This window comes from Heterodontus francisci, chromosome 25 (assembly GCF_036365525.1).
Source record: "Heterodontus francisci isolate sHetFra1 chromosome 25, sHetFra1.hap1, whole genome shotgun sequence".
Classification (NCBI taxonomy): Eukaryota; Metazoa; Chordata; class Chondrichthyes; order Heterodontiformes; family Heterodontidae; genus Heterodontus; species Heterodontus francisci.
The window spans coordinates 12,668,713-12,812,891 of record NC_090395.1 but is presented as its reverse complement, the minus strand read 5'-3'; the positions used below and the strand labels follow the sequence as shown (position 1 = coordinate 12,812,891).

At 49.2% G+C, this 144,179-nt stretch overlaps 1 protein-coding gene across 1 annotated transcript; it reads right to left on the bottom strand.

Moving 5' to 3' along the window:
* Positions 1 to 51,298: 51,298 nt before the first annotated feature.
* LOC137384050 (probable G-protein coupled receptor 139) lies at positions 51,299 to 110,329 on the bottom strand. Its single transcript, XM_068057613.1, has 3 exons — positions 110,242 to 110,329; positions 109,900 to 110,094; positions 51,299 to 52,197 (listed from the first exon to the last, which is right to left on the bottom strand). Exons 1-3 carry the CDS (start codon positions 110,327 to 110,329, stop codon positions 51,299 to 51,301), a joined length of 1,182 nt encoding a protein of 393 aa, XP_067913714.1.
* Positions 110,330 to 144,179: the final 33,850 nt, after the last annotated feature.

The window sequence follows — 144,179 nt, the reverse complement described above, 5'->3', positions numbered from 1 at the left end:
ACAGGGTTCAGTTCTCCACTCACTGGTTCCTCTCTCGCCTCCTCTAAAGGTGCTGTCACTAACTGCGTTCAGTTCTACACTCACTGGTTCCTCTCTCTCTCTCTCTTCCTCTGAAGCTGCTGACTCTGACTGAGTTCAGTTCTACACTCACTGGTTCCTCTGTCTCCTCCTCTGAAGGTGCTGACTCTAACTGGATTCAGTTCTTCACTCACTGGTTCCTCTCTCTCTCTCTCTTCTTCTGAAGGTGCTGACTCTGACTGAGTTCAGTTCTACACTCACTGGTTCCTCTCTCTCCTCCTCTGAAGGTGCTGACTCTAACTGGGTTCAATTCTACACTCACTGGTTCCTCTCTCTCCTCCTCTGAAGGTGCTGACTCTAACTGGGTTCAATTCTACACTCACTGGTTCCTCTCTCTCCTCCTCTGAAGGTGCTGACTCTAACTGGATTCAGTTCTTCACTCACTGGTTCCTCTCTCTCTCTCTCTTCTTCTGAAGGTGCTGACTCTGACTGAGTTCAGTTCTACACTCACTGTATCCTCTCTCTCTCCGCCTCTCAAGGTGCTGATTCTGACTTGGTTCAGTTCTCCACTCATTGGTTCCTCTCTCTCTCCATTCTGAAGGTGCTGACTCTGACTGGGTTCACTTCTACACTCACTGGTTCCTATCTCCTCCTCTGAACTTGCTAACTCTGACTGGGTTCAGTTCTGCACTCTCTGGATCCTCTCTCTCCTCCTCTGAAGGTGCCGACTCAGACTGGGTTCAGTTCTACACTCACTGGTTCCTCTCTCTCCTCCTCTGAAGATGCTGACTCTGACTGGGTTCAGTTCTACACTCACTGGTTCCTCTCTCTCCTCCTCTGATGGTGCTGACTCTGACTGGGTTCAGTTCTACACTCACTGGTTCCTCTCTCTCCTCCTCTGAACGTGCAGACTCTGACTGGATTCAGTTCTGCAATCAATGGTTCCTCTCTCTCTCTCCTCTGAAGATGCTGACTCTGACTGGGTTCAGTTCTCCTCTCACTGGTTCCTCTCTCTCCTCCTCTGAACGTGCAGACTCTGACTGGATTCCGTTCTGCAATCATTGGTTCCTCTCTCTCTCCTCCTCTGATGGTGCTGACTCTGACTGGGTTCAGTTCTACACTCACTGGTTCCTCTCTCTCCTCCTCTGCAGCTGCTGACTCTGACTGGGTTCAGTTCTACACTCACTGGTTCCTCTCTCTCCTCCTCTGAAGGTGCTGACTCTGACTGGTTTCTGTTCTCCACTCCCTGGAACCCGGGTCAGTGGAGCTGAGGCTGTGGCAGTACCCTGAACTGAACCCGTGTCACTGGAGCTTTGAGACTGTGGCAGTACCCGGAACCGAACCCGGGTCACTGGAGCTGTGAGGCTGTGGCAGCACCCAGAACTGATCCCGGGTCACTGGAGCTGTGAGGCTGTGGCAGTACCCAGAACTGATCCTGGGTAACTGGAGCTGTGAGAGTGTGACAGTGCCCAGAACAGAAGCCGGGTCACTGGATCTGTGAGACTGTGACAGTACCCAGAACAGAACCCGGGTAACTGGAGCTGTGAGACTGTGACAGTACCCAGAACTGAACCCGGGTCACTGGAGCTGTGAGGCTGTGGCAGTACCCAGAACCAAACCCGGGTCAATGGAGCTGTGAGACTGTGACAGTACCCAGAACTGAACCCGTGTCACTGGAGCTGTGAGGCTGTGGCAGTACCCAGAACTGAACCCGTGTCACTGGAGCTGCGAGGCAGTGGCAGTACCCAAAACAGAACCCGGGTCAATGGAGCTGTGAGACTGTGGCTGTACCCAGAACTGAATCCATGTCACTGGAGCTGTGAGGCTGTGGCAGTACCCAGAACAGAACCCGGGTCAATGGAGCTGTGAGACTGTGGCAGTACCCAGAACTGAACCCGTGTCACTGGAGCTGTGAGGCTGTAGCAGTACCCAAAACAGAACCCGGGTCAATGGAGCTGTGAGACTGTGGCAGTACCCAGAACCGAACCCGGGTCACTGGAGCTGTGAGACTGTGGCAGTACCCAGAACAGAACCCGGGTCACTGGAGCTTTGAGGCTGTGTCAGTACCCAGAACCGAACCCGGGTCACTGGAGCTGTGAGACTGTGGCAGTACCCAGAACCAAACCCGTGTCACTGGGGCTGTGAGTCTGTGGCAGTATCCAGAACCGAACCCGGGTCACTGGAGCTTTGAGGCTGTGTCAGTACCCAGACCAGAACATGGGTCACTGGAGCTTTGAGACTGTGACAGTACCCAGACCTGAACCCGGGTCACTGGAGCTGTGAGATTGTGACAGTGCCTAGAACAGAACCCGGGTCACTGGATCTGTGAGACTGTGACAGTACCCTGAACTGAACCCGGGTAACTGGAGCTGTGAGACTGTGACAGTACTCAGAAACGAACCCGGGTAACTGGAGCTGTGAGATTGTGACAGTACTCAGAACTGAACCCGGGTCACTGCAGCTGTGAGACTGTGGCAGTACCCAGAACTGAACCCGGGTAACTGGAGCTGTGAGACTGTGACAGTACTCAGAACTGAACCCGGGTAACTGGAGCTGTGAGACTGTGGCAGTACCCAGAACTGAAACCAGGTGACGGGAGCTGTGAGACTGTGACAGTACCCAGAACAGAACACGGGTCACTGGAGCTGTGAGACTGTGACAGTACCCAGAACAGAACCCGGGTCACTTGAGCTGTGAGACTGTGGCAGTACCCATAACAGAACCCGGGTCAATGGAGCTGTGAGACTGTGGCAGTACCCAGAACAGAACACGGGTCACTGGAGCTGTGAGACTGTGGCAGTACCCATAACAGAATCCGGGTCAATGGAGCTGTGAGACTGTGGCAGCACCCAGAACTGAACCCAGGTTAGTGGAGCTATGAGACTGTAGCAGGACCAGAACTGAACCCGTGTCTCTGGAGCTGTGAGACTGTGGCAGTACCCAGAACTGAACCCATGTCGCAGGAGCTGTGAGGCTGTGGCAGTACCCAGAACTGAACCCGGGTCAATGGAGCTTTGAGACTGTGGCAGTACCCAGAACCGAACCCGTGTCAGTGGAGCTGTGAGGCTGTGGCAGTACCCATAACAGAACCCGGGTCATTGGAGCTGTGAGGCTGTCGCAGTACCCAGAACCGAACCCGGGTCACTGGAGCTGTGAGCCTGTGGCAGTACCCACAACAGAACACGGGTAACTGGAGCCTTGAGGCTGTGTCAGTACCCAGAACCGAACCCGGGTCACTGGAGCTGTGAGAGTGTGGCAGTACCCAGAACCGAACCCGGGTCACTGGAGCTGTGAGACTGTGGCAGTACCCAGAACAGAACCCGGGTCACTGGAGCTGTGACACTGTGACAGTACCCAGAACTGAACCCGGGTAACTGGAGCTGTGAGACTGTGACAGTGCCCAGAACAGTAACCCGGGTCACTGGATCTGTGAGATTGTGATAGTACCCTGAACTGAACCAGGGTAACTGGAGCTGTGAGCCTGTGACTGTACTCAGAACTGAACCCGGGTAACTGGAGCTGTGAGACTGTGACAGTACTCAGAACTTAACCCAGTTAACTGGAGCTGTGAGACTGTGGCAGTACTCAGAACTGAAAGCGTGTCACTGGAGCTGTGAGACTGTGACAGTGCCCAGAACTGAACCCGGGTAACTGGAGCTGTGAGACTGTGACAGCACTCTGAACTGAACCTGGGTAATTGGAGCTGTGAGACTGTGACAGTACTCAGAACTGAAAACGTGTCACTGGAGCTGTGAGACTGTCACAGTACCCTGAACTGAACCCCGGCAACTGGCGCTGTGAGACTGTGACAGTACTCAGAACCTAACCCGGTTAACTGGAGCTGTGAGACTGTGGCAGTACCCAGAACTGAACCCGGGCAACTGGAGCTGTGAGACTATGACAGTACTCAGAACCTAACCCGGTTAACTGGAGCTGTGAGACTGTGGCAGTACCCAGAACTGAACCCGGGCAACTGGAGCTGTGAGACTGTGACAGTACTCAGAACCTAACCTGGTTAACTGGAGCTGTGAGACTGTGGCAGTACCCAGAACAGATCCCTGGTCACTGGAGATGTGAGGCTGCGGCAGTACCCAGAACAGAACCCGGGTCACTGGAGTTGAGGCTGTGGCATTACCCAGAACTGAACCCGTGTCACTGGAGCTGTGAGACTGTGGCAGTACCCAGAACTGAACCCAGGTTAGTGGAGCTGTGAGACTGTGGCAGTACCCAGAACTGAACCCATGTCGCTGGAGCTGTGAGGCTGTGGCAGTACCCATAACCGAACCCGGGTCAATGGAGCTTTGAGACTGTGGCAGTACCCAGTACTGAACCCGTGTCACTGGAGCTGTGAGTCTGTGGCAGGACCCAGAACAGAACCCGGGTAACTAGAGCCTTGAGGCTGTGTCAGTACCCAGAACCGAACCCGGGTCACTGGAGATGTGAGACTGTGGCAGTACCCTGAACCGAACCCGGGTCACTGGAGCTGTGAGACTGTGGCAGTACCCAGAACAGAACCCGGGTCACTGGAGCTGTGAGACTGTGACAGTACCCAGAACAGAACCCGGGTAACTGGAGCTGTGAGACTGTGACAGTGCCCAGAACAGTAACCCGGGTCACTGGATCTGTGAGACTGTGACAGTACCCTGAACTGATCCAGGGTAACTGGAGCTGTGAGACTGTGACAGTACCCAGAACTGAACACCGGTAACTGGAGCTGTGAGATTGTGACAGTACTCAGAACAGAGCCCGTGTCACTGGAGCTGTGAGACTGTGACAGTACCCAGAACAGAACACGGGTCACTGGAGCTGTGAGACTGTGGCAGTACCTAGAACAGAACCCGGGTCAATGGAGCTGTGAGACTGTGGCAGTACCCAGAACAGAACCCGGGTCACTGGAGCTGTGAGGCTGTGGCAGTACCCAGTACTAAACCCGGGTCACTGGAGCTGTGAGACTGTGGCAGTACCCAGAACAGAACCCGGGTGACTGGAGCTGTGAGGCTGTGGCAGCATCCTGAACTGACAACGGGTCGCTGGAGCTGAGAGGCTGTGGCAGTACCCAGAACCGAACCCGGGTCAGTGGAGCTGTGAGACTGTGACAGGACCCAGAACAGAACCCGGGTAACTGGAGCTGTGAGACTGCGGCAGTACCCAGAACAGAACCTGTGTCACTGGAGCTGTGAGACTGTGGCAGTACCCAGAACAGAACCTGTGTCACTGGAGCTGTGAGACTGTGGCAGTACCCAGAACAGATCACGGGTCAATTGAGCTGTGAGACTGTGGCAGTACCCTGAATCGAACCCGGGTCACTGGAGCTGTGAGACTGTGGCAGTACCCAGAACAGAACCCGGGTCACTGGAGCTGTGAGACTGTGACAGTACCCAGAACTGAACCCGGGTAACTGGAGCTGTGAGACTGTGACAGTGCCCAGAACAGTAACCCGGGTCACTGGATCTGTGAGACTGTGACAGTACCCTGAACTGATCCAGGGTAACTGGAGCTGTGAGACTGTGACAGTACTCAGAACTGAACCCGGGTAACTGGAGCTGTGAGACGGTGACAGTACTCAGATCTTAACCCGGTTAACTGGAGCTGTGAGACTGTGGCAGTACTCAGAACTGAAAACGTGTCCCTGGAGCTGTGAGACTGTGACAGTACCCAGAACTGACCCCGGGTAACTGGAGCTGTGAGACTGTGACAGTACTCAGAACCTAACCCGGTTAACTGGAGCTGTGAGACTGTGGCAGTACCCAGAACTGAACCCGGGTCACTGGAGATGTGAGACTGTGGCAGTACCCAGATCAGAACCCGGGTCACTGGAGCTGAGGCTGTGGCAGTACCCAGAACAGATCCCTGGTCACTGGAGATGTGAGGCTGTGGCAGGAGCCAGAACTGAACCCGTGTCACTGGAGCTGTGAGACTGTGGCAGTACCCAGAACAGAACCCATGTCACTGGAGCTGTGAGACTGTGGCAGTACCCAGAACAGAACACGAGTCACTGGAGCTGTGAGACTGTGACAGTACCCAGAACAGAACCCGTGTCACTGGAGCTGTGAGACTGTGGCAGTACCCAGAACAGAACCCATGTCACTGGAGCTTTGAGACTGTGACAGTACCCAGAACTGAACCCGGGTAACTGGAGCTGTCAGAATGTGACAGTACTCAGAACTGAACCCGGGTAACTGGAGCTGTGAGACTGTGACAGTACCCAGAACCGAACCCGGGTAACTGGAGCTCTGAGACTGTGACAGTACCCAGGACTGAACCCGGGTAACTGGAGCTCTGAGACTGTGACAGTACTCAGAACTGAACCCGGATAGCTGGAGCTGTGAGACTGTGACAGTACCCAGAACAGAACCCGGGTCACTGGAGTTGTGAGACCGTGACAGTACTCAGAACAGAACCCGTGTCACTGGAGCTGTGAGACTGTAACAGTACCCAGAACTGAACCCGGGTAACTGGAGCTGTGAGATTGTGGCAGTACCCAGAACAGAACCCGGGTAACTAGAGCTGTGAGACTGTGACAGTACCCAGAACTGAGCAGGGGTAACTGGAGCTGTGAGACTGTGACAGTACCCAGAACTGAACACCGGTAACTGGAGCTGTGAGATTGTGACAGTACTCAGAACAGAACCCGTGTCACTGGAGCTGTGAGACTGTGGCAGTACTCAGAACAGAACCCGTGTCACTGGAGCTGTGAGACTGTGACAGTACCCAGAACAGAACCCGGGTCAATGGAGCTGTGAGACTGTGGCAGTACCCAGAACAGAACCCGGGTCACTGGAGCTGTGAGGCTGTGGCAGTACCCAGTACTAAACCCGGGTCACTGGAGCTCTGAGACTGTGGCAGTACCCAGAACAGAACCCGGGTCACTGGAGCTGTGAGGCTGTGGCAGCATCCTGAACTGACCCCGGGTCGCTGGAGCTGAGAGGCTGTGGCAGTACCCAGAACCGAACCTGGGTCAGAGGAGCTGTGAGACTGTGACAGGACCCAGAACAGAACCCGGGTAACTGGAGCTGTGAGACTGCGGCAGTACCCAGAACAGAACCTGTGTCACTGGAGCTGTGACACTGTGGCAGTACCCAGAACAGAACCTGTGTCACTGGAGCTGTGAGACTGTGGCAGTACCCAGAACAGAACCCATGTCACTGGAGCTGTGAGACTGTGGCAGTACCCAGAACAGAACACGAGTCACTGGAGCTGTGAGACTGTGACAGTACCCAGAACAGAACCCGTGTCACTGGAGCTGTGAGACTGTGGCAGTACCCAGAACAGAACCCATGTCACTGGAGCTTTGAGACTGTGACAGTACCCAGAACTGAACCCGGGTAACTGGAGCTGTCAGAATGTGACAGTACTCAGAACTGAACCCGGGTAACTGGAGCTGTGAGACTGTGACAGTACCCAGAACCGAACCCGGGTAACTGGAGCTCTGAGACTGTGACAGTACCCAGGACTGAACCCGGGTAACTGGAGCTCTGAGACTGTGACAGTACTCAGAACTGAACCCGGATAGCTGGAGCTGTGAGACTGTGACAGTACCCAGAACAGAACCCGGGTCACTGGAGTTGTGAGACCGTGACAGTACTCAGAACAGAACCCGTGTCACTGGAGCTGTGAGACTGTAACAGTACCCAGAACTGAACCCGGGTAACTGGAGCTGTGAGATTGTGGCAGTACCCAGAACAGAACCCGGGTAACTAGAGCTGTGAGACTGTGACAGTACCCAGAACTGAGCAGGGGTAACTGGAGCTGTGAGACTGTGACAGTACCCAGAACTGAACACCGGTAACTGGAGCTGTGAGATTGTGACAGTACTCAGAACAGAACCCGTGTCACTGGAGCTGTGAGACTGTGGCAGTACTCAGAACAGAACCCGTGTCACTGGAGCTGTGAGACTGTGACAGTACCCAGAACAGAACCCGGGTCAATGGAGCTGTGAGACTGTGGCAGTACCCAGAACAGAACCCGGGTCACTGGAGCTGTGAGGCTGTGGCAGTACCCAGTACTAAACCCGGGTCACTGGAGCTCTGAGACTGTGGCAGTACCCAGAACAGAACCCGGGTCACTGGAGCTGTGAGGCTGTGGCAGCATCCTGAACTGACCCCGGGTCGCTGGAGCTGAGAGGCTGTGGCAGTACCCAGAACCGAACCTGGGTCAGAGGAGCTGTGAGACTGTGACAGGACCCAGAACAGAACCCGGGTAACTGGAGCTGTGAGACTGCGGCAGTACCCAGAACAGAACCTGTGTCACTGGAGCTGTGAGACTGTGGCAGTACCCAGAACAGAACCTGTGTCACTGGAGCTGTGAGACTGTGGCAGTACCCAGAACCGAACCCGGGAAACTGGAGCTGTGAGACTGTCGCAGTACCCAGAACAGATCCCGGGTCAATTGAGCTGTGAGACTGTGGCAGTACCCAGAAGAGAACCCGGGTCACTGGAGCTGTGAGGCTGTGGCAGTACCCAGTACTGAACCCGGGTCACTGGAGCTCTGAGACTGTGGCAGTACCCAGAACAGAACCCGGGTCACTGGAGCTGTGAGGCTGTGACAGTACTCAGAACTGAATCCGGGTAACTGCAGCTGTGAGACTGTGGCAGTACCCAGAACAGAACCCGGGTCACTGGAGCTGTGAGGCTGTGGCAGTACCCAGAACAGAACCCGGGTCAATGGAGCTGTGAGACTGTTGCAGTACCCAGTACTGAACCCGGGTCACTGGAGCTCTGAGACTGTGGCAGTACCCAGAACTGACCCCGGGTCGCTGGAGCTGAGAGGCTGTGGCAGTACCTGAAACCGAACCCGGGTCAGTGGAGCTGTGAGACTGTGGCAGTACCCAGAACAGAACCCGGGTCACTGGAGCTGAGGCTGTGGCAGTACCCAGAACAGAACCTGTGTCACTGGAGCTGTGAGACTGTGGCAGTACCCAGAACAGAACCCATGTCACTGGAGCTGTGAGACTGTGGCAGTACCCAGAACAGAACACGAGTCACTGGAGCTGTGAGACTGTGACAGTACCCAGAACAGAACCCGTGTCACTGGAGCTGTGAGACTGTGGCAGTACCCAGAACAGAACCCATGTCACTGGAGCTTTGAGACTGTGACAGTACCCAGAACTGAACCCGGGTAACTGGAGCTGTCAGAATGTGACAGTACTCAGAACTGAACCCGGGTAACTGGAGCTGTGAGACTGTGACAGTACCCAGAACCGAACCCGGGTAACTGGAGCTCTGAGACTGTGACAGTACCCAGGACTGAACCCGGGTAACTGGAGCTCTGAGACTGTGACAGTACTCAGAACTGAACCCGGATAGCTGGAGCTGTGAGACTGTGACAGTACCCAGAACAGAACCCGGGTCACTGGAGTTGTGAGACCGTGACAGTACTCAGAACAGAACCCGTGTCACTGGAGCTGTGAGACTGTAACAGTACCCAGAACTGAACCCGGGTAACTGGAGCTGTGAGATTGTGGCAGTACCCAGAACAGAACCCGGGTAACTAGAGCTGTGAGACTGTGACAGTACCCAGAACTGAGCAGGGGTAACTGGAGCTGTGAGACTGTGACAGTACCCAGAACTGAACACCGGTAACTGGAGCTGTGAGATTGTGACAGTACTCAGAACAGAACCCGTGTCACTGGAGCTGTGAGACTGTGGCAGTACTCAGAACAGAACCCGTGTCACTGGAGCTGTGAGACTGTGACAGTACCCAGAACAGAACCCGGGTCAATGGAGCTGTGAGACTGTGGCAGTACCCAGAACAGAACCCGGGTCACTGGAGCTGTGAGGCTGTGGCAGTACCCAGTACTAAACCCGGGTCACTGGAGCTGTGAGACTGTGGCAGTACCCAGAACAGAACCCGGGTCACTGGAGCTGTGAGGCTGTGGCAGCATCCTGAACTGACCCCGGGTCGCTGGAGCTGAGAGGCTGTGGCAGTACCCAGAACCGAACCTGGGTCAGAGGAGCTGTGAGACTGTGACAGGACCCAGAACAGAACCCGGGTAACTGGAGCTGTGAGACTGCGGCAGTACCCAGAACAGAACCTGTGTCACTGGAGCTGTGAGACTGTGGCAGTACCCAGAACAGAACCTGTGTCACTGGAGCTGTGAGACTGTGGCAGTACCCAGAACCGAACCCGGGAAACTGGAGCTGTGAGACTGTCGCAGTACCCAGAACAGATCCCGGGTCAATTGAGCTGTGAGTCTGTGGCAGTACCCAGAAGAGAACCCGGGTCACTGGAGCTGTGAGGCTGTGGCAGTACCCAGTACTGAACCCGGGTCACTGGAGCTCTGAGACTGTGGCAGTACCCAGAACAGAACCCGGGTCACTGGAGCTGTGAGGCTGTGACAGTACTCAGAACTGAATCCGGGTAACTGCAGCTGTGAGACTGTGGCAGTACCCAGAACAGAACCCGGGTCACTGGAGCTGTGAGGCTGTGGCAGTACCCAGAACAGAACCCGGGTCAATGGAGCTGTGAGACTGTTGCAGTACCCAGTACTGAACCCGGGTCACTGGAGCTCTGAGACTGTGGCAGTACCCAGAACTGACCCCGGGTCGCTGGAGCTGAGAGGCTGTGGCAGTACCTGAAACCGAACCCGGGTCAGTGGAGCTGTGAGACTGTGGCAGTACCCAGAACAGAACCCGGGTCAATGGAGCTGTGAGACTGTGGCAGTACCCAGAACACAACCCGGGTCACTGGAGCTGTGAGGCTGTGGCAGTACCCAGAACAGAACGCGGGTCAATGGAGCTGTGAGACTGTCGCAGTACCCAGTACTGAACCCGGGTCACTGGAGCTCTGAGACTGTGGCAGTACCCAGAACAGAACCTGGGTCACTGGAGCTGTGAGGCTGTGGCAGTACCCAGAACCGAACCCGGGTCCGTGGAGCTGTGAGACTGTGGCAGTACTCAGAACAGAACCCGCATCACTGGAGCTGAGGCTGTGGCAGTCCCCAGAACAGAACCCGGGTAACTGGAGCTGTGAGACTGCGGCAGTACTCAGAACAGAACCTGTGTCACTGGAGCTGTGAGACTGTGGCAGTCCCCAGAACAGAACCTGTGTCACTGGAGCTGTGAGACCGTGGCAGTACCCAGAACAGAACCTGTGTCACTGGAGCTGTGAGACTGCGGCAGTACTAAGAACAGAACCTGTGTCACTGGAGCTGTGAGACTGTGGCAGTACCCAGAACAGAACCTGTGTCACTGGAGCTGTGAGACTGTGGCAGTATCCAGAACCGAACCCGGGTCACTGGAGCTGTGAGACTGTGGCAGTACCCAGAACAGAACCCGGGTCAATTGAGCTGTGAGACTGTGGCAGTACCCAGAACAGAACCCGGGTCACTTGAGCTGTGAGACTGTGACAGTACCCAGAACAGAACCCGGGTCACTGGAGCTGTGAGGCTGTGGCAGTACCCAGTACTGAACCCGGGTCACTGGAGCTCTGAGACTGTGCAGTACCCAGAACAGAACCCGGGTCACTGGAGCTGTGAGGCTGTGACAGTACCCAGAACTGAACAGGGGTAACTGGAGCTGAGAGACTGTGACAGTACCCAGAACTGAACACCGGTACCTGGAGCTGTGAGATTGTGATAGTACTCAGAACTGAACCCGGGTAACTGCAGCTGTGAGGCTGTGGCAGTACCCAGAACTGAACCCGGGTCACTGGAGCTGTGAAACTGTGGCAGTACCCAGAACTGAACCTGTGTCACTGGAGCTGTGAGACTGTGGCAGTACCCAGAAATGAACCCCGGTCACTGGAGCTGTGAGACTGTGGCAGTACCCAGAACTGAACCCGGGTCACTGTAGCTGGGAGACTGTGGCAGTGCCCAGAACAGAACCTGGGTCACTGGAGCTGTGAGGTTGTGGCAGCATCCTGAACTGACCCCGGGTCGCTGGAGATGTGAGGCTGTGGCAGTACCCAGAACCGATCCCGGGTCACTGGAGCTGGGAGACTGTGACAGTTCCCAGAACAGAACCCGGGTAACTGGAGCTGTGAGACTGCGGCAGTACATAGAACAGAACCTGTGTCACTGGAGCTGTGAGACTGTGACAGTACCTCGAACAGAACCTGTGTCACTGGAGCTGTGAGACTGTGGCAGTACCCAGAACAGAACCTGTGTCACTGGAGCTGTGAAACTGCGGCAGTACCCAGAACAGAACCTGTGTCACTGGAGCTGTGAAACTGCGGCAGTACCCAGAACAGAACCTGTGTCACTGGAGTTGTGAGACTGTGGCAGTACCCAGAACCGAGCCCGGGTCACTGGAGCTGGGAGACTGTGGCAGTACCCAGAACAGAACCCATGTCACTGGAGCTGTGAGACTGTGACAGTACCCAGAGCTGAACCCGGGTAACTGGAGCTGTGAGACTGTGACAGTGCCCAGAACAGAACCCGGGTCACTGGATCTGTGAGACTGTGACAGTACCCAGAACTGAACCTGGGTAACTGGAGCTGTGAGACTGTGACAGTACCCAGTACTGAACCCGGGTCACTGGAGCTCTGAGACTGTGGCAGTACCCAGAACTGACCCCGGGTCGCTGGAGCTGAGAGGCTGTGGCAGTACCCGAAACCGAACCCGGGTCAGTGGAGCTGTGAGACTGTGGCAGTACCCAGAACAGAACCCGGGTCACTGGAGCTGAGGCTGTGGCAGTACCCAGAACAGAACCCGGGTAATTGGAGCTGTGAGACTGTGGCAGTACCCAGAACAGAACCTGTGTCACTGGAGCTGTGAGACTGTGACAGTACCCAGAACTGAACCCGGGTCACTGGAGCGGTGATACTGTGGCAGTACCCAGAACAGAACCCGTGTCACTGGAGCTGTGAGATTGTGACAGTACCCAGAACTGAACCCGGGTAACTGGAGCTGTGAGACTGTGACAGTACTCAGAACTGAACCCGGGTAACTGGAGCTGTGAGACTGTCACAGTACCCAGAACAGAACCAGGGTCACTGGAGCTGTCAGACCGTCACAGTACCCAGAACAGAACCCGGTTAACTGGAGCTCTGAGACTGTGACAGTACCCAGGACTGAACCCGGGTAACTGGAGCTCTGAGACTGTGACAGTACTCAGAACTGAACCCGGGTAACTGGAGCTGTGAGACTGTGACAGTACCCAGAACAGAACCCGGGTAACTGGAGCTGTGAGATTGTGGCAGTACCCAGAACAGAACCCGGGTAACTCGAGCTGTGAGACTGTGACAGTACCCAGAACTGAGCAGGGGTAACTGGAGCTGTGAGACTGTGACAGTACCCAGAACTGAACACCGGTAACTGGAGCTGTGAGATTGTGACAGTACTCAGAACAGAACCCGTGTCACTGGAGCTGTGAGACGGTGACAGTACCCAGAACAGAACACAGGTCACTGGAGCTGTGAGACTGTGGCAGTACCTGGAACAGAACCCGGGTCAATGGAGCTGTGAGACTGTGGCAGTACCCAGAACAGAACCCGGGTCACTGGAGCTGTGAGGCTGTGGCAGTACCCAGTACTGAACCCGGCTCACTGGAGATCTGAGACTGTGGCAGTACCCAGAACAGAACCCGGGTCACTGGAGCTGTGAGGCTGTGGCAGCATCCTGAACTGACCCCGGGTCGCTGGAGCTGAGAGGCTGTGGCAGTACCCTGAACCGAACCCGGGTCAGTGGAGCTGTGAGACTGTGACAGTACCCAGAACAGAACCTGTGTCACTGGAGCTGTGAGACTGTGGCAGTACCCAGAACAGAACCTGTGTCACTGGAGCTGTGAGACTGTGGCAGTACCCAGAACCGAACCCGGGTCACTGGAGCTGTGAGACTGTGGCAGTACCCAGAACAGAACCCGGGTCAATTGAGCTGTGAGACTGTGGCAGTACCCAGAACAGAACCCGGGTCACTGGAGCTGTGAGGATGTGGCAGCATCCTGAACTGACCCCGGGTCGCTGGAGCTGAGAGGCTGTGGCAGTACCCAGAACCGAACCCGGGTCAGTGGAGCTGTGAGACTGTGGCAGTACCCAGAACAGAACCTGTGTCACTGGAGCTGTGAGACTGTGGCAGTACCCAGAACCGAACCCGGGTCACTGGAGCTGTGAGACTGTGGCAGTACCCAGAACAGAACCCGGGTCAATTGAGCTGTGAGACTGTGGCAGTACCCAGAACAGAACCCGGGTCACTGGACCTGTGAGGCTGTGGCAGTACCCAGTACTGAACCCGGGACACTGGAGCTGTGAGGCTGTGACAGTACCCAGAACTGAACAGGGTTAACTGGAGCTGTGAGACTGTGACAGTACCCAGAACTGTCAACGGTAACTGGAGCTGTGAGATTGTGACAGTACTCAGAACTGAACCCGGGTAACTGCAGCTGTGAGACTGTGGCAGTACCCAGAACAGAACCCGGGTCAATGGAGCTGTGAGACTGTGGCAGTACCCAGAACAGAACCCGGGTCAATGGAGCTGTGAGACTGTGGCAGTACCCAGAACACAACCCGGGTCACTGGAGCTGTGAGGCTGTGGCAGTACCCAGAACAGAACGCGGGTCAATGGAGCTGTGAGACTGTCGCAGTACCCAGTACTGAACCCGGGTCACTGGAGCTCTGAGACTGTGGCAGTACCCAGAACAGAACCTGGGTCACTGGAGCTGTGAGGCTGTGGCAGCATCCTGAACTGACCCCGGGTCGCTGGAGCTGAGAGGCTGTGGCAGTACCCAAAACCGAACCCGGGTCAGTGGAGCTGTGAGACTGTGGCAGTACCCAGAACAGAACCCAGGTCACTGGAGCTGAGGCTGTAGCAGTACCCAGAACAGAACCCGGGTAACTGGAGCTGTGAGTCTCTGGCAGTACCCAGAACAGAACCTGTGTCACTGGAGCTGTGAGACTGTGACAGTACCCAGAACAGAACCCGGGTAACTGGAGCTGTGAGACTGTGGCTGTACCCAGAACAGAACCTGTGTCACTGGAGCTGTGAGACTGTGGCAGTACCCAGAACCGAACCCGGGTCACTGGAGCTGTGAGACTGTGGCAGTACCCAGATCCGAACCCGGGTCACTGGAGCTGGGAGACTGTGACAGTCCCCAGAACAGAACACGGGTCACTGGAGCTGTGAGACAGTGGCAGTGCCTAGAACAGAAACCGGGTCAATGGAGCTGTGAGACTGTGGCAGTACCCAGAACAGAACCCGGGTCACTTTAGCTCTGAGACTGTGGCAGTACCCAGAACAGAACCCGGGTCACTGGAGCTGTGAGGCTGTGGCAGCATCCTGAACTGACCCCGGGTTGCTGGAGCTGAGAGGCTGTGGCAGTACCCAGAACCGAACCCGGGTCCGTGGAGCTGTGAGACTGTGGCAGTACTCAGAACAGAACCCGCATCACTGGAGCTGAGGCTGTGGCAGTACCCAGAACCGAACCCGGGTCAGTGGAGCTGTGAGACTGTGGCAGTACCCAGAACAGAACCCGGGTCACTGGAGCTGTGAAACTGTGGCAGTACCCAGAACAGAACCTGTGTCACTGGAGCTGTGAGACTGTGGCAGTACCCAGAACCGAACCCGGGTCACTGGAGCTGTGAGACTGTGGCAGTACCCAGAACAGAACCCGGGTCAATTGAGCTGTGAGACTGTGGCAGTACCCAGAACAGAACCCGGGTCACTGGAGCTGTGAGGCTGTGGCGGTACCCAGTCCTGAACCCGGGTCACTGGAGCTGTGAGGCTGTGACAGTACCCAGAACTGAACAGGGTTAACTGGAGCTGTGAGACTGTGACAGTACCCAGAACTGAACACCGGTAACTGGAGCTGTGAGATTGTGACTGTACTCAGAACTGAACCCGGGTAACTGGAGCTGTGAGACTGCGGCAGTACTCAGAACAGAACCTGTGTCACTGGAGCTGTGAGACTGTGCCAGTCCCCAGAACAGAACCTGTGTCACTGGAGCTGTGAGACTGTGGCAGTACCCAGAACAGAACCTGTGTCACTGGAGCTGTGAGACTGCGGCAGTACTAAGAACAGAACCTGTGTCACTGGAGCTGTGAGACTGTGGCAGTACCCAGAACTGAACCTGTGTCACTGGAGCTGTGAGACTGTGGCAGTACCCAGAAATGAACCCCGGTCACTGGAGCTGTGAGACTGTGGCAGTACCCAGAACTGAACCCGGGTCACTGTAGCTAGGAGACTGTGGCAGTACCCAGAACAGAACCTGGGTCACTGAAGCTGTGAGGTTGTGGCAGCATCCTGAACTGACCCCGGGTCGCTGGAGATGTGAGGCTGTGGCAGTACCCAGAACCGAACCCGGGTCACTGGAGCTGGGAGACTGTGACAGTTCCCAGAACAGAACCCGGGTAACTGGAGCTGTGAGACTGCGGCAGTACATAGAACAGAACCTGTGTCACTGGAGCTGTGAGACTGTGACAGTACCCAGAACAGAACCCGGGTAACTGGAGCTTTGAGACTGTGGCAGTACCCAGAACAGAACCTGTGTCACTGGAGCTGTGAGACTGGTGCAGTACCCAGAACAGAACCTGTGTCACTGGAGCTGTGAAACTGCGGCAGTACCCAGAACAGAACCTGTGTCACTGGAGCTGTGAAACTGCGACAGTACCCAGAACAGAACCTGTGTCACTGGAGTTGTGAGACTGTGGCAGTACCCAGAACCGAGCCCGGGTCACTGGAGCTGGGAGACTGTGGCAGTACCCAGAACAGAACCCATGTCACTGGAGCTGTGAGACTGTGACAGTACCCAGAGCTGAACCCGGGTAACTGGAGCTGTGAGACTGTGACAGTGCCCAGAACAGAACCCGGGTCACTGGATCTGTGAGACTGTGACAGTACCCTGAACTGAACCTGGGTAACTGGAGCTGTGAGACTGTGACAGTACTCAGAACTGAACCCGGGTAACTGGAGCTGTGAGACTGTGACAGTACTCAGAACTGAACCCGGGTAACTGGAGCTGTGAGACTGTGACAGTACCCAGAACTGAACCCGGGTAACTGGAGCTGTGAGACTGTGACAGTACTCAGAAGAGAACCCGGGTAACTGGAGCTGTGAGACTGTCACAGTACTCAGAACTGAATCCGGGTAACTGCAGCTGTGAGACTGTGGCAGTACCCAGAACAGAACCCGGGTAACTGGAGCTGTGAGACTGTGGCAGTACCCACAACAGAACAAGTGTCACTGGAGCTGTGAGACTTTTACAGTACCCAGAATAGAACGAGTGTCACTGGAGCTGTGAGACTGTGGCAGTACCCAGAACTGAACCCGGGTCACTGGAGCTGTGAGACTGTGGCAGTGCCCAGAACAGAACCTGTGTCCCTGGAGCGGTGAGACTGTGACAGTACTCAGTATTGAAACTGGGTCAGTGGAGCTGTGCGACTGTGACAGTACCCAGAACTGAACCCGGGTAACTGGAGCTGTGAGACTGTGACAGTACTCAGAATTGAACCCGGGTCAGTGGAGCTGTGAGACTGTGACAGTACCCAGAATTGAACCCGGGTAACTGGAGCTGTGAGACTTTGGCAGTGTCCAGAACCGAACCCGGGTCACTGGAGCTGTGAGACTGTGGCAGTACCCAGAACAGAACCTGTGTCACTGGAGCTGTGAGACTGTGACAGTACCCAGAACAGAACCCGGGTAACTGGAGCTGTCAGACTGCGGCAGTACCCAGAACAGAACCTGTGTCACTGGAGCTGTGAGACTGTGACAGTACCCAGAACAGAACCCGGGTAACTGGAGCTGTGAGACTGCGGCAGTACCCAGAACAGAACCTGTGTCACTGGAGCTGTGAGACTGTGGCAGTACCCAGAACTGAACCTGTGTCACTGGAGCTGTGAGACTGTGGCAGTACCCAGTACTGAACCCGGGTCAATGGAGCTGTGAGACTGTGGCAGTACCCAGATCCGAACCCGGGTCACTGGAGCTGGGAGACTGTGACAGTCCCCAGAACAGAACACGGGTCACTGGAGCTGTGAGACTGTGGCAGTACCTAGAACAGAAACCGGGTCAATGGAGCTGTGAGACTGTGGCAGTACCCAGAACAGAACCCGGGTCACTGGAGCTGTGAGGCTGTGGCAGTACCCAGTACTGAACCCGGGTCACTGGAGCTCTGAGACTGTGACAGTACCCAGAACAGAACCCGGGTCACTGGAACTGTGAGGCTGTGGCAGCATCCTGAACGGACGCCGGGTTGCTGGAGCTGAGAGGCTGTGGCAGTACCCAGAACCGAACCCGGGTCCGTGGAGCTGTGAGACTGTGGCAGTACTCAGAACAGAACCCGCGTCACTGGAGCTGAGGCTGTGGCAGTACCCAGAACAGAACCCGGGTAACTGGAGCTGTGAGACTGCGGCAGTACTCAGAACAGAACCTGTGTCACTGGAGCTGTGAGACTGTGGCAGTACCCAGAACAGAACCTGTGTCACTGGAGCTGTGAGACTGTGGCAGTACCCAGAACAGAACCTGTGTCACTGGAGCTGTGAGACTGCGGCAGTACTCAGAACAGAACCTGTGTCACTGGAGCTGTGAGACTGTGGCAGTACCCAGAACAGAACCTGTGTCACTGGAGCTGTGAGACTGTGGCAGTATCCAGAACCGAACCCGGGTCACTGGAGCTGTGAGACTGTGGCAATACCCAGAACAGAACCCGGGTCAATTGAGCTGTGAGACTGTGGCAGTACCCAGAACAGAACCCGGGTCACTGGAGCTGTGAGACTGTGACAGTACCCAGAACAGAACCTGGGTCACTGGAGCTGTGAGGCTGTGGCAGTACCCAGTACTGAACCCGGGTCACTGGAGCTGTGAGACTGTGACAGTACCCAGAACAGAACCCGGGTAACTGGAGCTTTGAGACTGTGGCAGTACCCAGAACAGAACCTGTGTCACTGGAGCTGTGAGACTGTGACAGTACCCAGAACAGAACCCGGGTTACTGGAGCTGTGAAACTGCGGCAGTACCCAGAACAGAACCTGTGTCACTGGAGCTGTGAGACTGTGGCAGTACCCAGAACAGAACCTGTGTCACTGGAGCTGTGAAACTGCGGCAGTACCCAGATCAGAACCTGTGTCCCTGGAGCTGTGTAACTGCGGCAGTACCCAGAACAGAACCTGTGTCACTGGAGTTGTGAGACTGTGGCAGAACCCAGAACCGAGCCCGGGTCACTGGAGCTGGGAGACTGTGGCAGTACCCAGAACAATACCCATGTCACTGGAGCTGTGAGACTGTGACAGTACCCAGAGCTGAACCCGGGTAACTGGAGCTGTGAGACTGTAACAGTGCCCAGAACAGAACCCGGGTCACTGGATCTGTGAGACTGTGACAGTACCCTGAACTGAACCTGGGTAACTGGAGCTGTGAGACTGTGACAGCACTCAGAACTGAACCCGGGTAACTGGAGCTGTGAGACTGTGACAGTTCCCAGAACTGAACCCGGGTCACTGGATCTGTGAGACTGTTACAGTACCCTGAATTGAACTTGGGTAACTGGAGCTGTGAGACTGTGACAGTACTCAGAATTGAACCCGGGTCAGTGGAGCTGTGAGACTGTGACAGTACCCAGAATTGAACACGGGTAACTGGAGCTGTGAGACTTTGGCAGTGTCCAGAACCGAACCCGGGTCACTGGAGCTGTGAGACTGTGGCAGTACCCAGAACAGAACCTGTGTCACTGGAGCTGTGAGACTGAGACAGTACCCAGAACAGAACCTGGGTAACTGGAACTGTCAGACTGCGGCAGTACCCAGAACAGAACCTGTGTCACTGGAGCTGTGAGACTGTGACAGTACCCAGAACAGAACCCGGGTAACTGTTGCTGTGAGACTGTGACAGTGCCCAGAACAGAACCCGGGTCACTGGATCTGTGAGACTGTGACAGTACCCTGAACTGAACCTGGGTAACTGGAGCTGTGAGACTGTGACAGTACTCAGAACTGAACCCGGGTAACTGGAGCTGTGAGACTGTGACAGTACTCAGAACTGAACCCGGGTAACTGGAGCTGTGAGACTGTGACAGTACCCAGAACTGAACCCGGGTAACTGGAGCTGTGAGACTGTGACAGTACTCAGAACAGAACCCGGGTAACTGGAGCTGTGAGACTGTCACAGTACTCAGAACTGAATCCGGGTAACTGCAGCTGTGAGACTGTGGCAGTACCCAGAACAGAACCCGGGGAACTGGAGCTGTGAGACTGTGGCAGTACCCAGAACAGAACAAGTGTCACTGGAGCTGTGAGACTGTGACAGTACCCAGAACAGAACCCGTGTCACTGGAGCTGTGAGACTGTGGCAGTACCCAGAACGGAACCCGGGTCACTGGAGCTGTGAGACTGTGGCAGTACCCAGAACAGAACCCGGGTCAATTGAGCTGTGAGACGGTGGCAGTACCCAGAACAGAACCCGGGTCACTGGAGCTGTGAGACTGTGACAGTACCCAGAACAGAACCTGGGTCACTGGAGCTGTGAGGCTGTGGCAGTACCCAGTACTGAACCCGGGTCACTGGAGCTCTGAGACTGTGGCAGTACCCGGAACAGAACCCGGGTCACTGGAGCTGTGAGGCTGTGACAGTACCCAGAACTGAACAGGGGTAACTGGAGCTGTGAGACTGTGACAGTACCCAGAACTGAACACCGGTACCTGGAGCTGTGAGATTGTGACAGTACTCAGAACTGAACCCGGGTAACTGCAGCTGTGAGGCTGTGGCAGTACCCAGAACTGAACCTGTGTCACTGGAGCTGTGAGACTGTGACAGTACCCAGAACTGAACCTGTGTCACTGGAGCTGTGAGACTGTGGCAGTACCCAGAACTGATTCAGGCTCACTGGAGCTGTGAGACTGTGGCAGTACCCAGAACCGAACCCGGGTCACTGGAGCTGGGAGACTGTGGCAGTACTCAGAACAGAACCTGGGTCACTGGAGCTGTGAGGTTGTGGCAGCATCCTGAACTGACCCCGGGTTGCTGGAGCTGAGAGGCTGTGGCAGTACCCAGAACCGAACCCGGGTCACTGGAGCTGGGAGACTGTGACAGTGTCCAGAACAGAACCCGGGTCATTGGATCTGTGAGACTGTGACAGTTCCCAGAACAGAACCCGGGTAACTGGAGCTGTGAGACTGCGGCAGTACATAGAACAGAACCTGTGTCACTGGAGCTGTGAGACTGTGACAGTACCCAGAACAGAACCCGGGTAACTGGAGCTTTGAGACTGTGGCAGTACCCAGAACAGAACCTGTGTCACTGGAGCTGTGAGGCTGTGACAGTACCCAGAACAGAACCCGGGTTACTGGAGCTGTGAAACTGCGGCAGTACCCAGAACAGAACCTGTGTCACTGGAGCTGTGAGACTGTGGCAGTACCCAGAACAGAACCTGTGTCACTGGAGCTGTGAAACTGCGGCAGTACCCAGAACAGAACCTGTGTCACTGGAGTTGTGAGACTGTGGCAGTATCCAGAACCGAGCCCGGGTCACTGGAGCTGGGAGACTGTGGCAGTACCCAGAACAGAACCCATGTCACTGGAGCTGTGAGACTGTGACAGTACCCAGAGCTGAACCCGGGTAACTGGAGCTGTGAGACTGTGACAGTGCCCAGAACAGAACCCGGGTCACTGGATCTGTGAGACTGTGACAGTACCCTGAACTGAACCTGGGTAACTGGAGCTGTGAGACTGTGACAGTACTCAGAACTGAACCCAGGTCACTGGAGCTGTGAGACTGTGGCAGTACCCAGAACTGAACCCGGGTCACTGGAGCTGTGAGACTGTGGCAGTACCCAGAACCGAACCCGGGTCACTGGAGCTGGGAGACTGTGGCAGTACCCAGAACAGAACCTGTGTCACTGGAGCTGTGAGGTTGTGGCAGCATCCTGAACTGACCCCGGGTCGCTGGAGCTGAGAGGCTGTGGCAGTACCCAGAACCGAACCCGGGTCACTGGAGCTGGGAGACTGTGACAGTGCCCAGAACAGAACCCGGGTCACTGGATCTGTGAGACTGTGACAGTACCCAGAACAGAACCCGGGTAACTGGAGCTGTGAGACTGCGGCAGTACATAGAACAGAACCTGTGTCACTGGAGCTGTGAGACTGTGACAGTACCCAGAACAGAACCCGGGTAACTGAAGCTTTGAGACTGTGGCAGTACCCAGAACAGAACCTGTGTCACTGGGGCTGTGAGACTGTGACAGTACCCAGAACAGAACCCGGGTCACTGGATCTGTGAGACTGTGACAGTTCCCAGAACAGAACCCGGGTAACTGTAGCTGTGAGACTGCGGCAGTACATAGAACAGAACCTGTGTCACTGGAGCTGTGAGACTGTGACAGTACCCAGAACAGAACCCGGGTAACTGGAGCTTTGAGACTGTGGCAGTACCCAGAACAGAACCTGTGTCACTGGAGCTGTGAGACTGTGACAGTACCCAAAACAGAACCCGGGTTACTGGAGCTGTGAGACTGTGGCAGTACCCAGTACTGAACCCGGGTCAATGGAGCTGTGAGACTGTGGCAGTACCCAGATCCGAACCCGGGTCACTGGAGCTGGGAGACTGTGACAGTCCCCAGAACAGAACACGGGTCATTGGAGCTGTGAGACTGTGGCAGTACCTAGAACAGAAACCGGGTCAATGGAGCTGTGAGACTGTGGCAGTACCCAGAACAGAACCCGGGTCACTGGAGCTGTGAGGCTGTGGCAGTACCCAGTCCTGAACCCGGGTCACTGGAGCTCTGAGACTGTGGCAGTACCCAGAACAGAACCCGGGTCACTGGAGCTGTGAGGCTGTGGCAGCATCCTGAACTGACCCCGGGTTGCTGGAGCTGAGAGGCTGTGGCAGTACCCAGAACCAAACCCGGGTCCGTGGAGCTGTGAGACTGTGGCAGTACTCAGAACAGAACCCGCGTTACTGGAGCTGAGGCTGTGGCAGTACCCAGAACAGAACCCGGGTAACTGGAGCTGTGAGACTGCGGCAGTACTCAGAACAGAACCTGTGTCACTGGAGCTGTGAGACTGTGGCAGTACCCAGAACAGAACCTGCGTCACTGGAGCTGTGAGACTGTGGCAGTACCCAGAACAGAACCTGTGTCACTGGAGCTGTGAGACTGCGGCAGTACTCAGAACTGAACCTGTGTCACTGGAGCTGTGAAACTGTGGCAGTACCCAGAACAGAACCTGTGTCACTGGAGCTGTGAGACTGTGGCAGTATCCAGAACCGAACCCGGGTCACTGGAGCTGTGAGACTGTGACAGTACCCAGAACAGAACCTGGGTCACTGGAGCTGTGAGGCTGTGGCAGTACCCAGTACTGAACCCGGGTCACTGGAGCTCTGAGACTGTGGCAGTACCCGGAACAGAACCCGGGTCACTGGAGCTGTGAGGCTGTGACAGTGCCCAGAACTGAACAGGGGTAGCTGGAGCTGTGAGACTGTGACAGTACCCAGAACTGAACACCGGTACCTGGAGCTGTGAGATTGTGACAGTACTCAGAACTGAACCCGGGTAACTGCAGCTGTGAGGCTGTGGCAGTACCCAGAACTGAACCTGTGTCACTGGAGCTGTGAGACTGTGACAGTACCCAGAACTGAACCTGTGTCACTGGAGCTGTGAGACTGTGGCAGTACCCAGAACTGAACCCGGGTCACTGGAGCTGTGAGACTGTGGCAGTACCCAGAACTGAACCCGGGTCACTGGAGCTGTGAGACTGTGGCAGTACCCAGAACCGAACCCGGGTCACTGGAGCTGGGAGACTGTGGCAGTACCCAGAACAGAACCTGGGTCACTGGAGCTGTGAGGTTGTGGCAGCATCCTGAACTGACCCCGGGTCGCTGGAGCTGAGAGGCTGTGGCAGTACCCAGAACCGAACCCGGGTCACTGGAGCTGGGAGACTGTGACAGTGCCCAGAACAGAACCCGGGTCACTGGATCTGTGAGACTGTGACAGTTCCCAGAACAGAACCCGGGTAACTGGAGCTGTGAGACTGCGGCAGTATATAGAACAGATCCTGTTTCACTGAAGCTGTGAGACTGTGACAGTACCCAGAACAGAACCCGGGTAACTGGAGCTTTGAGACTGTGGCAGTACCCAGAACAGAACCTGTGTCACTGGAGCTGTGAGACTGTGGCAGTACCCAGAACTGAACCCGGGTCACTGGAGCTGTGAGACTGTGGCAGTACCCAGAACCGAACCCGGGTCACTGGAGCTGGGAGACTGTGACAGTTCCCAGAACAGAACCCGGGTAACTGGAGCTGTGAGGTTGTGGCAGCATCCTGAACTGACCCCGGGTCGCTGGAGCTGAGAGGCTGTGGCAGTACCCAGAACCGAACCCGGGTCACTGGAGCTGGGAGACTGTGACAGTGCCCAGAACAGAACCCGGGTCACTGGATCTGTGAGACTGTGACAGTTCCCAGAACAGAACCCGGGTAACTGGAGCTGTGAGACTGCGTCAGTACATAGAACAGAACCTGTGTCACTGGAGCTGTGAGAGTGTGACAGTACCCAGAAAAGAACCCGGGTAACTGGAGCTTTGAGACTGTGGCAGTACCCAGAACAGAACCTGTGTCACTGGAGCTGTGAGACTGTGACAGTACCCAGAACAGAACCCGGGTTACTGGAGCTGTGAGACTGTGGCAGTACCCAGTACTGAACCCGGGTCAATGGAGCTGTGAGACTGTGGCAGTACCCAGATCCGAACCCGGGTCACTGGAGCTGGGAGACTGTGACAGTCCCCAGAACAGAACACGGGTCACTGGAGCTGTGAGACTGTGGCAGTACCTAGAACAGAAACCGGGTCAATGGAGCTGTGAGACTGAGGCAGTACCCAGAACAGAACCCGGGTCACTGGAGCTGTGAGGCTGTGGCAGTACCCAGTACTGAACCCGGGTCACTGGAGCTCTGAGACTGTGGCAGTACCCAGAACAGAACCCGGGTCACTGGAGCTGTGAGGCTGTGGCAGCATCCTGAACTGACCCCGGGTTGCTGTAGCTGTGAGACTGTGGCAGTACCCAGAACCGAACACGGGTCCGTGGAGCTGTGAGACTGTGGCAGTACTCAGAACAGAACCCGCGTCACTGGAGCTGAGGCTGTGGCAGTACCCAGAACAGAACCCTGGTAACTGGAGCTGTGAGACTGCGGCAGTACTCAGAACAGAACCTGTGTCACTGGAGCTGTGAGACTGTGGCAGTACCCAGAACAGAACCTGTGTCACTGGAGCTGTGAGACTGTGGCAGTACCCAGAACAGAACCTGTGTCACTGGAGCTGTGAGACTGCGGCAGTACTCAGAACTGAACCTGTGTCACTGGAGCTGTGAGACTGTGGCAGTACCCAGAACAGAACCTGTGTCACTGGAGCTGTGAGACTGTGGCAGTATCCAGAACCGAACCCGGGTCACTGGAGCTGTGAGACTGTGGCAGTACCCAGAACAGAACCCGGGTCAATTGAGCTGTGAGACTGTGGCAGTACCCAGCACAGAACCCGGGTCACTGGAGCTGTGAGACTGTGACAGTACCCAGAACAGAACCTGGGTCACTGGAGCTGTGAGGCTGTGGCAGTACCCAGTACTGAACCCGGGTCACTGGAGCTCTGAGACTGTGGCAGTACCCGGAACAGAACCCGGGTCACTGGAGCTGTGAGGCTGTGACAGTGCCCAGAACTGAACAGGGGTAACTGGAGCTGTGAGACTGTGACAGTACCCAGAACTGAACACCGGTACCTGGAGCTGTGAGATTGTGACAGTACTCAGAACTGAACCCGGGTAACTGCAGCTGTGAGGCTGTGGCAGTACCCAGAGCTGAACCTGTGTCACTGGAGCTGTGAGACTGTGACAGTACCCAGAACTGAACCTGTGTCAATGGAGCTGTGAGACTGTGGCAGTACCCAGAACTGAACCCGGGTCACTGGAGCTGTGAGACTGTGGCAGTACCCAGAACTGAACCCGGTTCACTGGAGCTGTGAGACTGTGGCAGTACCCAGAATCGAACCCGGGTCACTGGAGCTGGGAGACTGTGGCAGTACCCAGAACAGAACCTGGGTCACTGGAGCTGTGAGGTTGTGGCAGCATCCTGAACTGACCCCGGGACTCTGGAGCTGGGAGACTGTGACAGTGCCCAGAACAGAACCCGGGTCACTGGATCTGCGAGACTGTGACAGTTCCCAGAACAGAACCCGGGTAACTGGAGCTGTGAGACTGCGGCAGTACATAGAACAGAACCTGTGTCACTGAAGCTGTGAGACTGTGACAGTACCCAGAACAGAACCCGGGTAACTGGAGCTTTGAGACTGTGGCAGTACCCAGAACAGAACCTGTGTCACTGGAGCTGTGAGACTGTGACAGTACCCAGAACAGAACCCGGGTTACTGGAGCTGTGAGACTGTGGCAGTACCCAGTACTGAACCCGGGTCAATGGAGCTGTGAGACTGTGGCAGTACCCAGATCCGAACCCGGGTCACTGGAGCTGGCAGACTGTGACAGTCCCCAGAACAGAACACGGGTCACTGGAGCTGTGAGACTGTGGCAGTACCTAGAACAGAAACCGGGTCAATGGAGCTGAGAGGCTGTGGCAGTACCCAGAACCGAACCCGGGTCACTGGAGCTGTGAGACTGCGGCAGTACTCAGAACTGAACCTGTGTCACTGGAGCTGTGAGACTGTGGCAGTACCCAGAACAGAACCTGTGTCACTGGAGCTGTGAGACTGTGGCAGTATCCAGAACCGATCCCGGGTCACTGGAGCTGTGAGACTGTGGCAGTACCCAGAACAGAACCCGGGTCAATTGAGCTGTGAGACTGTGGCAGTACCCAGAACAGAACCCGGGTCACTGGAGCTGTGATACTGTGACAGTACCCAGAACAGAACCTGGGTCACTGGAGCTGTGAGGCTGTGGCAGTTCCCAGTACTGAACCCGGGTCACTGGAACTCTGAGACTGTGGCAGTACCCAGAACAGAACCCGGGTCACTGGAGCTGTGAGGCTGTGACAGTACCCAGAACTGAACAGGGGTAACTGGAGCTGTGAGAATGTGACAGTACCCAGAACTGAACACCGGTACCTGGAGCTGTGAGATTGTGACAGTACTCAGAACTGAACCCGGGTAACTGCAGCTGTGAGGCTGTGGCAGTACCCAGAACAGAAGCTGTGTCACTGGAGCTGTGAGACTGTGACAGTACCCAGAACTGAACCTGTGTCACTGGAGCTGTGAGACTGTGGCAGTACCCAGAACTGAACCCGGGTCACTGGAGCTGTGAGACTGTGGCAGTACCCAGAACCGAACCCGGGTCACTGGAGCTGGGAGACTGTGGCAGTACCCAGAACAGAACCTGGGTCACTGGAGCTGTGAGGTTGTGGCAGCATCCTGAACTGACCCCGGGTCGCTGGAGCTGAGAGGCTGTGGCAGTACCCAGAACCGAACCCGGGTCACTGGAGCTGGGAGACTGTGACAGTGCCCAGAACAGAACCCGGGTCACTGGATCTGTGAGACTGTGACAGTTCCCAGAACAGAACCCGGGTAACTGGAGCTGTGAGACTGCGGCAGTACATAGAACAGAACCTGTGTCACTGGAGCTGTGAGACTGTGACAGTACCCAGAACAGAACCCGGGTGACTTGAGCTGTGAAACTGCGGCAGTACCCAGAACAGAACCTGTGTCACTGGAGCTGTGAGACTGTGGCAGTACCCAGAACAGAACCTGTGTCACTGGAGCTGTGAAACTGCGGCAGTACCCAGAACAGAACCAGTGTCACTGGAGCTGTGAAACTGCGGCAGTACCCAGAACAGAACCTGTGTCACTGCAGTTGTGAGACTGTGGCAGTACCCAGAACCGAGCCCGGGTCACTGGAGCTGGGAGACTGTGGCAGTACCCAGAACAGAACCCGGGTCACTGGATCTGTGAGACTGTGACAGTACTCAGAACTGAACCCGGGTAACTGGAGCTGTGAGACTGTGACAGTGCCCAGAACAGAACCCGGGTCACTGGATCTGTGAGACTGTGACAGTACCCTGAACTGAACCTGGGTAACTGGAGCTGTGAGACTGTGACAGTACTCAGAATTGAACCCGGGTCAGTGGAGCTGTGAGACTGTGACAGTACCCAGAATTGAACCCGGGTAACTGGAGCTGTGAGACTTTGGCAGTGTCCAGAACCGAATCCGGGTCACTGGAGCTGTGAGACTGTGGCAGTACCCAGAACAGAACCTGTGTCACTGGAGCTGTGAGTCTGTGACAGTACCCAGAACAGAACCCGGGTAACTGGAGCTGTCAGACTGCGGCAGTACCCAGAACAGAACCTGTGTCACTGCAGCTGTGAGACTGTGACAGTACCCAGAACAGAACCCGGGTAACTGGAGCTGTGAGACTGCGGCAGTACCCAGAACAGAACCTGTGTCACTGGAGCTGTGAGACTGTGACAGTACCCAGAACTGAACCTGTGTCACTGGAGCTGTGAGACTGTGGCAGTACACAGAACTGAACCCGGGTCACTGGAGCTGTGAGACTGTGGCAGTACCCAGAACTGAACCCGGGTCACTGGAGCTGGGAGTCTGTGACAGTACCCAGAATAGAACCTGGGTCACTGGAGCTGTGAGGTTGTGGCAGCATCCTGAACTGACCCCGGGTCGCTGGAGCTGAGAGGCTGTGGCAGTACCCAGAACCGAACCCGGGTCACTGGAGCTGGGAGACTGTGACAGTGCCCAGAACAGAACCCGGGTCACTGGATCTGTGAGACTGTGACAGTTCCCAGAACAGAACCCGGGTAACTGGAGCTGTGAGACTGCGGCAGTACATAGAACAGAACCTGTGTCACTGAATCTGTGAGACTGTGACAGTACCCAGAACAGAACTCGGGTAACTGGAGCTTTGAGACTGTGGCAGTACCCAGAACAGAACCTGTGTCACTGGAGCTGTGAGACTGTGACAGTACCCAGAACAGAACCCGGGTCACTGGATCTGTGAGACTGTGACAGTTCCCAGAACAGAACCCGGGTAACTGGAGCTGTGAGACTGCGGCAGTTCATAGAACAGAACCTGTGTCACTGGAGCTGTGAGACTGTGACAGTACCCAGAACAGAACCCGGGTAACTGGAGCTTTGAGACTGTGGCAGTACCCAGAACAGAACCTGTGTCACTGGAGCTGTGAGACTGTGACAGTACCCAGAACAGAACCCGGGTTACTGGAGCTGTGAGACTGTGGCAGTACCCAGTACTGAACCCGGGTCAATGGAGCTGTGAGACTGTGGCAGTACCCAGATCCGAACCCGGGTCACTGGAGCTGGCAGACTGTGACAGTCCCCAGAACAGAACACGGGTCACTGGAGCTGTGAGACTGTGGCAGTACCTAGAACAGAAACCGGGTCAATGGAGCTGAGAGGCTGTGGCAGTACCCAGAACCGAACCCGGGTCACTGGAGCTGTGAGACTGCGGCAGTACTCAGAACTGAACCTGTGTCACTGGAGCTGTGAGACTGTGGCAGTACCCAGAACAGAACCTGTGTCACTGGAGCTGTGAGACTGTGGCAATATCCAGAACCGAACCCGGGTCACTGGAGCTGTGAGACTGTGGCAGTACCCAGAACAGAACCCGGGTCAATTGAGCTGTGAGACTGTGGCAGTACCCAGAACAGAACCCGGGTCACTGGAGCTGTGATACTGTGACAGTACCCAGAACAGAACCTGGGTCACTGGAGCTGTGAGGCTGTGGCAGTTCCCAGTACTGAACCCGGGTCACTGGAGCTCTGAGACTGTGGCAGTACCCAGAACAGAACCCGGGTCACTGGAGCTGTGAGGCTGTGACAGTACCCAGAACTGAACAGGGGTAACTGGAGCTGTGAGACTGTGACAGTACCCAGAAATGAACACCGGTACCTGGAGCTGTGAGATTGTGACAGTACTCAGAACTGAACCCGGGTAACTGCAGCTGTGAGGCTGTGGCAGTACCCAGAACAGAAGCTGTGTCACTGGAGCTGTGAGACTGTGACAGTACCCAGAACTGAACCTGTGTCACTGGAGCTGTGAGACTGTGGCAGTACCCAGAACTGAACCCGGGTCACTGGAGCTGTGAGACTGTGGCAGTACCCAGAACCGAACCCGGGTCACTGGAGCTGGGAGACTGTGGCAGTACCCAGAACAGAACCTGGGTCACTGGAGCTGTGAGGTTGTGGCAGCATCCTGAACTGACCCCGGGTCGCTGGAGCTGAGAGGCTGTGGCAGTACCCAGAACCGAACCCGGGTCACTGGAGCTGGGAGACTGTGGCAGTACTCAGAACAGAACCCGCGTCACTGGAGCTGAGGCTGTGGCAGTACCCAGAACAGAACCCTGGTAACTGGAGCTGTGAGACTGTGGCAGTACCCAGAACAGAACCTGTGTCACTGGAGCTGTGAGACTGTGGCAGTATCCAGAACCGAACCCGGGTCACTGGAGCTGTGAGACTGTGGCAGTACCCAGAACAGAACCCGGGTCAATTGAGCTGTGAGACTGTTCCAGTACCCAGAACAGAACCCGGGTCACTGGAGCTGTGATACTGTGACAGTACCCAGAACAGAACCTGGGTCACTGGAGCTGTGAGGCTGTGGCAGTTCCCAGTACTGAACCCGGGTCACTGGAGCTCTGAGACTGTGGCAGTACCCAGAACAGAACCCGGGTCACTGGAGCTGTGAGGCTGTGACAGTACCCAGAACTGAACAGGGGTAACTGGAGCTGTGAGACTGTGACAGTACCCAGAACTGAACACCGGTACCTGGAGCTGTGAGATTGTGACAGTACTCAGAACTGAACCCGGGTAACTGCAGCTGTGAGGCTGTGGCAGTACCCAGAACAGAAGCTGTGTCACTGGAGCTGTGAGACTGTGACAGTACCCAGAACTGAACCTGTGTCACTGGAGCTGTGAGACTGTGGCAGTACCCAGAACTGAACCCGGGTCACTGGAGCTGTGAGACTGTGGCAGTACCCAGAACCGAACCCGGGTCACTGGAGCTGGGAGACTGTGGCAGTACCCAGAACAGAACCTGGGTCACTGGAGCTGTGAGGTTGTGGCAGCATCCTGAACTGACCCCGGGTCGCTGGAGCTGAGAGGCTGTGGCAGTACCCAGAACCGAACCCGGGTCACTGGAGCTGGGAGACTGTGACAGTGCCCAGAACAGAACCCGGGTCACTGGATCTGTGAGACTGTGACAGTTCCCAGAACAGAACCCGGGTAACTGGAGCTGTGAGACTGTGGCAGTACATAGAACAGAACCTGTGTCACTGGAGCTGTGAGACTGTGACAGTACCCAGAACAGAACCCGGGTGACTTGAGCTGTGAAACTGCGGCAGTACCCAGAACAGAACCTGTGTCACTGGAGCTGTGAGACTGTGGCAGTACCCAGAACAGAACCTGTGTCACTGGAGCTGTGAAACTGCGGCAGTACCCAGAACAGAACCAGTGTCACTGGAGCTGTGAAACTGCGGCAGTACCCAGAACAGAACCTGTGTCACTGCAGTTGTGAGACTGTGGCAGTACCCAGAACCGAGCCCGGGTCACTGGAGCTGGGAGACTGTGGCAGTACCCAGAACAGAACCCGGGTCACTGGATCTGTGAGACTGTGACAGTACTCAGAACTGAACCCGGGTAACTGGAGCTGTGAGACTGTGACAGTGCCCAGAACAGAACCCGGGTCACTGGATCTGTGAGACTGTGACAGTACCCTGAACTGAACCTGGGTAACTGGAGCTGTGAGACTGTGACAGTACTCAGAATTGAACCCGGGTCAGTGGAGCTGTGAGACTGTGACAGTACCCAGAATTGAACCCGGGTAACTGGAGCTGTGAGACTTTGGCAGTGTCCAGAACCGAATCCGGGTCACTGGAGCTGTGAGACCGTGGCAGTACCCAGAACAGAACCTGTGTCACTGGAGCTGTGAGACTGTGACAGTACCCAGAACAGAACCCGGGTAACTGGAGCTGTCAGACTGCGGCAGTACCCAGAACAGAACCTGTGTCACTGGAGCTGTGAGACTGTGACAGTACCCAGAACAGAACCCGGGTAACTGGAGCTGTGAGACTGCGGCAGTACCCAGAACAGAACCTGTGTCACTGGAGCTGTGAGACTGTGACAGTACCCAGAACTGAACCTGTGTCACTGGAGCTGTGAGACTGTGGCAGTACACAGAACTGAACCCGGGTCACTGGAGCTGTGAGACTGTGGCAGTACCCAGAACCGAACCCGGGTCACTGGAGCTGGGAGTCTGTGACAGTACCCAGAATAGAACCTGGGTCACTGGAGCTGTGAGGTTGTGGCAGCATCCTGAACTGACCCCGGGTCGCTGGAGCTGAGAGGCTGTGGCAGTACCCAGAACCGAACCCGGGTCACTGGAGCTGGGAGACTGTGACAGTGCCCAGAACAGAACCCGGGTCACTGGATCTGTGAGACTGTGACAGTTCCCAGAACAGAACCCGGGTAACTGGAGCTGTGAGACTGCGGCAGTACATAGAACAGAACCTGTGTCACTGGAGCTGTGAGACTGTGACAGTACCCAGAACAGAACCCGGGTAACTGGAGCTTTGAGACTGTGGCAGTACACAGAACAGAACCTGTGTCACTGGAGCTGTGAGACTGTGACAGTACCCAGAACAGAACCCGGGTCACTGGATCTGTGAGACTGTGACAGTTCCCAGAACAGAACCCGGGTAACTGGAGCTGTGAGACTGCAGCAGTACATAGAACAGAACCTGTGTCACTGGAGCTGTGAGACTGTGACAGTACCCAGAACAGAACCCGGGTAACTGGAGCTTTGAGACTGTGGCAGTACCCAGAATAGAACCTGTGTCACTGGAGCTGTGAGACTGTGACAGTACCCAGAACAGAACCCGGGTTACTGGAGCTGTGAAACTGCGGCAGTACCCAGAACAGAACCTGTGTCACTGGAGCTGTGAGACTGTGGCAGTACCCAGAACAGAACCTGTGTCACTGGAGCTGTGAAACTGCGGCAGTACCCAGAACAGAACCTGTGTCACTGGAGCTGTGAAACTGCGGCAGTACCCAGAACAGAACCTGTGTCACTGGAGTTGTGAGACTGTGGTAGTACCCAGAACCGAGCCCGGGTCACTGGAGCTGGGAGACTGTGGCAGTACCCAGAACAGAACCCATGTCACTGGAGCTGTGAGACTGTGACAGTACCCAGAGCTGAACCCGGGTAACTGGAGCTGTGAGACTGTGACAGTGCCCAGAACAGAACCCGGGTCACTGGATCTGTGAGACTGTGACAGTACCCTGAACTGAACCTGGGTAACTGGAGCTGTGAGACTGTGACAGTACTCAGAACTGAACCCGGGTAACTGGAGCTGTGAGACTTTGACAGTGCCCAGAACAGAACCCGGGTCACTGGATCTGTGAGACTGTGACAGTACCCTGAACTGAACCTGGGTAACTGGAGCTGTGAGACTGCGACAGGACTCAGAATTGAACCCGGGTCAATGGAGCTATGAGACTGTGACAGTACCCAGAATTGAACCCGGGTAACTGGAGCTGTGAGACTTTGGCAGTGTCCAGAACCGAACCCGGGTCACTGGAGCTGTGAGACTGTGACAGTACCCAGAACAGAACCCGGGTAACTGGAGCTGTCAGACTGCGGCAGTACCCAGAACAGAACCTGTGTCACTGGAGCTGTGAGACTGTGACAGTACCCAGAACAGAACCCGGGTAACTGGAGCTGTGAGACTGCAGCAGTACCCAGAACAGAACCTGTGTCACTGGAGCTGTGAGACTGTGACAGTACCCAGAACTGAACCTGTGTCACTGGAGCTGTGAGACTGTGGCAGTACCCAGAACTGATCCCGGGTCACTGGAGCTGGGAGACTGTGGCAGTACCCAGAACAGAACCTGGGTCACTGGAGCTGTGAGGTTGTGGCAGCATCCTGAACTGACCCCGCGTCGCTGAAGCTGAGAGGCTGTGGCAGTACCCAGAACCGAACCCGGGTCACTGGAGCTGGGAGACTGTGACAGTGCCCAGAACAGAACCCGGGTCACTGGATCTGTGAGACTGTGACAGTTCCCAGAACTGAACCTTGATAACTGGAGCTGTGAGACTGTGACAGTACCCAGAATAGAACCCGGGTAACTGGAGCTGTGAGACTTTGGCAGTGTCCAGAACCGAACCCGGGTCACTGGAGCTGTGAGACTGTGGCAGTACCCAGAACAGAACCTGTGTCACTGGAGCTGTGAGACTGTGACAGTACCCAGAACAGAACCCGGGTAACTGGAGCTGTCAGTCTGCGGCAGTACCCAGAACAGAACCTGTGTCACTGGAGCTGTGAGACTGTGACAGTACCCAGAACAGAACCCGGGTAACTGGAGCTGTGAGACTGCGGCAGTACCCAGAACAGAACCTGTGTCACTGGAGCTGTGAGACTGTGACAGTACCCAGAACTGAACCTGTGTCACTGGAGCTGTGAGACTGTGGCAGTACCCAGAACTGAACCCGGGTCACTGGAGTTGTGAGACTGTGGCAGTACCCAGAACCGAACCCGGGTCACTGGAGCTGGGAGACTGTGGCAGTACCCAGAACAGAACCTGGGTCACTGGAGCTGTGAGGTTGTGGCAGCATCCTGAACTGACCCCGGGTCGCTGGAGCTGAGAGGCTGTGGCAGTACCCAGAACCGAACCCGGGTCACTGGAGCTGGGAGACTGTGACAGTGCCCAGAACAGAACCCGGGTCACTGGATCTGTGAGACTGTGACAGTTCCCACAACAGAACCCGGGTAACTGGAGCTGTGAGACTGCGGCAGTACATAGAACAGAACCTGTGTCACTGGAGCTGTGAGACTGTGACAGTACCCAGAACAGAACCCGGGTAACTGGAGCTTTGAGACTGTGGCAGTACCCAGAACAGAACCTGTGTCACTGGAGCTGTGAGACTGTGACAGTACCCAGAACAGAACCCGGGTCACTGGATCTGTGAGACTGTGACAGTTCCCAGAACAGAACCCGGGTAACTGGAGCTGTGAGACTGCGGCAGTACATAGAACAGAACCTGTGTCACTGGAGCTGTGAGACTGTGACAGTACCCAGAACAGAACCCGGGTAACTGGAGCTTTGAGACTGTGGCAGTACCCAGAACAGAACCTGTGTCACTGGAGCTGTGAGACTGTGACGGTACCCAGAACAGAACCCGGGTTACTGGAGCTGTGAAACTGCGGCAGTACCCAGAACAGAACCTGTGTCACTGGAGCTGTGAGACTGTGGCAGTACCCAGCACAGAACCTGTGTCACTGGAGCTGTGAAACTGCGGCAGTACCCAGAACAGAACCTGTGTCACTGGAGCTGTGAAACTGCGGCAGTACCCAGAACAGAACCTGTGTCACTGGAGTTGTGAGATTGTGGCAGTACCCAGAACCGAGCCCGGGTCACTGGAGCTGGGAGACTGTGGCAGTACCCAGAACAGAACCCATGTCACTGGAGCTGTGAGACTGTGACAGTACCCAGAGCTGAACCTGGGTAACTGGAGCTGTGAGACTGTGACAGTGCCCAGAACAGAACCCGGGTCACTGGATCTGTGAGACTGTGACGGTACCCTGAACTGAACCTGGGTAACTCGAGCTGTGAGACTGTGACAGTACTCAGAACTGAACCCGGGTAACTGGAGCTGCGAGACTTTGACAGTGCCCAGAACAGAACCCGGGTCACTGGATCTGTGAGACTGTGACAGTACCCTGAACTGAACCTGGGTAACTGGAGCTGTGAGACTGTGACAGTACTCAGAATTGAACACGGGTCAGTGGAGCTATGAGACTGTGACAGTACCCAGAATTGAACCCGGGTAACTGGAGCTGTGAGACTTTGGCAGTGTCCAGAACCGAACCCGGGTCACTGGAGCTGTGAGACTGTGGCAGTACCCAGAACAGAACCTGTGTCACTGGAGCTGTGAGACTGTGACAGTACCCAGAACAGAACCCGGGTAACTGGAGCTGTCAGACTGCGGCAGTACCCAGAACAGAACCTGTGTCACTGGAGCTGTGAGACTGTGGCAGTACCCAGAACTGAACCTGTGTCACTGGAGCTGTGAGACTGTGGCAGTCCCCAGATCTGAACCCGGGTTACTGGAGTTGTGAGACTGTGGCAGTACCCAGAACCGAACCCGGGTCACTGGAGCTGGGAGACTGTGGCAGTACCCAGAACAGAACCTGGGTCACTGGAGCTGTGAGGTTGTGGCAGCATCCTGAACTGACCCCGGGTCGCTGGAGCTGAGAGGCTGTGGCAGTACCCAGAACCGAACCCGGGCCACTGGAGCTGGGAGACTGTGACAGTGCCCAGAACAGAACCCGGGTCACTGGATCTGTGAGACTGTGACAGTTCCCAGAACTGAACCTGGGTAACTGTAGCTGTGAGACTGTGACAGTACTCAGAATTGAACTCGGATCAGTGGAGCTGTGAGACTGTGACAGTACCCAGAATTGAACCCGGGTAACTGGAGCTGTGAGACTTTGGCAGTGTCCAGAACCGAACCCGGGTCACTGGAGCTGTGAGACTGTGGCAGTACCCAGAACAGAACCTGTTTCACTGGAGCTGTGAGACTGTGACATTACCCAGAACAGAACCCGGGTAACTGGAGCTGTCAGACTGCGGCAGTACCCAGAACAGAACCTGTGGCACTGGAGCTGTGAGACTGTGACTTTACCCAGAACAGAACACGGGTAACTGGAGCTGTGAGACTGCGGCAGTACCCAGAACAGAACCTGTGTCACTGGAGCTGTGAGACTGTGACAGTACCCAGAACTGAACCTGAATCACTGGAGCTGTGAGACTGTGGCAGTACCCAGAACTGAACCCGGGTCACTGGAGCTGTGAGACTGTGGCAGTACCCAGAACCGAACCCGGGTCACTGGAGCTGGGAGACTGTGGCAGTACCCAGAACAGAACCTGGATCACTGGAGCTGTGAGGTTGTGGCAGCATCCTGAACTGACCCCGGGTCGCTGGAGCTGAGAGGCTGTGGCAGTACCCAGAATTGAACCCGGGTAACTGGAGCTGTGAGACTTTGGCAGTGTCCAGAACCGAACCCGGGTCACTGGAGCTGTGAGACTGTGGCAGTACCCAGAACAGAACCTGTGTCACTGGAGCTGTGAGACTGTGACAGTACCCAGAACAGAACCCGGGTAACAGGAGCTGTCAGACTGCGGCAGTACCCAGAACAGAACCTGTGTCACTGGAGCTGTGAGACTGTGACAGTACCCAGAACAGAACCCGGGTAACTGGAGCTTTGAGACTGTGGCAGTACCCAGAACAGAACCTGTGTCACTGGAGCTGTGAGACTGTGACAGTACCCAGAACAGAACCCGGGTCACTGGATCTGTGAGACTGTGGCAGTACCCAGAACCGAACCCGGGTCACTGGAGCTGGGAGACTGTGGCAGTACCCAGAACAGAACCTGGGTCACTGGAGCTGTGAGGTTGTGGCAGCATCCTGAACTGACCCCGGGTCGCTGGAGCTGAGAGGCTGTGTCAGTACCCAGAACCGAACCCGGGTCACTGGAGCTGGGAGACTGTGACAGTGCCCAGAACAGAAGCCGGGTCACTGGATCTGTGAGACTGTGACAGTTCCCAGAACAGAACCCGGGTAACTGGAGCTGTGAGACAGCGGCAGTACATAGAACAGAACCTGTGTCACTGGAGCTGTGAGACTGTGACAGTACCCAGAACAGAACCCGGGTAACTGGAGCTTTGAGACTGTGGCAGTACCCAGAACAGAACCTGTGTCACTGGAGCTGTGAGGCTGTGACAGTACCCAGAACAGAACCCGGGTTACTGGAGCTGTGAAACTGCGGCAGTACCCAGAACAGAACCTGTGTCACTGGAGCTGTGAGACTGTGGCAGTACCCTGAACAGAACCTGTGTCACTGGAGCTGTGAAACTGCGGTAGTACCCAGAACAGAACCTGTGTCACTGGAGCTGTGAAACTGCGGCAGTCCCCAGAACAGAACCTGTGTCACTGGAGTTGTGAGACTGTGGCAGTACCCAGAACCAGCCCGGGTCACTGGAGCTGGGAGACTGTGGCAGTACCCAGAACAGAACCCATGTCACTGGAGCTGTGAGACTGTGACAGTACCCAGAGCTGAACCCGGGTAACTGGAGCTGTGAAACTGTGACAGTGCCCAGAACAGAACCCGGGTCACTGGATCTGTGAGACTGTGACAGTACCCTGAACTGAACCTGGGTAACTGGAGCTGTGAGACTGTGACAGTACTCAGAACTGAACCCGGGTAACTGGAGCTGTGAGACTGTGACAGTGCCCAGAACAGAACCCGGGTCACTGGATCTGTGAGACTGTGACAGTACCCTGAACTGAACCTGGGTAACTGGAGCTGTGAGACTGTGACAGTACTCAGAATTGAACCCGGGTCAGTGGAGCTGTGAGACTGTGACAGTACCCAGAATTGAACCCGGGTAACTGGAGCTGTGAGACTTTGGCAGTGTCCAGAACCGAACCCGGGTCACTGGAGCTGTGAGACTGTGGCAGTACCAAGAACAGAACCTGTGTCACTGGAGCTGTGAGACTGTAAAAGTACCCAGAACAGAACCCGGGTAACTGGAGCTGTCAGACTGCGGCAGTACCCAGAACAGAACCTGTGTCACTGGAGCTGTGAGACTGTGACAGTACCCAGAACTGAACCCGGGTAACTGGAGCTGTGAGACTGCGGCAGTACCCAGAACAGAACCTGTGTCACTGGAGCTGTGAGACGGTGGCAGTACCCAGAACAGAACCTGTGTCACTGGAGCTGTGAGACTGTGGCAGTACCCAGTACTGAACCCGGGTCACTGGAGCTGTGAGGCTGTGGCAGTACCCAGTACTGAACCTGTGTCACTGGATCTGTGAGACTGTGGCAGTACCCAGTACTGAACCCGGGTCAATGGAGCTGTGAGACTGTGGCAGTACCCAGATCCGAACCCGGGTCACTGGAGCTGGGAGACTGTGACAGTACTCAGAATTGAACCCGTGTAACTGGAGCTGTGAGACTGTGGCAGTACTCAGAACTGAACCCGGGTAACTGGAGCTGTGAGACTGTGGCAGTACCCAGAACAGAACCTGTGTCACTGGAGCTGTGAGACTGTGGCAGTACCCAGAACTGAACCCGTGTCTCTGGAGCTGTGAGACTGTGACAGTACCCAGAACAGAACCCGGGTTACTGGAGCTGTGAAACTGCGGCAGTACCCAGAACAGAACCTGTGTCACTGGAGCTGTGAGACTGTGGCAGTACCCTGAACAGAACCTGTGTCACTGGAGCTGTGAAACTGCGGTAGTACCCAGAACAGAACCTGTGTCACTGGAGCTGTGAAACTGCGGCAGTCCCCAGAACAGAACCTGTGTCACTGGAGTTGTGAGACTGTGGCAGTACCCAGAACCAGCCCGGGTCACTGGAGCTGGGAGACTGTGGCAGTACCCAGAACAGAACCCATGTCACTGGAGCTGTGAGACTGTGACAGTACCCAGAGCTGAACCCGGGTAACTGGAGCTGTGAGACTGTGACAGTGCCCAGAACAGAACCCGGGTCACTGGATCTGTGAGACTGTGACAGTACCCTGAACTGAACCTGGGTAACTGGAGCTGTGAGACTGTGACAGTACTCAGAACTGAACCCGGGTAACTGGAGCTGTGAGACTGTGACAGTGCCCAGAACAGAACACGGGTCACTGGATCTGTGAGACTGTGACAGTACCCTGAACTGAACCTGGGTAACTGGAGCTGTGAGACTGTGACAGTACTCAGAATTGACCCCGGGTCAGTGGAGCTGTGAAACTGTGACAGTACCCAGAATTGAACCCGGGTAACTGGAGCTGTGAGACTTTGGCAGTGTCCAGAACCGAACCCGGGTCACTGGAGCTGTGAGACTGTGGCAGTACCCAGAACAGAACCTGTGTCACTGGAGCTGTGAGACTGTAACAGTACCCAGAACAGAACCCGGGTAACTGGAGCTGTCAGACTGCGGCAGTACCCAGAACAGAACCTGTGTCACTGGAGCTGTGAGACTGTGACAGTACCCAGAACTGAACCCGGGTAACTGGAGCTGTGAGACTGCGGCAGTACCCAGAACAGAACCTGTGTCACTGGAGCTGTGAGACTGTGTCAGTACCTAGAACAGAACCTGTGTCACTGGAGCTGTGAGACTGTGGCAGTACCCAGTACTGAACCCGGGTCACTGGAGCTGTGAGGCTGTGGCAGTACCCAGTACTGAACCTGTGTCACTGGAGCTGTGAGACTGTGGCAGTACCCAGTACTGAACCCGGGTCAATGGAGCTGTGAGACTGTGGCAGTACCCAGATCCGAACCTAGGTCACTGGAGCTGGGAGACTGTGACAGTACTCAGAACTGAACCCGTGTAACTGGAGCTGTGAGACTGTGGCAGTACTCAGAACTGAACCCGGGTAACTGGAGCTGTGAGACTGTGGCAGTACCCAGAACAGAACCTGTGTCACTGGAGCTGTGAGACTGTGGCAGTACCCAGAACTGAACCCGTGTCTCTGGAGCTGTGAGACTGTGGCAGTACCCAGAACTGAACCCTGGTAACTGGAGCTGTGAAACTGTTGCAGTACCCACAACAGAACATGTGTCACTGGAGCTGTGAGACTGTGGCAGTACCCAGAACTGAACCCGGGTCACTGGAGCTGTGAGACTGTGGCAGTACTTAGAATTGATCCCAGGTCAGTGGAGCTGTGAGACTGTGACAGTACCCAGAACTGAACCCAGGTCACTGGAGCTGTGAGACTGTGGCAGTACCCAGAACAGAACCTGTGTCACTGGAGCTGTGAGACTGTGACAGTACTTAGAATTGAACCCAGGTCAGTGGAGCTGTGAGACTGTGACAGTACCCAGAACTGAACCCGGGTAACTGGAGCTGTGAGACTGTGGCAGTACCCAGAACAGAACCTGTGTCACTGGAGCCGTGAGACTGTGACAGTACTTAGAATTGAACCCGGGTCACTGGAGCTGTGAGACTGTGACAGTACCCAGAACTGAACCCGGGTAACTGGAGCTGTGAGACTGTGACAGTGCTCAGAATTGAACCCGGGTCAGTGGAGCTGTGAGACTGTGACAGTACCCAGAATTGAACCCGGGTAACTGGAGCTGTGAGACTGTGACCGTACTCAGAACTGAATCCGGGTAACTGGAGCTGTGAGACTGTGGCAGTACCCAGAACAGAACCTGTGTCACTGGAGCTGTGAGACTGTGACAGTACCCTGAACAGAACCCGTGTAACTGGAGCTGTGGGACTGTGGCAGTACTCAGAACTGAACCCGGGTAACTGGAGCTGTGAGACTGTGGCAGTACCCAGAACAGAACCTGTGTCACTGGAGCTGTGAGACTGTGGCAGTACCCAGAACTGAACCCGTGTCTCTGGAGCTGTGAGACTGTGGCAGTACCCAGAACTGAACCCTGGTAACTGGAGCTGTGAAACTGTTGCAGTACCCACAACAGAACATGTGTCACTGGAGCTGTGAGACTGTGGCAGTACCCAGAGCTGCACCCGGGTCACTGGAGCTGTGAGACTGTGGCAGTACCCAGAACAGAACCTGTGTCACTGGAGCCGTGAGACTGTGACAGTACTTAGAATTGAACCCGGGTCACTGGAGCTGTGAGACTGTGACAGTACTCAGAATTGAACCCGGGTCAGTGGAGCTGTGAGACTGTGACAGTACCCAGAATTGAACCCGGGTAACTGGAGCTGTGAGACTTTGGCAGTGTCCAGAACCGAACCCGGGTCACTGGAGCTGTGAGACTGTGGCAGTACCAAGAACAGAACCTGTGTCACTGGAGCTGTGAGACTGTAAAAGTACCCAGAACAGAACCCGGGTAACTGGAGCTGTCAGACTGCGGCAGTACCCAGAACAGAACCTGTGTCACTGGAGCTGTGAGACTGTGACAGTACCCAGAACTGAACCCGGGTAACTGGAGCTGTGAGACTGCGGCAGTACCCAGAACAGAACCTGTGTCACTGGAGCTGTGAGACTGTGGCAGTACCCAGAACAGAACCTGTGTCACTGGAGCTGTGAGACTGTGGCAGTACCCAGTACTGAACCCGGGTCACTGGAGCTGTGAGGCTGTGGCAGTACCCAGTACTGAACCTGTGTCACTGGATCTGTGAGACTGTGGCAGTACCCAGTACTGAACCCGGGTCAATGGAGCTGTGAGACTGTGGCAGTACCCAGATCCGAACCCGGGTCACTGGAGCTGGGAGACTGTGACAGTACTCAGAATTGAACCCGTGTAACTGGAGCTGTGAGACTGTGGCAGTACTCAGAACTGAACCCGGGTAACTGGAGCTGTGAGACTGTGGCAGTACCCAGAACAGAACCTGTGTCACTGGAGCTGTGAGACTGTGGCAGTACCCAGAACTGAACCCGTGTCTCTGGAGCTGTGAGACTGTGACAGTACCCAGAACAGAACCCGGGTTACTGGAGCTGTGAAACTGCGGCAGTACCCAGAACAGAACCTGTGTCACTGGAGCTGTGAGACTGTGGCAGTACCCTGAACAGAACCTGTGTCACTGGAGCTGTGAAACTGCGGTAGTACCCAGAACAGAACCTGTGTCACTGGAGCTGTGAAACTGCGGCAGTCCCCAGAACAGAACCTGTGTCACTGGAGTTGTGAGACTGTGGCAGTACCCAGAACCAGCCCGGGTCACTGGAGCTGGGAGACTGTGGCAGTACCCAGAACAGAACCCATGTCACTGGAGCTGTGAGACTGTGACAGTACCCAGAGCTGAACCCGGGTAACTGGAGCTGTGAGACTGTGACAGTGCCCAGAACAGAACCCGGGTCACTGGATCTGTGAGACTGTGACAGTACCCTGAACTGAACCTGGGTAACTGGAGCTGTGAGACTGTGACAGTACTCAGAACTGAACCCGGGTAACTGGAGCTGTGAGACTGTGACAGTGCCCAGAACAGAACACGGGTCACTGGATCTGTGAGACTGTGACAGTACCCTGAACTGAACCTGGGTAACTGGAGCTGTGAGACTGTGACAGTACTCAGAATTGACCCCGGGTCAGTGGAGCTGTGAAACTGTGACAGTACCCAGAATTGAACCCGGGTAACTGGAGCTGTGAGACTTTGGCAGTGTCCAGAACCGAACCCGGGTCACTGGAGCTGTGAGACTGTGGCAGTACCCAGAACAGAACCTGTGTCACTGGAGCTGTGAGACTGTAACAGTACCCAGAACAGAACCCGGGTAACTGGAGCTGTCAGACTGCGGCAGTACCCAGAACAGAACCTGTGTCACTGGAGCTGTGAGACTGTGACAGTACCCAGAACTGAACCCGGGTAACTGGAGCTGTGAGACTGCGGCAGTACCCAGAACAGAACCTGTGTCACTGGAGCTGTGAGACTGTGTCAGTACCTAGAACAGAACCTGTGTCACTGGAGCTGTGAGACTGTGGCAGTACCCAGTACTGAACCCGGGTCACTGGAGCTGTGAGGCTGTGGCAGTACCCAGTACTGAACCTGTGTCACTGGAGCTGTGAGACTGTGGCAGTACCCAGTACTGAACCCGGGTCAGTGGAGCTGTGAGACTGTGACAGTACCCAGAATTGAACCCGGGTAACTGGAGCTGTGAGACTGTGACCGTACTCAGAACTGAATCCGGGTAACTGGAGCTGTGAGACTGTGGCAGTACCCAGAACAGAACCTGTGTCACTGGAGCTGTGAGACTGTGACAGTACCCTGAACAGAACCCGTGTAACTGGAGCTGTGGGACTGTGGCAGTACTCAGAACTGAACCCGGGTAACTGGAGCTGTGAGACTGTGGCAGTACCCAGAACAGAACCTGTGTCACTGGAGCTGTGAGACTGTGGCAGTACCCAGAACTGAACCCGTGTCTCTGGAGCTGTGAGACTGTGGCAGTACCCAGAACTGAACCCTGGTAACTGGAGCTGTGAAACTGTTGCAGTACCCACAACAGAACATGTGTCACTGGAGCTGTGAGACTGTGGCAGTACCCAGAACTGCACCCGGGTCACTGGAGCTGTGAGACTGTGGCAGTACCCAGAACAGAACCTGTGTCACTGGAGCCGTGAGACTGTGACAGTACTTAGAATTGAACCCGGGTCACTGGAGCTGTGAGACTGTGACAGTACACAGAACTGAACCCGGGTAACTGGAGCTGTGAGACTGTGACAGTGCTCAGAATTGAACCCGGGTCAGTGGAGCTGTGAGACTGTGACAGTACCCAGAATTGAACCCGGGTAACTGGAGCTGTGAGACTGTGACCGTACTCAGAACTGAATCCGGGTAACTGGAGCTGTGAGACTGTGGCAGTACCCAGAACAGAACCTGTGTCACTGGAGCTGTGAGACTGTGACAGTAGCCTGAACAGAACCCGGGTAACTGGAGCTGTGAGACTGTGGCATTACCCAGAACAGAACCTGTGTCTCTGGAGCTGTGAGACTGTGGCAGTATCCAGAATCGAACCCGGGTCACTGGAGCTGTGAGACTGTGGCAGTACCCAGAACCGAACCCGTGTCACTGGAGCTGTGAGGCTGTGGCAGAACTCAGAACTGAACCCGGGTCACTGGAGCTGTGAGGCTGTGACAGTACTCAGAACAGAACCCGGGTCACTGGAGCCGTGAGGCTGTGGCAGTACCCAGAACAGAACCTGTGTCTCTGGAGCTGTGAGACTGTGGCAGTATCCAGAATCGAACCCGGGTCACTGGAGCTGTGAGACTGTGGCAGTACCCAGAACTGAACCCGTGTCACTGGAGCTGTGAGGCTGTGACAGTACCCTGAACAGAACCCGGGTAACTGGAGCTGTGAGACTGTGGCAGTACTCAGCACTGAACCCGTGTAACTGTAGCTGTGAGACTGTGGCAGTACTCAGAACTGAACCCGTGTAACTGGAGCTGTGAGACTGTGGCAGTACTCAGAACTGAACCCGGGTCACTGGAGCTGTGAGACTGTGGCAGTACCCAGAACTGAACCCGGGTAACTGAAGCTGTGAGAGTGTGGCAGTACTCGGAACTGAACCCGGGTCACTGGAGGTGTGAGGCTGTGTCAGTACCCAGAACAGAACGCGTGTCACTGGAGCTGTGAGACTGTGACAGTCCCCAGAACTGAACCCGGGTAACTGGAGCTGTGAGACTGCGACAGTACTCAGAACTGAACCCGGGTATCTGGAGCTCTGAGACTGTGACAGTACACAGAACAGAACCCGGGTAACTGGAGCTCTGAGACTGTGACAGTACCAGAACTGAACCCGTGTCACTGGAGCTGTGAGACTGTGACAGTACCTAGAACAGTGAGTGTGTTAATATTAATCTGTTTTTCTGTCGCTGTGTTAATATTCCTGAGGACAGTGGGGGTGTTTTACACTTCACTGGGTGTATCTGACCGTGGGTCATGATGTCCGCAGTGTGTGAGTGAGTATGTTAATAGTAATCTATGTTCTCTGTCACTGTGTTCATATTCCTGAGGACTGTGGGGTGTTTTACACTTCACAGGGTGTATCTGAGTGTGTGATGATGTACACAGTGTTTCAGTGAGTGTGTTAATATTAATCTGTGTTCTCTGTTACTGTGTTTATATTCCTGAGGACAGTGGGGGTGTTTTACACTTCACTGGGTGTATCTGACCGTGGGTCATGATGTCCGCAGTGTGTTATTGAGTATGTTAATGGTAATCTGTGTTCTCTGTCACAGTATTAATATTACTGTGGACGGGGGGGTTGGCATGCACTTCCCAGGATATATCTGACTGTGGATCATGATGTGCACAGTGTGTCAGGGAGTGTGTTACTATTAATCTGTGTTCTCTGTCACTGTATTAAAATTACTGAGGACCATGGGTGTGTTTTACACTTCACAGGGTGTATCTGACTGTGGGTCATGATATACACAGTGTGTTATTGAGTATGTTAATAGTAATCTGTGTTCTCCGTCACAGTATTAATATTGCTGAGGACGGTGGGGTTTGTATGCACTTCACTGGGTGTATCTGACTGTGGATCATGATGTACACAGTGTGTCAGTGAGTGTGTTAATATTAATCTGTGTTCTCTGTCACTGTGTTAATATTCCTGAGGACAGTGAGGTTGTTTTGCAGTTCACAGGGTGTATCTGACTGTGAGTGATGATATACATAGTGTGTCAGTGAGTGTGTTACTATTAATCAGTGTTCTCTGTCAGTGTGTTTATATTCTTGAGGACAGTGGGGGTGTTTTACACTTCCTGGTGTTTAACTGACTGTGGGTCATGATGTACACAGTGTGTTAGTGAGTATGTTAATATTCATCTGTGTTCTCTGTCAGTGTGTCAATATTCCTGAGGTCAGTCGGGGTGTTTTACACCTCACAGTGTGTAACTGACTGTGGGTCATTATGTACACAGTGGGTCAGTGAGTGTGTTAATATTAATCTGTGTTCTCTGTCAGTGTGTCAATATTCCTGAGGTCAGTCGGGGTGTTTTACACTTCACAGTGTGTAACTGACTGTGGGTCATTATGTGCACAGTGTGTCAGTGACTGTTTTGATATTAATCTGTGTTCTCTGGCAGTGTGTTAATATTCCTGAGGACAGTGGGGGTGTTTTACACTTCTCTGTGTGTATCTGACTGTGGGTCATGATATACACAGTGTGTCAGTGAGTGTGTTAATATTAATCTGTGTTCTCTGTCAGTGTGTTAATATTCCTGAGGACAGTGAGGGTGTTTTACACTTCTCTGTGTGTAACTGACTGTGGGTCATTATGTACACAGTGTGTCAGTGAGTGTGTTGATATTAATCTGTGTTCTCTGTCACTGTGTTAATATTCCTGATGACAGTGGGGGTGTTTTACACTTCTCTGTGTGTTTCTGACTGTGGGTCATGATGTACACAGTGTGTCAGTGAGTGTGTTAATATTAATCTGTGTTCTCTGTCCAGTATTAATATTCCTGAGGACAGTGGGGGTGTTTTACGCTTCACAGGGTGTATCTGACTGTGGGTCATGATGTACACAGTGTGTTAGTGAGTGTGTTAATATTAATCTGTGTTCTCTGTCAGTGTGTTAATATTCCTGAGGACAGTGGAGGTGTTTTACGCTTCACAGGGTGTATCTGACTGTGGGTCATGATATACACAGTGTGTCAGTGAGTGTGTTAATATTAATCTGTGTTCTCTGTCAGTGTGTTAATATTCCTGAGGACAGTGGAGGTGTTTTACGCTTCATAGGGTGTATCTGACTGTGGGTCATGATGTACACAGTGTGTTAGTGAGTATGTTAATATTAATCTGTGTTCTCTGTCAGTGTGTCAATATTCCTGAGGACAGTGGGGGTGTTTTACACTTCACAGGGTGTATCTGACTGTGGGTCATGATGTGCACAGTGTGTTAGTGAGTGTGTTAATATTAATCTGTGTTCTCTGTCCAGTGTTAATATTCCTGAAGACAGTGGGGGTGTTTTACACCTCACAGGGTGTAACTGACTGTGGGTCATGATGTGCACAGTGTGTTAGTGAGTATGTTAATATTAATCTGTGTTCTCTGTCAGTGTGTTAATATTACTGAGGACAGTGGGGGTGTTTTACACTTCACAGGGTGTATCTGACTGTGGGTCAAGATGTACACAGTGTGTTAGTGAGTGTGTTAATATTAATCTGTGTTCTCTGTCAGTGTGTTAATATTACTGAGGACAGTGGGGGTGTTTTACACTTCACAGGGTGTATCTGACTGTGGGTCAAGATGTACACAGTGTGTTAGTGAGTGTGTTAATATTAATCTGTGTTCTCTGTCAGTGTGTTAATATTACTGAGGACAGTGGGGGTGTTTTACACTTCACAGGGTGTATCTGACTGTGGGTCATGATGTACACAGTGTGTTAGTGAGTGTGTTAATATTAATCTGTGTTCTCTGTCCAGTGTTAATATTCCTGAAGACAGTGGGGGTGTTTTACACCTCACAGGGTGTAACTGACTGTGGGTCATGATGTACACAGTGTGTCAGTGAGTATGTTAACAGTAATCTGTGTTTTCTGGCACTGTGTTAATGTTCCTGAGGACAGTGAGGTTGTTTTACATTTCACAGGGTGTATCTGACTGTGGTTCATGATGTACACAGTGTGTTAGTGAGTGTGTTAATATTAATCTGTGTTCTCTGTCTCTGCGTTAATATTCCAGGGGGCAGTGGGGGTGTTTTACACTTCACAGGGTGTATCTGACTGCGGGTCGTGACGTTCTCAGTTTGTCAGTGAGTATGTTAACAGTGATCTGTGTTTTCTGGCATTGTGTTAATATTCTTGATGACAGTGGGAGTGTTTTACACTTCTCTGTGTGTATCTGACTGTGGGTCATGATGTACACATTGTGTCAGTGAGTGTGTTAATATTGATCTGTGTTCTCTGTCAGTGTGTTAATATTCCTGAGGACAGTGGGGGTGTTTTACACTTCACAGGGTGTATCTGACTGTGGGTCATGATTTACACAGTGTGTCAGTGAGTGTGTTAATATTAATCTGTGTTCTCTGTCAGGTGTTAATATTCCTGAAAACAGTGGGGGTGTTTTACACTTCACAGGGTGTATCTGACTGTTGGTCATGATGTATACAGTGTGTGAGTGAGTATGTTAATAGTAATCTGTGTTCTCTGTCAGTGTGTTAATATTCTTGATGACAGTGGGAGTGTTTTACACTTCTCTGTGTGTATCTGACTGTGGGTCATGATGTACACAGTGTGTCAGTGAGTGTGTTAATATTAAACTGTATTCTCTGTCACTGTGTTAATATTCCTGATGACAGTGAGGTTGTTTTACACTTCTCTGTGTGTATCTGACAGTGGGTCATAATGTACACAGTGTGTCAGTGAGTGTGTTAATATTAATCGTGTTCACTGTCACTTTGTTAATATTCCTGAGGACAGTGGGGGTGTTTTACACTTCACAGGGTGTATCTGACTGTGGGTCATGATGTCCACAGTGTGTCAGTGAGTGTGTTGATATTAATCTGTGTTCTCTCTCAGTGTGTTAACATTCCTGAGGACAGTGGGGGTATTTTACACTTCGCAGGGTGTATCTGACTATGGGTCATGATGTACACAGTGTGTCAGTGAGTGTGTTAATATTAATTGGTGTTCTCTGTTAGGTTTAAATATTCCTGTGGACAATGGGGGTGTTTTACACTTCACAGGGTTTATCTGACTGTGGGTCATCGTGTACACCGTGATTCAGTGAGAGTGTTAATATTAATTGGTGTTCTCTGTTAGGTTTAAATATTCCTGTGGACAATGGGGGTGTTTTACACTTCACAGGGTGTATCTGACTGTGGGTCATGATGTACACCGTGATTCAGTGAGAGTGTTCATATTAATCTGTGTTCTCTGTCAGTGTGTTAACATTCCTGAGTAGAGTGGGGGTGTTTTATACATCACAGTGTGTATCTGACTGTGGGTCATGATGTCCACAGTGTGTCAGTGAGTGTGTTGATATTAATCTGTATTCTCTGTCAGTGTGTTAATATTCCTGAGGGCAATGGGTGTGTTTTACACTTGAGAGGGTGTATCTGACTGTGGGTCATGATGTACACAGTGTGTCAGTGAGTGTGTTCATATTAATCTGTGTTCTCTGTCAGGTGTTAATATTCCTGAGGACAGTGGGGGTGTTTTACACCTCACATTGTGTAACTGACTGTGGGTCATGATGTACACATTGCGTCAGTGAGTGTGTTAATGTTACTCTGTGTTCTCTGTCAGTGTGTTAATATTACTGAGGACAGTGGGGGTGTTTTACACTTCACAGGGTGTATCTGACTGTGGGTCAAGATGTACACAGCCTTTCCCTTTCCTGGGGTGTGAGTTGGGTTCAGTACCACTTCACTTTGTTTTAACAAAGGCCGGGTTCAAACTATCCCTTGTCCAGTGACCATTTTATATGACATTCCTTGTGGCTATTTGATGTCACCTGCACTGCGGCCATTTTAAGTGACATCTGCTGTGGCCATTTTAAATGATATGCCCTGTGTTCTGTTTGCTGTCACCTGCACTGCGTCAATTTTAAGCAGCATTTGCTGTGGCCATTTTAATGATATGCACTGTGGTCTGTTTGATGTCAGCTGCTCTGCGGCCATTTTAAGCCACATCTGCTGCAGCATTTTAAATGATATGTCCTGTGTTCTGTTTGATGTCACCTGCACCTAGACCATTTTCAGCGACATGCGCTGTGGCCATTTTAAATGATATGCACTGATGTCTGTTTGATGTCACCTGCACTGCGGCCATTTTAAGCGACATGTGCTGTGCTTATTTTAAATGACATTATGTGTGGCTGTTTGATGTCACCTGCACTGTCGCCATTTTAAGCGACATCTGCTGCAGCCATTTTAAATGATATGCACTGTGGTCTGTTTGAAATGAGAGTAATCCACTGCGATCATTTTCAATGTTTTCTGTCCACAGCAGTGAATGTAACAGGTTATAAATGAGAATGAAGACTCATAAAGGATAATAAATAAAAGACAATCAGAAAGGATTATAAAGATTTACAAAGTGTTAGGATCAATTATAAACAGTTTATAAAGGTCAGTAAATGTTTATGAATGTTTGTAATAGATCCATGGTCATAGGCCCCACCCTCCGCTCTGTCTCCATCGTGACAGACCCCGCCTTCATTGCTCCGTGATCCGCTAAACAGCCCGCCCCCCCAGCAACAGACCCCGCCCCTCCCCGTCACCCTGGAAACAGACCCCGCCCCCACTCATCCGTCACCGGGGAAACAGACCTGAATCAGACCCTGCTCCCACTCCCCGTAACCCTAGAAACAGACCCCGTCCCCACTGCCTGTCACTGGTGAAACACACCCCGCTTACACTACTCCGTCACAGAGAAAGAGACCCACGCCCCCACTCCTCCATTACCGGCGCAACAGACCACGCCCCCACTCCTCTGTCATTGGTGAAACAGATCCCGCCCCAAACAATCCGTCACCGAGAAACAGACCACGCCTCCACTCCAATCCGTCACCGGGGAAACAGACCCCGCCTTCACTCCTCCGTCACCGGGGAAACAGACCCCGCCTTCACTCCTCCGTCACCGGGGAAACAGACCCCGCCTTCACTCCTCCGTCACTGGGGAAACAGACACTGCCCCACTCCTCCATTACCTTGGAAACAGAGCATGCCCTCACACCTCCATCAACCTGGAAACAGACACCGCCCTCCCACCTCCGTTACCCTGAAAATAGACCTTGCCCCATTCCTCCGTCACCGGGGAAACAGACACCGTCCCCACCCCTCCGTCATCGGGGAAACAGACTCCGCCCCCACCCTTCCGTCACCGGGGAAACATGGTCACAGGCCCCTCCCCTGCTCTGTCCCTGTGGTGACAGGCCCAGCCCACGCTCTGTCTCCATGGCGACAGGCCCCTTCCCCACTTTGTCTCTGTGGTGACAGGCCCCGCCCCCTCCTCTGATCATTGAATTAATTTAACAATTGTAGTAAAGGGATATTTCAGCACATTCTTCAAATGCTGTCTGAACTGAGTCTGGGTCACGGCATAAATCGCAGTGTTTGTGCAGCAACTCAGAAGCTGCAGCATGAAGCCCAATTGCATCAGAAATTCAGGTAGATAAACAGACCGATAACCCAACCACGTCATTCGGTTATATATCGCACCCAGCATGAACAGCGCCCACAACAGGATGAAATTCCCCGAGATAACCAACAGTAAAATGATGGATTTCCTTCGAGTCTCCATCTCTGCATCTCTGCGACTCTCCCCACTGCTGTGAGCCCGGAGTCTCCTGCGTACTCTGCTGCTCACTAAAATGTGTCTGACGGTGAGAGCGTTGAGCAGCAGAATCACCACAAATGGGAGCCCCGGGTTTAGAATGTTGTGGAGGAACTCGATTGCTCCCCAGGCACGAGACTGCATAACATCCTGTGTTATATTGCATAACCAGGGGCTGTTCTCCAGCAAATACCGACCCCTTAACATAAAATACCAGAAGATGTTCTTTAAACAGCTCAGCACAGTCACTGTTCCCACAACCACAGCCGACGTTTTCTCGGTGCAATATTTACTTTTCAGCTTCTGGCAACAAATAGCCACAAATCGATCAAAGGTGAAAGTGACGGTGAACCAGACAGAGCAGTCTGTGGCTGCGTAAAGCAGGACGGCATGGATATTACATATGGGGATGGATGTCAGGAACCGAAACTCTTCCAGATAAATTATAGGAATGTGTCTCAATATCAGATCTAGGATAATGACCAATAGATCCGCCGCTGACATGGCCACCAGGTAGCGAGTGACACATTTGGAGAGACCACACTTTCCCCGAGACAGGATCCCAATCGTTAGCAAGTTAACTGTGAGGAAGGGAAATAAACAGAGAAATTATACATCAGGCTGGAGCAAAGTTACCAGTTTGATTGAGGACTTATTGAGATTTATAAATGTGTTCCTGTATTCAGTAATTTATTAAAGCAATTGAACCTGAATGAACAAATGGGAAGGTCTGTGATACGGTGGAAGACACAAGAGATTAAATAATAAAAGGATGATATTGAAATTGTTAAACTGAATGTTGATCATAATCCTCCCCCTCCTTTTTTTCCCCGTCTGGTTTAAAAGCGGTTCCATCTCCAATCTCCCAGTTCTGATGAAGGGTCACCGACTTGAAACATTAAACTCTGTTTCTCTCTCAACAAATCCTGCCAGACCTGCTGAGTATTTCCAGCATTTTCTGATCTTGTTTCAGATTTCCAGCATCTGCAGCACTGTGGTCTTGTATAGAGAGTTAAATGTTGAACTGGCTGAGAGACTCTGTCTGAATGCCTGTGGTGTGATCTATTTGTGTGTGTGTCTGTGTGTGTGTGAGAGAGAGAGAGAGCACGCGCGTGCGAGAGAGAGAGCGCACGCGTGCGCGCATGTGTGTGTGTGTGTTTGTGAGAGAGAGAGAGTGTGTGTGTGTGTGTGTGTGTGTGTGTGAGAGAGAGAGAGCGTGTGTGTGTGTGTTCGTGAGAGGGTGTGTGTGAGAGATACAGGGCGTGTGTGTGTGAGAAAGAGAGAGTGCGCATGTGTGTGAGAGTGTGTATGTATGCCTGTCTATCTGTGATAGAGAGAGCATGCACATGTCTGTGTGTGAGAGAGAGAGAGTGTGTGTGTGTGAGAGAGAGGGCGTGTGTGTGTAAGAAAGAGAGAGTGCGCATGTGTGTGAGAGTGTGTATGTATGCCTGTCTATCTGTGATAGAGAGAGCATGCGCATGTCTGTGTGTGAGAGAGAGTGTGTGTGTGTGAGAGAGAGGGCGTGTGTGTGTAAGAAAGAGAGAGTGCGCATATGTGTGAGAGTGTGTGTGTATGCGTGTCTATGTGTGATAGAGAGAGCAGACGCGTGTGTGTCTGAAAGAGAGAGAGTGTCTGTGTGTGTGTGAGATAGAGAGAGAGCATGCCTGTTTATGTCTGAGAGTGTGTGTGTTTGTGTGTGTAAGAGAGAGTGTGTGTGTATGTAAGATGTAGAGTGTGTGTATGTCTGTGAGTGTGTGTCTGAGAGAGACAGCGTGTGTGTCTGTGTATGTCTGAGAGAGACAGCATGTGTGCTTGTATGTGCCTGAGAGAGAGTGTATGTGTGTGTGTTTGAGAGAGAGAGAGTGTTTGTGTATGTGTGTGTGTTTGAGAGACTGTGTGTGAGCAAGAGTGTGTGTGTGTGAGAGATACGATGTGTGTGAGAGAGCGTGTGCGAGTCTGAGAGAGAGTGAGTGTTTGTGAGAGACAGCATGTGCGTGTGTGTCTGACTGTGTGTGTGTGAGTGTGTGCGTGAGCGAGACAGCGTGTGTGTGTCTGAGAGAGAGTGTGTGTGAGTGCGTCTGAGAGTGAGCGTGTGTATGCGTGTGAGAGTCAGAGTGTGCGTCTGTGTGTGTTTGATTGTCTGAGAGAGTGTGTGTGTGTGCATTTGTGTGCGTGTGTCTGAGAGAGTGCGTGTGTGTGCGTGAAAGAGCATGTGTCTGTGTTTGTGTGTGTGTGCGCATGTCTGTGAGAGAGTGTGTGTGTGTGTGTGAGAGAGAGTGCATGTGTGTTTATGTGCGTCTGAGAGAGAGCATGTGCATGTGTGTGAGAGAGAATGTGTGTGTGTGTGCGTGCGTGTGTATGAGATAGAGTGCGTGTGTGTGTATTTCTGTGCGTGTGTGTGAGGGAGAGAGAGAGCGTGTGTGCATTTGTGGGTGTATGAGTGTGTGTGTGTGTGAGAGAGAGAGTGTCTATGTGTTTTCGTGTCTGAGAGAGCGTGTGTGTGTGTGAAAGAGCATGTGTGTGCGGGTGTGTGTATGTGTCTGTGTGTCTGCAAGTGTGTGTGCGTATTTGTGTGCGTGTGTGAGAGAGAGCATGTGTGTGTGCGTGTGAGAGAGAGTGTGTCTGCGTGTGTGAGAGAGAGAGAGAGCATGTGTGTGCATGGTTGTGAGAGAGGATGTATGAGTGAGAGACACTGTGTGTGTGAGTGTATCTGAACGTGAGCACGTCTGTGAGAGAGAGAAAGTGTGTATGAGTGTGTTTGAGAGAGAGCGTGCGTGTAAGTGAGAGTGTATGTGTGTGAGAGTCTGTGTGTGCGAGAGAGACGGTTTACGTGTCTGAGAGAGAGCGTGTGTGTGTGTGTGTAGGAGTGAGCGTGTGCACTTGTGTGTGTAAGAAAGAGAGCGTGTATGCGAGACAAAGCATGTGTATGTGTGAGTGCGCCTTTGTGTGTGAGAAAGCGTATGTGTGTCTGAGAGAGAATGTGTGCATGAGTGCATCTGACAGCGAACGTTTGTGTGATAGAGAGCATGTGCATGTGCGTGAGTGAGAGAGAGTGTCTGTGTGTGAGAGACAGAGAGAGAGAGCATGTGTGTGATAGTGTGTGTTTGTGTCAGAGAGACTATGTGTGTGTGTGTCTGAGAGTGAGCGTGTGTGTGAGACCTGTGTGTGCGCGCGTGTGGGAGAGTGAGAGTACTTGTGTGTGTGAGAGAGAGTGTATGTGAGTGAGAGTGTATGTGTGTGAGAGTTTGTGTGTGCGAGTGAGAGCGTGTGCGTGTCTGAGAGACAGTGGGTGTATGTCAGCGAGAGCGCTCGCCTGTGTATGTGTGTGTGTCTGAGAGAGATTTTGTGTGTGAGTGCGTGTGAGAGAGAGTGTGTGTGCGTGTGAGAGAGAGCGTGTATGTGTGTCTGTGTGTGTTGGAGAGAGAGTGTGTGTGTGTATCTGTGTGAGACAGAGCGTGTGTGAGTGTCTAAGATTGTGTGTGTGTAAGAGAGACAGTGCGTGTGTCAGAGAGAGTGAGTGTGTGTGTGTGTGAAAGAGAGAGAGCGTGTGTGTATATATGTGTGTGTTTGAGAGAGTGTTTGCGTATGTGTGTGAGACTGTGTGTGTGAGACAGAGAGCAGGTGTGCTTGTGTGTGAGAGAGAGATAGAGAGGAAGAGAGTGTGCGCCTGAGAGTGAGTGTGTGAGTGTGAGAGAACATGGGTGTGGGTGTGTTAGAGGGAGAGAGTGTGTGTGTGTGTGTCTGTTTGTATGTGTGTGTTAGAGAAAGTGTGTGTGTGTGTGTGTCTGGTTCAGGGGCGGGGGGTGGGGGCAGGGTGGTGGTCTGTGTGTGTGCGCGCGCGCGTGTCTGTGTTTGTATATGCGTTTGTGTATCTGTCTGCCTCAGTGCCTGGGGTCTGATCGTTGTGTGTGTGTGTGTTTGTATAAATGTCTACCTCAGTACCTTGGGTCTGATCGGGTCAGGGATGTCTCGGATCGAGTCTACAGAATTCTTAAGGGGGAGCAGCCAGATGTCGTGGTACATATCAGTACCAATGACATAACTAGGAAAAGGGATGAGGACCTGAAAAGCGAATATAGGGAGTTAGGTTGGAAGCTGAAAGGCAGGACGAGGAGAGTAGTAATCTCAGGAATGATACCGGTGCCACGTGCTAGTGAGGCTCGAAACAGAGAGCGAGTGCAGCTGAACACGTGGCTACAGAGCTGGTGTAGGAGGGAGGGCTTCATATATGTGGATCATTGGGATACTTTCTGGGGAAGGCGGGACCTGTACAAGAAGGACGGGTTGCATCTGAACTGGAGGGGCACCAATATCCTGGGCGGGAGGTTTGCTAGCGCTCTTCGGGAGGGTTTAAACTAGTTTGGCAGGGGGATGGAAACCGGAGCTACGGATCAGTGGATGGGGTAGCTGTTGAACTGGCAGATACCGAGTGCAGAGAGTCTGTGAGGAAGGTTAGACAGTTGACCGGGCAAAGTTGCAGCCAGTATGATGGGTTGCAGTGTGTCTATTTTAACGCAAGAAGTGTCAGGAATAAGGATGATGAACTTACAGCATGGATCAGTACTTGGAGCTACGATGTTGTGGCCATTACAGAGACGTGGATATCACAGGGGCAGGAATGGATGTTGGATGTTCAGGGGTTTCGGTGCTTAGGGAGGGAGGTAAAAGAGGTGGAGGAGTGGCATTGCTAATCAGGGATAGTATCACAGCTGCAAAAAGGGAGGTCGTCGAGGAGGGTTTGTCTACTGAGTCATTATGGGTGGAAGTCAGAAACAGGAAAGGAGCAGTCACTTTATTGGGAGTTTTCTATAGACCCTCCAGTAGCAACAGAGACACAGAGGAACAGATTGGGAGGCAGATTTTGGAAAGGTGCAGAAGTAACATGGTTGTTGTCATGGGTGACTTCAACTTCTCTAATATTGATTGGAACCTCCTTAGTGCAAATAGTTTGGATGAAGCAGTTTTTGTCAGGCGTGTCCAGGAAGGTTTCCTGACTCAATATGTAGATAGGCCGACTAGAGGGGAGGCTATGTTGTATTTGGTGGTTGGCAACGAACCAGGCCAGGTGGCAGATCTCTCGGTGGGAGAGCATTTCGGTGATAGTGATCACAACTCCCTGACCTTTACTATAGTCATGGAGACGGACAGGAGCAGACGGATTGGGAAAATATTTAATTGGGGGATGGGGAATTACAGTGATATGAGGCAGGAACTGGGGAGATTAAATTAGGAACAGATGTTCTCAGGGAAATGCACGACAGAAATGTGGAGGGTGTTTAGGGAGCACTTGCTGCGACTGCTGGATAGGTTTGTCCCAATGAGGCAGGGAAGGGATGGTAGGGTGAAGGAACCAGGATGACAAGAGATGTGGAACACCTAGTCAAGAGGAAGAAGGAAGCTTACTTAAGGTTGAGGAAGCAAGGATCAGACAGGGCTCTAGAGGGTTACAAGATGGCCAGGAAGGAACTGAAGAATGGACTTAGGAGAGCGAGAAGGGGACATGAAAAAGTCTTGGCGGGTAGGATTAAGGAACATCCCAAGGCGTTCTACACTTATGTGAGGAACAAGAGGATGGCCAGAGTGAGGGTAGGGCTGATCAGGGATAGTGGAGGGAACTTGTGCGTGGAGTTAGGGGAGGTCCTTAATGGATACTTTGCTTCAGTATTCACTAGTGAGAGGGACCTTGTCGTTTGTGAGGACAGCGTGAAACTGGCTGATATGCTCGAACAGGTTGATGTGAAGAAGGAGGATGTGCTGGAAATTTTGAAAGACATGAGGATAGATAAGTCCCCGGGGCCAGACGGTATAAACCCAAGGTTAGTACGGGAAGCGAGGGAAGAGATTGCCGCGCCTTTGGCGATGATCACTGGAGTGATCCACTGGAGTAGTACCAGATGATTGGAGGGTGGCAAATATAATTCCCTTGTTCAAGAAAGGGAATAGGGGTAACCCTGGGAATTACAGACCAGTCAGTATTACGTCAGTGGTGGGCAAATTATTGGACAGAATTCTGAGAGACAGGATTTATGATTATTTGGAAAAGCATAGTTTGATTAGAGATAGTCAGCATGGCTTTGTGAGGGGCAGGTCATGCCTCACAAGCCTTATTGAATTCTTTGAGGATGTGACAAAACACATTGATGAAGGGAGAGCAGTGGATGTGGTGTATATGGATTTTAGCAAGGCGTTTGATAAGGTTCCCCATGGTAGGCTCATTCAGAAAGTAAGGAGGCATGGGATACAGGGAAATCTGGCCGTCTGGATACAGAATTAGCTGGCCCATAGAAGACAGAGGGTGATAGTAGATGGAAAGTGTTCAGCATGGATGTCAACACGGATCGTTGTGTGTGTGTGTGTTTGTATATCTGACTGCCTCAGTGCTTGGGGTCTGACCATTATGTGTGTGTGTTTATTTGTGTGTTTGTCTATCTGTCTGCCTGATTGCTGGGGGTGTGATCAAAGTTTGTGTGTGTTTGTATATCTGCCTGCCTCAGTGCATGGTGTCTGATCGGTGTTTGTGTGTGTGTGTTTGTATATTTGTCTGCCTCAGTGCCTGGTGTCTGATCGGTGTGTGTGTGTTTGTATATCTGTCTGCCTCAGTGCCTGGTGTCTGATCGGTGTGTGTGTGTTTGTATATCTGTCTGCCTCTGCATGGTGTCTGATCGGTGTTTGTGTGTTTGGATATCTGTCTGCCTCAGTGCCTGGTGTCTGATCGGTGTTTGTGTGTGTTTGTATATCTGCCTGCCTCTGCATGGTGTCTGATCAGTGTTTGTGTGTTTGTATATCTGTCTGCCTCAGTGCCTGGTAACTGATCGGTGTTTGTGTGTGTGTGTGTGTGTTTGTATATTTGTCTGCCTCAGTGCTTGGTGTCTGATCAGAGTGTGTGTGTGTGTTTGTATATTTGTCTGCCTACAGTGCCTGGTGTCTGATCGGTGTGTGTGTGTTTGTATATCTGTCTGCCTCAGTGCCTGGTGTCTGATCGGTGTGTGTGTGTGTGTGTGTGTTTGTATATCTGTCTGCCTCAGTGCCTGGTGTCTGATCGGTGTGTGTGTGTTTGTATATCTGTCTGCCTCAGTGCCTGGTGTCTGATCGGTGTGTGTGTGTGTGTGTGTTTGTATATCTGTCTGCCTCAGTGCCTGGTGTCTGATCGGTGTGTGTGTGTGTGTGTTTGTATGTCAGTCTGCCTCAGTGCCTGGTGTCTGATCGGTGTGTGTGTGTGTGTGTGTGTGTTTGTATATCTGTCTGCCTCAGTGCCTGGTGTCTGATCGGTGTGTGAGTGTGTGTGTGTTTGTATATCTGTCTGCCTCAGTGCCTGGTGTCTGATCGGTGTGTGTGTGTGTGTTTGTCTATTTGTCTGCCTCAGTGCCTGGTGTCTGATCGGTGAGTGTGTGTGTGTTTGTATATCTGTCTGCCTCAGTGCCTGGTGTCTGATCGGTGAGTGTGTGTGTGTTTGTATATTTGTCTGCCTCAGTGCTTGGTGTCTGATCAGAGTGTGTGTGTGTGTTTGTATATCTGTCTGCTTCAGTGCCTGGTGTCTGATCGGTGAGTGTGTGTGTGTTTGTATATCTGTCTGCCTCAGTGCCTGGTGTCTGATCGGTGAGTGTGTGTGTGTTTGTATATCTGTCTGCCTCAGTGCCTGGTGTCTGATCGGTGTGTGTGTGTGTGTGTGTTTGTATGTCAGTCTGCCTCAGTGCCTGGTGTCTGATCGGTGTGTGTGTGTGTGTGTGTGTGTGTGTGTGTGTGTGTGTGTGTGTGTGTGTTTGTATATCTGTCTGCCTCAGTGCCTGGTGTCTGATCGGTGAGTGTGTGTGTGTTTGTATATCTGTCTGCCTCAGTGCCTGGTGTCTGATCGGTGAGTGTGTGTGTGTTTGTATATCTGTCTGCCTCAGTGCCTGGTGTCTGATCGGTGTGTGTGTGTGTGTGTTTGTATGTCAGTCTGCCTCAGTGCCTGGTGTCTGATCGGTGAGTGTGTGTGTGTTTGTATGTCAGTCTGCCTCAGTGCCTGGGGTCTGATTAGCGTGTGTTGTTTGTACATCTGTTTGCCTCAGTGCCTGGTGTCTGATTGTTCTGTGTGTTTTTGTATATCTGTCTGCCTCAGTGCCTGGGTCTGATAGGTGTGTGTGTGTGTGTGTTTGTATATCTGTCTGCCTCAGTGCCTTGTGTCTGATCAGTGTGTGTGTTTGTATATCTGTCTGCCTCAGTGCCTGGTGTCTGATCGGTGAGTGTGTGTGTGTTTGTATGTCAGTCTGCCTCAGTGCCTGGGGTCTGATTAGCGTGTGTTGTTTGTACATCTGTTTGCCTCAGTGCCTGGTGTCTGATTGTTCTGTGTGTTTTTGTATATCTGTCTGCCTCAGTGCCTGGGTCTGATAGGTGTGTGTGTGTGTGTGTGTTTGTATATCTGTCTGCCTCAGTGCCTTGTGTCTGATCAGTGTGTGTGTTTGTATATCTGTCTGCCTCAGTGCCTGGTGTCTGATCGGTGAGTGTGTGTGTGTTTGTATATCTGTCTGCCTCAGTGCCTGGTGTCTGATCAGTGTGTGTGTTTGTCTATCTCTCTGCCTCAGTGTCTTGGGGTGTGGTTGGTGTGTGTTTTTGTATGTTTGTATATCTGTCTGCCTCAGTGCCTGGGTCTGATAGGTGTTTGTGTGTGTGTTTGTCTATCTGTCTGCCTCAGTGCTTGGTGCCTGATTGGTGTTTGTGTGTGTGTTTGTATATCTGTCTGCCTCAGTACCTGATGTCTGATCGGTGAGTGCTTGTGTGTTTGTCTATCTGTCTGCCTCAGTGCCTGGTGTCTGATCGGTGTGTGTGTGTGTGTGTGTGTGTGTGTTTGTATATCTGTCTGCCTCAGTGCCTGGTGTCTGATCAGTGTGTGTGTTTGTATATCTGTCTGCCTCAGTGCCTGGTGTCTGATCGGTGAGTGTGTGTGTGTTTGTATATCTGTCTGCCTCAGTGCCTGGTGTCTGATCAGTGTGTGTGTTTGTCTATCTCTCTGCCTCAGTGTCTTGGGGTGTGGTTGGTGTGTGTTTTTGTATGTTTGTATATCTGTCTGCCTCAGTGCCTGGGTCTGATAGGTGTTTGTATGTGTGTTTGTCCATCTGTCTGCCTCAGTGCCTGGTGCCTGATTGGTGTTTGTGTGTGTGTTTGTATATCTGTCTGCCTCAGTACCTGATGTCTGATCGGTGAGTGCTTGTGTGTTTGTCTATCTGTCTGCCTCAGTGCCTGGTGTCTGATCGGTGTGTGTGTGTGTGTGTGTGTGTGTGTGTTTGTATATCTGTCTGCCTCAGTGCCTGGTGTCTGATCAGTGTGTGTGTTTGTATATCTGTCTGCCTCAGTGCCTGGTGTCTGATCGGTGAGTGTGTGTGTGTTTGTATATCTGTCTGCCTCAGTGCCTGGTGTCTGATCAGTGTGTGTGTTTGTCTATCTCTCTGCCTCAGTGTCTTGGGGTGTGGTTGGTGTGTGTTTTTGTATGTTTGTATATCTGTCTGCCTCAGTGCCTGGGTCTGATAGGTGTTTGTGTGTGTGTTTGTCTATCTGTCTGCCTCAGTGCCTGGTGCCTGATTGGTGTTTGTGTGTGTGTTTGTATATCTGTCTGCCTCAGTACCTGATGTCTGATTGGTGAGTGCTTGTGTGTTTGTATATCTGTCTGCCAACCAAATCAGAACTCAGTGATGCCATTGATTCTCTAGCCAGCGGAAAAGCCCCTGGGAAGGACAGCATTACCCCTGAAATAATCAAGAGTGCCAAGCCTGCTATACTCTCAGCACTACATGAACTGCTATGCCTGTGCTGGGACGAGGGAGCAGTACCTCAGGACATGCGCGATGCCAACATCATCACCCTCTATAAAAACAAAGGTGACCGCGGTGACTGCAACAACTACCGTGGAATCTCCCTGCTCAGCATAATGGGGAAAGTCTTTGCTCGAGTCGCTCTAAACAGGCTCCAGAAGCTGGCCGAGCGTGTCTACCCTGAGGCACAGTGTGGCTTTCGTCAGAGAGATCGACCGTTGACATGCTGTTCTCCCTTCGCCAGATATAGGAGAAATGCCGTGAACAACAGATGCCCCTCTACATTGCTTTCATTGATCTCACCAAAGCCTTTGACCTCGTCAGCAGACGTGGTCTCTTCAGACTACTAGAAAAGATTGGATGCCCACCAAAGCTACTAAGTATCATCACCTCATTCCATGACAATATGAAAGGCACAATTCAACATGGTGGCTCCTCGTCAGACCCCTTTCCTATCCTGAGTGGCGTGAAACAGGGCTGTGTTCTCGCACCCACACTTTTTGGGATTTTCTTCTCCCTGCTGCTTTCACATGCGTTCAAGCCCTCTGAAGAAGGAATTTTCCTCCACACAAGATCAGGGGGCAGGTTGGTCAACCTTGCCCGTCTAAGAGCGAAGTCCAAAGTACGGAAAGTCCTCATCAGGGAACTCCTCTTTGCTGACGATGCTGCTTTAACATCTCACACTGAAGAGTGCCTGCAGAGTCTCATCGACAGGTTTGCGGCTGCCTGCAATGAATTTGGCCTAACCATCAGCCTCAAGAAAACGAACATCATGGGGCAGGACGTCAGAAATGCTCCATCCATCAATATTGGCGACCACGCTCTGGAAGTGGTTCAAGAGTTCACCTACCTAGGCTCAACTATCACCAGTAACCTGTCTATAGATGCAGAAATCAACAAGCGCATGGGAAAGGCTTCCACTGCTATGTCCAGACTGGCCAAGAGAGTGTGGAAAAATGGCGCACTGACACGGAACACAAAAGTCCGAGTGCATCAAGCCTGTGTCCTCAGTACCTTGCTCTATGTCAGTGAGGCCTGGACAACGTATGTCAGCCAAGAGCGATGTCTCAATTCATTCCATCTTCGCTGCCTCCGGAGAATACTTGGCATCAGGTGGCAGGACCGTATCTCCAACACAGAAGTCCGAGAGGCGGCCAACATCCCCGGCTTATACACCCTACTGAGCCAGCGGTGCTTGAGATGGCTTGGCCATGTGAGCCGCATGGAAGATGGCAGGATCCCCAAGGACACACTGTACAGCGAGCTCGCCACTGGTATCAGACCCATCAGCCGTCCATGTCTCCGCTTTAAAGACGTCTGCAAACGCGACATGAAATCCTGTGACATTGATCACAAGTCGTGGGAGTCAGTTGCCAGCGTTTGCCAGAGCTGGCGGGCAGCCATAAAGACGGGGCTGAAGTGTGGCGAGTCGAAGAGACTTAGCAGTTGGCAGGAAAAAAGACAGAAGCGCAAGGGGAGAGCCAACTGTGTAACAGCCCCGACAAACAAAATTCTCTGCAGCACCTGTGGAAGAGTCTGTCACTCTAGAATTGGCCTTTATAGCCACTCCAGGCGCAACTTCACAAACCACTGACCACCTCCAGGCGCTTATCCATTGTCTCTCGAGATAAGGAGGCCAAAGAAGAATATCTGTCTCAGTGCCTGGGGTCCGATCTGTGTGTTCCTGTGTTTGTTTGTATGTCAGTCTGCCTCAGTGCCTGGTGTCTGATCGGTGTGTGTGTGTGTGTGTGTGTGTGTTTGTATATCAGTCTGCCTCAGTGCCTGGGGTCCGATCTGTGTGTTTGTGTGTGTGTTTGTATATCTGTCTGCCTCAGTGCCTGATGTCTGATCGGTGAGTGCTTGTGTGTTTGTATATCTGTCTGTCTCAGTGCCTGGTGTCTGATCCGTGTGCCTTTGTGTGTGTGTGTGTGTGTGTTTGTATATCTGTTTGCCTCAGTGCCTGCGCTCTGATTGGTCTGTATGTGTATGTGATTGTTTGTGTGTTTGTATATTTGTGTGTCTCAGAGCCTGCGCTCTGATTGGTCTGTATGTGTGTGTGTGTGTTTGCATATCTATCTGTCTCAGTTCCTCTGGTGTGATATGTGTGTGACTGTTTGTGTGTATATCTGTCTGCCTCAGTGCCTGGTGGAGGGGGGGGGGCGTGTGTGTGTGTGTGTGTTTGTGTTGTGTGTGTGTTGTCTGCCTCAATGTCTGGTGTCTGATCAGTGTGTGTCTGTGCTTGTATATCTGTCTGCTTCAGTGCCTGTGGTCTGATCGGTGTGTGTGTGTTTGTTTGCATATCTGTGTGCCTCAGTGACTGGGATCTGATTGGTCTGTGTGTGTGTTTGTATATCTGTCAGCCTCAGTGCCTGGGGTCTGATCGGTGTGTGTGTGTTTGTATATCTGTCTGACTCAGTGCCTGTGGTCTGATGGATGTGTGTCTATGTTTGTGTATCTGTCTGACTCAGTGCCTGTGGTCTGATCGGTTTGTGTCTGTGCCTGTGTATCTGTCTGCCTTAGTGCCTGGGTTCCGATCGCTGCGTGTGTTTTTGTGTGTTTGTGTATTTGTATATCTGTCTACGACAGTGGCTCCTGTCTGATCGGTGTTTGTGTGTGTGTTTGTATATCTGTCTGCCTCAGTGGATGGTGTCTGTGTGTGTTTTTGTCCATCTGTCTGCTTCAGTGCCTTGTGCCTGGCCGGTGTTTGTGTGTGTGTTTGTATATCTGTCTGCCTCAGTGGATGGTGTCTGCGTGTGTTTTTGTCCATCTGTCTGCTTCAGTGCCTTGTGCCTGGCCGGTGTTTGTGTGTGTGTTTGTATATCTGTCTGCCTCAGTGGATGGTGTCTGCGTGTGTTTTTGTCCATCTGTCTACTTCAGTGCCTTGTGCCTGGCCGGTGTTTGTGTGTGTGTTTGTATATCTGTCTGCCTCAGTGGATGGTGTCTGTGTGTGTTTTTGTCCATCTGTCTGCCTCAGTGCCTGGTGTCTGATCAGTGTGTGTGTTTGTCTATCTCTCTGCCTCAGTGTCTTGGGGTGTGGTTGGTGTGTGTTTTTGTATGTTTGTATATCTGTCTGCCTCAGTGCCTGGGTCTGATAGGTGTTTGTGTGTGTGTTTGTCTATCTGTCTGCCTCAGTGCCTGGTGCCTGATTGGTGTTTGTGTGTGTGTTTGTATATCTGTCTGCCTCAGTACCTGATGTCTGATCGGTGAGTGCTTGTGTGTTTGTCTATCTGTCTGCCTCAGTGCCTGGTGTCTGATCGGTGTGTGTGTGTGTGTGTGTGTGTGTGTGTGTTTGTATATCTGTCTGCCTCAGTGCCTGGTGTCTGATCAGTGTGTGTGTTTGTATATCTGTCTGCCTCAGTGCCTGGTGTCTGATCGGTGAGTGTGTGTGTGTTTGTATATCTGTCTGCCTCAGTGCCTGGTGTCTGATCAGTGTGTGTGTTTGTCTATCTCTCTGCCTCAGTGTCTTGGGGTGTGGTTGGTGTGTGTTTTTGTATGTTTGTATATCTGTCTGCCTCAGTGCCTGGGTCTGATAGGTGTTTGTGTGTGTGTTTGTCTATCTGTCTGCCTCAGTGCCTGGTGCCTGATTGGTGTTTGTGTTTGTGTTTGTATATCTGTCTGCCTCAGTACCTGATGTCTGATTGGTGAGTGCTTGTGTGTTTGTATATCTGTCTGCCAACCAAATCAGAACTCAGTGATGCCATTGATTCTCTAGCCAGCGGAAAAGCCCCTGGGAAGGACAGCATTACCCCTGAAATAATCAAGAGTGCCAAGCCTGCTATACTCTCAGCACTACATAAACTGCTATGCCTGTGCTGGGACGAGGGAGCAGTACCTCAGGACATGCGCGATGCCAACATCATCACCCTCTATAAAAACAAAGGTGACCGCGGTGACTGCAACAACTACCGTGGAATCTCCCTGCTCAGCATAGTGGGGAAAGTCTTTGCTCGAGTCGCTCTAAACAGGCTCCAGAAGCTGGCCGAGCGTGTCTACCCTGAGGCACAGTGTGGCTTTCGTCAGAGAGATCGACCGTTGACATGCTGTTCTCCCTTCGCCAGATATAGGAGAAATGCCGTGAACAACAGATGCCCCTCTACATTGCTTTCATTGATCTCACCAAAGCCTTTGACCTCGTCAGCAGACGTGGTCTCTTCAGACTACTAGAAAAGATTGGATGCCCACCAAAGCTACTAAGTATCATCACCTCATTCCATGACAATATGAAAGGCACAATTCAACATGGTGGCTCCTCGTCAGACCCCTTTCCTATCCTGAGTGGCGTGAAACAGGGCTGTGTTCTCGCACCCACACTTTTTGGGATTTTCTTCTCCCTGCTGCTTTCACATGCGTTCAAGCCCTCTGAAGAAGGAATTTTCCTCCACACAAGATCAGGGGGCAGGTTGCTCAACCTTGCCCGTCTAAGAGCGAAGTCCAAAGTACGGAAAGTCCTCATCAGGGAACTCCTCTTTGCTGACGATGCTGCTTTAACATCTCACACTGAAGAGTGCCTGCAGAGTCTCATCGACAGGTTTGCGGCTGCCTGCAATGAATTTGGCCTAACCATCAGCCTCAAGAAAACGAACATCATGGGGCAGGACGTCAGAAATGCTCCATCCATCAATATTGGCGACCACGCTCTGGAAGTGGTTCAAGAGTTCACCTACCTAGGCTCAACTATCACCAGTAACCTGTCTATAGATGCAGAAATCAACAAGCGCATGGGAAAGGCTTCCACTGCTATGTCCAGACTGGCCAAGAGAGTGTGGAAAAATGGCGCACTGACACGGAACACAAAAGTCCGAGTGCATCAAGCCTGTGTCCTCAGTACCTTGCTCTATGTCAGTGAGGCCTGGACAACGTATGTCAGCCAAGAGCGATGTCTCAATTCATTCCATCTTCGCTGCCTCCGGAGAATACTTGGCATCAGGTGGCAGGACCGTATCTCCAACACAGAAGTCCGAGAGGCGGCCAACATCCCCGGCTTATACACCCTACTGAGCCAGCGGTGCTTGAGATGGCTTGGCCATGTGAGCCGCATGGAAGATGGCAGGATCCCCAAGGACACACTGTACAGCGAGCTCGCCACTGGTATCAGACCCATCAGCCGTCCATGTCTCCGCTTTAAAGACGTCTGCAAACGCGACATGAAATCCTGTGACATTGATCACAAGTCGTGGGAGTCAGTTGCCAGCGTTTGCCAGAGCTGGCGGGCAGCCATAAAGACGGGGCTGAAGTGTGGCGAGTCGAAGAGACTTAGCAGTTGGCAGGAAAAAAGACAGAAGCGCAAGGGGAGAGCCAACTGTGTAACAGCCCCGACAAACAAAATTCTCTGCAGCACCTGTGGAAGAGTCTGTCACTCTAGAATTGGCCTTTATAGCCACTCCAGGCGCAACTTCACAAACCACTGACCACCTCCAGGCGCTTATCCATTGTCTCTCGAGATAAGGAGGCCAAAGAAGAATATCTGTCTCAGTGCCTGGGGTCCGATCTGTGTGTTCCTGTGTTTGTTTGTATGTCAGTCTGCCTCAGTGCCTGGTGTCTGATCGGTGTGTGTGTGTGTGTGTGTGTGTGTTTGTATATCAGTCTGCCTCAGTGCCTGGGGTCCGATCTGTGTGTTTGTGTGTGTGTTTGTATATCTGTCTGCCTCAGTGCCTGATGTCTGATCGGTGAGTGCTTGTGTGTTTGTATATCTGTCTGTCTCAGTGCCTGGTGTCTGATCCGTGTGCCTTTGTGTGTGTGTGTGTGTGTGTTTGTATATCTGTTTGCCTCAGTGCCTGCGCTCTGATTGGTCTGTATGTGTATGTGATTGTTTGTGTGTTTGTATATTTGTGTGTCTCAGAGCCTGCGCTCTGATTGGTCTGTATGTGTGTGTGTGTGTTTGCATATCTATCTGTCTCAGTTCCTCTGGTGTGATATGTGTGTGACTGTTTGTGTGTATATCTGTCTGCCTCAGTGCCTGGTGGAGGGGGGGGGGCGTGTGTGTGTGTGTGTGTTTGTGTTGTGTGTGTGTTGTCTGCCTCAATGTCTGGTGTCTGATCAGTGTGTGTCTGTGCTTGTATATCTGTCTGCTTCAGTGCCTGTGGTCTGATCGGTGTGTGTGTGTTTGTTTGCATATCTGTGTGCCTCAGTGACTGGGATCTGATTGGTCTGTGTGTGTGTTTGTATATCTGTCAGCCTCAGTGCCTGGGGTCTGATCGGTGTGTGTGTGTTTGTATATCTGTCTGACTCAGTGCCTGTGGTCTGATGGATGTGTGTCTATGTTTGTGTATCTGTCTGACTCAGTGCCTGTGGTCTGATCGGTTTGTGTCTGTGCCTGTGTATCTGTCTGCCTTAGTGCCTGGGTTCCGATCGCTGCGTGTGTTTTTGTGTGTTTGTGTATTTGTATATCTGTCTACGACAGTGGCTCCTGTCTGATCGGTGTTTGTGTGTGTGTTTGTATATCTGTCTGCCTCAGTGGATGGTGTCTGTGTGTGTTTTTGTCCATCTGTCTGCTTCAGTGCCTTGTGCCTGGCCGGTGTTTGTGTGTGTGTTTGTATATCTGTCTGCCTCAGTGGATGGTGTCTGCGTGTGTTTTTGTCCATCTGTCTGCTTCAGTGCCTTGTGCCTGGCCGGTGTTTGTGTGTGTGTTTGTATATCTGTCTGCCTCAGTGGATGGTGTCTGCGTGTGTTTTTGTCCATCTGTCTACTTCAGTGCCTTGTGCCTGGCCGGTGTTTGTGTGTGTGTTTGTATATCTGTCTGCCTCAGTGGATGGTGTCTGTGTGTGTTTTTGTCCATCTGTCTGCCTCAGTGCCTGGTGTCTGATCAGTGTGTGTGTTTGTCTATCTCTCTGCCTCAGTGTCTTGGGGTGTGGTTGGTGTGTGTTTTTGTATGTTTGTATATCTGTCTGCCTCAGTGCCTGGGTCTGATAGGTGTTTGTGTGTGTGTTTGTCTATCTGTCTGCCTCAGTGCCTGGTGCCTGATTGGTGTTTGTGTGTGTGTTTGTATATCTGTCTGCCTCAGTACCTGATGTCTGATCGGTGAGTGCTTGTGTGTTTGTCTATCTGTCTGCCTCAGTGCCTGGTGTCTGATCGGTGTGTGTGTGTGTGTGTGTGTGTGTGTGTTTGTATATCTGTCTGCCTCAGTGCCTGGTGTCTGATCAGTGTGTGTGTTTGTATATCTGTCTGCCTCAGTGCCTGGTGTCTGATCGGTGAGTGTGTGTGTGTTTGTATATCTGTCTGCCTCAGTGCCTGGTGTCTGATCAGTGTGTGTGTTTGTCTATCTCTCTGCCTCAGTGTCTTGGGGTGTGGTTGGTGTGTGTTTTTGTATGTTTGTATATCTGTCTGCCTCAGTGCCTGGGTCTGATAGGTGTTTGTGTGTGTGTTTGTCTATCTGTCTGCCTCAGTGCCTGGTGCCTGATTGGTGTTTGTGTTTGTGTTTGTATATCTGTCTGCCTCAGTACCTGATGTCTGATTGGTGAGTGCTTGTGTGTTTGTATATCTGTCTGCCAACCAAATCAGAACTCAGTGATGCCATTGATTCTCTAGCCAGCGGAAAAGCCCCTGGGAAGGACAGCATTACCCCTGAAATAATCAAGAGTGCCAAGCCTGCTATACTCTCAGCACTACATGAACTGCTATGCCTGTGCTGGGACGAGGGAGCAGTACCTCAGGACATGCGCGATGCCAACATCATCACCCTCTATAAAAACAAAGGTGACCGCGGTGACTGCAACAACTACCGTGGAATCTCCCTGCTCAGCATAGTGGGGAAAGTCTTTGCTCGAGTCGCTCTAAACAGGCTCCAGAAGCTGGCCGAGCGTGTCTACCCTGAGGCACAGTGTGGCTTTCGTCAGAGAGATCGACCGTTGACATGCTGTTCTCCCTTCGCCAGATATAGGAGAAATGCCGTGAACAACAGATGCCCCTCTACATTGCTTTCATTGATCTCACCAAAGCCTTTGACCTCGTCAGCAGACGTGGTCTCTTCAGACTACTAGAAAAGATTGGATGCCCACCAAAGCTACTAAGTATCATCACCTCATTCCATGACAATATGAAAGGCACAATTCAACATGGTGGCTCCTCGTCAGACCCCTTTCCTATCCTGAGTGGCGTGAAACAGGGCTGTGTTCTCGCACCCACACTTTTTGGGATTTTCTTCTCCCTGCTGCTTTCACATGCGTTCAAGCCCTCTGAAGAAGGAATTTTCCTCCACACAAGATCAGGGGGCAGGTTGGTCAACCTTGCCCGTCTAAGAGCGAAGTCCAAAGTACGGAAAGTCCTCATCAGGGAACTCCTCTTTGCTGACGATGCTGCTTTAACATCTCACACTGAAGAGTGCCTGCAGAGTCTCATCGACAGGTTTGCGGCTGCCTGCAATGAATTTGGCCTAACCATCAGCCTCAAGAAAACGAACATCATGGGGCAGGACATCAGAAATGCTCCATCCATCAATATTGGCGACCACGCTCTGGAAGTGGTTCAAGAGTTCACCTACCTAGGCTCAACTATCACCAGTAACCTGTCTATAGATGCAGAAATCAACAAGCGCATGGGAAAGGCTTCCACTGCTATGTCCAGACTGGCCAAGAGAGTGTGGAAAAATGGCGCACTGACACGGAACACAAAAGTCCGAGTGCATCAAGCCTGTGTCCTCAGTACCTTGCTCTATGTCAGTGAGGCCTGGACAACGTATGTCAGCCAAGAGCGATGTCTCAATTCATTCCATCTTCGCTGCCTCCGGAGAATACTTGGCATCAGGTGGCAGGACCGTATCTCCAACACAGAAGTCCGAGAGGCGGCCAACATCCCCGGCTTATACACCCTACTGAGCCAGCGGTGCTTGAGATGGCTTGGCCATGTGAGCCGCATGGAAGATGGCAGGATCCCCAAGGACACACTGTACAGCGAGCTCGCCACTGGTATCAGACCCATCAGCCGTCCATGTCTCCGCTTTAAAGACGTCTGCAAACGCGACATGAAATCCTGTGACATTGATCACAAGTCGTGGGAGTCAGTTGCCAGCGTTTGCCAGAGCTGGCGGGCAGCCATAAAGACGGGGCTGAAGTGTGGCGAGTCGAAGAGACTTAGCAGTTGGCAGGAAAAAAGACAGAAGCGCAAGGGGAGAGCCAACTGTGTAACAGCCCCGACAAACAAAATTCTCTGCAGCACCTGTGGAAGAGTCTGTCACTCTAGAATTGGCCTTTATAGCCACTCCAGGCGCAACTTCACAAACCACTGACCACCTCCAGGCGCTTATCCATTGTCTCTCGAGATAAGGAGGCCAAAGAAGAATATCTGTCTCAGTGCCTGGGGTCCGATCTGTGTGTTCCTGTGTTTGTTTGTATGTCAGTCTGCCTCAGTGCCTGGTGTCTGATCGGTGTGTGTGTGTGTGTGTGTGTGTGTTTGTATATCAGTCTGCCTCAGTGCCTGGGGTCCGATCTGTGTGTTTGTGTGTGTGTTTGTATATCTGTCTGCCTCAGTGCCTGATGTCTGATCGGTGAGTGCTTGTGTGTTTGTATATCTGTCTGTCTCAGTGCCTGGTGTCTGATCCGTGTGCCTTTGTGTGTGTGTGTGTGTGTGTTTGTATATCTGTTTGCCTCAGTGCCTGCGCTCTGATTGGTCTGTATGTGTATGTGATTGTTTGTGTGTTTGTATATTTGTGTGTCTCAGAGCCTGCGCTCTGATTGGTCTGTATGTGTGTGTGTGTGTTTGCATATCTATCTGTCTCAGTTCCTCTGGTGTGATATGTGTGTGACTGTTTGTGTGTATATCTGTCTGCCTCAGTGCCTGGTGGAGGGGGGGGGGGCGTGTGTGTGTGTGTGTGTTTGTGTTGTGTGTGTGTTGTCTGCCTCAATGTCTGGTGTCTGATCAGTGTGTGTCTGTGCTTGTATATCTGTCTGCTTCAGTGCCTGTGGTCTGATCGGTGTGTGTGTGTTTGTTTGCATATCTGTGTGCCTCAGTGACTGGGATCTGATTGGTCTGTGTGTGTGTTTGTATATCTGTCAGCCTCAGTGCCTGGGGTCTGATCGGTGTGTGTGTGTTTGTATATCTGTCTGACTCAGTGCCTGTGGTCTGATGGATGTGTGTCTATGTTTGTGTATCTGTCTGACTCAGTGCCTGTGGTCTGATCGGTTTGTGTCTGTGCCTGTGTATCTGTCTGCCTTAGTGCCTGGGTTCCGATCGCTGCGTGTGTTTTTGTGTGTTTGTGTATTTGTATATCTGTCTACGACAGTGGCTCCTGTCTGATCGGTGTTTGTGTGTGTGTTTGTATATCTGTCTGCCTCAGTGGATGGTGTCTGTGTGTGTTTTTGTCCATCTGTCTGCTTCAGTGCCTTGTGCCTGGCCGGTGTTTGTGTGTGTGTTTGTATATCTGTCTGCCTCAGTGGATGGTGTCTGCGTGTGTTTTTGTCCATCTGTCTGCTTCAGTGCCTTGTGCCTGGCCGGTGTTTGTGTGTGTGTTTGTATATCTGTCTGCCTCAGTGGATGGTGTCTGCGTGTGTTTTTGTCCATCTGTCTACTTCAGTGCCTTGTGCCTGGCCGGTGTTTGTGTGTGTGTTTGTATATCTGTCTGCCTCAGTGGATGGTGTCTGTGTGTGTTTTTGTCCATCTGTCTGCTTCAGTGCCTTGTGCCTGGCCGGTGTTTGTGTGTGTGTTTGTATATCTGTATGCCTCAGTGGCTGTGGTCTGATCGGTGTGTGTGTGTGTGTGTCTTTGTACATCTGTCTGCCTCAGTGCCTGGGGTGTGATCGGTGTGTTTGTGTATGTGTTTGTATATCTGTTCGCCTCAGTGCCTGGGCTCTGATCAGTGTGTGTGCGTGTTTGTATATATGTCTGCCTCAGAGCGTGGGGTCTGATCTATGTGTGTGTGTGTTTCTATAACTGTCTGCCTCAGTGCCAGGGGACTGATGTGTGTGTGTGTGTGTCTGTCTGTCTGTCTGTCTGTGGTCGCGAACGAGACGACCGGATGGTATGTTGCCTCCCGGGTGCCAGGGTCAGGGACATCTCGGATCAAGTCTACGGGATTCGTAAGGGGGAGGGGGAGCAGCCAGAGGTCGTGGTACACATCGGTACCAATGACATAGCCAGGAGAAGGGAGGAGGACCTGAAAAGCGAATATAGGGAGTTAGGTTGGAAGTTGAAAGGCAGGACGAGGAGAGTAGTAATCTCAGCATTGATACCGGTGCCACGTGCTAGTGAGGCCAGAAACAGAGAGCGAGTGCAGCTCAACACGTGGCTACAGAGCTGGTGTAGGAGGAATGGCTTCAGATATGTGGATCATTGGGATACCTTCTGGGGAAGGTGGGACCTGTACAAGAAGGACGGGTTGCATCTGAACTGGAGGGGCACCAATATCCTGGGCGGGAGGTTTGCTAGCGCTCTTCGGGAGGGTTTAAACTAGTTTGGCGGGGGATGGGAACCGGAGCTACGGATCAGTGGATGGGGTAGCTGTTGAACAGGCAGATACCGAGTGCAGAGAGTCTGTGAGGAAGGTTAGACAGTTGACAGGGCAAAGTTGCAGCCAGTATGATGGGTTGAAGTGTGTCTATTTTAACGCAAGAAGTTTCAGGAATAAGGGTGATGAACTTCGAGCATGGATCAGTATTTGGAGCTACGATGTTGTGGCCATTACGGAGACTTGGATATCACAGGGGCAGGAATGGATGTTGGATGTTCCGGGGTTTAGTAGTTTCAAAAGGAATAGGGAGGGAGGTAAAAGAGGTGGGGGAGTGGCATTGCTAATCAGGGATAGTATCAGAGCTGCAGAAAGGGAGGTCGTCGAGGAGGGTTTGTCTACTGAGTCATTATGGGTGGAAGTCAGAAACAGGAAAGGAGCAGTCACTTTATTGGGAGTTTTCTATAGACCCCCCCAATAGCAACAGAGACACGGAGGAACAGATTGGGAGGCAGATTTTGGAAAGGTGCAGAAGTAACAGGGTTGTTGTCATGGGTGACTTCAACTTCCCTAATATTGATTGGAACCTCCTTAGTGCAAATAGTTTGGATGAAGCAGTTTGTGTCAGGTGTGTCCAGGAAGGTTTCCTGACTCAATATGTAGATAGGCCGACTAGAGGGGAGGCTATGTTGGATTTGGTGGTTGGCAACGAACCAGGCCAGGTGGCAGATCTCTTGGTGGGAGAGCATTTCGGTGATAGTGATCACAACTCCCTGACCTTTACTATAGTCATGGAGAGGGACAGGAGCAGACGGGATGGGAAAATATTTAATTGGGGGATGGGGAATTACAATGATATTAGGCAGGATCTGGGGAGCATAAATTGGGAACAGATGTTCTCAGGGAAATGCACGACAGAAATGTGGAGGTTGTTTAGGGAGCACTTGCTGCGACTGCTGGATAGGTTTGTCCCGATGAGGCAGGGAAGGAATGGTAGGGTGAAGGAACCTTGGATGACAAGAGATGTGGAACAGCTAGTCAAGAGGAAGAAGGAAGCTTACTTAAGGTTGAGGAAGCAAGGATCAGACAAGACTCTAGAGGGTTACAAGGTAGCCAGGAAGGAACTGAAGAATGGACTTAGGAGAGCTAGAAGGGGACATGAAAAAGTCTTGGCGGGTAGGATTAAGGAAAATCCCAAGGCGTTCTACACTTATCTGAGGAACAAGAGGATGGCCAGAGTGAGGGTAGGGCCGATCAGGGATAGTGGAGGGAACTTGTGCCTGGAGTCGGAGGAGGTGGGGGAGGTCCTAAATGAATACTTTGCTTCAGTATTCACTGGTGAGAGGGACCTGGTCGTTTGTGAGGACATTGTGAAACAAGCTGATATGCTCGAACAGGTTGAGGTTAAGAGGGAGGATGTGCTGGAAGTTGTGAAAGGCATGAGGACAGATAAGTCCCTGGGGCCAGACGGGATATACCCAAGGATATTACGGGAAGTGAGGGAAGAGATTGCCGCGCCTTTGGCGATGATCTTTGCGTCCTCACTGTCCACTGGAGTAGTACCGGATGATTGGAGGGTGGCAAATGTTATTCCCTTGTTCAAGAAAGGGAATAGGGATAACCCTGGGAATTATAGACCAGTCAGTCTTATGTCGGTGGTGGGCAAATTATTGGAGAGGATTCTGAGAGACAGTCAGCATAGCTTTGTGAGGGGCAGGTCATGCCTCACAAGCCTTATTGAATTCTTTGAAAATGTGACAAAACACATTGATGAAGGAAGAGCAGTGGATGTGGTGTATATGGATTTTAGCAAGGCGTTTGATAAGGTTCCCCATGGTAGGCTCATTCAGAAAGTAAGGAGACATGGGATACAGGGAAAGTTGGCTGTCTGGATACAGAATTGGCTGGCCCATAGACGACAGAGGGTGGTAGTAGATGGAAAGTATTCAGCCTGGAGCTCGGTGACCAGTGGTGTTTCGCAGGGATCTGTTCTGGGACCTCTGCTCTTTGTGATTTTTATAAATGACTTGGATGAGGAAGTGGAAGGCTCGGTTAGCAAGTTTTCCGATGACACGAAGGTTGCTGGAGTTGTGGATAGTGTGGAAGGCTGTTGTAGGTTGCAACGGGACATTGACAGGATGCAGAGCTGGGCTGAGAAGTGGCAGATGGAGTTCAACCTGGAAAAGTGTGAAGTGATTCATTTTGGAAGGTCGAATTTGAATGCGGAATACAGGCTTAAAGACAGGATTCTTGGTAGTGTGGAGGAACAGAGGGATCTTGGGGTCCATGTCCATAGATCTCTCAAAGTTGCCACCCAAGTTGATAGGGTTGTTAAGAAGGCATATGGGGTGTTGGCTTTCATTAACAGGGGGATTGAGTTTAAGAGCCGTGAGGTTATGCTGCAGCTCTATAAAGCCCTGGATAGACCACACTTGGAATATTGTGTTCAGTTCTGGTCGCCTCATTATAGGAAGGATGTGGAAGCTTTAGAGAGGGTGCAGAGGAGATTTACCAGGATGCTGCCTGGACTGGAGGGCATGTCTTATGAAGAAAGGTTGAGGGAGCTAGGGCTTTTCTCTTGGAGCGAAGATGGATGAGAGGTGACTTGATAGAGGGGTACAAGATGATGAGAGGCATAGATAGAGTGGATAGTCAGAGACTTTTTCCCAGGGCGGAAAGGGCTATCACCAGGGAGCATAATTTTAAGGTGATTGGAGGAAGGTTTCAGGGAGTTGTCAGAGGTAGTTTCTTTACACAGAGAGTGGTGTGTGCGTGGAATGCACTGCCAGCGATGGTGGTAGTAGAAGCAGATACATTAGGGACATTTAAGTGACTCTTGGATAGGTACATGGATGGTAGGAGAATGAAGGGTATGCTGGTAGTTTTATCTGAGAGTAGGTTAAACGTTCAGCACAACATCGGTGTGTGTGTGTGTTTGTATATCTGTCTGCCTCAGTGCCTGTGTTCTGATCAGTGTGTGTGTGTGCTTGTCTATCTCTCTGCCTCAGTGTCTGGGGATTGATCAGTGTGTGTGTGTGTGTGTGCTTGTATATCTGTCTGCCTCAGTGCCTGGGGTCTGATCGGTGTGTCTGTGTGTTTGTGAATCCCTGTGCCTCAGCGCCTGGGATCTGATCGTTGTGGAGTTTGTGTTTGTGTGTTTGTATATCTGTCTGCCGCAGTGCCTGTGGTCTGATCGGTGTGTGTGTGTTTTTGTATTTCGGTGTGCCTCTGTGACTGGGGTCTGATTGGTCTGTGTGTATGTGTTGGCATATCTGTCTGCCTCAGAGCCTGGGGTCTGATGTGTGTGTGTATAAATCTGTCTGCCTCAGGGCCTGCGGACTAATTGTTGTGTGTCTGTTTATATATCTGTCTGCCTCAGTGCCTGTTGGCTGATCGATGTGTGTGTATGTTTGTATATCTGTCTTCCTCTGTGCCTGAGGTCTGATCGGTGTGTGTGTGTATGTGTTTGTGCTTGTATATCTGTCTGCCTCAGTGCCTGTTGGCTGATCGATGTGTGTGTATGTTTGTATATCTGTCTTCCTCTGTGCCTGAGGTCTGATCGGTGTGTGTGTGTATGTGTTTGTGCTTGTATATCTGTCTGCCTCAGTGCCTGTTGGCTGATCGATGTGTGTGTATGTTTGTATATCTGTCTTCCTCTGTGCCTGAGGCCTGATCGGTTTGAGTGTGTGTGTGTGTGTGTGTGTGTGTGTGTGTGTGTGTGTGTGTGTATATCTGTCTGCCTCAGTGCCTGGGGTCTGATTGGTCTGTGTTTGTGCTTGTATATCTGTCTGCTTAGCGCCTGGGGTCTGATCGTTGTGGAGTTTGTGTTTGTATATCTGTCTGCCTCAGTGCCTGTGGTCTGATCAGGGTGTGTGTGTGTGTGTGTATATCTGCCTGCCTCAGTGCGTGGGGTCTGATCGTTGTGTGTGTGCGTATGAGTTTGTAGATCTGTCTGCCTCAGTGCCTGGGGTCTGATCGGTGTCTCCGTATGCTTGCCAATCTCTGTGCCTCAGTGCCTGGGGAGTGATCGGTGATTGTGTGTGTATGTGTGTTTGTATATCTGTCTGCCTCAGTGAATGGGGTCTGATTAGTGTGTGTGTGTGTGTGTTTATATATCTGTCTGCCTCAGTGCCTGGGGTCTGATCGGTGTCTCCGTATGCTTATCAATCTCTGTGCCTCAGTGCCTGGGGTCTGATCGTTGTCTGTGTGTGTGTATTTGTGTCTTTGTATGTCTGTCTGCCTCAGTGCCTGGGAAGTAATCGGGATGTGTGTGTGTGTATGTGTGTGTTTGTCTATCTCTCTGCTTCAGTGTCGCGGGGTCGGATCAGTGTGTGTGTATGTTTCTGTATCTCTCTGCCTCAGTGCCTGGGGTTTGATCGGTGTGTGTGAGTGTGTGTGTTTGTGTGTGTGCATGTGTTTGTGTGTTAGTGTGTGTGTATGTTTCTGTATCTCTCTGCCTCAGTGCCTGGGGTTTGATCGGTGTGTGTGAGTGTGTGTGTGTGCGTGTGTTTGTGTGTTAGTGTGTGTGTGTGTTTGTATATCTTTCTGCCTCAGTGCCTGGGGTCTGATCGGTGTGTTTTAGTGTGTGTGTGTGTTTATTTGTTTGTGTGAGTGTGAGTGTGTGTGTGTGTAGACCTGTCTGACTCAGTGCCTGTGGTCTGATCGGTGTGTGTGTGTTTGTGTATCTATCTACCTCAGTGTCTGGGGTCTGAACTGTGTGTGTGTGTGTGTGTGTGTGTGTGTGTGTGTGTGTGTGTGTGTGTGTGTGTGTGTGTGTGTGTGTGTGTGTGTGTATATATATCTGTCTGCCTCAGTGTCTGGGGTCTGACCTGTGTGTGTGTGTGTATGTGTATGTGTGTTTGTCTATCTGTCTGCCTCAGTGCCTGTGGTCTGATCAGTCTGTGTGTGTGTGTGTATTCGTCTATCGCTCTGCCTCTGCGTCTTGGGGTCTAATCGACATGTCTGTATGGTTGGATATCTGTCTGCCTCAGTGCCTGGGGTCTGATTGGTGTGTGTGTGTGTTAGTGTGTGTGTGTGTGTGTGTGTGTTAGTGTGTGTGTGTGTGTGTGTTAGTGTGTGTGTGTTTGTGCGTGCGTTAGTGTGTGTGTGTGCGTTTGTGTGTGTTAGTGTGTGTGTGTGTGTGTGTTTGTATATCTGTCTGTCTTAGTGCCTGGGGTCTGATCGATGTGCGTTTGTGTGAGTGAGTTTGCATATCTGTCTGCCTCCGTGCCTATGCTCTGATCAGTGTGTGTTTGTGTGTGTGTTTTTATAGATGTCTGTCTCAGTGACTGGGGTCTGATCAGTGTGTGTGTGTGTGTGTGTGTTTGTATATCTGTCTGTCTCACTGCCTGGGAACTGATCATTGTGTGTGTGTGTGTGTTAGTGTGTGTGTGTGTGTGTTAGTGTGTGTGTGTTTGTGTGTGTGTGTTTGTATGTGTGTTTGCGTTTGCGTTTGTGTGTGCGTTTGTGTGTTTGTGTTTGTGTGTGCGTGTGTATTTGTGTTTGTGTGTGCGTGTTTGTGTGTGTAGACCTGTCTGACTCAGTGCCTGTGGTCTGATAGGTGTGTATGTGTTTGTGTATCTATCTACCTCAGTGTCTGGTGTCTGAACTCTGTGTGTGTGTGTGTGTGTGTGTGTGTGTGTGTGTGTGTGTGTGTGTGTGTGTGTGTGTGTGTTTATATATCTGTCTGCCTCAGTGTCTGGGGTCTGACCTGTGTGTGTGTGTGTATGTGTATGTGTGTTTGTCTATCTGTCTGCCTCAGTGCCTGTGTTCTGAACGGTCTGTGTGTGTGTGTGTGTTCGTCTATTGCTCTGCCTCAGCGTCCTGGGGTCTAATCGGCATGTCTGTATGGTTGGATATCTGTCTTTCTCAGTGCCTGGGGCCTGATCGGTGTGTGTGTGTTTGTGTGTGTGTGTGTGTTTGTGTGTGTGTGTGTGTTTGTATATCTGTCTGTCTTAGTGCCTGGGGTCTGATCGATGTGCGTTTGTGTGAGTGAGTTTGCATATCTGTCTGCCTCCGTGCCTATGCTCTGATCGGTGTGTGTTTGTGTGTGTGTTTTTATAGATGTCTGTCTCAGTGACTGGGGTCTGATCAGTGTGTGTGTGTGTGTGTGTGTTTGTATATCTGTCTGTCTCACTGCCTGGGAACTGATCATTGTGTGTGTGTGTGTGTGTATGTGTGTTTATATATCTGTCTGCCTCAGTGTCTTGGGGTCTGATCGGTGTGTGTGTGTGTGTTAGTGTCTGTGTGTTAGTGTCTGTGTGTGTGTGTTAGTGTGTGTGTGTTAGTGTGTGTGTGTTTGTGTGTGTTTGTGTTTGTGTTTGCGTTTGTGTGTGCGTGTGCGTTTGTGTGTGCGTTTGTGTGTGTGTGTTTGTGTTTGTGTGTGTTTGTGCGTGTGTGTTTGTGTGTGCGTGTGTGTTTGTATATCTGTCTGCCTCAGTGCCTGGGGTCTAATCGGTGTGTGTGTGTGTTTGTATATCTGTCTGCAGCAGTGCCTGTGGTCTAATCGGTGTGTGTGTGTGTGTGTGTTTGTGTGTTTGTATATCTGTCTGCCTCAGTGCCTGGGGTCTAATCGGTGTGTGTGTGTGTGTTTGTATATCTGTCTGCCACAGTGCCTGGGGTCTAATCGGTGTGTGTGTGTGTGTGTATATCTGTCTGCCTCAGTGCCTGGGGTCTAATCGGTGTGTGTGTGTGTGTTTCTATATCTGTCTGCCTCAGTGCCTGGGGTCTAATCGGTGTGTGTGTGTGTGTGTGTGTGTGTGTGTGTGTGTGTGTGTGTGTGTGTGTGTGTGTGTGTATTTGTGTTTGTGTGTGCGTGTTTGTGTGTGCGTGTTTGTGTGTGTAGACCTGTCTGACTCAGTGCCTGTGGTCTGATAGGTGTGTATGTGTTTGTGTATCTATCTACCTCAGTGTCTGGTGTCTGAACTCTGTGTGTGTGTGTGTGTGTGTGTGTGTGTTTATATATCTGTCTGCCTCAGTGTCTGGGGTCTGACCTGTGTGTGTATGTGTATGTGTGTTTGTCTATCTGTCTGCCTCAGTGCCTGTGGTCTGATCGGTCTGTGTGTGTTCGTCTATTGCTCTGCCTCAGCGTCCTGGGGTCTAATCGGCATGTCTGTATGGTTGGATATCTGTCTTTCTCAGTGCCTGGGGCCTGATCGGTGTGTGTGTGTTTGTGTGTGTGTGTGTTTGTGTGTGTGTGTGTGTTTGTATATCTGTCTGTCTTAGTGCCTGGGGTCTGATCGATGTGCGTTTGTGTGAGTGAGTTTGCATATCTGTCTGCCTCCGTGCCTATGCTCTGATCGGTGTGTGCTTGTGTGTGTGTTTTTATAGATGTCTGTCTCAGTGACTGGGGTCTGATCAGTGTGTGTGTGTGTGTGTGTATGTGTGTTTATATATCTGTCTGCCTCAGTGTCTTGGGGTCTGATCGGTGAGTGTGTGAATGTTTGTATATCTGTCCGACGCAGTGCCTGGGGACTGATCATTGTGTGTGTGTGTGTGTGTGTGTGTGTGTATGTGTGTTTATATATCTGTCTGCCTCAGTGTCTTGGGGTCTGATCGATGTGTGTGCGTGTGTTTGTATATCAGTCTGCCTCAGTGCCTGGGGTCTGATCGGTGAGTGTGTGAATGTTTGTATATCTGTCCGACGCAGTGCCTGGGGTCTGATCTGTGTGTGTGTGTGTGTGTGTGTATTCGTCTATCGCTCTGCCTCAGCGTCTTGGGGTCTAATCGACATGTCTGTATGGTTGGATATCTGTCTGCCTCAGTGCCTGGGGTCTGATTGGTGTGTGTGTGTGTTAGTGTCTGTGTGTGTGTGTTAGTGTGTGTGTGTTAGTGTGTGTGTGTTTGTGTGTGTTTGTGTTTGTGTTTGCGTTTGTGTGTGCGTTTGTGTGTGCGTTTGTGTGTGTGTGTTTGTGTTTGTGTGTGTTTGTGCGTGTGTGTTTGTATATCTGTCTGCCTCAGTGCCTGGGGTCTAATCGGTATGTGTGTGTGTGTGTTTGTATATCTGTCTGCAGCAGTGCCTGTGGTCTAATCGGTGTGTGTGTGTGTGTTTGTGTGTTCGTATATCTGTCTGCCTCAGTGCCTGGGGACTGATCGGTGTGTGTGTATATGTGTTTGTATATCTGTCTGCCTCAGAGCCTGGGGTCTGACCAGTGTGTGTGTGTGTGTGTATTTGTGTCTTTGCATATCTGTCTGCCTCAGTGCCTGGGGAGTGATCGGTGTGTGTGTATATGTGTTTGCATATCTGTCTGCCTCAGTGAATGTGGTCTGATCAGTATGTTTGTGTTTTTGTCTATCTCTGTGCCTCAGTGTCTTGGGGTCTGATAGGTACTTGTGTGTGTTTATATATCTGTCTGCCTCAGTGCCTGGGGACTGATCGGTGTGCCTGTGTGTTTGCGAATCTCTGTGCTTCAGGGCCTGGGGTGTCATCGTTGTCTGTGTGTGCGTATGAGTTTGTATAACTGTCTGCCTCAGAGCCTATGGTCTGACCAGTGTGTATGTGTCTTTGTGGCTTTGTATATATGTCTGCCTCAGTGCCTGGGGAGTGGTCGGGGTGCGTGTGTGTGTTTGTCTATCTGTCTGCCTCAGTGTCTTGTGCCTGATTGGTGTTTGTGTGTGTGTTTGTATATCTGTCTGCCTCAGTGCCTGTGGTCTGATCAGGGTGTGTTTGTGTGTGTGTATATCTGCCTGCCTCAGTGCGTGGGGTCTGATCGTTGTGTTTGTGTGAGTGTGAGTATGTGTGTGTGTAGACCTGTCTGACTCAGTGCCTGTGGTCTGATCAGTGTGTTTGTGTGTGTGTATATCTGCCTGCCTCAGTGCGTGGGGTCTGATCGTTGTGTTTGTGTGAGTGTGAGTGTGAGTATGTGTGTGTGTAGACCTGTCTGACTCAGTGCCTGTGGTCTGATCAGTGTGTTTGTGTGTGTGTATATCTGCCTGCCTCAGTGCGTGGGGTCTGATCGTTGTGTGTGTGCAGATGAGTTTGTAGATCTGTCTGCCCCAGAGCCTGGGGTCTGACCACTGTGTGTGTGTGTGTGTGTGTGTGCCTCAGTGAATGGGGTCTGATTAGTGTGTGTGTGTGTGTTTATATATCTGTCTGCCTCAGTGCCTGGGGTCTGATCGGTGTCTCCGTATGCTTGCCAATCTCTGTGCCTCAGTGCCTGGGGAGTGATCGGTGATTGTGTGTGTATGTGTGTTTGTATATCTGTCTGCCTCAGTGAATGGGGTCTGATTAGTGTGTGTGTGTGTGTGTTGATATATCTGTCTGCCTCAGTGCCTGGGGTCTGATCGGTGTCTCCGTATGCTTGCCAATCTCTGTGCCTCAGTGCCTGGGGTCTGATCGTTGTCTGTGTGTGCGTATTTGTGTCTTTGTATGTCTGTCTGCCTCAGTGCCTGGGAAGTAATCGGGATGTGTGTGTGTGTATGTGTGTGTTTGTGTTTATATATCTGTCTGCCTCAGTGTCTGGGGTCTGACCTGTGTGTGTGTGTGTATGTGTATGTGTGTTTGTATATCTGTCTGCCTCAGTGAATGGGGTATGATTAGTGTGTGTGTGTGTGTGTTGATATATCTGTCTGCCTCAGTGCCTGGGGTCTGATCGGTGTCTCCGTATGCTTGCCAATCTCTGTGCCTCAGTGCCTGGGGTCTGATCGTTGTCTGTGTGTGCGTATTTGTGTCTTTGTATGTCTGTCTGCCTCAGTGCCTGGGGAGTAATCGGGATGTGTGTGTGTGTATGTGTGTGTTTGTCTATCTCTCTGCTTCAGTGTCGTGGGGTCGGATCAGTGTGTGTGTATGTTTCTGTATCTCTGCCTCAGTGCCTGGGGTTTGATCGGTGTGTGTGAGTGTGTGTGTTTGTGTGTGTGCGTGTGTTTGTGTGTTAGTGTGTGTGTGTGTTTGTATATCTGTCTGCCTCAGTGCCTGGGGTCTGATCGGTGTGTTTTATTGTGTGTGTGTGTTTATTTGTTTGTGTGAGTGTGAGTGTGTGTGTGTGTAGACCTGTCTGACTCAGTGCCTGTGGTCTGATCGATGTGTATGTGTTTGTGTATCTATCTACCTCAGTGTCTGGGGTCTGAACTGTGTGTGTGTGTGTGTGTGTGTGTTTATATATCTGTCTGCCTCAGTGTCTGGGGTCTGACCTGTGTGTGTGTGTGTGTGTGTGTGTATGTGTATGTGTGTTTGTCTATCTGTCTGCCTCAGTGCCTGTGGTCTGATCGGTCTGTGTGTGTGTGTGTGTGTTCATCTATCGCTCTGCCTCAGCGTCCTGGGGTCTAATCGGCATGTCTGTATGGTTGGATATCTGTCTGCCTCAGTGCCTGGGGTCTGATTGGTGTGTGTGTGTGTGTTAGTGTGTGTGTGTGTGTGTTAGTGTGTGTGTGTGTGTGTTAGTGTGTGTGTGTTAGTGTGTGTGTGTGTTTGTATATCTGTCTGCCTCCGTGCCTATGCTCTGATCGGTGTGTGTTTGAATGTCTGTTTGTATATCTGTCTGTCTCACTGCCTGGGAACTGATCATTGTGTGTGTGTGTGTGTGTGTGTATGTGTGTTTATATATCTGTCTGCCTCAGTGCCTGGGGTCTGATCGGTGAGTGTGTGAATGTTTGTATATCTGTCCGACGCAGTGCCTGGGGTCTGATCTGTGTGTGTGTGTGTGTGTATTCGTCTATCGCTCTGCCTCAGCGTCTTGGGGTCTAATCGACATGTCTGTATGGTTGGATATCTGTCTGCATCAGTGCCTGGGGCCTGATCGGTGTTTGTGTGTGTGTGTGTTTGTATATCTGTCTGTCTTAGTGCCTGGGGTCTGATCGATGTGCGTTTGTGTGAGTGAGTTTGCATATCTGTCTGCCTCCGTGCCTATGCTCTGATCGGTGTGTGTTCGTGTGTGTGTTTTTATAGATGTCTGTCTCAGTGCCTGGGGACTGATCGGTGTGTGTTTGTGTGTGTGTTTGTATATCTGTCTGCCGCAGTGCCTGGGGTCTAATCGGTGTGTCTGTGTGTTTGTATATCTGTCTTCCTCAGTGCCTGGGGTCTGATCGATGTGCGTTTGTGTGAGTGAGTTTGCATATCTGTCTGCCTCCGTGCCTATGCTCTGATCGGTGTGTGTTTGTGTGTGTGTTTTTATAGATGTCTGTCTCAGTGCCTGGGGACTGATCGGTGTGTGTTTGTGTGTGTGTTTGTATATCTGTCTTCCTCAGTGCCTGGGGTCTAATAGGTGTGTGTGTGTGTGTGTGTGTGTGTGTGTGTTTGCATATCAGTCTGCCTCAGTGCCTATGGTCTGACCAGTGTGTATGTGTCTTTGTGGCTTTGTATATATGTCTGCCTCAGTGCCTGGGGAGTGATCGGGGTGCGTGTGTGTGTTTGTCTATCTGTCTGCCTCAGTGTCTTGTGCCTGATTGGTGTTTGTGTGTGTGTTTGTATATCTGTATGCCTCAGTACCTGTGGTCTGATCAAGGTGTGTGTGTGTGTGTGTTCGTATATCCATCCTCACAGTGCCTGGTGACTGATCGGTGTGTGTGTATATCTGTCTGCCTCAGTGCCTGGGGAGTGATCGGTGATTGTGTGTGTATGTGTGTTTGTATATCTGTCTGCCTCAGTGCCTGGGGAGTGATCGGTGATTGTGTGTGTGTGTGTGTTTGTATATCTGTCTGCCTCAGTGAATGGGGTCTGATTAGTGTGTGTGTGTGTTTATATATCTGTCTGCCTCAGTGCCTGGGGTCTGATCGGTGTCTCCGTATGCTTGCCAATCTCTGTGCCTCAGTGCCTGGGGTCTGATCGTTGTCTGTGTGTGCGTATTTGTGTCTTTGTATGTCTGTCTGCCTCAGTGCCTGGGGAGTAATCGGGATGTGTGTGTGTGTATGTGTGTGTTTGTCTATCTCTCTGCCTCAGTGTCTTGGGGTCTGATCGAACTGTTCTTATGTGTTTGTATATCTGTCTGCCTCAGTGTCTGGGGTCTGATCGGTGTGTGTGTGTTTGTATATCTGTCTGAATCAGTGACTGGGGTCTGATTGGTGTGTGTCTATGTTTCTGTATCTGTCTGCCTCAGTGTCTGGGGTCTTATCAGTGTGTGTGTATATGTCTTTGTATATCTGTCTGCCTCAGTGCCTGGTGTCCGATCGGTGTTTGTGTGTGTGATTGTGTACCTGTCGGCCTCAGTGCATGGTGTCTGTGTGTGTCTATCTACCTGCCTCAGTGCCTGTGGTCTGATCGGTGTGTGTGTGTGTGTCTGTGCCTTTCTCTGTCTATCTGTCTGCCTCAGTGCCTGGGGTCCGATCGGTGTGTGTGTGTGTGTGTGTGTCTGTGCCTTTCTCTGTCTATCTGTCTGCCTCAGTGCCTGGGGTCCGATCGGTGTGTGTGTGTGTGTTTGTATATATGTCTGGCTCATTGCCTGTGTCTGACCAGTGTGTGTATTTGTGTGTTTGTATAACTCTCTGCTTCAGTGCCTTGGATATGATCGGTGTGTGTATATCTGTTTGTCTATCGCTCTGCCTCAGTGTCTGGGGTCTGAACTGTGTGTGTGTGTGTGTGTGTGTGTGTTTATATATCTGTCTGCCTCAGTGTCTGGGGTCTGACCTGTGTGTGTGTGTGTATATGTGTATGTGTGTTTGTCTATCTGTCTGCCTCAGTGCCTGTGGTCTGATCGGTCTGTGTGTGTGTGTGTGTTCGTCTATCGCTCTGCCTCAGCGTCCTGGGGTCTAATCGGCATGTCTGTATGGTTGGATATCTGTCTGCATCAATGCCTGGGGCCTGATCGGTGTGTGTGTGTTTGTGTGTGTGTGTCTTTGTATATCTGTCTGTCTTAGTGCCTGGGGTCTGATCGATGTGCGTTTGTGTGAGTGAGTTTGCATATCTGTCTGCCTCCGTGCCTATGCTCTGATCGGTGTGTGTTTGTGTGTGTGTTTTTATAGATGTCTGTCTCAGTGACTGGGGTCTGATCAGTGTGTGTGTGTGTGTGTGTGTGTGTTTGAATATCTGTCTGTCTCACTGCCTGGGGACTGATGATTGTGTGTGTGTGTGTGTGTATGTGTGTTTATATATCTGTCTGCCTCAGTGTCTTGGGGTCTGATCGATGTGTGCGCGTGTGTTTGTATATCAGTCTGCCTCAGTGCCTGGGGTCTGATCGGTGTGTGTGTGAATGTTTGTATATCTGTCCGACGCAGTGCCTGGGGTCTGATCTGTGTGTGTGTGTGTGTGTGTGTATTCGTCTATCGCTCTGCCTTAGCGTCTTGGGGTCTAATCGACATGTCTGTATGGTTGGATATCTGTCTGCCTCAGTGCCTGGGGTCTGATTGGTGTGTGTGTGTGTTAGTGTGTGTGTGTGTGTGTGTTAGTGTGTGTGTGTGTTTGTGTGTGCTTGTGTGTGTGTTTGTTTGTGTGTGCGTGTGTATTTGTGTGTGTGTGTTTGTGTGTATGTGTTTGTGTGTGTGTTTGTATATCTGTCTGCCTCAGTGCCTGTGGTCTGATCGGTGTGTGTGTCTGTGCCTTTCTCTGTCTATCTGTCTGCCTCAGTGCCTGGGGTCCGATCGGTGTGTGTGTGTGTGTGTGTGTGTGTCTGTGCCTTTCTCTGTCTATCTGTCTGCCTCAGTGCCTGGGGTCCGATCGGTGTGTGTGTGTGTGTTTGTATATATGTCTGGCTCATTGCCTGTGTCTGACCAGTGTGTGTATTTGTGTGTTTGTATAACTCTCTGCTTCAGTGCCTTGGATATGATCGGTGTGTGTATATCTGTTTGTCTATCGCTCTGCCTCAGTGTCTGGGGTCTGAACTGTGTGTGTGTGTGTGTGTGTTTATATATCTGTCTGCCTCAGTGTCTGGGGTCTGACCTGTGTGTGTGTGTGTGTATGTGTGTGTGTGTTTGTCTATCTGTCTGCCTCAGTGCCTGTGGTCTGATCGGTCTGTGTGTGTGTGTGTGTTCGTCTATCGCTCTGCCTCAGCGTCCTGGATTCTAATCGGCATGTCTGTATGGTTGGATATCTGTCTGCATCAATGCCTGGGGCCTGATCGGTGTGTTTGTGTGTGTGTGTGTGTTTGTATATCTGTCTGTCTTAGTGCCTGGGGTCTGATCGATGTGCGTTTGTGTGAGTGAGTTTGCATATCTGTCTGCCTCCGTGCCTATGCTCTGATCGGTGTGTGTTTGTGTGTGTGTTTTTATAGATGTCTGTCTCAGTGACTGGGGTCTGATCAGTGTGTGTGTGTGTGTGTGTGTGTGTGTGTTTGAATATCTGTCTGTCTCACTGCCTGGGGACTGATCATTGTGTGTGTGTGTGTGTGTATGTGTGTTTATATATCTGTCTGCCTCAGTGTCTTGGGGTCTGATCGATGTGTGCGCGTGTGTTTGTATATCAGTCTGCCTCAGTGCCTGGGGTCTGATCGGTGTGTGTGTGAATGTTTGTATATCTGTCCGACGCAGTGCCTGGGGTCTGATCTGTGTGTGTGTGTGTGTGTATTCGTCTATCGCTCTGCCTTAGCGTCTTGGGGTCTAATCGACATGTCTGTATGGTTGGATATCTGTCTGCCTCAGTGCCTGGGGTCTGATTGGTGTGTGTGTGTGTTAGTGTGTGTGTGTGTGTGTTAGTGTGTGTGTGTGTGTGTTAGTGTGTGTGTGTTTGTGTGTGTTTGTTTGTGTTTGTGTGTGTGTGTGTTTGTTTGTGTGTGTGTGTTTGTTTGTGTGTGCGTGTGTATTTGTGTGTGTGTGTTTGTGTTTGTGTGTGTGTGTGTTTGTGTTTTTGTGTGTGTGTGTTTGTATATCTGTCTGCCTCAGTGCCTGTGGTCTGATCGGTGTGTGTGTGTTTATATATCTGTCTGCCTCAGTGCCTGGGGTCTGATCGGTGTGTGTGTGCTTGTATATCTGTCTGCCTCCGTGCCTTGGGTCTGATCGGAGTGTGTTTGTGTGTGTGTTTTTATAGATGTCTGTCTTTGTGACTGGGGTCTGATCGGTGTGTGTGTTTGTGTATGTTTGTATATCTGACTCCCTCCGTGCTTGTGGTCTGATCGGTATGTTGTGTGTCTGTGTGTGTGTGTTAGTATATCTGTCTGTCTCACAGCCTTGGGAATGATCATTGTGTGTGTGTGTGTGTGTGTGTTTGTATATCCGTCTGCCTCAGTGCTTGGGGTCTGATCGGTCTGTGTGTGTGTTTGTATATCTGTCTGCCTGACTGCCTGTGTGTCATCGGTGTGCCGGTCTGCTTGTGAATCATTGTTCCTCAGTGCCTGGGGTCTGATCGTTGTGTGTGTGTGTATGTGTGTTTGTATATCTGTCTGCCTCAGAGCCTGCGGTCGCATCAGTGTGTGTGTGTATATTTCTGTGTTTGTATATCTGTCTGCCTCACAGCCTTGGGAACGATCATTGTGTGTGTCTATGTTTGTATATCTGTCTGTCTCACAGCCTTGGGAACGATCATTGTGTGTGTGTTTGTGTGTGTTTTTATAGATGTCTGTCTCCGTGCTTGTGGTCTGATCGGTGTGTTGTGCGTGTGTCAGTTTGTATCTCTGTCTGTCTCACTGCCTGGGGACTGATCTGTGTGTGTGTGTCTGTGTCTGCTTCAGTGCCTGGGGTCTGATTGGTCTGTGTGTATGTTTGAAAATCTGTCTGCCTGGGTGTCATCGGCGTGCCGGTCTGCTTGTGAATCTGTGTTCCTCAGTGCCTGGGGTCTGATCATTGTGTGTGTGTGTATGTGTGTTTGTATATCTATCTGCCGCAGAGCCTGGGGTGTGATTGGTGTTTGTGTGTGTGTTTGTATATCTGTCTGCCTCAGTGCCTGGTGTCTGATCGGCGTGTGTGTGTTTGTATATCTGTTTGCCTCTGTGTCTGGGGTCTGACCAGTGTTTGTGTGTCTATTTGTGTGTTTGTATATCTGTCTGCGCCAGTGCCTGGGGTGTATTGTGTGTGTGTGTGTCTCTGCCTCAGTGTCTTGGAGTCTAATCGGTGTGTGTGTATGATTGTATATCTGTCTGCCTCAGTGCCTGTGGTCTGATCGGTGTGCGTGTCTACCTCTCTGCCTCGGTGTCTTGAGGTCTGATTTGTGTGTGTGTGTTTGTATATCTGTCTGCCTCAGTACCTGGGGTCTGATCGGCGTGTGTGTGTTTGTATATCTGTCTGTCTCAGTTCCTGTGGTCTGATTTTTTTTTGCGTGTTTGTATATCTGTCTGTCTCAGCTAATGGGGTTTGATCGGCGTGTGTTTCTGTGTGTGTTTGCATATCTGTCTGCCTCAGTGCCTGGGCTCTGTTTTTTTCTGTATGTGTGTGTGTGTTTGTGTCTTTGTATATCTGTCTCGGTCCTGGGTTCTGATGTGTGTGTGTGTGTATTTGTATATCTGTCTGTCTCAGCTCCTGGAGTCTGATTGGCGTGTGTTTCTGTGTGTGTGTGTGTTTGCATATCTGTCTGCTGCTGTGCCTGGGGTCTGATCTGTGTGTGTGTTTGTATATCTGTCTTTCTCAGTTCCTTGGGTCTGATGCGTGTGTTTGTCTATTTGTCTGCCTCAGTGCCTGTGGCCTGATCAGTGTGTGTGTGTGTTTGTATATCTGTCTGCCTCAGTGTCTTGGGGTCTGATCGGTGTGTGCGTGTGTGTTTGTATATCTGTATGCCTCAGTGCCTGGAGTCTGATCGGTGTGTGTGTGCGTGTGTTTGTCTATCGTTCTGCCTCAGCGTCTTGGGGTCTAATCGGAATGTCTGTATGGTTGTATATCTGTCTGCCTCAGTGTCTTGGGGTCTGATCGGTGTGTGTGTGTGTGTGTTTGTATATCTGTCTGCCTCAGCGTCTTGGGGTCTAATCGGAATGTCTGTATGGTTGTATATCTGTCTGCCTCAGTGTCTTGGGGTCTGATCGGTGTGTGTGTGTGTGTTTGTATATCTGTCTGCCTCAGTGTCTTGGGGTCTGATCGGTGAGTGTGTGTGTGTTTGTATATCTGTCTGCCTCAGTGTCTTGGGGTCTGATCGGTGTGTGTGTGTGTGTTTGTATATCTGTCTGCCTCAGTGTCTTGGGGTCTGATCGGTGTGTGTGTGTGTGTTTGTATATCTGTCTGCCTCAGTGTCTTGGGGTCTGATCGGTGTGTGCGTGTGTGTTTGTATATCTGTATGCCTCAGTGCCTGGAGTCTGATCGGTGTGTGTGTGCGTGTGTTTGTCTATCGTTCTGCCTCAGCGTCTTGGGGTCTAATCGGAATGTCTGTATGGTTGTATATCTGTCTGCCTCAGTGTCTTGGGGTCTGATCGGTGTGTGTGTGTGTGTGTTTGTATATCTGTCTGCCTCAGCGTCTTGGGGTCTAATCGGAATGTCTGTATGGTTGTATATCTGTCTGCCTCAGTGTCTTGGGGTCTGATCGGTGTGTGTGTGTGTGTTTGTATATCTGTCTGCCTCAGTGTCTTGGGGTCTGATCGGTGAGTGTGTGTGTGTTTGTATATCTGTCTGCCTCAGTGTCTTGGGGTCTGATCGGTGTGTGTGTGTGTGTTTGTATATCTGTCTGCCTCAGTGTCTTGGGGTCTGATCGGTGTGTGTGTGTGTGTTTGTATATCTGTCTGCCTCAGTGTCTTGGGGTCTGATCGGTGTGTGTGTGTGTGTTTGTATATCTGTCTGCCTCTGTGCTTGTGGTCTGATCATTGTGTGTGTGTGTGTGTGTGTGTGCATGTGTGTGTGTGTGTGTGTTTGTATATCTGTCTGTCTCATTGCCTGGGGACTGATCATTGTGTGTGTGTGTGTGTGTGTGTTTGTATATCTGTCTGTCTCATTGCCTGGGGACTGATCATTGTGTGTGTGTGTGTGTGTTTGTATATCTGTCTGTCTCATTGCCTGGGGACTGATCATTGTGTGTGTGTGTGTGTGTGTGTTTGTATATCTGTCTGTCTCATTGCCTGGGGACTGATCATTGTGTGTGTGTGTGTTTGTATATCTGTCTGTCTCATTGCCTGGGGACTGATCATTGTGTGTGTGTGTATGTGTGTTTGTATATCTGTCTGTCCCATTGCCTGGGGACTGATCATTGTGTGTGTGTGTGTTTGTATATCTGTCTGTCTCATTGCCTGGGGACTGATCATTGTGTGTGTGTGTGTGTGTTTGTATATCTGTCTGCCTCCGTGCTTGTGGTCTGATCGGTGTGTGTGTGTGTGTGTCTGAGAATGTGTGTGTGTGTGTTTGTATATCTGTCTGTCTCACTGCCTGTGGACTGATCATTGTGTGTGTGTGTTTGTATATCGGTCTGTCTCACTGCCTGGGGACTGATCATTGTGTGTGTGTGTGTGTTTGTATATCGGTCTGTCTCACTGCCTGGGGACTGATCATTGTGTGTGTGTGTTTGTATATCGGTCTGTCTCACTGCCTGGGGACTGATCATTGTGTGTGTGTGTGTGTGTTTGTATATCTGTCTGTCTCATTGCCTGGGGACTGATCGTTGTGTGTGTGTGTGTGTGTTTGTATATCTGTCTGTCTCACTGCCTGGGGACTGATCATTGTGTGTGTGTGTGTGTGTGTGTATATATCTGTCTGTCTCACTGCCTGGGGACTGATCATTGTGTGTGTGTGTGTGTGTGTATATATCTGTCTGTCTCACTGCCTGGGGACTGATCATTGTGTGTGTGTGTGTTTGTATATCGGTCTGTCTCACTGCCTGGGGACTGATCATTGTGTGTGTGTGTGTGTGTTTGTATATCGGTCTGTCTCACTGCCTGGGGACTGATAATTGTGTGTGTGTGTTTGTATATCTGTCTGTCTCACTGCCTGGGGACTGATCATTGTGTGTGTGTGTGTGTGTTTGTATATCTGTCTGCCTCCGTGCTTGTGGTCTGATCGGTGTGTGTGAGAGTGTGTGTGTGTGTATATCTGTCTGTCTCACTGCCTGTGGACTGATCATTGTGTGTGTGTGTGTGAGAGTGTGTGTGTTTGTATATCTGTCTGTCTCACTGCCTGGGGACTGATCATTGTGTGTGTGTGCACGCTTGTGTGTGTTTATATATCTGTCTGCCTCAGTGCCTGTGCTCTGATCGGTGTTTGTGTGTGTGTTTGTCTATCAGTCTGCTTCAGTGCCTGGGGTCTGATTGGTCTGTGTGTGTGTTTGTATATCTGTCTGCCTGACTGCCTGGGTGTCATCGGTGTGCCTGTCTGCTTGTGAATCTGTGTTCCTCAGTGCCTGGGGTCTGATCGTTGTGTGTTTGTGTATGTGTGTTTGTATATCTGTCTGCCTCAGAGCCTGCGGTCACACCAGTGTGTGTGTGTGTATATTTCTGTGTTTGTATATCTGTCTGCCTCAGGGCCTGGGGTGTGATTGGTGTGTGCATGTGTGTTTGTCTATCTCTCTGCCTCAGTGTCTTGGGGTCTGATCGGTGTGTGTGTTTTGTGTATCTGTCTGCCTCAGTGCCTGTGGGCTGATCGGCGTGTGTATGTGTGTGTGTGTGTGTTTTATAGCTGTCTGTCGCAGTCTGATCTGTGTGTGTGTGTGTTTGCGTGTCTGTCTGCCTCAGTGCCTGTTGGCTGATTGGTGTTTGTGTGTGAGTTTGTACATCTGTCTGCCTCAGTGCCTGGGGTCTGATCGGTATGTGTTTGTGTGTGTGTGTGTTTATAGCTGTCTGCCGCAGTGCCTGGAGTCTGATCGGTGTGTGTGTGTCTTTGTATATCTGTCTGTCTCAGTGCCTGGGCTCAGATCAGTATGTGTTTGTGTTTGTATATCTGTCTGCCTCAGTGCCTGTGGTCTGGTCTGTGTGTGTTTGTGTGTGTGTGTGTATATAGAACATAGAACATTACAGCGCAGTACAGGCCCTTCGGCCCTCGATGTTGCGCCGACCTGTGAAACCATCTGACCTACACTATTCCATTTTCATCCATATGTCTATCCAATGACCACTTAAATGCCCTTAAAGTTGGCGAGTCTACTACTGTTGCAGGCAGGGCGTTCCATGCCCCTACTACTCTCTGTGTAAAGAAACTACCTCTGACATCTGTCCTCTATCTACCACCCCTCAACTTAAAGCTATGTCCCCTCGTGTTTGCCATCACCATCCTAGGAAAAAGGCTCTCACTATCCACCCTGTCCAACCCTCTGATTATCTTATATGTCTCTATTAAGTCACCTCTTCTCCTCCTTCTCTCGAACGAAAACAACCTCAAGTCCCTCAGCCTTTCCTCGTAAGACCTTCCCTCCATACCAGGCAACATCCTAGTAAATCTCCTCTGCAACTTTTCCAAAGCTTCCACATCCTTCCTATAATGCGGTGACCAGAACTGCACGCAATACTCCAGGTGCGGCCGCACCAGAGTTCTGTACAGCTGCAGCATGACCTCGTGGCTCCTAAACTCGATCCCCCTACTAATAAAAGCTAACACACCATATGCCTTCTTAACAGCTCTATTAACCTGGGTGGCAACTTTCAGGGATTTATGTACCTGGACACCAAGATCTCTCTGCTCATCTACACTACCAAGAATCTTCCCATTAGCCCAGTATTCTGCAATCCTGTTACTCCTTCCAAAGTGAATCACCTCACACTTTTCCGCATTAAACTCCATTTGCCATCTCTCAGCCCAGCTCTGCAGCCTATCTATGTTCCTCTGTAACCTACAACATCCTTCGGCACTATCCACAACTCCACCGACCTTCGTGTCATCCACAAATTTACTAACCCACCCTTCTACAGCCTCATCCAGGTCATTTATAAAAATGACAAACAGCAGTGGCCCCAAAACAGATCCTTGCGGTACACCACTAGTAACTAAACTCCAGGATGAACATTTACCATCAACCACCACCCTCTGTCTTCTTTCAGCTAGCCAATTTCTGATCCAAAGCACTAATTCACCTTCAATCCCATACTTCTGTATTTTCTGCAATAGCCTACCGTGGGGAACTTTATCAAACGCCTTACTGAAATCCATATAGACCACATCCACGGCTTTACCCTCATCCACCTGTTTGGTCACCTTGTCAAAAAACTCAATAAGGTTTGTGAGGCACGACTTACCCTTCACAAAACCGTGCTGACTATCTCTAATGAACTTATTCTTTTCAAGATGATTATAAATCCTATCTCTTATAACCTTTTCCAACATTTTTCCCACAACCGAAGTAAGGCTCACAGGTCTATAATTACCAGGGCTGTCTCTACTCCCCTTCTTGAACAAGGGGACAACATTTGCTATCCTCCAGTCTTCCGGCACTATTCCTGTCGACAATGACGACATAAAAATCGAGGACAAAGGCTCTGCAATCTCCTCCCTGGCTGCCCAGAGAATCCTAGGATAAATCCCATCTGGCCCAGGGGACTTATCTATTTTCACACTTTCCAAAATTGCTAACACCTCCTCCTTGTGAACCTGTCTTTCTTATGTCTTTCTCAGCTCCTAGGGTGTGATATGTGTGTGTTTATGGGAACAAAGAACAAAGAACAGCACAGGAACCGGCCATTCGGCCCGCCAATCCTGCGCCGATCTTGATGCCTGCCGAAACTGCACTTCTGGGGCCCATATCGCTCTATTCCCTTCCTATTCATATATTTGTCAAGATAAATTAAGATTTGTCTTAAACGTCGCTATCGTATCTGCTTCCACCACCTCCCCTGGCAGCAAGTTCCAGGCACTCACCACCCTCTGTGTAAAAAACTTGCCTTGCACATCCCCTCTAAACTTTGCCCCTTGCACCTTAAACCTATGTCCCCCAGTAACTGACTCTTCCACCCTGGGAAAAAGCTTCTGACTATCCACTCTGTCCATGCCACTCATAACTTTGTAAACCTCTATCATGTCGCCCCTCCACCTCCGTCGTTCCAGTGAAAACAATCCGAGTTTATCCAACCTCTCCTCAGCTAATGCCCTCCAGACCAGGCAACAACCTGGTAAACCTCCTCTGTACCCTCTCCAAAGCCTCCACGTCCTTCTGGTAGTGTGGTGACCAGAATTGCACGCAATATTCTAAGTGTGGCCTAACTAAAGTTCTGTACAGCTGCAGCATGACTTGCCGATTTATTTACTCCATGCCCCGACCGATGAAGGCAAGCATGCCGTATGCCTTCTTGACTACCTTATCCACCTGCGTTGCCACTTTCAGTGACCTGTGGACCTGTACGCCCAGATCTCTCTGCCTGTCAATACTCCTAAGGGTTCTGCCATTTACTGTATACTTCCCACCTGCATTAGACCTTCCAAAATGCATTACCTCACATTTGTCCGGATTAAACTCCATCTGCCATTTCTCCGCCCAAGTCTCCAACCGATCTATATCCTGCTGTATCCTCTGACAATCCTCATCACTATCCGCAACTCCACCAACCTTTGTGTCGTCCGCAAACCTACTAATCAGACCAGCTACATTTTCCTCCAAATCATTTATATATACTACAAACAGCAAAGGTCCCAGCACTGATCGCTGCGGAACACCACTAGTCACATCCCTCCATTCAGAAAAACACCCATCCACTGTTACCCTCTGTCTTCTATGACCGAGCCAGTTCTGTATCCATCTTTCCAGCTCACCTCTGATCCCGTGTAACTTCACCTTTTGTACCAGTCTGCCATGAGGGACCTTGTCAAAGGCTTTACTGAAGTCCATATAGATAACATCCACTGCCCTTCCTTCATCAATCATCTTTGTCACTTCCTCAAAAAACTCAATCAAATTATTGAAACACGACCTCCCCTTCACAAAACCATGCTGCCACTCGCTAATAAGTCCATTTGTTTCCAAATGGGAGTAAATCCTGTCCCGAAGAATCCTCTCTAATAATTTCCCTACCACTGACGTAAGGCTCACCGGCCTATAATTTCCTGGATTATCCTTGCTACCCTTCTTAAACAAAGGAACAACATTGACTATTCTCCAGTCCTCTGGGACCTCACCTGTAGCCAATGAGGATGCAAAGATTTCTGTCAAGGCCCCAGCAATTTCTTCCCTTGCCTCCCTCGGTATTCTAGGGTAGATCCCATCAGGCCCTGGGGACTGATCTACCTCAATGCTTTGCAAGACACCCAACACCTCCTCCTTTTTGATAATGGGCGTGTATATCTGTCTTCTTCAGTGCCTGGGATCTGATCTGTGTATGTTTGAGTGTGCGTATTTGTATATCTGTCTGCCTCAGCGTCTGGGGTCTAATCGGCGTGCGCGTGTGTGTGTGTGTTTGTATATCTGTCTGCCTCAGTGCCTGTGGTCTGATCTGTGTGTGTTTATGTTTATGTGTGTGTATATATATGTCTTTCTCAGCTCCTAGGGTGTGATATGTGTGTGTGTGTGTGTGTGTGTGTTTGTATATCTGTCTGTCTCAGTTCCTGTGTTCTGATTTTTTTTGCGTGTTTGTATATCTGTCTGTCGCAGCTAATGGGGTTTGATCGGCGTGTGTTTCTGTGTGTGTTTGCATATCTGTCTGCCTCAATGCCTGGGCTCTGTTTTTTCTGTATGTGTGTGTGTGTTTGTGTCTTTGTATATCTGTCTGTCTCAGTCCTGGGTTCTGATGTGTGTGTCTGTGTATTTGTATATCTGTCTGTCTCAGCTCCTGGAGTCTGATTGGCGTGTATTTCTGTGTGTGTGTGTCTGCATATCTGTCTGCGGCGGTGCCTGGGGTCTGATCTGTGTGTGTCTGTGCGTGTATTTGTATATCTGTCTGCCTCAGTGCCTCGTGTCTGATCGGTGAGTGTGTTTGTGTTTGTACATCTGTCTGCCTCAGTGCCTGTGGTCTGATCATTGCGTTTGTGTGTGTGTGTGTGTTTGTATATCTGTCTGTCTCAGTGCCTAGGGTCAGATCTGTGTGTGTTTGTGAGTGTGTGTGTGTGTGTTTGTATATCTCTGTGTCTCAGTTCCTGGGGTGTGATATGTGTGTGTTTGTGTGTGTGTGTTTCTGTCTGTCTCAGTTCCTCGGGTCTTATTTTTTTGTGTGTTTGTATTTCTGTCTGTCTCAGTCCTGGGGTCTGATCACTGTGTGTGTGTGTTTGCATATCTGTCTGCCGCAGTGCATGGTGTCTGATCGGTGTGTGTTTGTGTTTGTGTACCTGTCTGCCTCAGTGCCTGGGGACTGATCGATGTGTGTTTGTGTACCTGTCTGCCTAAGTGCCTGGGGACTGATCACTGTGTGCGTGTGTTTGTGTACCTGTCTGCCTAAGTGCTGTGGTCTGATCGGTGCGTGTTTGTGTTTGTGTATCTGTCTGCCTCAGTGCCAGTGGTCTAATCGGTGTATGTGTGTGTGACGGGTCACTGGGTCCAGTGTGGAGGACCTGCTGAGTGGGATTGGACGCGTGGTCATTTAGACCTGGGGGAGAGGTTATTCTGGGAGGATCATTGTTTGCCGGTCGGGACCCTCACTGGACCACAGATTGTCCATGGAGGAGAGAGACTCTGCAAGCCTGCAGGTAGGGAACCCCATTTTCCAAGGTCCCCTCTCCAGGTGGTGGTGTTACCCCCGCCGATGGTTAAATCACAGTGACTACTTTTGGGGCTCAATTGGCCTCTGGGCAGGAAGGTCATTGTGGGCCTATCCCTGCCCAGGCAAGATCACTTGGCAATGGGCTGAGTCAGGCCCTCTGCCCCCACTACCCATCGCCATTCTCTGAGCCTCCTGCCTCCGACCTCAACTCACGGTGGCCCATAAAATCCAGCCCAGGGGGTGGTGAGACCATGGAGGAATTTGAAAACAGGGCTGAGAATTTTAAAATCAAGACATTTATTAATCGCCTGCCAATGGAGGTCAGCGAACACAGGAGTGATAGATGAACGGGAGCTACTGTGATTTAACACTTCAGCAGCAGAGTTTTGGATGACCTGAAGTTTACAGACAGTAGATGCGGGAGATCAGCAGAATGACATTGGTATGGTCAGGTCTAGAGGGAATGAACAAATGAATGAGGGTTTTGAGCAGAGGAGCTGAGACAGGGGTGACATCAGGTGATGTTACGGAGAACTTTTTTGACCCGTATTTAGGAGAACCATTTTGCCCAGTATGGAGAAAGTCCAACAAGAGAGGGGGCACAGTTTTAGACTTAGTTTTAGGAAATGAAGATGGGCAGTTGGAAGTAGTGGCAGTGGGAGAGCTTTTTGGAGGTAGTGATCGTAATTTAGTCAGTTTTAACAGAATTATGGAAAAGGACAAAGAAAGAACAGGAGTTAGAGTTCTCAATTGAGGCAAGGCTAATTTTACTAAACTGAGGTGTGATTTAGCGAATAAAAGCAAAATAATGCGGATGCTGGAAATCTGAAACAAAAACAAGAAATGCTGGATTCACTCAGCAGGTCTGGCAGCATCTGTGGAAAGAGAAGCAGAGTTAACGTTTCGGGTCAGTGACCCTTCTTCCGAAGAAGGGTCACTGACCCGAAACGTTAACTCTGCTTCTCTTTCCACAGATGCTGCCAGACCTGCTGAGTGAATCCAGCATTTCTTGTTTTTGTTTGTGATTTAGCGAAAGTGGACTGGAAACAGCTACTTGAAGGTAAATCAGTGTCAGAACAGTGGGAAGCATTCAAAGGTCAGATTCAAGAGGTTCAGAGGAAACATGTTCCCACAAAGAAAAAAAGGGTGAGATGGCCAAATCTTGAGCACCATGGATGTCAAGAAGCTTACAGGTTAAGATAAGGCAGAAAAGGAAAGCTTATGTCCGACACCGAGAACTCTCTACTACAGAAAACCGAGAGGAGTATAGAAAGTGGAGGGGTGGAATCAAAAAGGAAATTAGGAAAGCAAAGAGAGGGCAAGGAAAAACATTGGCAAGCAAAATCACGGTGAACCCAAAGATCCTATATCAATATATTAACAGTAAGGTGATAACTAAGGGGAGAGTAGGGCCCATAATAGACCAAAAAGGTAACCTATGTGCAGGGGAGGAAGATATTGGTATGGTTCTTAATGAATACTTTGTGTCTGTCTTCACAAAAGAGGGGGACAATGCAGATATTGTAGTTAATGAGGAAGAGTGTGAAGTATTGTATATGATAAACATAGGGAGAGAGGAAGTATTCATGGGATTAGTATCCTTGAAAGTTGATAAATCACCAGATCCAGATGAAATATACCCCAGGTTGTTAAAAGAAGCAAGAGAGGAAATAGCAGAGGGTCTGACCATCACTTTCGAGACCTCACTGGATACAGGTATGGAACCAGAGGATTGGAGAACTGCTAACATTGTACCTCAGTTTAAAAAGGGAGCAAGGGATAGACTGAATAATTACAGGCCAGTCTGTTTAACCTCAGTAGTGGGCAAATTATTGGAATCAATTCTGAGAGACAGGCTAAACTGTCACTAAGAAAGGCAGAGATTAATTAAGGATAGTCAGCATGGATTTGTTAAGGGAAGATCGTGTCTGACGAACTTAATTGAAATTCTTGAAGAAGGAACAAAGGAGGTTAGATGAGGGTAGTGTAGTTGATGTCGACTACATGGATTTTGGCAAGTCTTTTAGAACATAGAACAGTACAGCACAGTACAGGCCCTTCGGCCCACGATGTTGTTCCGACCCTTTAACATACTCTAAGATCAAACTACCTACATACCCTTCATTCTACTTTCATCCATGTACCTATCCAAGAGTCGCTCAAATGTCCCTAATGTATCTGCTTCTCCTACTACCGCTGGCAGTACATTCCACGCACCCACCACTCTCTGTGTAAAGAACTTACCTCTGACATCTCCCCTAAACCTTCCTTCAATCACCTTAAAATTATGCCCCCTGGTGATAGCCCTTTCCACCCTGGGAAAACGTCTCTGGCTATCCACTCTATCTATGCCTCTCATCATCTTGTACCCCTCTATCAAGTCACCTCTCATCCTTCTTCGCTCCAATGAGAAAAGCCCTATCTCCCTCAATCTTTCTTCGTAAGACATGCCCTCCAGTCCAGGCAGCATCTTGGTAAATCTCCTCTGCACCCTCTCTAAAGCTTCCACATCCTTCCTATAATGAGGTGACCAGAACTGAACACAATATTCCAAGTGTGATCTAACCAGGGATTTATAGAGCTGACGCATAACCTCGCGGCTCTTAAACTCAATCCCCCTGTTAATGAAAGCCAACACACCATACGCCTTCTTAACAACCCTATCAACCTGGGTGTCAACCTTGAGCGATCTATGGACGTGGACCCCAAGATCCCTCTGTTCCTCCACACTACCAAGAATCCTGTCTTTAAGCCTGTATTCTGCATTCAAATTCGACCTTCCAAAATGAATCACTTCACACTTTTCCAGATTGAACTCCATCTGCCCAGCTTCTGCATCCTGTCAATGTCCCGTTGCAACCTAGAACAGCCTTTAACACTATCCACAACTCCAGCAACCTTTGTGTCATTGGCAAACTTACTAACCCAGCCTTCCACTTCCTCATCCAAGTCATTTATAAAAATCACAAAGAGCAGAGGTCCCAGAACAGATCCCTGCGGAACACCACTGGTCACCGAGCTCCATGCTGAATACTTTCCATCTACTATCACCCTCTGTCTTCTATGGGCCAGCCAATTCTGTATCCAGACAGCCAACTTTCCCTGTATCCCATGTCTCCTTACTTTCTGAATGAGCCTACCATGGGGAACCTTATCAAACGCCTTGCTAAAATCCATATACACCACATCCACTGCTCTTCCTTCATCAATGTGTTTTGTCACATTTTCAAAGAATTCAATAAGGCTTGTGAGGCATGACCTGCCCCTCACAAAGCCATGCTGACTGTCTCTAATCAAAATATGCTTTTCCAAATAATCATAAATCCTGTCTCTCAGATTCCTCTCCAATAATTTGCCCACCACCGACGGAAGACTGACTGGTCTATAATTCCCAGGGTTATCCCTATTCCCTTTCTTGAACAAGGGAATAATATTTGCCACCCTCCAATGTTAGTTAGTTAGTTAGAGATACAGCACTGAAACCGAGTCTGTGCCGACCATCAACCACCCATTTATCCTAATCTTACACTAATTCCATATTCCTACCACATCCCCACCTGTCACTATATTTCCCGACCACCTATCTATACTAGGGACAATTTATAATGGCCAATTTACCTATCAACCTGCAAGTCTTTGGCATGTGGGAGGAAACCGGAGCACCTGGAGGAAACCCACGCAGACACAGGGAGAACTTGCAAACTCCACACAGGCAGTACCCAGAATTGAACCCGGGTTGCTGGAGCTGTGAGACTGCGGTGCTAACCACTGCTAATCATCCGGTACTACTCCAGTGGACAGTGAGGACGCAAAGATCATCGCCAAATGCGAGGCAATCTCTTCCCTCGCTTCCCGTATTAACCTTGGGTATATCCCATCTGACCCTGGGGACCTATCTATCCTCATGTCTTTCAAAATTTCCAGCACATCCTCCTTCTTAACATCAACCTGTTTGAGCATATCAGCCTGTTTCACAATGTCCTCACAAACGACCAGGTCCCTCTCACTAGTGAATACTGAAGCAAAGTATTCATTCAGGACCTCCCCTACCTCCTCTGACTCCAGGCACAAGTTCCCTCCACTATCCCTGATCGGCCCTACCCTCACTCTGGCCATCCTCTTGTTCCTCACATCAGTGTAGAACGCCTTGGGATTTTCCTTAATCCTACCCGCCAAGACTTTTTCATGTCCCCTTCTAGCTCTCCTAAGTCCATTCTTCAGTTCCTTCCTGGCTACCTTGTAACCCTCTAGAGCCCTGTCTGATCCTTGCTTCCTCAACCTTAAGTAAGCTTCCTTCTTCCTCTTGACTAGCTGTTCCACATCTCTTGTCATCCAAGGTTCCTTCACCCTACCATCCCTTCCTTGCCTCATCGGGACAAACCTATCCAGCAGTCGCAGCAAATGCTCCCTAAACACCCTCCAAATTTCCGTCGTGCATTTTCCTGAGAACATCTGTTCCCAATTTAAGCTCCCCAGATCCTGCCTAATATCATTGTAATTCCCCCTCCCCCAATTAATATTTTCCCATCCCGTCTGTTCCTATCCCTCTCCATGACTATAGTAAAGGTCAGGGAGTTGTGATCACTATCACCGAAATGCTCTCCCACCGAGAGATCTGCCACCTGGCCTGGTTCGTTGCCAAGCACCAAATCCAACATAGCCTCCCCTCTAGTCGGCCTATCTACATATTGAGTCAGGAAACCTTCCTGGACACACCTGACAAAATCTGCTCCATCCAAACTATTTGCACTAAGGAGGTTCCCATCAATATTAGGGAAGTTGAAGTCACCCATGACAACAACCCTGTTACTTCTGCACCTTTCCAAAATCTGCCTCCCAATCTGTTCCTCCGTGTCTCTGTTGCTATTGGGGGGTCTATAGAAAACTCCCAATAAAGTGACTGCTCCTTTCCTGTTTCTGACTTCCACCCATACTGACTCAGTAGACAAACCCTCGTCGACGACCTCCCTTTCTGCAGCTGTGATACTATCCCTGATTAGCAATGCCACTCCCCCACCTCTTTTACCGCCCTCCCTATTCCTTTTGAAACATCTAAACCCCGGAACATCCAACATCCATTCCTGCCCCTGTGACAAGGTCCCACAGGGAAGACTGTTTAACAAAATAAAATCCCATGGGGTCCATGGAAATGTAGCAGGGTGGATACTAAATTTACTCAGTGGCAGGAAACAAAGGGTAATTGTTGACGGGTGACTTTGTAACTGAAGGGCTGTATCTGCAGGGCTCAGTATTGGGTCCCCTGCTTTTTGTGGTGTGCGTTAACGATTTGGTTGTAAATGTAGGGGGCATGATCAAGACGTTTGCAGACGACACAAAGATTGGCCATGTGGTAGAAATCGTGGAGGATAGCTGTAGGCTGCAGCAAGATATTGATGGTCTGGTCAGATGAGCAGAAAAGTGGCAAATGGAATTCAACCTGGAGAAGTGTGAGGTGATGCATTTGGGGAGGACAAACAAGGCAAAGGAATACACGATTAATGGAAAATACTGAGAAGTGTCATGGAAGTAACGGACCTTGGAGTAAATGTCCACAGATCCCTATAGTTAGCAGGACAGGTCGTCAGGTAGTTAAGAAGGCATATATAACCCTTTCCTTTATTAGCCGAGGTATCGAATATAAGAGCAGGGAGGTTATTCTGGAAATATATAACTCATTGGTTAGGCCACAACTTGAGTACAGTGTGCAGTTCTGTCACCTCATTACAGAAAGGATGTAATTGCACTCGAGAGGCTACAGAGTAGATTTAAGAGGCTGTTGCCAGGACTGGAAAAATGCAGCTATGAGGAAAGATTGGATAGGCTGGGGTTGTTCTCCTTGAAACAGAGATGGCTGAGGGGAGATCTGACTGAAATGAACAAAATCGTGAGGGGGCTGGGTAGAGTGGAGGTGAAGGATCTATTCACCTCAGCAGAGAGATCAGTGATGAGGGGGCACAGATTTAAAGTGAGTGGTAGAAAAATTAGAGGGGAGATGAGGGGAAAAATCACCCAGAGTGTGTTGGGGGTCTGAAACTCACTGTCTGAAAGGATAGTTGAGGCAGAAACTCTGAATTCATTTTAAAGGAGTCTTGCTGCACCTCAACTATCGTAATCTGCAGAGCTACGGACCAAATACTGGAAGGTGGGATTCGGCTGGTGGTATTGTTATCTGGCCTGCAGAGACACAATGGGCCAAATAGCCTCTTTCTGTGTTATAATCATTCTATGATTTTCCGATGATATTCTAGGTGCAGATAGGCTGCTTTAGTGAAGATGTGTAGATGTGGTCAGAAGGTCATCTCGGGGTCAAATATGACACCAAGGTGCGACCAGTCTGGTTTAGTCTCGCAGAGTTGCCAGGGAGAGGGATGGAGTCGGTAGCTAGGGAATGAAGTTTGGAGCGGGAACTGAAAACAATGTCTTCAATCTTCTCAAATTTGAATTGTCACAGCAGATGAGTGAGGTAATACATTTTAGAAGGATGCATGTGGAGAGACAACACAAGCTACATGTTGCAACTGTAAAAATTGCAAGAACAGGGAGACCTGGGGAGTTTATGAGTAAATCGTTGAAGGTCACAGGACGGATTAACAAAGCAGTTCATAAAGTATATGAGATCCTGGGCTTTATAAATAGAGGCAGAGAAAACAAAACTGGGAAGTTATGTTAAATCTATATAAAACACTACAGCATATCCCAGTACATGACACATAGAACAGCAGAATTTTAATCATATGGTACCAGGGATCAGGCAATTCAGTTACATGGAGAGATCAAAAAAGCTGGGATTGTTCTCTTTAGAGCGGTGAAGCGTAAGGGGAGATTTAATATAGAATTCAAAATCATGAAGGGTTTTGATCGGGTAATTAATGTGAAACTGTTTCCAGTGTCAGAAAGTTCAGTATTAAGAAGACACAGATTGAAGGTAATTGACAAAGAACCAGAGATGAAATGAGGAGAATGTTCTTACATAACGAGTTGTTGGGATCTGGAATTCACTGCCAGAAAACATGGTGGAAGCAGATTCAATAATATCTTTCAAAAGGGAATTTAACAAATACATGAAACGGAGAAAAAAAGCTGGAATGTGAGGCAAGAGGAGGGGAATGGAACTAATTAGATAGCTCTTTCAAGGAGACAGCACTAACACAATGGGCCGAATATCCTCCTTCTGTGCTGCAAAAATATCTGATTCTATGAGCAAGAGACAGAAGATGACAGCCCAAAACTTCTTGCTTCCCAGTCACAGCAGCTCCAGAAGACAGAGAGAGAACAGCAATGGAGCACCGATGGTGAAGCCCCATCATTGGGTCTGATACTCACAGCCACCAGATCAAATACTTACACTGTGTGTACCTTAGAGGCTGGTATAAACTCGGAATCTGCACGTGGTGAGTCAAAGAGCACGAGTGAGCTGCAGCCAGGCCAGGGTGAAAGGATAGTTCATGTGGCAGCTCCCGGAGAACGTGGTCACAAACGAGTTGTAATACACAGGACTCAGATGTGAACATTGCTGGAGCTGCTGCCCAAGTCGAGGTGATACAGTCTGAATCCGAGCCGTCAAACCCAGAGCTGCTCGAGGACGTCCTGCAAGGCCATCTGCAGTCAGCCCAGTGAAAGTCAGCAGCCTTCCACCAGCCATGCTGCAGTCACTGGGGAAACACTGTGTAGGAGCACTAGGCAAGTTGAGGGAACCCACAAGGCAGGCACTAAGGGAATACACAATGGTGAATAGTTCAGTTTTGTTTGTATAATTGGATCTGTTGTTGGATAAGGTGTTATTGAACAGGTTTTTGTTGGTGTTTTTTATTACAGGATGGTAACTGAGGGGACACTGTGATGGGGCATCTCAGATGGGTGTAATGGTGGAGAATGGGGGATACATGGTGGGAAAGGGAAGTTGTCCTGTGGGAGAAAGAATCTTAGCAGATACTCTCCGACAGCCTGTCCGGGTGGAAGGCATCTGGGAAATATCCCCCCTGCCGCCTCCTCCTCCTCCTGGGGTAGCCTCCGGATTCCTGGTGCCAGTGCTTGTTCCCTCATGATGGTGATGATATGAAGGGTGCAGCAGAACACCATGAACTTCGACACCTGCTCCAGTGTGTACTGGAGGGCTCCCGCGAGCGGTTCAGACATCAGAAGCGTTGCTTCATCACGCCGATGGTCTGTTCCACTGTGTTCCTGGTGACTCCATTGCTCACGTTATACACATGTTAATTGTGTGAGGTTGGTTGACAGTGTGAGGTGGTTTGGGGTGTAGAAACATGATCTGTGTCTAGAGGGGGGTTTCCTTTGTCTCTGAGGAGCCACATTCTGGTTCTGCACGGGGGTCCGAAGACGTTGGGACTGGCTGACTGCTTCAGAATGAAGGTATGGTGGCTGCTGCTAGGATAGTGGACATTCACCAACATGATGTACTGGGCATGCTCACACACCAACTGTACATTAATGGAGTGAGAGTTCTTTCAATTCCTGTAACTCTCCCCGTTGACCTGGGGGCCCCGCAGAGACAGCTACACCATCAGGAATCCCGTTATCCTGACAAAGCCACGGGATCTCTCATCCTGCTTCTCTCTGCTGAGGGAGAAAATGATGACATAGATGGTCACATTCACCTCCCAGAATTATCAATGGACAACACACAGGCCTAGCAACTACTGGTCAGTTAGTTTAACATCAGTGGTGGGAAATGTTTTAGAAACAATAATCAGGGGAAAAGGACAACATCCATTATAAGCCCACTGACTCCCACAGCTACCTCGACTACACTTCTTCACACCCTACCTCCTGTAAGGACTCCATTCCATTCTCCCAGTTTCTCCGTCTCCGACGCATCTGCTCTGATGATGCTACCTTCCATGACGGTGCTTCTGATATGACCTCCTTTTTCCTCAACCGAGGATTTCCCCCCACTGTGGTTGACAGGGCCCTCAACCGTGTCCGACCCATTCCCCGCACCTCTACCCTCACCCCTTCCCCTCCCTCCCAGAACCGTGACAGGGTTCCCCTTGTCCTCACTTTTCATCCCACCAGCCTCCATATCCAAAGGATCAACCTCCGCCATTTTCGCCACCTCCAGCGTGATGCCACTACCAGTCGCATCTTCCCCTCCCTTCCCCTGTCAGCATTCCGAAGGGATCGTTCCCTCCGCGACACCCTGGTCCACTCCTCCATTACCCCCACCACCTCGTCCCCGTCCCAGGGCACCTTCCCTTGCAATCGCAGGAGGTGTAATACCTGCCCATTTACCTCCTCTCTCCTCACTATCCCAGGCCCCAAACACTCCTTTCAGGTGAAGCAGCAATTTACTTGTACTTCTTTCAATGTAGTATACTGTATTCGCTGCTCACAGTGTGGTCTCCTCTACATTGGGGAGACCAAGCGCAGACTGGGTGACCGCTTTGTGGAACATCTTCGCTCAGTCCGCAAGCAGGACCCTGAGCTTCCGGTTGCTTGCCATTTCAACACTCCCCCCTGCTCTCATGCTCACATCTCTGTCCTGGGATTGCTGCAGTGTTCCAGTGAACATCAACGCAAGCTCGAGGAACAGCATCTCATCTACCGATTAGGCACACTACAGCCTGCCGAACTGAACATTGAGTTCAATAATTTCAGAGCATGACAGCCCCCCACTTTACTTTCATTTTTAGTCATTTTTAGTTATTTTTTCTTCCTTTTTTTTGCATTCCTTTTTACATTTTTTGCATTTATTTCATTTCATCTTAGTTTGTTCAGTTTGCTTACCCACTGTTTTTTTCAGGTTGTTTTTCTTCAGGTTTGCACTTGCTGATGTTCTATATTCAGTATATTCACACCTAATCTGTACTAATGCTTTGTCTTTCAAAACACCATTAACATATTGTTTGCCTTTGCTCTGTGACCTTTTGGTCAGCTATGTGGCCTGGTCCAATCTGCACCTTCTCCTTTGTTATCTCTTGCCCAACCCCCACCTCACTTGTTTATAATCTGTGACTTTTCTAATATTTGTCAGTTCCGAAGAAGGGTCACTGACCCGAAACGTTAACTCTGCTTCTCTTTCTACAGATGCTGCCAGACCTGCTGAGTGAATCCAGCATTTCTTGTTTTTGTTTCAGTTAATTAAGGATAGCCAGCATAGATTTACAAAAGGAAGGTTATGCTTGACTAATCTAATTGAAGTTTTTGATGATGTAACAGAGAAAGTTGATGAAGGGAATGTGATGTATGTTGTCTGTATTGGTTTGAAGAATGTGTTTGATAAAGTACCACATAAAAGGTTAATTACCAACATTGAGTCTCATGGAATGGGAGGGTCAGTGTCCAATTGGATGAAAAAAGATGGCTATGTACATAAAACAGTGTGTCATATCAAATGGCTGTTTTTTGAGACTGGAGGATATTAGACAGTGGGTGTTTCCCAGGATCAGTGCCCAGGCCACTGTTTTATTTTGCTGTGTATAAATGACTTGGATCTTGGAATACAGAATAGAATTTCAAAATCTGTCTCTGATACCAAACATTGAGCTGTGACAAACAGTGAGGATATTCAGAACCATCTGTGACAGGACATAGATAGTAAGAAGAATGGACAGACAAGTGGCAGATGGAAGTGTGAGACAAGTGTGAGGTGAGGCATTTTGACAGAAAGGATAGGAAGGCAATATAGAATTAATAGCACAGTTGTACACGGTGTGCAGGAACAGAGAGAGCTGTGGGTGCATGTGTATCCATCTTTAAAGGTGACAGGACATATTGAGAGAGTGGTTAGTAAAACACATATAATCTTGCATTTCATAAATAGAGGTATTGAGTACAAAAGCAGAGAAGTTATGATGAACGTTTAAAAATCTCTGGTTCGGTCTCAGCTGGACTATTGTGTCCAATTCTGTTCATCACACTTCAGAAGGATTGTGAAGGTCCTTGAAATGGTGCAGAGAAGATTTAACAGAATGGTTCCAGGGATGGAGCATTTTAGTTACAAGATTGGCTTACTTGTGTATTACAGGCTTAGATATTTTGGACAAGATAAAGACTGTTCCCATTAACTGCTGGAAGGACTAGGGGGGACTCAGATTGAAGGTTTTGGACAACAGATGCAGGGGAGATATGGGGAAGAACTTTTTATGCATAGGGTGTTAATGATATGGAACTCTGCTCCCACAAGTGTGGTGGAAGCAGAGACAATCGGTGATTTCAAAAGAAAGCTGATGGGCATTTGAAGGAAATGCATTTGTTGCAGGGATTGAGCGGGGGAGTGGGACTGACTGGATTGCTCCTGGGAGAGCCAGCATGGACATGATGGGATGAATGGACTCCTTCTGTACAGTTAATGACTCTATGACTCTCTTTGACTGTATGTTGGATATGTCTCCTGCTCCTGCCTGGAAAGATCCAGATCCATAGAGTTTAAATGAAACTGTGATCTTAACAGCCACTGACAGCTCCGTCCTCACCCTGGTGTGAGGCTCCAGGTGGTGCTACAGGAGATGACACAGCTCTGTGACCACCTCCTTATTGAATCAGAGTCACCTCACACACTGCTCCTGGGTTGGTGTAGACACTAAAAGTGCTCTTGGAAAACCCGGAGTGGGTAGGGCAGAGCCCCCTCCTCCTCCCTCTTTACAGAGCTTCCCCTCTCTGCAGCCTCTGCTGCAATTGTTGGTCATGTTACAGACCCAGAGACACTGTAACTACAGTTCCCATACCTATTCCAGAGTTGGGTCATCAAATCCTCTGTCCTCCCTGAATGTCTGCAGCAGCTCACAACACCACCTCCAGAAAACCACCCTCAGCACCTCCACCAACTTTACAATAGCAGATGTAAGTCAAAAGCCCCTCACCTGTAAGTTGGATGTCTGGTCATTTTAAATAGCACTAGTGGAGGTACCTCGGGCTGCTGAATGAATGTTCATCTGACATGACTAACACAGGCGGTCAGTGGACATGCACAGAAAAACTTTCAAAGACGTACATCAACACTGTCGGGCTGGTGCACTGACGTCCTCTTGAGCCGCTCCTTACACTGACAGCACATACGTGGCTTGCCCAGTCAAGACCACTGCCCAGCATGGGGCACTGTGTTGGCCACACTAGAAGTAGCTGGCTGTGCACATCGCATCATTTTATGGATCAAGGTTTCTGTAACATTGGCACCAGCATGAAAATCACAGCCGGGGGAGATAGAGAGAGAAAGCAACTCACTTCAAAAGGGGAATTGGAAAAGATTTGAAAGCATAAGATTTTCAAGAATATGTGAAATGGACAGGGGAATGGGAGTAATTGGAGGGATGAGGCCATGGAGGTATTCAAACACCAGAATATTAATGTTAAGATTAAGGTGCTGCCAGACCAGGAGCCAATGTAGATCAGTGAGCACAGGGGTGATGGGTGATCGGGATTTGGTATGAGTTCGGATACAGGCAGCAGAGTTCTGGATGGCCTGTGGTTTATGGAGGTTTATAACTGGGAGGGTGACCAGGATAGAATTGGAATAGTCAAGGGTGGATTTAATAAAGGCACAGATGAGGGTTGATGCAGCACATGGGCTGAGGCAAAGGTGAAGACAGGTGATATTACAGAGGTGATAGTAGGCAGGGTTGGTGATGGACAGAATATGGATCTGCACTCATCTCTCATGTAAATATAACACAGAGGTTGCAAACAGTTTATTTCAGCCTCAGACTTTGGGCAAGGAGGGGAATGCAGACAGCGGATTGGAATGGTATTTGTGACAGAGACAGAAGATAAAGGCTTAGGTCTTCCCAAGATTTACATGAAAACAACACTAAATCAGTGGAATCTGGTTTATAGATCTACTAGTTGGATACAGAAACTTACCAGGGACACCAGTAATGGCGAGGATGGGATAGTAAATCGTTTGAACCATCTTCAGTGCATAATAAATCCGCCATTTAAATGTTATCCAAAAATAATCTGCAGTACCAGGCCAAACCAATGGGATAAATCCTGTCCATTGCTGTACATTCCAATCTATTGTTCTCAGATTTTGACCCATTGTTGTAACATTCCAATCTATTGTTCTCAGATTCTGACCCATTGTTGTGACATTGCAATCTATTTTTCCCAGATTCTGACCCATTGTTGTTACAATGCAATCTATTTTTCCCAGATTCCGACCCATTGTTGTTACATTCTAATCTATTGTGCTCAGACTGTGACCCATTGTTGTAACATTCCAATCTATTGTTCTCAGATTCTGACCCATTGTTGTCACATTCCAATCCATTTTTCTCAGATTCTGACCCATTGTTGTAACATTCCAATCTATTGTTCTCAGATTCTGACCCATTGTTGTCACATTCCAATCTATTGTTCTCAGATTGTAACCCATTGTTGTAACATTCCAATCTATATTTCTCAGATTCTGACCCATTGTTGTAACATTCCAATCTATTGTTCTCAGATTGTGACCCATTGTTGTAACATTCCAACCTATTGTTCATATTCTGACCCATTGTTGTTACATTCTAATCTATTGTTCTCAGATTGTGACCCATTGTTGTAACATTCCAATCTATTGTTCTCAGATTCTGACCCATTGTTGTTACATTCTAATCTATTGTGCTCAGACTGTGACCCATTGTTGTAACATTTCAATCTATTGTTCTCAGATTCTGACCCATTTTTGTAACATTCCAATCTATTTTTCTCAGATTCTGACCCATTGTTGTAACATTCCAATCTATTGTTCTCAGATTGTGACCCATTGTTGTAACATTCCAATCTATTGTTCTCAGATTGTGACCCATTGTTGTAACATTCCAATCTATTTTTCTCAGATTCTGACCCATTGTTGTAACATTCCAATCTATTGTTCTCAGATTGTGACCCATTGTTGTTACATTCCAATCTATTTTTCTCAGATTCTGACCCATTGTTGTAACATTCCAATCTATTGTTCTCAGATTGTGACCCATTGTTGTAACATTCCAATCTATTTTTCTCAGATTCTGACCCATTGTTGTAACATTCCAATCTATTGTTCTCAGATTGTGACCCATTGTTGTAACATTCCAATCTATTTTTCTCAGATTCTGACCCATTGTTGTAACATTTCAATCTATTGTTCTCAGATTGTGACCCATTGTTGTAACATTCCAATCTATTTTTCTCAGATTCTGACCCATTGTTGTAACATTCCAATCTATTGTTCTCAGATTGTGACCCATTGTTGTAACATTCCAATCTATTGTTCTCAGATTGTGACCCATTGTTGTAACATTCCAATCTATTTTTCTCAGATTCTGACCCATTGTTGTAACATTCCAATCTATTGTTCATATTCTGACCCATTGTTGTTACATTCTAATCTATTGTTCTCAGATTGTGACCCATTGTTGTAACATTCCAATCTATTGTTCTCAGACTCTGACCCATTGTTGTTACATTCTAATCTATTGTGCTCAGACTGTGACCCATTGTTGTAACATTTCAATCTATTTTTCTCAGATTCTGACCCATTGTTGTAACATTCCAATCTATTGTTCTCAGATTCTGACCCATTGTTGTAACATTTCAATCTATTGTTCTCAGATTGTGACCCATTGTTGTAACATTCCAATCTATATTTCTCAGATTCTGACCCATTGTTGTAACATTCCAATCTATTGTTCTCAGATTGTGACCCATTGTTGTAACATTCCAATCTATTGTTCAGATTCTGACCCATTGTTGTTACATTCTAATCTATTGTTCTCAGATTGTGACCCATTGTTGTAACATTCCAATCTATTGTTCTCAGATTCTGACCCATTGTTGTTACATTCTAATCTATTGTGCTCAGACTGTGACCCATTGTTGTAACATTTCAATCTATTGTTCTCAGATTCTGACCCATTTTTGTAACATTCCAATCTATTTTTCTCAGATTATGACCCATTGTGGTAACATTCCAATCTATTGTTCTCAGATTCTGACCCATTGTTGTAACATTCCAATCTATTTTTCTCAGATGCTGACCCATTGTTGTAACATTCCAATCTATTGTTCTCAGATTCTGGCCCATTGTTGGAACATTCCAATCTATTGTTCAGATTCTGACCCATTGTTGTTACATTCTAATCTATTGTTCTCAGACTGTGACCCATTGTTGTAACATTCCAATCTATTGTTCTCAGATTCTGACCCATTTTTGTAACATTCTAATCTATTGTTCTCAGATTCTGACCCATTGTTGTTACATTCCAATCTATTGATCTCATATTCCGACCCATTGTTGTTACATTCTAATCTATTGATCTCATATTCCGACCCATTGTTGTAACATTCCAATCTATTGTTCTCAGATTGTGACCCATTGTTGTAACATTCCAATCTATTTTTCTCAGATTCTGACCCATTGTTGTAACATTCCAATCTATTATTCTCAGATTCTGACCCATTGTTGTAACATTCCAATCTATTGTTCTCAGATTCTGACCCATTGTTGTAACATTCCAATCTATTGTTCTCAGATTCTGACCCATTGTTGTAACATTCCAATCTATTGTTCAGATTCTGACCCATTGTTGTAACATTCTAATCGATTGTTCTCAGATTCTGACCCATTGTTGTAACATTCCAATGTATTGATCTCAGATTGTGACACATTGTTGTAACATTCCAATCTATTGTTCTCAGATTCTGACTCATTGTTGTAACATTCCAATCTATTGTTCTCAGATTCTGACCCATTGTTGTCACATTTCAATCTATTTTTCTCAGATTCGGACCCATTGTTGTAACATTCCAATCTATTGTTCTCAGATTCTGACCCATTGTTGTTACATTCTAATCTATTGTTCTCAGACTGTGACCCATTGTTGTAACATTCCAATCTATTGTTCTCAGATTCTGACCCATTGTTGTTACATTCCAATCTATTGTTCTCAGATTCTGACCCATTGTTGTAACATTCCAATCTATTGTTCTCAGATTGTGACCCATTGTTGTAACATTCCAATCTATTGTTCTGAGATTCTGACCCACTGTTGTAACATTCCAATCTATTGTTCTCAGATTCTGACCCATTGTTGTAATATTCCAATCTATTGTTCAGATTCTGACCCATTGTTGTTAGATTCTAATCTATTGTTCTCAGATTGTGACCCATTGTTGTTACATTCTAATCTACTGTTCTCAGATTGTGACCCATTGTTGTAACATTCCAATCTATTGTTCTCAGACTGTGACCCATTGTTGTTACATTCCAATCTATTGTTCTGAGATACTGACCCACTGTTGTAACATTCCAATCTATTGTTCTCAGATTCTGACCCATTGTTGTAACATTCCAATGTATTGTTCTCAGATTGTGACCCATTGTTGTAACATTCCAATCTATTGTTCTCAGATTCTGACCCATTGTTGTTACATTCTAATCTATTGTGCTCAGACTGTGACCCATTGTTGTAACATTTCAATCTATTGTTCTCAGATTCTGACCCATTGTTGTCACATTCCAATCTATTTTTCTCAGATTCTGACCCATTGTTGTAACATTCCAATCTATTGTTCATATTCTGACCCATTGTTGTTACATTCTAATCTATTGTTCTCAGATTGTGACCCATTGTTGTAACATTCCAATCTATTGTTCTCAGATTCTGACCCATTGTTGTTACATTCTAATCTATTGTGCTCAGACTGTGACCCATTGTTGTAACATTTCAATCTATTGTTCTCAGATTCTGACCCATTTTTGTAACATTCCAATCTATTCTTCTCAGATTGTGACCCATTGTTGTAACATTCCAATCTATTGTTCTCAGATTGTGACCCATTGTTGTAACATTCCAATCTATATTTCTCAGATTCTGACCCATTGTTGTAACATTCCAATCTATTGTTCTCAGATTCTGACCCATTGTTGTAACATTCCAATCTATTTTTCTCAGATTCTGACCCATTGTTGTAACATTCCAATCTATTGTTCTCAGATTGTGACCCATTGTTGTAACATTCCAATCTATTGTTCTCAGATTGTGACCCATTGTTGTAACATTCCAATCTATTTTTCTCAGATTCTGACCCATTGTTGTAACATTCCAATCTATTGTTCTCAGATTGTGACCCATTGTTGTAACATTCCAATCTATTGTTCATATTCTGACCCATTGCTGTTACATTCTAATCTATTGTTCTCAGATTGTGACCCATTGTTGTAACATTCCAATCTATTGTTCTCAGATTCTGACCCATTGTTGTTACATTCTAATCTATTGTGCTCAGACTGTGACCCATTGTTGTAACATTTCAATCTATTTTTCTCAGATTCTGACCCATTGTTGTAACATTCCAATCTATTGTTCTCAGATTCTGACCCATTGTTGTAACATTCCAATCTATTGTTCTCAGATTGTGACCCATTGTTGTAACATTCCAATCTATTGTTAAGATTCTGACCAATTGTTGTTGCATTCCAATCTATTGTTCTCAGATTGTGACCCATTGTTGTAACATTCCAATCTATTGATCTCAGATTCTGACCCATTGTTGTAACATTCCAATCTATTGTTCTCAGATTGTGACCCATTGTTGTTACATTCTAATCTACTGTTCTCAGATTGTGACCCATTGTTGTAACATTCCAATCTATTGTTCTCAGACTGTGACCCATTGTTGTAACATTCCAATCTATTGTTCTCAGATTCTGACCCATTGTTGTTACATTCCAATCTATTGTTCTGAGATTCTGACCCACTGTTGTAACATTCCAATCTATTGTTCTCAGATTCTGACCCATTGTTGTAACATTCCAATGTATTGTTCTCAGATTGTGACCCATTGTTGTAACATTCCAATCTATTGTTCTCAGATTCTGACCCATTGTTGTAACATTCCAATCTATTGTTCAGATTCTGACCCATTGTTGTTACATTCTAATCTATTGTTCTCTGATTCTGACCCATTGTTGTAACATTCCAATCTATTGCTCTCAGATTGTGACCCATTGTTGTTACATTCCAATCTATTGTTCTCAGATTTTGTCACATTGTTGTTACATTCCAATCTATTTTTCTCAGATTCTGACCCATTGTTGTTACATTCTAATCTATTGTTCTCAGATTCTGACCCATTGTTGTAACATTCCAATCTATTGTTCTCAGATTCTGACCCATTGTTGTCACATTGCAATCTATTTTTCTCAGATTCGGACCCATTGTTGTAACATTCCAATCTATTGTTCTCAGATTCGGACCCATTGTTGTTACATTCTAATCTATTGTTCTCAGATTCTGACCCATTGTTGTTACATTCCAATCTATTTTTCTCAGATTCTGACCCATTGTTGTAACATTCCAATCTATTGTTCTCAGATTGTGACCCATTGTTGTAACATTCCAATCTATTCTCAGATTCTGACCCATTGTTGTAACATTCCAATCTATTGTTCTCAGATTGTGACCCATTGTTGTCACATTCCAATCTATTGTTAAGATTCTGACCAATTGTTGTTACATTCCAATCTATTGTTCTCAGATTGTGACCCATTGTTGTAACATTCCAATCTATTGATCTCAGATTCTGACCCATTGTTGTAACATTCCAATCTATTGTTAAGATTCTGACCAATTGTTGTTACATTCCAATCTATTGTTCTCAGATTGTGACCCATTGTTGTAACATTCCAATCTATTGTTCTCAGATTCAGACCCATTGTTGTTACATTCTAATCTATTGTTCTCAGATTGTGACCCATTGTTGTAACATTCCAATCTATTGATCTCAGATTCTGACCCATTGTTGTAACATTCCAATCTATTGTTCTCAGATTGTGACCCATTGTTGTAACATTCCAATCTATTGTTCTCAGATTCTGACCCATTGTTGTAACATTCCAATGTATTGTTCTCAGATTCTGACTCATGGTTGTCAGATTCCAATCTATTGTTCTCAGATTCTGACCCATTGTTATTACATTCTAATCTATTGTTCTCAGATTGTGACCCATTGTTGTTACATTCCAATGAATTGATCTCAGATTCTGACCCATTGTTGTTACATTCCAATCTATTGTGCTCAGATTCTGACCCATTGTTGTTACATTCCAATCTATATTCTCAGATTCTGACCCATTGTTGTTACATTCCAATCTATTGATCTCAGATTGTGACCCATTGTTGTAACATTCCAATCTATTGTGCTCAGACTGTGACCCATTGTTGTAACATTCTAATCTATTGTTCTCAGATTCTGACCCATTGTTGTTACATTCCAATCTATTGTTCTCAGATTCTGACCCATTGTTGTTACATTCTAATCTATTGTGCTCAGACTGTGACCCATTGTTGTAACTTTCCAATCTATTGTTCTCAGATTCTGACCCATTGTTGTTACATTCTAATCTATTGTTCTCAGACTGTGACCCATTGTTGTAACTTTCCAATCTATTGTTCTCAGATTCTGACCCATTGTTGTTACATTCCAATCTATTGTTCTCAGATTGTGACCCATTGTTGTTAATTCCAATCTATTGTTCTCAGATTCTGACCAATTGTTGTGACATTCCAATCTATTGTTGTCAGATTGTGACCCATTGTTGTTACATTCCAATCTATTGTTCTGAGATTCTGACCCATTGTTGTTACATTCTAATCTATTGTTCTCAGACTGTGACCCATTGTTGTAACTTTCCAATCTATTGTTCTCAGATTCTGACTCATTGTTGCAACATTCCAATCTATTGTTCTCAGCTTCTTATCTATCCTCTCCATCTCCATGCATCCGTGGATATTTGTAAATGCTGGGGGTGGAGTTCCATTTTAATACATGGCAAAGTTCTCCAGTGATACAATTAGAGTCCGTAATGACTGACATTAATTACAGTCACTGAACAAACAGGTTCAGTTAACCCCTTTCAATCCAACACTTTTTGTACCACAATAAAGTAGAAGATTTACCCAGTCTGGGTGGGATGTATGAGGGTTGCTGAGGGGAAGGTATGGTGGAAATAGCACAGGCCCTGGCCAGAATCTTTCAATCCTACTTGGATGTGTGAGTGTTATCAGAGGACTGGAGGACTGTAAATGTTACACCCTGTTTGCAAAATGAGACATTAGATAAATCCTGTAGCTACTGACTAGTCAGTCCTCTGTCGGTGGTTGGAAATTTCTAGAGGCTGTAACCCAGCATAAAAATATATCATTCTCGGAAGAACATTGGATAATAAGTGACAAACAGCATGGATAGGTTAATGGAAAATCATGTCTGATAATCTTGATCCAGTTCGTTGATGAAATAACTGAGTGTTAATGAGGATAGTGTCCTTCCTGTTATGTATATGGACTTACAACAGGCCTGTCATCAAATGACATTTCATAGACTTGTTATGAAAAATGGAAGACATGGATGAATGTGACAGTGATAGTGTGAATATGACACTGACTCAGGGACAGAAAGCAGAGAGAAGTGGTGAACAGTCATTGTTCAGACTGGGGGAGGGGGAGTAAACAGTACTGTTTCTCAATGGTCCGTATTAGAACCAGTGCTGTTCCTGACATATAGATAGATAAGCAAGTGACACAGGTGTATATGTAAAATAAACATAATTTCAACTCTTGCAGATGACATGAAGCTCATAAATAAAGTGGCAAAGGTGCAGACCACATAATTATCCTTACAGACTCTGCATTTTTTTCTATTTATTCTGCACTCTAATCCAACACAAATTTATTTCTCACTCTGTAACTTATTTGTGCGTGATTTTCATGTAAGGATGTGTTTGAATGTGTTGCGTATATTTTTTATGATTGTATTTAGATTCAGTTTGGATTGTTACGTAAAATAAACTCACACCTTATTTAAACTCAAGAAGACCTGTCCGAGCTGTTCTTCCACGATCACAACAAAGGTAAAAGGTAAAATACTCACTGAATTATAGTCATAGAGTTATACAGCACAGAAACAGGCCCTTCAGCCTATCGTATCTGTGCCGTCCATCAAGCACCTATCTATTCTAATCCCATTTTCCAGCACTTGGCCCATAGCCTTGTATGCTCTGGCATTTCCAGTGCTCATCTGAATACTTCTTAAATGTTGTGAGGGTTCCTGCCTCTACCACCCCTTCAGGCGGTGCGTTCTAGATTCCAACCACCCTCTGGGTGAAAAACAAATCCTCAAATCCTCTCTCAACTTCCTGTCCCTTGCCTTAAATTTATGCGCCCTGGTTATTGACACCTCTGCAAAGAAAAAGGTTTCTTCCTATCTATGCCCGACATACTATTGCATACCTCAATCAGGTCCCCCTCAGCCTTCTCTGCTCTAAGCAAACCAACCCTAGCCTATCCAGTCTCTCTTCGTAGCTGTAATGCTCCAGCCCAGGCAAACATCCTGGTGAATCTCCTCTGCACCCTCTCCAGTTCAATCGCATCCTTCCTATGGTGTAGTGCCCAGAATTGTATACAGTGCTCCAGCTGTAACCTAACTGGAGTTTTATACAGCTCCATCATAACATCCCTGCTCTTATATTCTTTGCCGCCGCTAATAAAAACAAGTATCCCATATGCCTCCCTAACCACCTTGTCGACCTGTGCTGCTGCCTTCAGTGATCTATGGACAAGTACACCAAGGTCCCTCTGACCCTCTTTACTTCCTTGGGTCCTACCATCCATTGTATATCCCCTTGCCTTACTAGTCCTCCCAAAATGCATCACCTCACACGTCTCAGGATTAAGTTCCATTTGCTACTGCTCTGCCCATTTTACCAGCCCATCCATATCATCCTGTAATCCAAGGCTTCTCTCCTCAATATTTACGACACCACCGATTTCCGTGTCATCTGTGAACTTACTGATCATGCCTCCTATATTCATGTCTATATCATTAATGTACCCTACAAACAGCAAGGGCCCCTGCACCGATCCCTGTGGTACACCACTGGTCACAGGCTTCCACTCACAAATACAACCCTCGACCATCACCCTTTGCCTCCTGCCACTAAGCCAATTTTGGATGCAATTTGCTAAATTGCCCTGGATCCCATGGGCTCTAACCTTCTTAACCAATTTCCCATGCGGGAACTTATCAAAAGCCTTACTGAAGTCCATGTACACTACATCAATTGCTTTACCCTCATCTACACATCTGGTCACCTCCTTGAAAAATGCAATCAAATTTTGAAACATGATCTCCCCCTGACAAAGCCATGCTGACTATCATTGATAAATCCCTGCCACTCCAAGTGGAGATTAATCCTGTCCATCAGAATTTTTCCCAATAGTTTACCTACCACTGATGTTAGACTCACTGGCCTGTAATTACTTGGTTTATTCCTGCTACCCTTCTTGAATAATGGTACTACATTCGCTGTCCTCCAGTCCTCTGGTACCTCTCCTATGGCCAGAGAAGTGGTAAAAACACTCGACCCTGAGAAAAAAAATGTCAAAGCAGGTTTTATTGTGGTTTTCACTGCTGGAACACTAAAATGCCGATGTTCAAAGGCAGTACCTTCCTTAGCCAGAGCATACAAAGATATGAACATACGAATTTGGAGCAGGAGTAGGCCATTCGGCCCCTCAAGCCTGCTATGCCATTCAGTAAGATCATGGCTAATCTGATTGTAACATTCCTACCTACCCCCAATAAACTTTCACCCCGTTGCTTATCAAGAAACTATCTACTTCTACCTTTAAAATATTTCAAGACTGCTTCCACTGCTTTTTGAGGAAGTGAGTTCAAAATCCTCACGGCCCTCTGACACAAAGCAATTCTCCTCATTTCTGTTTTAAATGGGTGGCCACTTATTTTTAAATAGTGATGCCTAATTTGAGATTCTCCCACAAGGGGTAACATCCTTTCCACATCCACCCTGTCAAGACCCCTGAGAATTTTATAGGTTTCAATCAAGTCGCCGCTTATGCTGCTAAATTCCAGCGGATACAAGCCTAGCCTGTCCAAGCTTTCCTCATAAGAAACCCTCCCATTCCAGGTATTAGTCTCGTAAACATTTTCTGAACTGCTTACAATGCATTTACATCCTTCTTTAAATAAGGAGACCAATAATGTACACAGTACTCCAGATGTGGTCTCACCAATGCCCTGTATAGCAGAAGAATAACCTCCCTGCTTTTGTATTGCTTTTGACAAGGTCCCTCATGGCAGACTGGTACAAAAGGTGAAGTCACACGGAATCAGAGGTGAGCTGGCAAGGTGGATACAGAACTGGCTCTGTCATAGAAGACAGAGGGTATCAGTATGTGGGAGCAGTTTTGCTGAGCTGTTGCTTCTGTGAGAAACGTAGCCCACTTGATAATAATTTACACCAAGTCAAACTCTGAAGAAGTAAGTTTATTTAACGTTCTTGCAAGATCGGGTGTCCTACAAGCAGGCACACCGATCAACATATTCAGTTCATGTTTATACAATACAAATCCATTTTTCCACGCCTTTAGTTTACATTATTGGTTATAACATATTATGACACTAACCTATCCTATAGTTGCTACAGTCTCCTCCTCTGTTTACTTCTCCCCCTACTCTAACTTTCTAGCCCCTAACTCTTGTTGTTGTTTTACTTTATTTGGCTCTCCATTGTGTGTTTTAACTTGCAGCTGTCAGCCTTTATCTTAGTGGGGCAGTTTCTTATTCACTACATCCTTTGTTCTAACTCTTGCTGTTTCTCTTTTCTCTGCCTAAGCACAATTTTTAACTGCTGTACTGTCTCAAGGTCTTTACTTACATACCCTTATCAGTTCTCTTTTTCAGTGATTTCATTATGTTGTGTAAAAATGACTTCTTGGTAATTTTCCACAAGCTGTAGAAACAACATTTCAGTATTTCTTGTTCTCACACTTCTATAACTGTTATTTGAGTAAGTAGATTAATATAATCCTAGTGAATATATACACTCATCTACAAGTTGAAAGTATAGCCACATATTGTTACAAAATGGAGTATTTACCCAAGGCATTGTGGGACAAGTTAGTTAGCTTGCAGATTTGAGCATGGTACTGCTTAGCACAGCTAATTAGCCTGACCAAGGAGGGCCCCCCTTATCAGTGTAACTGCAGACTGCAGTTACCTTCAGGAATGCAGGCCCAATTAAAGTTACAGGAAGACTCAAGGATAATTGATAGGGCCTGAGATCATCAACTGGTGATCGAGGGGCTTGCACGAGCTGATCACGTAGCTACATGATGCCTAATGAGTAATCTAAATGGTAATATGTGTAATGTATGTAATCATTATGATTGGATTATGTCCAGCCAGGATGGGCTGAGTAACTATATTTCCGTTGTGGATTTCTTTTGTTCCGTGGAGTAGCATTGGTCCACTTTTAGGTAAGGTGTGCACCCATGATATCATGAATAAAGTGTTTATTCTCAAAGTCTGAGTCCGGAGAATTTGTTAAATAATTGGGCATAATCTGGATTTTCTCCAACACAGTGGAAGGGTGTTTTTCTGAATGGAGGGATGTGACTAGTGGTGTTCTGCAGCGATCAGTGCTGGGACCTTTGCTGTTTGTAGTATATATAAATGATTTGGAGGAAAATGTAGCTGGTCTGATGAGTAAGTTTGCGGACGACTCAAAGGTTGGTGGAGTTGTGAATAGTGATGAGGATTGTCAGAGGATACAGCAGGATATAGATCGGTTGGAAACTTGGGCGGAGAAATGGCAGATGGAGTTTAATCCGGACAAATGTGAGATAATGGAAGGTCTAATGCAGGTGGGAAGTATACAGTAAATGGCAGAACCCTTAGGAGTATTGACAGGCAGAGCGATCTGGGCATACAGGTCCACAGGTCACTGAAAGTGGCAACGCAGGTGGATAAGGTAGTCAAAAAGGCATACGGCATACTTGCCTTCATCGGTCGGGGCATAGAGCATAAAAATTGGCAAGTCATGCTGCAGCTGTACAGAACTTTAGTTAGGCCACACTTAGAATATTGTGTGCAATTCTGGTCGCCACACTACCAGAAGGATGTGGATACTTTGGAGAGGGTACAGAAGAGGTTTACCAGGATGTTGCCTGGTCTGGAGAGGTTGGAAAAACTCGGATTGTTTTCACTGGAACGACGGAGGTGGAGGGGCGACATGATAGAGGTTTACAAAGTTATGAGCGGCATGGACAGAGTGGATAGTCAGAAGCTTTTTCCCAGGGTGGAAGAGTCAGTTACGAGGGGACATAGGTTTCAGAAGAGAGGGGCAAAGTTTAGAGGGGATGTGCGAGGCAAGTTCTTTACACAGAGGGTGGTGAGTGCCTGGAACCTGCTGCCGCGGGAGGTGGTGGAAGCAGATACGATAGCGACGTTTAAGAGGCATCTTGACAAATACATGAATAGGAAGGGAATAGAGGGATATGGGCCCCGGAGGTGCAGAAGGTGTTAGTTTAGGCAGGATCAAGATCGGCGCAGGCTTGGAGGGCCGAATGGCCTGTTCCTGTGCTGTACTGTTCTTTGTTCTTTGTTCTTTGTATTCAATTCCCCTCATGATAAACGATAACATTCTATTAGCTTTCCTAACAACGTGTTGTCCCTGCATACTCACCTTTTGTGATACATGCACTAGGACAGTCTGATACCTCTGCATCTCAGAGTTCTGCAATCTCTCACCATTTAGATAATATGCTTCTTTTTTATTCTTCCTGCCAATTTGGACAATTTCACATTTTCCCACACTGTACTCTGTTTGCCATATGTTTTCCCACTCACTTCACCTATCTATATCCCTTTGTAACCTCCTGATGCCCTCTTCATAACTTATTTTGCTATCTATCTTTGTGTCATCAACAAATTTAGCAACCATACCTTCGGTCCCTTCATCCAAGTCATTTATATAAATTGTAAAAAGTTGAAGCCCCAGCACAGATCCCTGTGGCACACCACTCGTTACATCTTGCCAACCAGAAAACGACTCATTTATGCCTGCAATCTGTTTCCTGTTAGCTAGTCAATCTTCTATCCATGTCAATATGTTACCCCCTACACCATGAGGTTTTATTTTCCGCAATAACCTTTGATCTGGCACCTTATCAAATGCCTTCTGGAAATCTATGTACGGCACATCCACCAGTCCCCCTTTATCCACATCACATGTTATTTCTTCAAACTCCAATAAATTGGTTAAAAGTGATTTCCTTTTCGCAAACCCATGTTGATTCTGCCTGATCAGCTTGATTTTTTTCTAAGTGCGCTGCTATAACATCTTCAATAATAGCTTCTAAACTTTTCCCCAAGACAGATGTTAAGTTTACTGGCCTGTACTTTCCTGCTTTCTGTCTCCCTCCCTTTTTGAATAAAGGAGTTACATACGGAATGAAGTAACTTGGGACAGGTTAAAAGCTCTATCTGTTGAAAAGCTGAGCAATGCAGCTGGGCAGTTCGGGATTACTCTCGTCCAAAAGCTGGGAAACCCGAAATCCTAAGCCGTATGGCCAACCATTTTTCACTTGACGCTGAAGACTCAAACAGGGTTAGAATCATTAACAGGTAGAGTAATGTTAGCTAAGGTAAAACTGGAACAGAAGAGACTAGAACTGGAATTCCAGAGAGAGCGAGAAAGAGCAGTGATTGTCAAAAAAGGGGAAAAGTAAGAGTGTTCCAGAAGGAGAAGGAGGAAAGAGAGTTAAGGCAGCTCAAACAACTAGAGAAAGACCCAGTACACCCAGTGAAGACACAGCTAGTGAGGGAGCTACCCCTCGCTCAGGACCATGTGCTGAGCTCTTAAAGTTCTCACAGTTCATTCCAAAGTTCAATGAGGAGGATGTGGCAGAAATTTTCAGCATTTTTGAAAAGCTTGCAAAGCAGCTGAAATGGCCGTCAGAGAACTGGACGCTGTTTTTACAAAGCAATGTAACAGGAAAGTCCCATGAGTTTCATTCACTGTTACCAAATGAATGTTCATCAGATTATGAGATGAGTAAAAATGCTATCCTGGGCTCATATTAGATACTGCTGGAGGTGTACCAGCTAAGAAATCTGAACCCTCCGAAAGCAGCCTGACTAAACTTACCTCAAGTTTGAAAGAATTAAGCAGCTTCGGAACATAGGGACATAGGAACAGAAGTAGGTCACTCAGCCCATCGAGCCCGCTCAGCCATTCAATATGACCATGGCTGATCATCCACTTCAATGCCTTTTTCCCACACTATTCTATTTTCCCTTATGTCATTTGTATTTAGAAATCTGTGGATCTATAAGTTAAACATACTCAATGACTGAGATTCCACAGCCCTCTGAGGTGGAGAATTCCAAAGATTCACAACCCTCTGAGTAATGAAATTTCTCCTCATCTCAGTCCTTAGTGGTGTCCCACTTATTTTGAAATTGTATCAATTAGTTCTAGACTCCGCAACCAGGGGAAATAGCGTACGTGCATCTACCCTGTGTATCCCTTTAAGTATTTTGTCGGTTTCAATGAGATCATCTTTCATTCTTCGAAACTCTAGAGAGTACAGGCCCAGTTTCCCCAATCTCTCTTCATCGGACAGTCCCGCCAACCCGGGAGCAAGTCTGGTGAACATTCGTTGCACCTCCTCTCTGGCAATAATATCGTTCCTAAGGTAAGGGGACCAAAACTGCGCACAATATTCCAGCTGTGGTCGAACCGAGGTTCTATACAATTGAAGCAAGACTTCACTACTCCTGTACTCAAATCATCTTGTGATAAAGGCTAACAGACCTTTAGCTTTCCTAATTGCTTGCTGCACCTGCATGTTAGTTTTCAGTGACTTGCTGACACCCAGGTCCCTTTGCACATCTACACTTTCTAATCTCCTACAATTTAAGAAATACCCTGCACATCTGTTCCTTCTACCAAAGTGGATAACCTCATATTTGCCTATATCGTATGCCACCTTCCATGTTCTTGCCCAGTCACTAATTCTGTCCAAATCCCCTTGAAGCCGCTTTGCATCTTCCTCACAAGACACATTCCCACCTAGTTTTGTGTCATCTGCGAACTTGGAAATATTGCATTTGGTCCCCACATCAAAATCACTGATATATATTGTTAATAACTGGGGCCTAAGTACTGATCCTTGCGGTACCCAACTAGTCACAGATTGCCAAAGTGAGAATGACCTGTTTGTTCCTACTCTCTGTTTTCTGCCTGTTAACCAATCCTTAATCCATGCCACTATATTAACTCCTCTCCCATCCCATCTGCTTTAATTTTGCGAACCAGCCTCCTGTGGGAGACGTTATCAAAAGCCTTCTGAAAATCCAAGTGTACCACATCCACCGACTCCCCTGTATCAATTCTGTTAGTGACATCCTCAATAAAAACTCCAACAGGTTCGTCAAACATGATTTGTCATTCATAAATCCATGTTTAGTATGCCCAATCAGGTCATTATTATCCAACTGTCCATTAATCTCATCCTTTAGAATAGATTCCCAGCATTTTCCCAACGACTGATGTACGAAAGCCAGTCTATAATTCCCTGTTTTCTCTCTCCCTCCCTTCTTTAATAGTAGGATGACATTTGCTACCTTCCAATCTGCAGGAACCATTCCAGAATCTATAGAATTTTTAAAAATGGTCACCAATGCATCCACTCTTTCCATAGCTACCTCTTTCAAGACTCTGAGGTGGAGAATATCAGATCCTGTGGACTTATCAACCTTCAGCCGCATTACTTTTTCCAATACAACCTCATTCCTAATATTAATTTCCTTCACTTCTTCAATCTCCCTCGTCCCTTGGATCTCTAATTCTGGGAGATTTCTTGTACCTTCTTCAGTGAAGGCACACACAAAGTAATCATGTAACTTCATTGCCGTTTCTCTATTCCCAATATAAATCGGGTAGGTGGTGGCTTAGTGGTATTATCACTGGGCTAGTAACCCAGAGACCCAGGGTATTTTTCTGGGGACATGGGTTCGAATCCCACAACAACGGAAGGTGGAATTTGAATTTAATTAATAAATCTGGAATTAAAAGCTAGTCCAATAATGGCCATGAAACCATTGTCGATTTGTTTAAAAACCCATCTGGTTCACTAATGTCCTTTAGGGAAGGAAATCTGCTGTCCTTACCTGGTCTGGCCTACATGTGAGTCCAGACTCACAGCAATGTGGTTAACTCTTACATGCCCTCTGAAATGACCTAGCAAGCCTCGCAGTTGTACCTAACCGCTACGAAGTCAATAAAAAGGAATGAAACTGGACGGAACACCCAGCATCGACCTAGGCACCAGAAACGACAACGGCAAACCCAGCCCTGCAAAGTCCTCCTTACTAACATCTGGGGGCTTGTGCCAAAGTTTGGAGAGCTGTCCCACAGACTAGTCAAGCAACAGCCTGACATAGTCATACTCACGGAATCATACCTTACAGACAATGTCCCAGACACTGCCATCACCATCCCTGGGTATGTCCTGTCCCACTGCCAGGGCATACCCACCAGAGGTAGTGGCACAGTGGTATACAGTAGGGAAGGAGTTACCCTGGGAGTCCTCAACATCGACTCTGGACCCCATGAAGTCTCATGGCATCAGGTCAAATATGGGCAAGGTAACCTCCTACTGATTACCACCTACCGCCCTCCCTCAGCTGATGACTCAGTACTCCTCATATTGAAATAAAAGCAAAATACTGCGGATGCTGGAAATCTGAAATAAAAACAAGAAATGCTGGAACTGCTCAGCAGGTCTGGCAGCATCTGTGAAAAGAGAAGCAGAGTTAACGTTTCGGGTCAGTGACCCTTCTTCGGAACTGACAAATATTAGAAAAGTCACAGGTTATAAGCAAGTGAGGTGGGGGTGGGTCTACCTGGACCCCTCCCCCTGGCCTCTTACCCACTCTTGATCTCTTCATTGAAAACTATCGGCGAGACATTGGTCATCTCAATTTCTCTACCCCACTCACTCACTCAAACCTGTCCCCCTCTGAACTTGAGGCACTCCGTTCTCTCAGGTCTAACCCCGACATGGTCATCAAACTTGCAGACAATGGTGGTGCTGTTGTTGTATGGCGTACTGACCTCTACCTTGCAGAGGCTCAGTGCCAACTCACAGACACCTCTTCCTACCTCCGTCTGGACCATGACCCCACCACCGAACATCAAGCCACCATCCAAAGGACTGTCACTGACCTCATCTCCTCTGGAGATCTTCCCTCTACAGCTTCCAACCTCATAGTCCCACAACCCTGGACAGCCCGCTTCTACCTCCTTCCCAAAATCCACAAACGGGACTGTCCCGGCAGACCCATTGTGTCAGCCTGCTCCTGCCCCACTGAACTTATTTCTTCCTAGCTAGACTCCATCTTTTCTCCGCTGGTCCAGTCTCTTCCCACGTACATCCGTGACTCTTCTGACGCCCTATGTCATTTTGACAATTTCCAGTTTCCTGGTCCCAACCGCCTCCTCTTCACTATGGTCGTCCAATCGCTCTACACCTCCATCCCCCACCAGGATGGTTTGAGGGCTCTCCGCTTTTTCCTTGAACAGAGGCCCAACCAGTCCCCATCCACCACCACCCTCCTCCGCTTGGCTGAACGTGTTCTCACGTTGAACAACTTCTCCTTCAACTCCACGCACTTCCTTCAAGTAAAAGGTGTCGCTATGGGTCCCCACATGGTTCCTAGTTATGCCTGTCTTTTTGTGGGATATGTCGAGCATTCTTTGTTCCAGTCCTACTCAGGCCCCCTCCCCCAACTCTTTTTCCGGTACATTGATGACTGTATCGGTGCCGTTTCCTGCTCCCGCCCCGAACTGAAAAACTTGATCAACTTTGCTTCCAATTTCCACCCTTCTCTCACCTTTACATGGTCCATCTCTGACACTTCCCTTCCCTTCCTCGACTTCTCTGTCTCCATCTCTGGGGATAGGTTGTCTACTAATATCCATTATAAGCCCACCGACTCCCACAGCTACCTCGACTACACTTCTTCACACCCTACCTCCTGTAAGGACTCCATTCCATTCTCCCAGTTTCTCCGTCTCCGACGCATCTGCTCTGATGATGCTACCTTCCATGACGGTGCTTCTGATATGACCTTTTTCCTCAACCGAGGATTTCCCCCCACTGTGGTTGACAGGGCCCTCAACCGTGTCCGGCCCATTCCCCGCACCTCTACCCTCACCCCTTCCCCTCCCTCCCAGAACCGTGACAAGGTTCCCCTTGTCCTCACTTTTCATCCCACCAGCCTCCATATCCAAAGGATCATCCTCCGCCATTTCCGCCACATCCAACGTGATGCCACTACCAGTCGCATCTTCCCCTCCCTTCCCCTGTCAGCATTCCGAAGGGATCGTTCCCTCCGCGACACCCTGGTCCACTCCTCCATTACCCCCACCACCTCGTCCCCGACCCACGGCACCTTTTCCTGCAATCGCAGGAGGTGTAATACCTGCCCATTTACCTCCTCTCTCCTCACTATCCCAAGCCCCAAACACTCCTTTCAGGTGAAGCAGCGATTTACTTGTACTTCTTTCAATGTAGTATACTGTATTCGCTGCTCACAGTGTGGTCTCCTCTACATTGGGGAGATCAAGCGCAGACTGGGTGACCGCTTTGTGGAACATCTTCGCTCAGTCCGCAAGCAGGACCCTGAGCTTCCGGTTGCTTGCCATTTCAACACTCCCCCCTGCTCTCATGCTCACATCTCTGTCCTGGGATTGCTGCAGTGTTCCAGTGAACATCAACGCAAGCTCGAGGAACAGCATCTCATTTACCGATTAGGCACACTACAGCCTGCCGGACTGAACATTGAGTTCAATAATTTCAGAGCATGACAGCTCCCCATTTTACTTTCATTTTTAGTTATTTTTCTTCCTTTTTTTTACATTCTTTTTTACATTTATTACATTCTTTTTTTTACATTTATTTCATTTCATCTTAGTTTGTTCAGTTTGCTTACCCACTGTTTTTTTTTCAGGTTTGCACTTGCTGCTGTTCAATATTCAGTGTATTCACACCTAATCTGTACTAATGCTTTGTCTTTCAACACACCATTAACATATTGTTTGCCTTTGCTCTGTCACCTTTTGGTCAGCTATGTGGCCTTGTCCAATTCTCCTTTGTTATCTCTTGCCCCACCCCCACCTCACTTGTTTATAATCTGTGACTTTTCTAATATTTGTCAGTTCCGAAGAAGGGTCACTGACCCGAAACGTTAACTCTGCTTCTCTTTTCACAGATGCTGCCAGACCTGCTGAGTGGTTCCAGCATTTCTTGTTTTTACTCCTCATATTGAACACCACTTGGAGGAAGCACTGAGGGTGGCAAGGGCACAAATGTACTCTGGGTGGGGGACTTCAATGTCCATCACCATGAGTGGCTTAGTAGCACCACTACTGACTGAGCTGGCCGAGTTCTAAAGGACATAGTTGCTAGACTGGGTCTGCGGCAGGTGGTGGGGGAACCAACACGAGGGAAAAACATACTTTCGTCCTCACCAATCTGCCTGCCGCAGATGCCTCTGTCCATGACTGTATTGGTACGAGTGACGACCGCACAGTCCTTGTGGAGATGAAGTCCCGCCTTCACATTGAGGATACCATCCATCGTGTTGTGTGGCACTACCACCGTGCTAAATGGGATAGATTTTGAACAGATCTAGCAATGAAAAACTGGACATCCATGAGGCGCTGTGGGCCATCAGCAGCAGCAGAATTGTACTCAACCACAATCTGTAAACTCATGGCCCGGCATATCCCCCACTCTACCATTACCATCAAGCCTGTTTCAATTAAGATTGCAGGAGGGCATGCCAGGAGCATCACCCAGCATACCTCAAAATGAGGTGTCAACCTGGTGAAGCTAGAATACAGGACTATCTGTGTGCTAAACTGCGTAAGCAGCAGCGATAGACAGAGCTAAGTGATCCCATAACCAACGGATCAGATCTAAGCTCTGCAGTCCTGCCACATCCAACTGTGAATGGTGGTGGACAATTAAACTAACTGGAGGAGGTGGCTCCACAAATATCCCCATCCTCAATGATGGGGAGCCCAGCACATCAGTGCGAAAGATAAGGCTGAAGCAATTGCAACAATCTTCAGCCAGAATTACCGAGTTGATGATCCATCTCGGCCTCTTCCTGAAGTCCCCAGCATCACAGATGCCAGATTTCAGCCAATTGAATTCACTCCGCGTGATATCAAGAAATGTCTGAAGGCACTGGATACTGCAAAAGCTATGGGCCCTGACAATATTCCGGCAATAGTACTGAAGACCTGTGCTCCAGAACTTGTTGTGTCTCTAGCCAAGCTGTTCCAGTACAGCTACAACACTGGCATCTACCTTGCAATGTGGAAATTGCCCAGGTATGTCCTGGACACAAAAACATGACAAGTCCAACCCAGCCAATTACCGCCCTAACAGCCTCCTCTCAATCATCTGTAAAGTGATGGAAGGTGTCATCAACAGTGCCATCAAGCAGCACTTGCTTAGCAATAACCGGCTAATGACGCTCAGTTTGGGTTCCGCCAGGGCCACTCAGCTCCTGACCTCATTACAGCCTTGGTTCAAACATAGACAAAAGAGCTGAACTCAAGAGGTGAGGTGAGAGTGACTGCCCTTGACATCAAGGCAACATTTGACCGAGTATGGCATCAAGGAGCCCCAGCAAAACTGAGGTCAATGGGAATCAGGGGGAAAACTCTCCACTGGTTGGAGTCATACCTAACACAAAGGAAGATGGCTGTGGTTGTTGGAGGTCAATCATCTGAGCTCCAGGACATCACTGCAGCAGTTCCTCAGGGTAATGTCCTAGGCCCAACCATCTCCAGCTGCTTCATCCATGACCTTCCTTCAATCATAAGGTCAGAAGTGGGGATGTTCGCTGATGATTGCACAATGCTCATCACCATTCGAAACTCCTGAGACACTGAAGCAGTCCGTGTAGAAATGCAGAAAGCCCTGGACATTATCCAGGCTTCGGCTGATAGGTGGCAAGCAATATTTGTGCCACACAAGTGCTCGGCAATGACCATCTCCAACAAGAGAGAATCTAACCATCTCCCCTTGACATTCAATGGCATTAACATCGCTGAATCTCCCACTATCAACATCCAAGGGGTTACCATTGACCAGAAACTGAACTGGAGGAGCCATATAAATACTGTGGCTACAAGACCAGGTCGGAGGTGAGGAATCCTGCAGCGAGTAACTCACCTCCTGACTTCCCAAATCCTGTCCACCATCTACAAGGCACAAGTCAGGAGTGTGATGGAATACTCTCCACTTGCCTGGATGGGTGCAGCTCCAACAACACTCAAGAAGCTCGACACCATCCAAGACAAAGCAGCCCGCTTGATTGGCACCCCATCTACAAACATTCACTCCCTCCACCACTGACGCACAGTGGCAGCAGTGTGTACCAGCTACAAGATGCACTGCAGCAACTCACTAAGGCTCCTTAGACAGCACCTTCCAAACCCACGACCTCTACCAACTAGAAAGACAAGGGCAGCAAATACATGGGAACACCACCACCTGCAAGTTCCCCTCCAAGTCACACACCATCCTGACTTGAAACTATATCACCATTCCTTCACTGTTGCTGGGTCAAATCCCTGGAACTCCCTTCCTAACAGCACTCTGGGTATACCTACCCGAAATGGACTGCAGCAGTTCAAGAAGGCAGCTCACCACCACCTTCTCAAGGGCAATCAGGGATGGGCAATAAATGATGGCCTGGCCAGAGACGCCCACATCCCATGAATGAATTTTTAAAAATCTTCTAACTCTGCTTCGAATGGACCCTCATTTGACTTCGCCAAACGTTTCCTTTTTATATACCAATAGAAGATTTTACAGTCTGTTTTTGTGTTTACTTTGGACCAATGGATACAGACGCTCAAGATGGAACCCATATATGAAAACCTCAGAGCAGTGATCCTTCTCGAGGAGTTCAAAAACTCGCTCCCCCTCCCATTAAAACCCACAAAGAGGGACATATGGTTCAAAGAGCCAGACGGGTTGCAATTCTGGCTGATGAATTTTCCCTTGTACACAACGCCTTAATCACAAAGGGAAACACTTCCCTTGTCACCCGAAAGACCAGAGAATGAAAGGTGGGAGGGTGATCGGAGCCCGAACAGCCATGGGCAAGGAGGAAAAGGTGGACACATGGGACCCATCCTCAGGCCAAATAGGAAAGTACTGAGAGCAGGAGTAATGACTGAAGACTTGTGTGTTTCCATTGTAATAAGGCAGGTCACCATCGAACTGAATGCTGACAATGATGGGGAAAATCTGTCGGATTACTCAGGGTCCACCAGACCAGTGCAGGAAAACGGGCCCTGATGGAAAGCATGCAGATCAGGCTGTGCCTTTAACTATGGCAGTCAGACCCGTAAACCTACCACAGAGAGTGCGGGAAAACTTAACAAAATCCCTAACAGTTACCAGGATTGTGTATCCCAAGGAAAAGTGGATTGTGTGGGACACCTGCTGAAAGCAAAAGGGGACTACCAGTATCTTTTCACCATTATGGATGTGGTGACCCGATTCCTATACCCCTCCAGTGAGGCAAGCAAGCCCTTAGTCATAAAATAAAAACAAGAAATGCTGGAACCACTCAGCAGGTCTGGTAGCATCTGTTGAAAGAGAAGCAGAGTTAACGTTTCGGGTCAGTGACCCTTCTTCGGAACTGACAAATATTAGAAAAGTCACAGGTTATAAGCAAGTGAGGTGGGGGTGGGGCAAGAGATAACAAAGGAGGTCTGGATTGGACCAGGCCATATAGCTGACCAAAAGGTCATGGAGCAAAGGCAAACAATATGTGAATGGTGTGTTGAAAGACAAAGCATTAGTACAGATTAGGTGTTAATATACTGAATATTGAACAGCAGCAAGTGCAAACCTGAAAAAAAAACAGTGGGTAAGCAAACTGAATAAACTGAGATGAAATGAAATAAATGCAAAAAAAAGATTGTAAAAAATATAAAAAAGAATGTGAAAAAAAGGAAGAAAAAATAACTAAAAATGAAAGTAAAATGGGGGGCTGTCATGCTCTGAAATTATTGAACTCAATGTTCAGTCCAGCAGGCTGTAGTGTGCCTAATCAGTAAATGAGATGCTGTTCCTCGAGCATGCGTTGATGTTCACTGGAACACTGCAGCAATACCAGGACAGAGATGTGAGCATGAGAGCAGGGGGGAGTGTTGAAATGGCAAGTAACTGGAAGCTCAGGGTCCTGCTTGCGGACTGAGCGGAGATGTTCCGCAAAGCGGTCATGCAGTCTGCGCTTGGTCTCCCCAATGTAGAGGAGACCACACTGTGAGCAGCGAATACAGTATACTACATTGAAAGAAGTACAAGTAAATCGCTGCTTCACCTGAAAGGAGTGTTTGGGGCCTGGGATAGTGAGGAGAGAGGAGGTAAATGGACAGGTATTACACCTCCTGCGATTGCAGGGGAATGTGCCATGGGACGGGGACGAGGTGGTGGGGGTAATGGAGGAGTGGACCAGGGTGTCGCGGAGGGAATGATCCCTTCGGAATGCTGACAGGGGAAGGGAGGGGAAGATGCGACTGGTAGTGGCATCACGTTGGATGTAGCGGAAATGGCGGAGGATGATCCTTTGGATATGGAGGCTGGTGGGGTGAAAAGTGAGGACAAGGGGAACCCTATCACGGTTCTGGGAGGGAGGGGAAGGGGTGAGGGTAGAGTTGCGGGGAATGGGCCGGACATGGTTGAGGGCCCTGTCAACCACAGTGGGGGGAAATCCTCGGTTGAGGAAAAAGGAGGTCATATCAGAAGCACCGTCATGGAAGGTAGCATCATCAGAGCAGATGCGTCGGAGACGGAGAAACTGGGAGAATGGAATGGAGTCCTTACAGGAGGTAGGATGTGAAGAAGTGTAGTCGAGGTAGCTGTGGGAGTCATTGGGCTTATAATGGATATTGGTAGTCAACCTATCCCCAGAGATGGAGACAGAGAAGTCGAGGAAGGGAAGGGAAGTGTTAGAGATGGACCATGTAAAGGTGAGAGAAGGGTGGAAATTGGAAGCAAAGTTGATCAAGTTTTCTAGTTCAGGGCGGGAGCAGGAAATGGCACCGATACAGTCATCAATGTACCGGAAAAAGAGTTGGGGGAGGGTGCCTGAGTAGGACTGGAACAAAGAATGCTCGACATATCCAACAAAAAGACAGGCATAACTAGGACCCATGCGCGTACCCATAGCGACACCTTTTACTTGAAGCCCTTAGTCATGCTGAGGGATACTGGGGCCACCAATCGCCTCTGGTGGGAAAAGGCATGACCTTTATCCAGAGAGGGCAGTGAATGTTGGAGTGCTAGTGAATGGTATCGGAAGACAGTATATGTCCATACCTTTACATCCGGTGCACTTGGAGTGAGACCTATTTCCTGGACCGGTAACCATGGGGATTGCCCCTATTTTACCGGTGGATGGGTCCACCTGCTCCTGGGCAATGATCTGACAGGGGAAAAGGTTGTAGCTTCCCCAGTAGTTCTAGAGAGATCAAAATAGGTCTGGGAGACAGAACAGTTACAGGAGAAGGTCGCTGGCATTCTCCCCGATTGTGTGGTGACTTCCTCCATGGCCAAACAATCCCCTGAACTGACACTGCAGACGGATGACCCTACTGTCTGATTCTCTGCAACCTTCTTTGGAAAGTTAGAGGACCCAAAGGATGTGTTAAAAAGATATTCCTTAGTTGAGGCTCAACAACCTGACCCAGCTGTTAAAAAAAGCAGACTGTCCAAACCAACACTGAAGAAGAGGCAGTTTCAGAGTGCTACTATTTAAAGAATGCAGTGCTGATGAGGCCAGCGGATGAAGAGTGGACAGTGGTTCACCAGATAGTGGTGCCATTGAGGTCCCTTAAAGAAATATTAAGAATGGCCCACGAGCTGCTAATCACTGGACATGTCGATGAAGGAAAAATTGAAGCTCGCACAAGCCAACATTTTGACTGGCTACAACTCCACAAAGAGGTGGTAGAGTTCTATAAAACTGGTCACATGTGCCAGTTTGTGGGGAAGTCCCAACCTGCAATAAAACCTGCACCCTCATTCCCATCCCAGCTTTTGGGGAATACTTCAGCAGAGTGCTGGTGGATTGTGTGGGACACCTGCTGAAAACAAAACGGGACTACCAGTATCTTCTCACCATTCTGGATGTGGTGACACGATTCCCAGAGGCCATTCTGCCGAAGAACTATCTCTGCCAAGGTAGTAGTGGAGGGGTTAACCCAATTCTTTATCCGATATGGGCTGCCTGCTGAGATCCAGATGGACCAGGGCACACATTTTATGTCCAATATTTAATAAGGTCATGGGCATTTTGGACATAACCCATCTAAAGTCCTCAGCCTACCACCCACAGTCACAAGGGGCTTTGGAGCTGTACCACTGGACCCGAAAGACAATGATGAGTAACCCCATAACTGGGACAAAGGGCTGGGATTTCACCTGCTGCCTACCAGGGACTTATCCAATGATTCCACTGGCTTTAGTCTCTTTGAATTAGTTTATGGACACAAGGTGAGAGATCCTCTTAAACTAATCAAGGAGATGTTTTTGGGACACAGGGATGAGTCTTCCATGTTAGACTATATTTCCATGCTCTGGGAGTGGCTCACGGGAGCCTGTGCAATGGCTCAGGAACACCTAAAAACCTCCCAGGCTGCTATGAAAAGGCATGCAGACAAAAATGCCAAGGCTAGAACATGTCGGCCTAGAGACCATGTATTGTTACCTCTCCCAATGTAGGGTGAACCCCTTAAAGGCCGGTTCAGTAGTTCATATCGAGTGGCAAAAGGAATAATCAGGTAAATTATTTACTTGACATCCAGACCAAAGGGAAAAGGTAAAGGCTGTGGGAGGGAAAAGACAAGCAAAGATCTATCAGAGAGTCAGGAGAGAAGGATTTAAAAGGACAGTGAGGACAGGTCAGAGGAGGGCCAGGAGGATTCCCAACTGGAACCTCCTGCTCTCCGATTATCCAACCCTGAAAAGTTAGATAAATTAGACCACACACTCTCCTCCTTAAATGCAGGTCAAAGAGGCACCCTAAAAAGGCTGCTAACAGCAGTTACAGAAACATGCAAGGACAAGGAAAGTTCCCAAAAATGCAAGCCGATGGTGAGGGAGATGTCTCACCTAGTCGACGTGGCTCAGGAGCGTGCAGTGAAAGCTGGACAGACACCTGCGAGCGCTAATGTCCCAGAGGACATAGGGCAGATCAGGAAAAAAGATCCTCCCCATAGTAAAGGGAAAAGGGAACGGTAAATACCTTAAAGTAAACAGCACTATATATTTGGGTGGTTTATAATCTCTTTCTTTTAGTTTTGGTGACTGCAGCTTGACAGTAGCGAAGGTGCGGGAGCGAACTTACAGCTGGGAAGTCAATTTCAGTGTAAGTTTAAAAGTTAATTCCCTTTTGTTTTCGGAGGACCAGGGGACTGCTGGGTAAGTAAAAACTATATATTTGGGTGGTGGCTGTACCCGAGACACTACACGTGTAGTGTCTCCCACCCACCCTCCTCCTCTAACCAAAAAAAAGGACTCTTTTGTGTTGATAAGGTAAGCTTTTTATTTAAGAAGTTCTGTCCGTTGGATTGCTAACCTAACAAGTTTTGACATTTTTTTTTTTGGTTTTACAGTAGATTTGTTGGGAATTTAGAATAGAGGGAATGGAGGTTAAGGCAGTTGTATGTTCCCCCTGCAGAATGTGAGAGGTAAGGGTCGACAAGAGTGTCCCTACTGACTGCATCTGCGGGAAGTGCACCCAACTCCAGCTCCTCGAGAACCGCGTTAGGGAACTGGAGCTGGAGCTGGATGAACTTCGGATCATTCGGGAGGCGGAGAGGGTTATTGAGAGGAGTTATGGGGAGGTAGTCACACCTCAGGTAAAAGAAGTAGGTAGATGGGTTACCGTCAGGGGAAGGAGAGGGAAACAGCAGGCAGTGCAGTGATCCCCTGGGCCGTTTCCCTCAACAACAGGTATACCGTTTTGGATACTGTTGCGGGGGACGACTTACCAGGGGTAAGCAATGGGGTACAGGTATCTGGCACAGAGTCTGTCCCTGTTGCTCAGAAGGGAAGGGGGAAGAGGAGCAGAGCATTAGTCATTGGGGACTCCATAGTTAGGGGAACAGATAGGAGGTTCTGTGGGAACGAGAGAGACTCACGGTTGGTATGTTGCCTCCCAGGTGCCAGGGTTCGTGATGTCTCGGATCGTGTTTTTGGGATCCTTAAGGGGGAGGGGGAGCAGCCCCAAGTCGTGGTCCACATAGGCACCAACGACATAGGTAGGAAGAGAGATGGGGATTTAAGACAGAAATTCAGGGAGCTAGGGTGGAAGCTTAGAGCGAGAACAAACAGAGTTGTTATCTCTGGGTTGTTGCCCATGCCACGTGATAGCGAAGCGAGGAATAGGGAGAGAGAGGAGTTGAACACGTGGCTGCAGGGATGGTGCAGGAGGGAGGGTTTTGGTTTCCTGGATAATTGGGGCTCTTTCTGGGGTAAGTGGGACCTCTACAAACAGGATGGTCTTCACCTGAACCAGAGGGGTACCAATATCCTGGGGGGGAGATTTGCTAGTGCTCTTCGGGGGAGTTTAAACTAATTCAGCAGGGGAATCGGAACCTAAATTGTAGTGCCAGTGTGCAGGATGTTGAGAGTAGTGAGGTCAGGGATAAGGTTACAGGGACGCAAGAGGGCACTGGCAAGCAAGAACCTGGTTTAAAGTGTGGGTGAGCTTGCAGCATGGGTTGGTACCTGGGATCTCGATGTAGTGGCCATTTCGGAGACATGGGTAGAGCAGGGGCAGGAATGAATGTTGCAGGTTCCGGGATTTAGATGTTTCAGTAAGAACAGAGAAGATGGTAAAAGAGTGGGGGGGGGGTGTGTCATTGTTAATCAAGGAGAGTATTACAGCGGCAGAAAGGACATTTGAGGACTCGTCTACTGAGGTAGTATGGGCCGAGGTTAGAAACAGGAGAGGTGAGGTCACCCTGTTGGGAGTCTTTTATAGACCTCCAAATAGTTCCAGAGATGTAGAGTAAAGGATAGCGAAGATGATTCTCGACAGGGGCGAGAGTAACAGGGTAGTTATTATGGGGGACTTTAACTTTCCAAATCTCGGCTGGAAATACTATAGTTCGAGTACTTTAGATGGGTCAGTTTTCGTCCAGTGTGTGCAGGAGGGTTTTCTGACACAGTATGTAGACAGGCCAACCAGGGGCGATGCCACATTGGATTTGGTACTGGGTAATGAACCCGGCCAGGTGTTAGATTTAGATGTAGGTGAGCACTTTGGTGATAGTGATCACAATTCGGTTAGGTTTACCTTAGCGATGGGCAGGGACAGGTATATACCGCAGGGCAAAAATTATAGCTGGGGGAAAGGAAACTATGATGCGATTAGGCAAGATTTAGGATGCGTAGGATGGGGAAGGAAACTGCAGGGGATGGGAACAATCGAAATGTGGAGCTTATTCAAGGAACAGCTACTGCGTGTCCTTGATAAGTATGTACCTGTCAGGCAGGGAGGAAGTTGTCGAGCGAGGGAGCCGTGGTTTACTAAAGAAGTTGAAGCGCTTGTCAAGAGGAAGAAGAAGGCTTATGTTAGGATGAGATGTGAAGGCTCAGGTAGGGCGCTTGAGAGTTACAAGCTAGCCAGGAAGGATCTAAAGGGAGAGCTAAGAAGAGCAAGGAGAGGACACGAGAAGTCATTGGCGGATAGGATCAGGGAAAACCCTAAGGCTTTCTATAGGTATATCAGGAATAAAAGAATGACTAGAGTTAGATTAGGGCCAATCAAGGATAGTAGTGGGAAGTTGTGTGTGGAATCAGAGGAGGTAGGGGAAGTGTTAAATGAATATTTTGCGTCAGTATTTACAGTAGAGGAAGAAAATGTTGTCGAGGAGAATACTGAGATTCAGGCTACTAGGCTAGATGGGATTGAGGTTCACAAGGAGGAGGTGTTAGCAATTTTGGAAAGTGTGAAAATAGATAAGTCCCCTGGGCCAGATGGGATTTATCCTAGGATTCTCTGGGAAGCTAGGGAGGAGATTGCAGAGCCTTTGTCCTTGATCTTTATGTCGTCATTGTCGACAGGAATAGTGCCGGAAGACTGGAGGATAGCAAATGTTGTCCCCTTGTTCAAGAAGGGGAGTAGAGACAGCCCTGGTAATTATAGACCTGTGAGCCTTACTTCGGTTGTGGGTAAAATGTTGGAAAAGGTTATAAGAGACAGGATTTATAATCATCTTGAAAAGAATAAGTTCATTAGCGATAGTCAGCACGGTTTTGTGATGGGTAGGTCGTGCCTCACAAACCTTATTGAGTTTTTCGAGAAGGTGACCAAACAGGTGGATGAGGGTAAAGCAGTGGATGTGGTGTATATGGATTTCAGTAAGGCGTTTGATAAGGTTCCCCACGGTAGGCTATTGCAGAAAATACGGAAGTATGGGGTTGAAGGTGATTTAGAGTTTTGGATCAGAAATTGGCGAGCTGAAAGAAGACAGAGGGTGGTGGTTGATGGCAAATGTTCATCCTGGAGTTTAGTTACTAGTGGTGTATCGCAAGGATCTGTTTTGGGGCCACTGCTGTTTGTCATTTTTATAATTGACCTGGAAGAGGGTGTAGAAGGGTGGGTTAGTAAATTTGCGGATGACACTAAGGTCGGTGGAGTTGTGGATAGTGCCGAAGGATGTTGTAGGGTACAGAGGGACATAGATAGGCTGCAGAGCTGGGCTGAGAAATGGCAAATGGAGTTTAATGCGGAAAAGTGCGAGGTGATTCACTTTGGAAGGAGTAACAGGAATGCAGAGTACTGGGCTAATGGGAAGATTCTTGGTAGTGTAGATGAACAGAGAGAACTTGGTGTCCAGGTGCATAAATCCCTGAAGGTTGCTAACCAGGTTAATAGGGCTGTAAAGAAGGCATATGGTGTGTTAGCTTTTATTAGTAGGGGGGTCGAGTTTCGGAGCCACGAGGTCATGCTGCAGCTGTACAAAACTCTGGTGAGACCGCACCTGGAGTATTGCGTGCAGTTCTGGTCACCGCATTATAGGAAGGATGTGGAAGCTATGGAAAGGGTGCAGAGGAGATTTACTAGGATGTTGCCTGGTATGGAGGGAAGGTCTTACGAGGAAAGGCTGAGGGACTTGAGGTTGTTTTCGTTGGAGAGAAGGAGGAGGAGAGGTGACTTAATAGAGACATATAAGATAATCAGAGGGTTGGATAGGGTGGATAGTGAGAGTCTTTTTCCTCGGATGGTGATGGCAAACACGAGGGGGCATAGCTTTAAGTTGAGGGGTGATAGATATAGGACAGATGTTAGAGGTAGTTTCTTTACTCAGAGAGTAGTAGGGGCGTGGAACGCCCTGCCTGCAACAGTAGTAGATTCGCCAACTTTAAGGGCATTTAAGTGGTCATTGGATAGACATATGGATGAAAATGGAATAGTGTAGGTCAGATGGTTTCACAGGTCGGCGCAACATCGAGGGCTGAAGGGCCTGTACTGCGCTGTAATGTTCTAAAAGCTCTGGTTAGGCCCCAAGTGGAGTATTGTGTCCAGCTCTCGTCATCATAATTTAGTAAGGATGTGAGAGTCCTTGCGAGGGTGCAAAGGAGATTTACCTGAATCGATCCAGTGATGGGGTTTTTGCTACAATACCTGGAAAAGCTGAGGTTGTTCCTCCTGGATTAATTGAGATTGAGGGAGGATTTACTAGAAATATACAAGATTATGACGGAATCACAGAGAATCACAGAGCTGTTACAGCACACACGGAGCCCATCCAGCCCATCGTTTCTGCACCTGTTCTCCGAGTGAGTAATTCACTTAGTGCCATTTCACCAACTTTTCCCCATAATCCTAAACATTCTTCCATTTCAGGTCACTGTTTAATTCACTTTCGAATGCGTCATGTGAACTTGTCTCAATCGCACTCTCTGACAATGTATTCCAGATCCTAACCACTCACGGTATGAAAATGTTCTCCCCGTGTTGGCATTGCAATTTTTTAAACCAAGTATATAGAGTTCTGAAGAAGACCTGAAATGTTAACTCTGCTTCTCTCTCCACAGATGCTGCCAGACTTGCTGAGTATTTCCAGAATTTCTCGTTTTTATTTTGGATTTCCAGCATCCGCAGTATATTGATTTTATATTAAATCTATGCCCATCTGTTCTTGATCGTTTGACGAGTGGGAACAGTTTCTCCCTACCTCCCCTTTCCTATCCTGAGTGGTGTGAAACAGGGCTGTGTTCTCGCACCCACACTTTTTGGGATTTTCTTCTCCCTGCTGCTTTCACATGCGTTCAAATCCTCTGAAGAAGGAATTTTCCTCCACACAAGACCAGGGGGCAGGTTGTTCAACCTTGCCCGTCTAAGAGCGAAGTCCAAAGTACGGAAAGTCCTCATCAGAGAACTCCTCTTTGCTGACGATGCTGCTTTAACATCTCACACTGAAGAATGCCTGCAGAGTCTCATCGACAGGTTTGCGTCTGCCTGCAATGAATTTGGCCTAACCATCAGCCTCAAGAAAACGAACATCATGGGGCAGGATGTCAGAAATGCTCCATCCATCAATATTGGCGACCACGCTCTGGAAGTGGTTCAAGAGTTCACCTACCTAGGCTCAACTATCACCAGTAACCTGTCTCTAGATGCAGAAATCAACAAGCGCATGGGTAAGGCTTCCACTGCTATGTCCAGACTGGCCAAGAGAGTGTGGGAAAATGGAGCACTGACACGGAACACAAAAGTCCGAGTGTATCAGGCCTGTGTCCTCAGTACCTTGCTCTACGGCAGCGAGGCCTGGACAACGTATGCCAGCCAAGAGCAACGTCTCAATTCATTCCATCTTCGCTGCCTTCGGAGAATACTTGGCATCAGGTGGCAGGACTATATCTCCAACACAGAAGTCCTTGAAGCGGCCAACACCCCCAGCTTATACACACTACTGAGTCAGCGGCGCTTGAGATGGCTTGGCCATGTGAGCCGCATGGAAGATGGCAGGATCCCCAAAGACACATTGTACAGCGAGCTCGCCACTGGTATCAGACCCACCGGCCGTCCATGTCTCCTTTATAAAGACGTCTACAAACGTGACATGAAATCGTGTGACATTGATCACAAGTCGTGGGAGTCAGTTGCCAGCATTCGCCAGAGCTGGCGGGCAGCCATAAAGACAGGGCTAAATTGTGGCGAGTCGAAGAGACTTAGTAGTTGGCAGGAAAAAAGACAGAGGCGCAAGGGGAGAGCCAACTGTGCAACAGCCCCAACAAACAAATTTCTCTGCAGCACCTGTGGAAGAGCCTGTCACTCCAGAATTGGCCTTTATAGCCACTCCAGGCGCTGCTTCACAAACCACTGACCACCTCCAGGCGCGTATCCATTGTCTCTCGAGATAAGGAGGCCCAAAAGAAGAACTCTGTCCAGACCCATCTTGATTTTGAGAGGTTTAGATAAGATATAGACAAGGAAAAACTGTTCCCATTAACTGATGAAACACGGACGAGGGAACACAGATGGAACGTTTTGGGTAAGAGATGTAGGGGGAATATGAGGAAGATCTTTTTTACACAGTGGATGGTAATGAGCTGGAACTCACTGCCCATGAGGGTGGTGGAAGCCGAGACAATCAATGATTTATGAACATAGGACCATAAGAGCAGGAGTACGCCATTCAGCCCATCCAACCTGACCTGCCATTCAATATGATCATGGCTGATCTTCCACTTCATTGCCTTTTCCCCACATTATCCTCATATCCTCTTATCTCATTGATATTTAGAAATCTGTCAATCTCTGCTTTAAACATACACAATGACTGAGCCTCCACAGCCCTCTGGGGTAGAGAATTCCAAAGATTGACAACCCTCTGAGTAAAGAAATGTCTCCTCATTTCTGTCCTAAGTGGCTTACCACTTATTTTGAAATTGTATTCCTTGGTTCTAGACTCCACAACCAGAGGAAACATCTTAGCTGTATCTGCCCTGTCTATTCCTTTAAGTATTTTGTAAATCCTCTTGTGATAAATGCTAACATACCATTTACCTTCATCTTTGCTTGCTGCACCTGCATGTTAGATTTCAGTGACTTATTGCCGAGGACACCCAGGTCCCTTTGTACAATTACAATTTCTAATCTCCTACCATTTCAAAAATACTCTGCACATCCATTCCTCATACCAAAGTGGGTCACCTCACATTTTTCTACATTATATTCCATCTGACATGTTCTTGCCCACTCACTATGTCTGACCGAGTTCTCTTGAAGCTGCTTTGCATATTTCTCACAACGCACATTCTCACCTAGTTTTGTGTCATACGTGAACTTGGAAATATTACATTTGGTCTTCACACCCAAATCATTGATATATATTGTGAACAGCTGGGGCCCAAGCACTGATCCCTGCAGTACCCCACTAGTCGCAGCCTGTCAACGTGACAATGACCCATTTATTCCTACTGTCTGTTTCCAGCCTGTTAACCAATCCTTAATCTATGCCCATATATTACGTCCTATCCCATGTGCTTTAATTTTGCTAACCAACCTTCTTGGGAGACTATCAAAAACCTTCTGAAAATACAAGTGTACCACGTCCACTATCTCCCCTTTATCAATTCTGTTGGTAACATCCTCAAAATCTCCAACAGGTTCGTCAAACATGATTTCACATTCATAAATCCATGTTAACTATGCCCAGTCAAATCATTATTATTCACGTGTCCAATTATCACATCATTTATATTAGATTATCGCATTTTTCCAATGACTGATGTCAGGCTAACAGGTTTGTAATTCTCTGTTTTCTCTCTCCCTCCCTTCCTAAATAGTAGGGTGACATTTGCTACCTTTCAATTTGCAGGAACCGCTCCGGAATCTATGCAATTTTTGAAGATGATCAGCAATGCATCCATTATCTCCATAGCTATCTCTTCCAACACTCTGAGATGTAGAATATTAGGTCATGGGGACTTGTCAACCATCAGCCCCATTAAATTCTCCAACACAAACTTCTTGCAAACACAAATTTCCTTCAATTCCTCATCCTCCCAATCCCTTTGATCTCTAATTCTGGGAGATTTCTTATTTATTCCTCAGTGAAGACAGACACAAAGTCATCATTTAGTTTCTCTGCCATTTCTCCATACCCCATTATAAATTCTCCTGACTCTGCCTGTAATGGACCCACGTTTGTCTTAGCCCAACATTTCCTTTTTACCTACCTGCAGAAG

Bases quoted from the DNA above. Each gene is read 5' to 3' on its own strand.
- LOC137384050 (XM_068057613.1), bottom strand. From the start codon at position 110,329: ATGGGTCAGAATCTGAGAAAAATGGATTGGAATGTGACAACAATGGGT. The intron at 110,095-110,241 runs GTCACAGTCTGA...TGAGAACAATAG, and splicing joins TTGGAATGTTACAACAATGG to ATTGGAATGTTACAACAATG. The intron at 52,198-109,899 runs GTAAGTTTCTGT...CCTTCCTCACAG, and splicing joins CGCCATTACTGGTGTCCCTG to TTAACTTGCTAACGATTGGG.